This window comes from Armigeres subalbatus, chromosome 2, assembly GCF_024139115.2.
Source record: "Armigeres subalbatus isolate Guangzhou_Male chromosome 2, GZ_Asu_2, whole genome shotgun sequence".
NCBI classification, from domain to species: domain Eukaryota; kingdom Metazoa; phylum Arthropoda; class Insecta; order Diptera; family Culicidae; genus Armigeres; species Armigeres subalbatus.
The window spans coordinates 58678722-58801813 of record NC_085140.1 but is presented as its reverse complement, the minus strand read 5'-3'; the positions used below and the strand labels follow the sequence as shown (position 1 = coordinate 58801813).

The following is a 123092-nucleotide window of genomic DNA, read 5'->3' as shown; positions in this document are numbered from 1 at the left end:
ACTATTTGGTTTGAAGCTACACTAGAACAGTCAGATTTCAACTGACTCTGAGATCGCAATTGTTCACGCGGCTTTCACTAACTTCTTGAAGCCACACTAGAACAGTCAGATTTCTACTGACTCGAAGTTCGCAATTGTTCACGCGGCTTTCACTAACTTCTTGAAGCCACACTAGAACAGTCAGATTTCTACTGACTCGAAGTTCGCGATTGTTCACGCGATTTTCACTGACAGCTTAAGCCACACTAGAACAGTCAGATTTCTACTGACTCGAAGATCGCAATTGTTCACGCGATTTTCACTAACAGCTTAAGCCACACTAGAACAGTCAGATTTCTACTGACTCGAAGATCGCAATTGTTCACGCGATTTTCACTGACAGCTTAAGCCACACTAGAACAGTCAGATTTCTACTGACTCGAAGATCGCAATTGTTCACGCGATTTTCACTAACAGCTTAAGCCACACTAGAACAGTCAGATTTCTACTGACTCGAAGTTCGCGATTTTCACTGACAGCTTAAGCCACACTAGAACAGTCAGATTTCTACTGACTCGAAGATCGCAATTGTTCACGCGATTTTCACTAACAGCTTAAGCCACACTAGAACAGTCAGATTTCTACTGACTCGAAGATCGCAATTGTTCACGCGATTTTCACTAACAGCTTAAGCCACACTAGAACAGTCAGATTTCTACTGACTCGAAGTTCGCGATTGTTCACGCGATTTTCACTAACAGCTTAAGCCACACTATAACAGTCAGATTTCAACTGACTGGAAGTTCGCAACTCCTAGACGGACCTCTCCTTTCGTTAATGACCGTCCTCCAAAGGTTCCTCTGCTGGAGCCACCAAATGTCGACGCCACCGTTCTCCTAAGGCCTTTGATTCCGTTCCTCTGGGGATGACAAGGCCTATCGAAGCTCCTGGGCCAACGTTTGTCGCCGAATGATCTCGAGTAGTTACTTGGTTTCCAAAGGAGAACACTTTCGCTACCGGCGACCTTTTGAATTGCTTTCAGCTACTTTTTCTCCAGTCAAGGAGAGAAGTTTTCACTTAAGCAATGAACTAATTACCTTCTATTAACACTGAACTATTTACCTGCACTTAGTCGGGAGTTGTTCGGATTCATTCACGAGAACCCTGGAGTGAGTTTTGAACTTGATTTATTTGAGGCAATATGTACAATATGGGTCTTAATACTACATGGTGTAACATCGATATGTATATTAAATAATGGTTTTATTTCAGCTGGTATTTTTCCGAATCCCTTTCAATACCAGCTTTTAGTCTATTTCCTACTGTAATCTAAAATAATACTATGGCCTCATAAGGGCTAAATTTTATTATCATTTTCCTATTTGCTTATGGCATTTCCAGATCAGGAGAAGATTGCAACACATTTGTAGAGCTTAACGTATCCTTGCTAAAGGATAAAGAGAGATGGATAATTTATGCACGCGTGTGTATTGCGTGGGCGTGTTTTTCTTATCTCATGCGCTGTCTCAAACTAACATCTGCTTAGCATAGAAAATGTTATGCAAAGGAGAGGGTTCGTTTTTTCTCTACTTTTCATTTCATTTTCTTAAGAATTGTATCTGCATCTAGTCCGGACCAGAACTTGCCAGTTCGTTCTGATTTTCATTCGAAATTAATTACCTCGCGTCTACAGTCAAGAATGTTATCAAGTGGACTCCTTGAGCATAGTTGTCACACAAAATACATACTCATGCAATGGCGGGCACAGAAAAGCTTTCAATTAATAACTGAGGAAATGATTATAGAATACTAAGTAGAGCAGCTAGCCAAGTTCCAGTTGGAATGTAGAGCCATTGAAGAAGAAAATGACTACTTTTAGCAACTCCCGGTGAGAACTCAATATGTTTACGAAGTCGCTAATCCTAAAACAGAAACCACCGGTGGGAAGGTGGGGCGCTATCCTAAAATAGCACTCGAGAGGGAGCGCTATAATAAGAACAGCGATGAGGACTCCCGTGGAGGTGCTCTAACTCACAATTAGTAATTGTGATAACACGAAATAATATTTTATTTATTTCTTGAAAATGGTGAAACTGATCAATGTTACCCCGGTGATCAATGTTCCCCCGGATTACGGTACATCAGAACGTGGCCACCTGATCGATCCACCTTGCCCGCTGCGCACCTCGCCTGCGCACCCGTAATACTGTCCGACATTCTGGCTACGTGCCCGGCCCACCGCAGTCATCCGATTTTCGCGGTGTGAACGATGAATGGTTCTCCTAGCAGCTCATGTAACTCGTGGTTCATTCGCCTCATCCACGTACCGTCCGCCATCTGCATCCCACCATAGATGGTACGTAGTAGAAATACTAGAATAAGAGATCGGCAAAGACGCCATCTTGTTTCCAATCGAACCGTCAAAAGCGGTTCCAAATCGACTTGTTTACTTTTTTCACCCATAAGAGGCAAGCAAAAAGTTCAAGTGATGCCAGTATTATTTCCACGATATCACACCTTTTCATACGTTGCCATTTCGACAGTTTTTCACTCCGCCGGTCTCTGGTTATAGGGTTGCTAGTACGTAGAACTTTTCTTTCGAAAACTCCCAGGGCGCGTTGGTTCTCCACAAGCATCGTCCAGGTCTAGTGTCCGTAGAGGACTACCAGTCTAATGAGTGTTTTATAGATAGTCAGTTTGGTACGGCGGCTATCTCTATTCGATCAGAGGGGAGCGGTTACCCTCCATTGAAGGGTATTGAATATCTTTCCCGAACTGAATCTATCACATGTCGTGCAAATGCAAAATCGAGTTTCAGACATAGTAATATAATTGAGATTTATGCAAGGATTTTTTGTTTTAAACCTAACCTCGAGTCACCACGAGTACGTTGGCGTATTTCCCTCTCTTACTAATTTAATAATAAGATTATGTCGATTGTACATATCATAAAGAAACGTGGCTCCGTAAAGTGTTATACACGCCTGAGCCTACCAAATAAACGAACTTGGGAAAAAAGAAGAATTTTTTGTGTTGTTTCTAATATTAATTAATATATCTACGTTATATTGCACAATTATTACATAAATTTTGTAATTTAATTTTGAAAATTGAAATCGTGAAAATAGTTTCTTATTCGTTTTGTTTATTGTTCGTAACATATTTGAATGTAGATAAATTGTAGGATTTGATAAATTGTGAATGCTACACACTTAACTCATTTTACAGTATTCGGTAAATTTTACCGAAATCTCAACAGCTGAACTGTTCGGTAATTTTTTTTACGGAATTTTTGTTTTTTTTTTTCCATTGCTCAATTGTCAAAATCACCGAAAATCAGTAAAATTATTTACCGAACAGTTCTGCTGTTGAGATTTCGGTAAAATTTTACCGAATTCGGCGATTTATTTTAAGTGTGTATAAATTTATGATCTAGCCTTTTCCACGGATTCCAATCATACTATTTGTTTATGTTTATATTAATTTGAAAACTAGTAAAAAGGAATATTGATTCAAATACCGCCATCGTGTGTGACGGTAGGTTAAGAATGAGTCATTGCTGTTACTGACAGCCAAGAGGTTGATAACAAAATCGTTCAAAAAGGACTCTTATAATTAATTAGTTTTCTTGCTAATAAAACATTCGAAGTTGTTGAAACAGAGACCTATTATCAACCCCATTTGACCCATTGTCACCCTCGATGACGTTATCAAAATGATCGTAGAATTTGAGTTTTATCTAAAAATAATGAGTTTATGGATTCAGTGGCGCCGAGAGTGGGTGGGACAAGTAGGACATGTCCTACGCATGAAAATACCTGGGTAGGACAGTCGAAGCATTGTCCTACCCATGATTATGGTAAGAAAATATCATATGGATGACTAAAAGATCTAATACTATCAATAGGGGAGACTGGGTAGACTTGATCCCCTTTTCTGATTTCAGCCAAAAATAAATAAACATACGCGATTTCCACACAGACTCTCTAAGAAATATAGTATTTAACTTTACTGATGTATGACAGTCCTTAAATTATTGTTGTTATTGATACACAATCGATTTTTTGGAGTGCTGTCAAAAATCGACTTTTTAAATTTTCGGGGGGAATTGATCCCTCTCCAAGAACTTGCTTTGATAAAATTAGAAAGATGCCCTCAGATTTTTAAAATATTTTTTCTTCAAAATACGCATAATTTTCGAATTGCTGTGCGTATACATGAACGATTTTTGTTATTGAATTCGACAGCACATGCAATTTTAAAATTTGGGGAGACTTGATCCCCTTTTTATGATATCTACGCAATTAATATTTTTACCTGCCAAAACTTCATCAAATCTGTCAAATCTACAAAAAATTAGAAGCCTGAACACAGATTTATATTTTTTTGAATTTTTTCGCCAAATTTTTGTATGGGTCATAATGGGGGATCAAGTGTCCCGATATTGAGGCAATAACTTCAAATCCAAATATCCTAAGACTTTGATGGAATGTTGACATTTTCATCAGTACAGATCATTAAGCATATTTATGGCTTTGTGTTGTGAAAAAACGAAAGCATTTGGTCATTGTTATGAAAAGTTGATCAAATTTTGCGTGGCCAATAAAAAAATCGTTGGGAAGGTCAAAACATACAAACCGCCCTGCAGAATAAATAAGGTTGTCAATCCAATAAATAACTCACCACATAAAGGTCATTTGTTTAGAGGATCTATACTAAAAAATACGCTAGAACAAAACTACTTTAGTTCTCGATAAAACAGGGGGTGATCAAGTCTCCCCGGGGATCAAGTCTACCCACCTTCCCCTACTGTTTTAATTTCTAGATCAAAAAATATCATTGAACGTTTCACAGTTAATCAGTGGTAAAACTGACAGTCGTTGAAGTTTCTGGGATTGTAAAGGAGAAATCTATTCTGAAAAACTTCTTATTGAGATTTTCCAAGAAGTCTTCAAGTTTCTAATAGTTTCTGCTGTTCCATATATTTGTTGAACATTTTCTGGAAGTACGTAATTATTTCTGCTAGTTCAGGGAGGCTCAGAGAATTTTTGAAATTTTATAAGAATTGACGTCAGTCTGGTGAAGTGAAGTAATCAAAAGATGAATATCTAAACAAGAATATAGCTTAGCTTAACTTAGCTAAGACTGACTGTACTTTTCAATGGTTGCTTCTCCGTGACTGATCATAACTTGTGTAAATTGTGCTACGATCCAAGTGAATAAAGGTTGGTATTCACTACATACGGGTCCAGTCAGTTGGGAAAGGAGAGAAATGTTAATGTGGTTATTGTTGCTACTAGAGACCGAGAAAACCTCAGAATCCGAACAATAGCACGCAAAGGAAATTTATTTATCTTGATAAGGTAGATAACCAAAAGTATGGATCGATTTACTTAAAAAATATGTAGCCTATTTCACATTATGTGATATAGTTGTTTAGTCTTCACCAAACCTCCTGTCTATAAGGCAGAAGCGGTAGTAAATAGACTGCCGAGCACGTCACCAAAAGTTGAGAAAAGAAGCAAAGACATGAGAGAACAATCGCAGAAATATGCGAATATGAAGCATTTTATAATGATTGTAGTCCATGCGGATGTCTGGTAGTAAGCCTATGAGAGAGAAAAATGTTGAAAGCTTCTAAGAGTTTATTGGAATCTGCAGGAATCACAAGTATACCCACGTTTGAATAAAATCTAAGAAATTAAGAAAACTGGAAAACTGTAAATAGAACTCCCTTAGAGATTTTTGGACGTTCATAAGCTTCACTGATAGATCGTAGCTGTTTCCGAATATTTCTAAGGGTTCGAGTTCTTAGAAGTTATTGATAATTGCTTGAGACCATAAAATATTTTATAAAATTTAAAGACTGTCTTAACAGGGAATTTATAACTTATCTGAGGATGTCCGAAAAAATCTCTAGAAATGTCTAGGGGATCTTCGGAAAGTCTTGATAATCCAGTTTGTCCTACCCACGTCTCAGAACGTGACGGCGCCTCTGGACTCATAACTGATCATTAGTACATTATAGATAATAACAGTTAGTTTGGAATGGAATCGAATAAGCTACTTATTATAGTCCTAGACTACCTTTACAAAGGAATGACAATACAACAGACTAAATGTACGAACAGTTTCCACTTTTTACAAGACATAACATACATTGAGTTTGATAGTATTGACATAAAACAAAAACAATGAAGAACCAATAACTTAGGCAAACAAAGCAATTTAACTAACGCATACTTCATTCTTTCTGACCATGAAGACAAGAATGACATCGTACAGATCAATCTATATGATTAAGAATGGGAGAGAATATGTATTAAAGTTTTAAATATAATGTCTTTTGAGCCAGTTCAACAGTGTCTTAATGGACGACATGATCCTTGTACGGCTGGAAAACTGCTTCAAAATTAATAACTTGTCCTTTTTCTAAATCGAGGATTGAACACTTTCTTATATTTAATAAAAGAAAAAACTTCCGACTCAGTTTCTACGATGAAGCATTGGGCAACATGTTCCATGTGAGTCGAAAAAACTGCTTCGGTCAATTTTGAGTGCGTACAATGACAATAGACGTCTAAATAGCATAAAAACTGATAAAATAATTTGACTCTGACCAAAAAATTACAAAAATGACTAAACTATTACGATGTTAGTTAGCATGAGACCTGTCTGACTATGAACATAATTCCCTCTGATTCAGTTGCAACAGCGTCTTCTTGGACGACATGTTCCGTGTACGGCTGGCAAACTGCTTCGAAAGGAATTATGCAACGGTATCATCAAAGGCCTGGTACGGAGGTTTCTACTCTATTCAGAGTCCCGCCAGTAAACCTTAAAAAAGTTCCTCCAACCGGAAAAAAAACCGGGATTCTGAAAATCGATTTTGAATGGACACCCTGTAGTTGAAATGACATACCACAGGAGTAAGACATTAATTAGTTGAAAAATATTTTACACTTTTTATTATAATAGAGCATCACACTGTGAACCTATGAACTATCTTTCGTTTAATTACACATCCAGCTGCACATCCAGAAGATGCGAAGTATCAGGAGACCGTCCAAGTCTAATTAGCAGCTTCAAATAAGAATTAGCAATCCAGAATTGGAACGAAGATTTCCTAAAAGCCAGATACTGATATGAATTCAACGATCCTTTATGAAATACATCTTCAACTCACCACAATTGGTACTCAAAATTAATCGTCCGGAAAATCGAAAAGAAAAAGCTCCCAACTCCTTCACTTTTGTTGCGTAGCGCAGCTAAAGCACCCCGAGCCATCACTTTCGGTCGATCCACCGGATCTCCATGCTCCCGCGCAATGGCTCGGATCATGTTCAGGTTCCTTATCACAAATATCAAATTCCGTGGCATACTTCGCAACGTTTGCATCACCTTATCGAAGTGTTCCCTAGCTTGGCGCGTCATGTACTTAATGTCCTCGTCGGATAGGCGGGTCTTCAATGTGGACCCCTTCAGTTCTAGTGGTCGTTGAAGTAAGATTTCCGCAAAAGTCCGATAATCCTGCACGTTTAGAGCTCGGGCGAATTGTGCCATTTCTTTGTAGTCCTTGAGTACGATAGCTTTCCAGAATCGACACAGATTGAGTCGGATATCCGCGGTGAGGTTTCCATAGAGGCCGTGATCCAAAAGGACCAGCTGTGCCCGTCCGGATAACGGATCTTTACGTACGAAGACGTTTCCTGGATGGGGATCGGCGTGGACGAATCCAGTTCGGAAGATTTGATCGGCGAATGCTCGGAACAGGGCAACATCCAGTTTGGCAACGTTTATATTCAGCTGTTTCAGCTTTTCAGTATCGTTGATTTTGCACCCATCAATAAATTCTGTCGTGAGGACTCGCTGAAATGAGAGACAAGTAACGAGATATCTTTAAGAAAATATTAATTCGCAATTCTTTTGTTCCATGATAAGTAGCCGGAAAATAAGGATAACAAAGGGCAAATGGCAATGGCAGTGTTTTATGTTTTAGGGAGAAATATGTTTATGTACCTCATTAGTATAATTCCACAACACCTTGGGCACGTAGATGGAGTCATGCTTCCGCAAATCTTCAGCACATCGTTCCGAGTTGCGACCTTCGTGGATAAAGTCCAGCTCTTCCCGCAAGGTTCCCTGAAGATCCCGAAGGATCCAGCCAAAGTTGTAGTTTTTGTGCATAACAGCAGCTAGATCTTGCAGAAACATAATCGTTCTCAGGTCGGCATTGAACCGTTTCCTTAAATCTGCATATTGTACTTTAATGGCCACCTGTTGGCCCTCCTTAGTCGTTCCTCGAAACACCTGAGCCAAACTGGCGGCCGCAATCGGCACGTAGTCAAACGTTTCGAATACTTCCTCCGGTGGTTTACCAAAGTCTTGCTCGAACAATTTTCTCACTTCTCCGGGTTTCCGAGTCAAGCACTTGTCTTGAAGTTTTTTCAATGTCGAGATATATTCTTTTGGAATGATGTGATTCATTGAAGAAATTCCTTGGCCCATTTTTATATACAAACCCCCATTTGCTAGGCATCCATTGAGGATTCTATCCGCTGCACGTTGATGCGTTTGGGACATGATCCCTTCATAGTTGGGATCCTGTTCGTCCAGACCCCACATACTCCAGGCATAATCCACCGAAATGCTAACCCCAATCACAAGCGACCGGAGAAATCGGTTCGCACTTTCTACTGTTTCAAACTCGTTAACCGCCCCGTCATATCCGACGGCACCAAGCACCAAACCTCCAGTCGCACCCAGGACAATATTTAGCGGTTTCCATTTCTGACGCGTAGCAGGCGCCGTCCGTGACGTAAAACCGCGCCGCAAACAGGAAGTCGCCAACCGAACGCTCAACATCGTAGTTGCCAGGTAAAAACTTTACTGCGACAACTCACCGAATTTATCGAAATCTTTCGTTGATTTGAAACCACCGAAACCACCATATCATTGTAATTTCGTCACTGATTAAAATATTGCCTTGTAACGGTCACGGATCGTACCGTTAGCCGGCGCTTTTCAAGTTCATTGGCATAGAGGTAGTAATTTGTTGACAAACAAATCAGCTGTTTGTGAGTCTCTTCCTCTTTTCATTCAGAAAAAATCGAGCAGATTCGATTGCGTGTGAGTGTCATCACTTACTTAGGGATGCCCATCTGGAAAAGTAATCGAAAAAATTTATTCGTGATGGTAAGTAAAACTTTGGGCGTTAAATTTGACCCACATTTTCATTTTGTTTTATGGCGTAAACTTTTGCTTCTAAAGCAGAGGTTCCCAAACTGTGGGTCGCGACCCCCAGGGGGGTCGTGGGCTGTTCAGTTGTGGGTCGCGAAAGACAAATCTTAATTCATTATTTTGTTACTGTTTTGTCCCACAAATCTATTCCATATTTTGAATTAGGTTCTAACTAATGATTGGATGATTAAAAAACAACAAACCTGACGAGGTCAACGGCTTTTTTTGTTATACAATATTTGAGCAAGTAGAAAGAAGTCCTATACAATCCAAATGTAAGCCCCGAACCCAATCCAAAACCAATCCTAATCCAATTCGAATCCGATCTAAATCAAATCCAAATCTATTTAAAATGCAATCTAGTGATGAACTTTCTTCATAATTTAAAAATCACTTTAATAAAGAAATAAAAAAGAAAATTCAAATCCAATCCATATCTTATTCAAATCCAATCCAAATCCAATCCTTATCAAATCGAAATCCAATTCAAATCCAATCTGAATAAATTTTCCCAAATTCCCAAATTCAATTCAAATTCCATCCAAATACAATCCACATCCAATCCAAAAAATTACGAATTTTTGACAAACACAATGATGGGATATGAAGCAATTTATTATAATTTGTCCAATCGAACGCGAACTCATTTTTATCTATATGCACAAAATCAATGCATTTGGTACCTGGTGGGTCGCAAGCAATATGGGATTCTGCTAGGTGGGTCGCATATCCAAAAGCTTGGGAACCTCTGTTCTAAAGCATATTACTTACTTACTTACTGTCCATACTGTACACCTCCGGTGGTGCAAAGGGCCGACTTGAAAGATCTCCATCCTGAGCTATCGCTTTAACCTGTTGCCAGGTTAGATTTCGGTCGACTTCTTTTATTTCTTTATTGAGGCTTCGCCGCCATGAGCCTCTGGGTCTGCCTCTGCTGCGATGTCCCACTGGGTTCCAGTCTAATTCTTGTTTACAGATTTCGTTTCCGCCCCTACGTAGAGTGTGGCCGACCCAGCCTCACTTCCGATCCCGAATTTCTGTTGCTATCGGCCTCTGGTGACAACGACGATGGACCTCGTTGTTTGAGATGCAGTTGTGAGGCCACCACACCAGGCCCGAATTATATACCGCAGGCATCTGTTAATGAACACCTGTAGCCGTTGAGTGTTCTCCACTGATACATAGCATGTTTCGCTAGCGTATAACAGCACAGATTTCACGTTAGAGTTGAAAATTCGTATTTTTGTGCGTTCACTTATCTGCCCGTTTTTCCAGATATTTCTTAAACTCGCAAAGGCAGCCCTTGCTTTATTGATCCGTGCGCCTATGTCGATCTTGGTACCGCCATTTGGCTACCAATATATTGGAAGTTTTCAACATTCTCCACTACTGTAAAACTGGAAGTGGTCATTGTGTTTACATCCAACGATTTGGTTTTGTTGACGTTGATTACTAAACCTCCCGAAGAGGAGCGCTCGGCAAGGTCGTTGAGCTTACTCTGCATATCAGAACGCCGTTGCGCGAGGAGTGCAATGTCATTAGCCAATTCGAAGTCGTTTAGGTGCTCCATGGTAATAGGCTGCCATAACAGCCCGCGGTTTGGTTCACGGTCAATCGCATCTACCAGAATCTCGTCGATTACGATGAGGAACAGTAACGGTGATAGAATATATCCTTGCCTCACACCAGCTACGACCCGGATAGGGTCGGACAAGAACCCCTGCACTCTACACGAAAAGGCCTCGTAGTGTGCTTCGATGAGGCCGATGATTTTCTCAGGGACCCTCTTGCGTCTCAGGGCGTCCCACATATTCTCGTGATTGAGACGGTCGAAAGCTTTTTCGTAGTCAATGAATACCAAGTAAAGGGACTCTTGGAATTCGTTGACCTGCTCCAGAATGATGCGGAGCGTGACAATATGGTCCACACAGGATCTTCCGGCACGGAATCCGGCCTGCTGCCGCTGGAAAGTCGCATCGATCTTCTCCTGAATCCGGGCTAGGGTAATTTCGAGAACGGTACACAGCAACACAATGCCTCGCCAGTTATCGCATACAGTCAGGTCACCCTTTTTGGGTAGCTTCACTAAGATACCTTGCATCCAGTCGACCGAGAAAGCTGCGGTGTCCCAGATATTACGAAATAAACAATGCAGCTGTTGAGCGGATGTCATTGGATCAGCTTTGAGTATCTCGGCTGATATGCGATCGACCCCTGGGCTTTATTCGATTTCATGCTTTGGATGGCTGTTTGAATCTCTAGCAGCTTCGGTATTGACGCGTGTTATACGTCGGATCCTATGCAGATCATGCCGAGGTGATGATGGCCTGGCTGGTACTTGAAAAAGTTGTTCGAAGTACTCGAACCAGCGTTTCAGCTGGTCAGTTGGGTCAGTCAATAACTGATCATTCGCGTCTTTCACAGGCATCGTTGCATTCATCTTCGCCCCGCTCTAAAGCATATTGTACGAACGAATTTCTTTCTCGTTTTTCATAAAAGTTATAGAAAACAACGATTTCTAATTTATTTGCCGTAAGAAAGAAGATATCTCGAATAAAAAACATTATAGAAAAACAATACATTGTATTGTGACACTACCATTCAAAACATTAAATTTGCTTTAGAATATATTGTTGTAGATGTAATCATAGAAATATATTGGAATGTATTGTTATACAACTATTTACTGCATTGTAAATGAAGTTTTTTGCAATAGAATATATGGGTTTTTAAGTACAAAACTTGTGAATTTTCCATACACTTTTTCGTCAAACAATACATTGTATCTATCTTCTCTTCCTCTTCTTCTTCTTCTTCTTCTTCCTATCTATTAAAAAAAAGAAATTCTGTCTGTCTACTGAACCGATCGTTGTGGAAATTTGTATGCAGAGTTTTTTTGCGGCCGGGGATGGTTTTTAAGATGGTTCGAAACCCCTCCCCCTCCTGGAAAGAGGGGTCACATACAAATGAAACAGAAATTTCTGCATACACACTTAAAAGCCAAAATTTATTTCGGTAAAATTATTTAACCAACAGGTTCTGTAAAATCGCATTCAACCGGAATGTCGTCAAAAAAAATTGTTTCACCGAATTATTTCAAATTTAATTACCGAAAATCAGTTAATGAAAATGTACTACTGAGATTCTGAAATATGTTTTGCGATCTTCATCGGTAAACTATCCAATTTACCGAATTTCGGAGAAGTACACTTGCCAAGTGTCAAAACGTCACAAAAGCACGTGTTGAAAAAAAATGAAGTTGTGTTCATTCTAGACAACGACTGCAGAAAACATCTTCATGTAAGTTTAAAAGTCACATTTAACCAAGCATTTTACTATATCCCATGCTTCAACTTTTGTTTTATAGTAAATGCCATCAATATTATTGAGCAGTACGGAGAGGACGCTCATTGTAGGATAAAATGTCGAACTTCTTGGACGAGGAAGAGTATTCCAGCTCGCCATATGTGAAGCCATAGTGGTGTTCGGATGTTTTGTTTTTCTTTACGTGATCGAAATACGATAACCATGTGTATAGTATAATGAGCAGGTTAAAGTCGCTGGCAGTTATTCCCATCCCGTTCGTTTTCATTTGTTGACAAAAAAAACTATGTAGCAGGATAGAAGAAATTTCGAGCGACTTCAACCTGCTCATTAGAAAGCACTAATGATGTTAAGAATTATTAAATCTTACGGGCTTAAATATAAAATAGGACATAAAACATCATTACGGCATTTTGTAAACAGATATTCATTTTTTAAAGTTCATTTCATGTTCTTCGATTAAATAAATGAGTGATTTCAGGCTTCTTTACGGTTTTGAGTTTTTTTGTTTAATTGAAATGAAAAACAAATAAAAATAATTATTTACATTATCTCGGTAAATCACCTCGCCGAGCACTTTGGCAAAGTACAGTAGACGTTCGATAACTGCAAGTCATTTAACTGCAATGCTTTTTAACTGCAATTCGATAGTTGCAACAGTTTTGCAGTTATCGGACCGCTAAACTTCAAACTGACGTCAAACTCAATGACAGCTGCATTGCACTGCACATTTAGATGCACTTTTATTGCATCTGACGTCGATTGACAACCGTTTGACGTTTAAAATGCGTTGCAGTTATCGAACGGCATTCGTTATCTGAAAAGTAAACATTTTGCAGTTATCGAACGGCTACTGTATTACCGAACGACACGGCAAATTTTGACATCTGGATGTTTTCGTAAATTTTAAGACCAGTCGGTAATTTAAAATTTTGCCGAGATTTTCACCGAGATCTCAGCTGTTGGATTCTCGGTAATTTATTTTACCGGCCTCGGCGAAAAAAAATAAGTGTGTAACTCGAGAACTAATCAGAGAATAAATCAATTTTATGCGAACCGAAGTTCGTCGGTGTCTGCTAGTGGTAAAAATATCGTAGATGTTACAGATCAAAATGCCTAAAATAAATTAGTTTGAATTGTATTTTTAATGTAAAACAATACAATATTTTATTTTTAGATTAAGACAGTTTTAACGCTTTACAATGCAAAAACTGGCGCTTGGAGTCAAATATTTGTTTAATAGTCGAATCCAAGTAAAAATAGGACCGCATAGGAAGATAATGTATAATATAATAAATTCTAGGCAAATTGTAATTAAAATCTGATTGATGTACGATACGGAGATAGTTCTGGAGTACATATTTGGAAGCTTATCTTATTTTTTTACTTGTCATATGACGAGTAAGTACTATTCCATTTAACCCCCCTACTTTATTGTACCTTTGACAGATACTTATTTCGACCTTGACACTAAGGCCGTCTTCAGTGTCTCGTACTTGACTCGACTTACCGAAAAACGTCCAGTCAAGTACGAGACACTAAAGACGACCTTACTGTTGAGGTAGATATAAGTATCTGTCAAAGGTACAATAAAGTATGTAGTGGAATCAAATGGAATAGTATAGACTCGTCTTATGACAAGTAGATACATTCCACTAAAATAATTTTCGTAACTCATTTTTTTGTATTTTTTTCAAAAATGTATCTATCATACAGTTTGGAACTTTTTCCGTATCATGCATCAATCAGATTTTAAATACATTTTGTTTAGAGTTTATTATAAGCATTTTAAAATTATCTTCCTGTGCTCCCGCATAATAAAAAACAACATGTTATATGGTCATAATCATTATAACAATGTAAGATATAGCTTCACAGTTTACGTTGCGGTTATCGAATACTTCAACTTGCGGTTATCGATCGATTCAACCATAACTGCTCGACATCATCACTAAATGTCAACATATAACATGCTGTCTCTAAAATGTTCTTTATTTTCTGCATTATATGTCAACATTTTATCATACTGTTGAGCGAAAATTTTGCACGCGAAAACAGACGATTTTTTATGGTGACATAACTTAACAACCCATTCAACATATTGTTATTTGTCAAATAACCGTACCACAAACTGTTAAAACTTTATATGAGATAGTTCATTTACAGTTGTCAACAGTAAAGGATACTGTTGTCGACCGCACGGGAAAATATCCATGTACAGTTTGTAATTATGCGGGCTGTGCTGTAGGATCTGTCAAAGTTAACACCGTCGTGTGTTTTCCTCTTATTTTTACTTGGATTCGTCTGTTGATTCAATGATTAAATCTTCTGTTCTTAAACGATTCAAAAGCAATTGCAATAATAGTAACATTAGATAAATATGTTAACGTATTGTATCCCTAGTATATGAATAAAACATGCGCAACCATCAAAACACAATATATTCTGTCGGCAAATCAATTGTTTATACTATTGAATGAATGGTACATTTTTATCCGGGTTATAGCCAGTGAAGACATTCCAAACGATAATGACGACCAACAAAGATTCGAAAATTAACCCATCACTGTGCTTTTTGATACCTGACTACGGCTTTACATTTATATTGTCCTCTATCCCCGACCTGGAACAAGAAGAAAACGGAATGTCAAACCTTAGCCAGATTTCATTGCTGTACGCGGAAAACTGGATAAATATGGTCCCATTCAAATTTGCGTTACCTTCTCGTTCTCACTTTTCAAATAATTGTAGTAAAAAAAAAGTTTACATCATAAGCATTCAAAATGGTGTTCCAGTGGGTTAGGTTTAACGTCCATTGAAACATGTTGATTCATTGTTTCGGAATGTGGATGTATTTTACTATTATCCTCTCAAACAATAAACCAAAATAATTCTATATCCAGTGGCATCATGGAACATGGAACCAGAAAATGATGTTCATTTCAAAACCATTTCTGCAAGACATCATTTTTGTTTGGCTGGACGCGTGGAGTGCAACGCCGCTTCCAGCTTTAACCAAATTCGTTTTGAGTTTGATCATTTTTGAGGTGATGCTGCTTCCCATGTTTTTGTTCCTGTTGGTGATCTTGCTTTATTTCGGATTTTACCAGTATCAAATCAATAGGTAGATTTCACTAAATATATATTTTTGTTTTTTTTTTTCACATAGTTTCTATTATTTTCAGTTTATATCCCAATACGTTTCCAGTGAAGGTGCAGTCAATTCATTGGTTGCAACAGATACTCAAGCGATCGCTATACACCAGTTCTCAAGCTGAGTACTTTCACAGAAAAGTGCATGGTGTTCTTCTTATCACTGCTGGAATGATCGATTATACAAGAATATTACTGGAATTAATGTAAGTTAGTGAAATGAAATATTAGTGATGAGGACAACTAGGAGACAATGAATAAGAAACGGCAAAACATTTCGTAATGCACAAGTGGACCAAAAAAGAACTTCCAAACTTTTGTTATACAAATAAAATCAAACTTACGAAATTCTCACCAAAAATCGGTGTTTCTTTATCCAAATTGATTCCAAGAAACCGATCTGAGTAGCCAGGATTTACATCGAGTTGGAGACCATATTGTGTAACAGCCCATTCAGATTACGAGCTTAATGATATGGTCAAGAGTATATAGATGTCAAATTTCATGCTCGTAATCTAAATAGGTTATGAGGACGAGTTTATTGACGCAAAGTTGCAAGTGTGTATCGAGAAAAATTGGTAAAATCATATACTTTTTTTAACCGTGTGGATGAACAATCAACTGTCAAACCGCTCTCCGTTCACTTCGACTAAGGTGCACAACACGCTAGGAGAAGAATGAACGCTGTCATAAAAAGGAAAAGTAGAATCATGGAAAAATGTCCACAGCATGATATGGGATGCGACTCTTCAAATATTATTAAGAATTTCAAGGTTTTACTTATTTGAAAATGATTTCACCTACACTCCAAATAATCTAAACGTTGTTTCCACCTGAATTTTCAGGTACATTTTACGTGCACACGTAGCTGCAAATGCTTCAGAAAATTCAGGTGAAACTTACGTGTCCGGTGAATTCTATCCAAAACTCAGGTAGAACTTACCTGATTTTCACGTAGAATGAGAATTCTATCGAAAAATCAGGTAAAAGTTACGTGAATATCAGGTGGAAAAAATCTACGTACTTTTTCAGGTGGAAACAACGTGCAGATTTTTTTGGGTGTACGAGGCTAGACTTTTGATTATCTACATTGTACATATTATATATATTTTTTTATATATTTACATTGTACATATATTTATATTTATACATAGTTTTTTTTCTTGAAAGCTACTATTTTTGATGTTATTGGATTTCTTATACCGTGTAATAAATCATTACAAAACAATATCTCGATTTGTAATTTTTAAAATTATGTTTAATTCCATGGGCTATACCTTGCCGTGTTAAATTCCTGTGATTCTACTTTTTCGCTGATGACAGCGTTCATCCAGTTCTCCTAGCGTACCGCCACTATGGTGGAATAATGTTTTATTGCTGTTACTTAATACTTGTGACAGATATATGATACCAATATCACTGTACAGCATAAAATCATATGTCTGTCACCCAGAATCACGCTGGTATCACGATAGCACGATGATTTCCGTACCCTGCCCTTCGACCGTTGTATTGTACGAAACAGAACATAATTTGTTGTTTTGAAATGTCAAATACGCCGTTTGACATATAAAATAAAAACAAATATTTGCAAGCTGACTGAGTAAAATTCGTTTTTCCGCAATTCCGGATTATATTTTCCACAACATTGGCAAAATAATTATTCGTAATCCTATTATTTGCTACAATTATGCTCTGAAGATGTCTTTCCTATTGATTTTGCCAGTTCTTGGGTTGTTTCCGGGAAGATCTACCGTCACTTTTGCATGATAATCAATGGTTTGAGTTCTGCATCGTGTGATTTCGAACATTATGTGCAAGGATTTCATGGGTTTAATTGGAATGAGGTCTGAGGATTGGGAAGTATGCGGGATCTTTGATTTGCCATTAGTCAGCATCTACTTTTTTAGATGGGAAGAATGTTTTGTACAAATTCAAAATTGGATCTGTAGTGTTTGTAGAGGGAGGGAGGAGAGGAGAGGAGGATCTCGTGGAGGTAAAAGTGGAGTGCAGAAATAAACGGTAATCAGGGTGAAGTAAATAAGTGTTTAAAAAAAAAACCGGAGTTCCGTGTCCGAATAAACCTGTTACAGGATTTATTACCCAATTGAACGGTGCTGGCTTTATCCTTCAAAATGTCCAAATGAATTAAACGATCAGTGCCGTTTGCACTGAGGGAAGATCCATTAATTACATAACGCAAAAATTGTCCATTTTCAACCCCTCTAAAAGTTTTTTCAAGTCTCTAAATTTTTTGTATGGATTGTCACACTACGGGCAACCCACCATCCCACCTCCAAGCGATAAGTAATTCATGGATGCTCAAATCGCCCCAAACCATAGAATAGAGTGATTAACGTCCGCAGAAATAATTGCCCAGCGGAATATTTGCAAGAACTCGCATATTTCTGCTAAAATACCTATACGAAGAATTGGAAAACAATGACGTTTTCATATCGACGAATAAACTGCTGACGCGAATTCACAATTTGTTAAAAAAATATGGGTAAATATTGTGTAATACTCATAAAAACTATAATAACAGTTTATGATTTTTCAAAACAAACTGTCAAATAGATACAACAGTGGAAAGAAAAGATGTGTGTCATCTTGTCACTGTACGCGTACAGCGTGATACGAAAATCATTGTGCGGAAATCATATGTCTGTCGATAGTATAAAGCGTAACCCTAGACGTAATCATTATTATTTGTTCGGTGCAATATGCTATAGTATTGTGATATGTACAGAAACCATAATTATTATACCTATAGTATACTGATATTGCGGTTTCACCATTTTAGGGCCGATGCCCACGTAGCGTTTTTTCAACGCTGCGTGCACGTGGCGTTGAAAAAACGCAGGTGTGCGTCGGTGCGGCGATGCTGCGTTACCGCTTTTTCCCGATGCACACATGCGTCCTTTTAACGCCGTGTGGACGCAGCGTTGAAAACACGCTACGTGGGCATCGGGCCCGATGTCCACGTAGCGTATTTTCAACGCTGCGTGCACATGGCGTTAAAATGACGCATGTGTGCATCGGGAAAAAGCGGTAACGCAGCGTCGCCGCACCGATGCACACCTGCGTTTTTTCAACGCCACGTGCACGCAGCTTTGAAAAAACGCTACGTGGACATCGGCCCTTATGTGGAACATAAGCGTATTACAGTGTTAATTTGTAAACATACTGTCTATATTCATGGTGTGGTTAGTACTGTTTCTTAAATGGTACTTTTGCATCAGGGGGAGAAGGCGGAGCACTAAATCCCTACCCCAACATGTGCGACATCTGGATTTGGTTCTAAACTGTAAACAACAGTGTTAATTCTCTACCACCTTTTTGCTATGGCGAGGCAATTTTTATGCACACTTTTGTTTTCGATATTTTATCAAAATTAAACACTCAATCATGCAGCAATATAACGATATGGTATGCTTGAGATACCTGCTTGATTATAGGGACTAGAAAAAGAATTTATTTGCAGTAACTAACCGAATATAAAAATGTTCGCATTAACGATTGCGCCCTAACACCGGTTCTAAGCTTCGATGCAGAGTACACGAGCTTTGTTCGCCAGTGACAGGCGTATGAGGCCCTTGTTTTGCATGCAGAGTATTCTCGATTGTTACTAAAGTTTTTTTTTAATATATGTATTATTTAATAATTATGTTTACTCGACCACCCCTACTTCAAAACTGCTCGAATGTAGATGTTTTTTGTGTTTTTTGTCCTGCCATCATTAATCATCAGGTCGTTCTCCCGCTCACGCTCTCTTTCTGACAACGGAATGAATGATCAGCTGCCTGATGCAAAAGTAACTGTCAAAATATTTTGTCTCATTTTAGCACACGCCAGGTGTACGAGAATTCCCGTTCCTAATTTTGTTCGCTTCCCTCTCTGGCCTCGACGGTCTTCTTTTCAAATTTTATTTTGTCGCCGAAGCCCGTCATGTTTTGGTATTACCACCCGAATAGAAAATACAATAGAATTACATTAAAATATCATGAAATTACAATACATTTTATTTATGAACAATCAATTCTATTGTTCTTCTATTGTACCAATTAATTTTCCTTATTGTTGTTCCAATAAACGTACAATAAAATCTATTGACAGAAAAATGTTGACAATAGAATTATAATAAATTCTATTGTAATTGCAAAAATTTGTTCGAGAAATAAACGATTTTTTTGTTGTTACGGTAACTAACCCCTATTTTCTATTGTAAAACTTCCATTTACAATAGGATTTATGGTGGAAAACAATATTCTTAATTGTTATTCTATTGTGAGCAACAATAGAGTTTATTGTATATAAAATTAAATTTATCGTATTGTTACAATAATTTCTATTGTAATTCTATTGGACTTTTTATTCGGGCAGTGTTGGCAAATACGTTAATTTGGGTTTTTCATATAGTTAAATTTTTATTATAGAGTGAATGATTTTAATGAATAATTTGTTTGGTCTTCCTCTGCCTGCGGTCTTCCTCTGCCGCTATCAGCATCCTACTACTATCGTATATGCGCGAAAAGCAGCATCAAGTTAAGCGCCAGAAATGTCTATAGATTACATCTAATGCAGATTTTCCCGAAAGTAGGAACTTTTTCAGAAAAAGTATTTGTCACCAATTATGCATGAAGGTGTCTGCTACTATACGCTTATCAAATACTTTTTCGATTACGGTGTTTAATGTTGAGAAATTCAACCTTAAATGCCTTTCCCCATACTGATTTCAAAAAGTTAACTTCCCGACCTTGTGTTTTGCTGTAAGCACGCTCAGCTTAAAATGGATAATAATTATTTATTCTTTTCGGCGTAACTGTCACTTTTAAGTTAAATCTTTCAAATGAAACATCCCTAAAAATAAAAAAATAAAAGGATGTAACGAAAACGATAACAAAACGATTGGCAACATTGGATGTACGGGACGGGCTCACGATGATGGATTTTCATTTCAGTGCTTAGTGAAAAACGCCATCAGCGGAACCCTTCGCAGAGTTTGTCTCGTGTGATTTTTTTTAGATAGTGAAAATTTCTTTACTGTTTGCCGACGATTCTCCCGTATTTTATAATTCGCTTTCGAATGCTGGAAATAGTGTAAATTGTTATGTGCTTCATATGAATTGTGTGAAAAGTGATGCATTAAAAGTGTTGAAAGAAAAATGCGATGTTGAAATTTGATTGCGGTGTTACTGGAAGGTTTTTTCAATAAAGGCATATTGTGGAAAAGGTAAGTAATTTTCACGTCCTTTTATTAACAATTTAACGAAATATAATTTCTGGAGCTGCTAGTTTACAGTTACCAGAACTAGTTTGTGGTTGGCCGCTTGTTGCACAATTTGCGTCTTAGAAAGTTTCACGCATTCCTCAACAAGAGATGCAAAATGGCTCTCACTTGAGGTTAAAAAATATGCCCGGAGGGTTGATCATCATTTCTGGTCCATTTTTATCGTCTTCCCTGCTGTCTGTCGGTGTCATCGCGCAGCCCTTCAGAAGAGAACTTTCATAATAATCGTGAAACTTTTTGTTGGCTTTTCGTGCTGGAATGTTTTGAATTCTTACAAACTCTACCATGATAATTTGGCGAAATCCCAAAAAGGGTTATATTTACTAACAGTGATTGTTGCTTCTTTTTGCTCAACGGCATATAGACGCGGCAGATATTTCCGTCCATGGTCTAATACCTGCCATAGATTCTAAAACCAATTGAAATTTCCATTTACTATAACTTAACTATATCAGACCGTTCCTCATAATCATCATAAAAATTGTTGTGGATAAGTTTTAGCAAAAAAGGGTATATTTTATTGGTGTTTGAGCCTATGACGAGCAATCGAACGCAGGCGAAAATGCCCGACGAAACCCTACCGGTATTATTATCTAAATCAGGCCTGTGTGTACTTTTGCGAGTTTTAAATCATTCAGGCATGTGACATAGAGATTTTCCAATAGTCGAGATCTGTCCTGGCCACGTCCTGACGAATGCTGAGGAAAGGGTAGGATGGTTAGTTGGACACCTACTTAAAAAAGCTGCAGAGAACTCTAAGACCTCTCATAGTTGCCACGAGAGGAATCAATTTGGTAGAACGTGAAACACAGAAAGAACTAAGATAGAAATACAAAGTAGAAAAGGAACCCATTGGAATTGAACCCACGACCTCCTGCTTATAAGGCAGAAGCGGTAGCCACCAAACCTCCGGGCTCGTCATAATTCATAATTGCTTCTCCGTGAATTAGTGAAAATGAGCAGAGAACCAGCCAGTGGAGTTTGTATTTTCATTTCTATTTTCATTGTGATCGTTTCAAGTCTTCCAGAAAACATGGCTCACATCCTCAATGTCAACAGAAAAAACTTCAATCTGGAAGGTCGTGTTTTGATCGACCTAGTGCATTTTTAGGGCAATTTTAGGGTGTACAATGTAAGCTTCCTTCAAAATCATCGTCTTTCAGAACACATTTAGGCACATGGATAAAATGTCAATCCTTTTATTAGGAAAATTTAAACAATGCTATAATGCGCGGAACTAGCCGTGGCTATATTTTCTCTAAGCTATAATCTTTGTTTTGTGCTGTTGCCAAAAAAAAACTACATGTAATTGTAATCTTGGCTAGTTATCATGGTATCCCGGGTAGAAGAAAACTGCAAAATAATATCAAATTTTACTATTAATATATGAATAACTGAATAGCAAAATATGATATTAGTTTGTTTGATATAGTTGCTAAAATAGCAAAAATAATAGCAGACATTGCTCTAGCGAATAACTCATAAATAACTCATTTTGCTATTATAATAACAAACCAATAGCAAATTATTTGAAGAAAAAAAAATTAAAATCAGTTATTATTGATATGTTGAAAATGCAAATGATAAATGAATAACAAACTTTGCTATGATTGCAAAATTTGTTCTTTATTTGTTGTTCTGCTCCTTTTTACAATAACATATAAATAACTAATTTTACTATTATAACAAAATTTGTTGTTGGGATGCTATTTTATGTTATTTATAAATAACATAGAAATAACTAAATCTGATATCATAGCAAAGTTTGTTATTATTATTGTTATTCATACGGAGTGATATCACCGGTAACCACGACGCTTGGACTACGATTCAACACATACTCACTCGTGTACACTGCCTCGTTCCACAGTCGTCTGCCGTTCTGCTCCTGTGTATGGGAAACGATTGTCTCCAGCTGAATCCCTCGCTTCTTGCAGAAATTCTTCATCGTCTTTCCGGTGTATTGTTCTCAGTTGTCGCAACGAAGTTGCGATATACGAACGCCGAAGTGAGCTGTTGTCATCGCCTCGTACTCTTTGAATCGTTGGAGTACTTCGTCCTTTGTTTCGATAGTATAGACTACCGCTACATGCGTGAAATCGTTCGTACGAACGAACTACGAATACGAACTACCATCCCACGCACCGGGTGTAACAGGTCCACACACGTCGCTGTGGACGATCTTCAACGGTCTACTGGCGCGCTTCTCTGGGTCCGACAGGAATGGTTCTCTGGTCTACTTTCCACGGGTACACGGCTCGCACAAGAACTTCCCACCTTCAGCCTTTACCATTTTCTTAGTCAACAGCTTCGGGAGATTATCGTTCCCCAGATGGCCGTCCCTGTTGTGCCACAGCTTCAGTTGACTTTGCCGTTTACCAACGCTTTCGCACCAGCACCTCGTCGCACGCACTGAAAATCCATCGCGTAGCCTTCCGAATTGCCTACCTGTCGCTACTATTTCGCCGTCCGCTTTAACTGTAACACATACATTGAAGAAAACGAGCTTCTTCGCAGTTGCATCCAGCGGCCTGAGCGACAGCAGATTTAGTGACAATTCCGGTATGAACAAAACGTTCTCCATGTTGATATGGATCCTTTCTTCGCTAACCATCGCCTGAACGACGACTCGATCTTTGTGTTGCGCTACCAGGTTGCTTTTACCTTTGGCTGGTTGAATCACCACATGTCGATCCAGCTCCTAAAGGTCCTCACGACCTGTCGTTTGACAAGTGCTCGGAAACACCGCTGTCAAAATACCATTGGGATTTCACTCTGGAACCGACAACCACCAGCTTGATAGCTTCAGCTGCAACAAATGAAACAGTCTTTGCAGTAACGTTTGCCTTCTGAGAAAACTTTTTCGGTGGAGCCGACTCACTGCGCGACTCTTTCTCGCTTCGCTTGGAACATTGAAAACATCAAGAAGAAGTCGCAGTTGTTTTAATGTTTCAAAGAATATGAAGCGCTATGGCGTCGTCACATTGGAACTTGAAAATAAGTAAGCTGACTGTAGATCAAGGAAGAGAGTATTGCTCCAATGATTAACGGAAATTTTACAAGAAGAAGGTAATTCAATTCCAATCGACAGTTGCTTATTCGCCACAACATAATGGCGTGGCGGAGAGGTTCAATCGTACACTGGTGGAGAAGATTCGGAGTATGCTCATTGACTCAAGAATGCCCAAGAATATGTGGTGCGAAGCCGCTCTTACTGTTACATACCTGATCAACAGAAGTCCAACTACTGCTATCGCAGAAAAAGTGACACCGGCTGAATGTTGGACGAAGACTTAACTGCCGTCATACGCATATTTGTCCCATGTTTGCAGGGATTCCCTATATACATGGGACAGTTATGTGTATAACGGCAGTTAACCAGACGTTTGTAAAGTTAGGAATCTTCGGGTGCAAGGCATTTGCATGGGTACCGAATCAATTACGGAAAAAGTTGGGTGAAAAAAGTCGTGAAGCTGTGATGCTTGGATACGCTCCCAATGGATATCATTTATGGGATAAATCGTTGCGCAAAGTTTTCATAGCTCAAGATGTCCGTTTTGATGAGTCCTGTCTACCGTTCGCGTCAAAAGGACTTTCACTGGAGGACAACCGTTTAGTGATTCCAATACGTTATGAGCAAGAGGGGGAGAACCAAAATGCTGTGAACAATGTGGAATCTGAGCGTAGAAGTGGAAAGGGCGGCGTGTGGGAATTAGTGCGTTGCCCTACTACAACAAGACTACTGCAGTCCAAATGGGTATTCTGTATCAAGCAAGATGTAAATGGCAATACAAATAGGCACAAAGCAAGGCTCGATGTTAAAGGTTACCTTCAAAAACCGGGAATAGATTTTCAAGACACATACACTACCCGCTAAAAGTATGGAAGCGCAAAAATAAGTATTGCAACACCTACTTTGAATATTGCAACACCCCCAAAAAAGTTTAGCATCACTTCAGAACTCCCATATTCCCATCGGATCTTTTCCATTTAGAATAATGTGACCTTCACCAAATTGTTCACGACGATAAGTGCATTAGGCCGGACGTCAATTTAGCTCCCTGGGTGCCTTGGCCACCGGGTGGACATCCGGATGCTCCGGATTCTGGAACACGTGTGAAGTCACAATTTAATAAATGCATTCATTCCAGCGAGATGCGGTTTCCATCATCTTTTTCCGTAATCGCAATATGACAGGAAAATCAATGCTGACTGACGTTTGCTTGACCAGTTAGTGGTAGCCTCCCACTGATTCTCCGGGAGTTCCGGAACATCCGGTAAAGTGGTAAATTATTAATATTCGTCCCAGAAAGCTGCGATTTTTTCTAAACGGTTTGTGGAGGCATTGTGAGAGAAAAATCAATGAAAGCATCACTAATTGACCCCAGGTGGTTTCCCAGTATTCCTCCGGAAGATCCAGAATATCCGGTAAAGTGGTCAATTATTTAAATTCGTCCCAAAACGCTGCGATTTTTTCTAAACGTTTTGTGAAAGCATTGCCAGGGAAAAATCAATGAAAGCATAACTAATTGATCCCAGGTGGTCTCCCAGTATTCCTTCGGAAGATCCGGAACATCCGGAACATCCGGTAAAGTGGCCAATTATTTAAATTCGTCCCAGAAAGCTGCGATTTTTTCTAAACGGTTTGTGGAAGCATTGTCAGAGAAAAATCAGAGCAAGCATCACTAATTGACCTTAAGTGGTCTCCCAGTGTTCTTCCGGAAGATCCGGAACATCCGGTAAAGTGGTCAATTTTTATATTACGTCCCAGCAAGCTGCGAGTTTTTCTAAAACGTCGGTTGTAGCATTGTGAGAGCAAAATCAATGCAAGCACCACTCATTGACCAGTGGATAATCCAGTGAAGTGGTCATATCAGGGGTCATATTTAATGGTTTTATAATGTATCCCAGAAAACTGCGATTTTTTTCTATACCGTTTGTACAGGCAAACCTCAATGAGTCGATAATGAAGACTCGTTTAAATATCGAGACGTGGAATAGAGAATCATTGAAAATCTGTTTGAAGGGACCATCACAGTAACCCAGAATATTTTTTTCAATATGGCATATTTTGCCTCCATGAGTCGATATCGAGTCATAGAACATCAAATCATAGAGGTTTGACTGTAATAGTAATGCCAGAGTTAAATCAATGCGAGCATCTCCCATTGACGCCTGGTGGCCACCTAGTCCTCCGGGAGCTTTAGAATATCCGGAGAAGTGGTAAATTTCTGTAATTCAACTCAGAAAGCTGCAACATTCTGAAAATCGCTTGTTGTAAAAATGTCAGAGCTAATTCAATATAACAACCAGTCGTTCTCCTCGGAAGTTCCTCTAAAAGTTCTGGAACATTCGGTAAAGTGGTCCATTTTTTTAAATTCGTCTTAGTAATCCTCCCTCGTAAGTTAGATGTAGCAATATGAAAGCAAAATTTCACTGAGTGGTCCTCAGGAATGAACCTGTGTGCCCGCCACCATCAAAATGGAATTGTATGAAAATTTACCACGTCCAAATATTTTTACAACGCCGATGGCTATTGTAGGCAGTAGGATTATGGATTTCGAACTTTTTTCCAAAAGAGCATCAACAGTAAAGTCAAGTTCAGTTCTCCAGTTTCGTCTAACTCCTGTCAGAAATACATATTTTCCACCATGTTCATATGACATTTTCCACTTCTAATGATGCAGAATATAATCTCATTTCCGATATAGTTTATAAATCGGAATCACCCAAAATTATTTCAAACAATTTTGTAAAAATTTCTTCAGATTCAAATCAGGAATATCTTTGAGAATTTCTTAAGAACGTTGTTAAAAAAATCCTTCAGGAATTTCATTATGAATTCTTTTAGGAACTCCTTCAGATATTCATAAAAATTCTATCGTAAAATCTTTCTGGAAGGGAATTTCCCGGAGCTATTCCTGGATTTTCTTGAGAATACCTTGAGAAATTTTGGGGGAATTTCGAAACGAATATATAAAGGATATCTGGAACAATTCTCCACGTAATTTCCGCAGAAATTCCTGGTCATTTTGGCAAATTCCTTGTGGAATTACAAAGCCCTTGTGGAAGAAAAGCGGGAGCATTTCTGGGAGTATTTTCAGGTTAACTTCTTTATAATATTGCAAGAGTATTTCCTGAAAATAAATCGTGAACGGTTTTCTGGGTGATTTCTGGGGAATTCCTGAAAGAACTTCTAAAAAAAATTTCCAAACGGTTTCTGGCGGAATGCCGAATGCGAAATTTCAGAAAAAATATCGGAGATCGGAGATAGGTGGGCTTAAAAGAATTCCATGTGTATTTAGAAACGAATTCAGAGGAAATTTCTGTATAGTTCTCAAAGTAATTTATGTAGAGATTTTGGGGGATTTCTGGAGTAGGTCCTAGTGGAATTTTTCGGACTCCAGTGGAATTTCGGAGGAATTCCTAAAAAAATTTCAAGGAGATTTCTTGGAAGAACGGACGGAAAAACATTTGGAGGAATTCCTGGAGAAACTTCCGGTACACTGCCTGAAAAACTCCGGAGGTATTCCTGGAGGAATTCTTGAGTAGTTCATGGAGGAACTTCTTAAGGAATTTTCTGGAGGAAATCGGAAAATTTCTTGAGGAATTCCTAGAGGAACTTCTTGAGAATTCCTGGAGAAACTTTCGGAAGCAGTCCTGGAAGGAAGGATCTTCCGGAAAATTCCTGGAAAAATTTCTGGAGGAACTTCCAGAATGAATTTCTGGAGGAGCTTCCTGAGGAATTTCTGGAAGAGCTTCCGAAGAGGAATTCCTGGAGGAACTTCGAAGGAATTCCTGGAGGAACGTCCGAGGGAATTCCTGGAGGAACTTTCAGAAGGAATTCCTGGAGGAACTTTCGAAGGAATTCCTGGAGGAACTTCCGAAAGGAATTGCTGGAGGAACTTCGAAGGTGCTGGAGAACTTCCAGAAGGAATTCCTGGAGGAACTTCGAAGGAATTCCTGGAAGGAACTTCCGGAAGAATTCCTGGAGGAACTTCCGAAGGAACTCCTCTAGGTACTTCCGAAGAATTCCTGGAGAACTTCCGAAGGAATTCCTGGTGGAACTTCCGAAGGAATTCCTGGAGGAACTTCGAAGGAATTCCTGGAGGAACTTCGAAGGAATTCCTGGAGGAACTTCGAAGGAATTCCTGGAGGAACTTCGAAGGAATTCCTGGAGGAACTTCGAAGGAATTCCTGGAGGAACTTCGAAGGAATTCCTGGAGGAACTTCGAAGGAATTCCTGGAGGAACTTCCGAAGGAATTCCTGGAGGAACTTCCGGAGGAATTTCTGGAGGAACTTCCGAAGGAATTCCTGGAGGAACTTGAAGGAATTCCTGGAGGAACTTCGAAGGAATTCCTGGAGGAACTTCGAAGGAATTCCTGGAGGAACTTCGAAGGAATTCCTGGAGAACTTCCGAAGAATTCCTGGAGGAACTTCCGAAGGAATTCCTGGAGGAACTTCCGAAGGAATTCCTGGAGGAACTTCCGAAGGAATTCCTGGATGAACTTCCGAAGGAATTCCTGGATGAACTTCCGAAGGAATTCCTTGAGGAACTTCCGAAGGAATTCCTTGAGGAACTTCCGAAGAAATTCCTGGAGGAACTTCCGAAGGAATTCCTGGATGAACTTCCGAAGGAATTCCTGAAGGAACTTCCGAAGGAATTCCTGGAGGAACTTCCGAAGGAATTCCTGGAGGAACTACCGAAGGAATTCCTGGAGGAACTTCCGAAGGAATTCCTGGGGGAACTTCCGAAGGAATTCCTGGAGGAACTTCCGAAGGAATTCTTGGAGGAACTTCTGAAGAAATTCCTGGAGGTCTGGGAGGTCTTCCGAAGGAATTCCTGGAAAGTCTTTCGCAAGAATTCCTAGAAGGACTTCCGGAGGAATTCCTACAATTTTACCACAATCGGCTTAGAAAAAGTCGCAGCTTTTTAGGACGAGATTCAAGAATTGGCCACTTCACCGGATGTCCCGGATCTTCCGGAGGAACAATGCGAGGCCACTTGGGATCAATTAGTGATGCTTGCATTGATTTTTTCTCTGGCAATGCTCCCTCAAACCGTTTAGAAAAAGTCGAAGTTTCCTGGAGCGAGTTTTAAAAATTGACCACTTCATCGGATGTTCCGGAATTTTTCGGAGACCATTGGGAGGCCATCTGGGGTCAATGAGTGATGCTTGCATTGATTTTGCTCTGATAATTTCTGCCACAATCGGCTTTGAAAGAAGTCGCAGCTTTCTGTGACGAATTTCAAAATTTAACCACTTTACCGGATGTTCCGAAACTCCCGGAGGACCACTGGGAGGACGCCAAGGGTCAAGCAAGCGTCAATCAGCATTGATTTTTCTGTCGTATTGCGATTACGAAAGATGATGAACATTTGGCATGTCGCTAGAATGAATAGATGTATTAAGCGGTGACTTCACGTGGTTCAGAATCCGGATAATCACGCGGTCTACCTGGTGGCCAGGGCAGTCAAAGAGCTAAATTGTCCTCTTTCTGATACACTTATCGCCGTGATAAATTTTGTAGAAGGTTCCACCATTCTAAATGTAAAGGATCCGACGATAAATCTTCACGAATATGTTAGTTCGGAGTGATGCTAAACTTTTCGGAGTGTTGCAATATTCAAAGCAGGTGTTTGCAATACTTATTTTTGCGCTTCCATACTTTTGGCGGGTAGTGTATGCCCCAGTAGCAAAACTTTCGACGATACGGACAGTATTGGCGGTTGGAGTTCAGAAGAAATTTCACTTTCATCAAATGAATGTGAAAACCGCCTTTCTACATGGAGAGTTGAAAGAAACGATTTATATGGCTGTTCCAAAAGGTGTTGAAGCAAAACATGGAGAAGTATGTCAACTACGGAAGTCGTTATATGGTCTCAAGCAATCACCACGCTGCTGGAATGAGAAGTTTAACAAAGTAATGTTGAAACTTGGATTTAAGAGATCAAAATATGATTACTGTCTGTATGTTCGAATTGGAAAGTGTGATGAAGAAACTATATATCTAATACTGTACGTCGACGACTTATTGATTGCTGGTATCACTCCACAAATAATAGAAACATTGAAGAAACAATTGGTTCAAGAATTTAAAATGACAGACTGTGGCGTATTGAATTTCTTCCTGGGAATTAAAGTTCATTATGAGCACGATACAGGTAAAATGTCGTTATGGCAAAAGAGTACTGTGGAGAAAATATTACGGAAGTTCGGGATGGAAGAGTACAATTCCAGTAGGAGTCCAATGGAGAAGGGGTTACAGCTCAATATAAACACAACAGAGGTGATATAACAGCCTTATCGGGAATTACTGGGAAGTTTAATGTACTACATGATGTGCACTAGACCGAACATTTGCTATTCTGTTGGGTACCTTGGAAGGTTTCAACAATAACCTGGTCAAGAACAATGGACAGCGCTAAAAAGAGTAGTACGATACTTAAAGGGTACTCAGAACATGTCGATTAAATTCAAACGACAAGAAAATGAAAAACCTCTTACCGGATTCGCAGACGCAGATTGGGCAGGTGATCAAGCAGACCGTAAGTCAGTGAGCGGCTTTATTTTCAAAGTTTTTGGAAACGCAGTGTCCTGGTCAAGCAAAAAGCAAGCAAGCGTGGCGCTCTTTCCAAAGAAGCTGAGTATATATCATTGAGTTGTGCAGCTGTCGAAGCTGTTGGTTGACGGGAATCCTTACTGACTTGGGAGTTCGTAATATTGAACCTGTGAGTATATTTGAAGATAACCATGGATGTATCGGTATGGCGAAAAACTATAAATCGAATCGTGAAAAGCATATTGACATCAGTTACCATTTTGTACGAGATCAAGTCGCTGAAGAAAAACTGAAGTACTGGCAATTGGAACCAAAGATCAACTAGCAGACATCTGTACAAAGGCTCTGGTTGGTGAACAGTTCCGATTCCGAATACTCCGGAGAAATCTAGGATTGAACGATCGAGAGGGGGTGTAATCGAAGATACCAATGATCTGGAAGCGATCGTTAGCAACCATCCGTTTTTCACTTTGTTGATCATTCCATAACAGGCTTTCTTGAAGTGTAGACGTATAACTGTAATTTGTAATAAAACTTTGTTCGTGTTCGTTATACCTTCGTCGTACGAATTACTTCAAAGTCAGACCAATTCGATTTGATTCATGACGAAATTGAGGATATCGAATCTACTTCTAGCCCCAGGAGATTCGATTCATGTGTAGAAGCCAAGAGTTCCGCCAATTGTAGTATCTGTTGCTGAGTTTTCTGGCTTTCGGAATGAAATTTTGAGTGACCTTCAGCGAATAAAGGTTTCATTTAAGATTGCGTGTTTCTTGGCTTCAGTATTTGACTGAGAAGCGGCATAAGTCAGTGTCGATAAATCACTGAATGAGATCAAGATGGCAATTTCGCAATTGCTTTGATTTGCGCCAATCAAAGTGATTAAAATGAAGAGGAAAAAAGAAACGAGGGATTTCCCAAGAATTTGATTGGGTTTACTTTAATAAAAGTGAACGAAACTACCTACTTGAAAGGTTTAGTTACGAGTTGTCCGAGTTACGTGGAAACATTTCCGCAGGCTTGGGGGAAATTTTCAAAAACCCACCCAGTGACAAAAGTGGGGTTTTGTAACCAAACATTGCCACATGGATGCCAAATGCAAGTTTTGTGGTGGATCTAGAAGTGTGCTCCGTTCCGAAAATAGTTTCGAATTCCCATGAAAAATTGTTTGAAGTTTCCGGAAAATTCTTCGGAATTTACATGAAGATACTTCAGAATTTTCACGCAAAATTGTTCCAAATTTCTACAGGAAAATGTTCGGAATATCCATTGAAAGTTTTTTTTTGTCTTTATTAGCGAGACTTTCAGCCCTGGGCTGGCTCGTCTCGGAATCCATTGAAAGTTCTTGTTGAGTTGAGTTTCTGCTGAGTATTCTTCGAATTTTTTCCTGACAATTCGAAGTACACGCCAGAGGCTCTGAAGAGTTTTTGCGGGAAACTGGGAGATTGTTCAAAACGTAGACCTCGACAAAAAAAATGTTGGGTTTCAACGGAAAGTTCTTCGGAATTTCCATTGAAAATTCATTAGAAATTGCATGGGATTTTTTCAAAATTTCTTTGGAAAATTCTTCTTCCACGGGAAATTTTCCAGAATTTCCATTAAAATTCTTCAAAAGTTCAAAGTTTTTACGGAAGACTGGCTGAAAATTTTATTTGTCCAAAGCGAAACACTGGTAATGTGGCCGGAAAATCCGTTGGCCTTAAGAGTTCATTTAGCCTAATTATTATTATTATTTATTCAGACTAAGGCCGAAGTGGCCTGTGCGGTGTAGAGTCTTCTCCATTCGGCTCGGTTCATGGCTGCACGTCGCCAACGACGCAGTCTACGGAGGGTCCGCAAGTCATCTTCCACCTGATCGATCCACCTTGCCCGCTGGGCACCTCGCCTTCTTGTGCCCGTCGGATCGTTGTCGAGAACCATTTTCACCGGGTTATTGTCCGACATTCTGGCTACGTGCCCGGCCCACCGCAGTCGTCCGATTTTCGCAGTGTGAACGATGGATGGTTCTCCCAGCAGCTGATGCAACTCGTGGTTCATTCGCCTTCTCCACGTACCGTCCGCCATCTGCACCCCACCATAGATGGTACAGCACTTTCCTTTCGAAAACTCCGAGTGCGCGTTGGTCCTCCACGAGCATCGTCCAGGTCTCGTGTCCGTAGAGGACTACCGGTCTAATGAGCGTTTTGTAGATTGTCAGTTTGGTACGGCGGCGAACTCTATTCGATCGGAGCGTCTTGCGGAGTTCAAAGTATGTACGATTTCCAGCCACTATGCGTCTCCGAATTTCTCTGCTGGTATCATTTTCGGCAGTCAGCAGCCCAAGTACACAAATTCTTCTACCACCTCGATTATGTCACCACCGATGCCACGGTGGGTGGCTCACATTGTCTTCTCTTGAACTTCTTCCTATCATGTACTTCGTCTTCGACGTGTTGATGACTAGTCCGATCCGCTTGGCTTCCCTCTTCAGTCTGATGTAGGCTTCCACCATCTTCTCAAAGTTACGTGCCATAATAAAGCTTAGATCATTTAGAAATGGGACACTTGATTTTAGCGATAGCGGCGCTCCCAGTGGTCAGATATACAAGCTCTTGACAGCGTTTTGTTGTTTATAAACAGTACTGCTCGGTAAATTTTTTTCGCTGCCTAAAACTAACGTAGTTCCGAGATATTTATCATGCAGGAAGAGAGAAGAAAAATAATTGTGCAAAACCCATTTGCGTCAGCCCGGAAGCTGGGAAAACTGCTGGGTTATCCCAAAAGTACCGTGGCGCGAGTGATAAAACGGTATAAGGAGACCCTAACGACTGCTCGCAAAGTGCAAACCAAGCGTCGGAGTGGAACTTTTGATCGTCAACTGCGGTTGAAGGTCATTCGAAAAGTCAAGGATAATCCCAACATCTCTGATTATGATTTGGCGAAAAAACTGAATGCTGATCGCTGTACAGTGCGGCGAATTCGTCTCCGAGAAGGCTACAAGTGTTACCGTGCAAGTAGGCAACCAAACCGAACCCTCAAACAGCAAACAACGGCCAGATCCGGAGCTCGTAGGCTGTTCGACCGACTGCTGACAAAACGCGAAGGGTGTCTCTTGCTCGACGATGAAACTTACGTGAAAGCCGATTTCCAACAAATCCCAGGGGTCAAATTCTACAAGGCACCTGCACGCGGCAAGGTTCCTGGTAAATACAAGTTCATTTTCGCAGATAAATTCGCGAAAAAATTCATGATTTGGCAAGGGATCTGCTCTTGCGAAAAGAAGACCAGCGTTTTTGTGACGAATAAGACCATGAATTCGGAAGTATACACCAGGGAGTGCCTTAAGGTGATTATACAATCAAGTCATGTGGTGAATTTCAAATTCACCACACGATTTTCTACTCCTATTATCAAAAGTTCAAATGTAGCGTAATAATTTTCGTACAATGCTGAAATTAAAGTCGATTGTTTAGCATGAGTAAGCAAGCGATCTACGGATGTTTCATCCCCATGGGCGTTGTGGTTCTCTCAATTCGTGTTCTTGAAAAATCACTAGAAAAAGCACGTGGTTTTCAAGATGGCCGATTTGTGGCTTTGTTGTATAACCACCTTAAGAAGCGGGTTTTACCATTCATTAAGTCCCATGATGGTCCAGTTACGTTTTGGCCAGATCTAGCCAGCTGCCATTACAGCAAGGATGTGGTACAATGGTACAACAACAATGGAGTCCAATTCATCCCAAAAGAGTTGAACCCACCAAATTGTCCCCAGTTTCGCCCGATAGAGAAATATTGGGCAATAATGAAGCGGAAACTGAAGATGAAGGGTGCAGTCATCAGCGACCTTGGTCAGATGAAGAATTGGTGGAACCGGATGGCCAAAACTGTGACTGAAGGAGGTGTGCGCCGGCTAAGGTATTAACGGAAAAGTACGAGAATTTCTTCGAATTCGTGATGAATGATTTGATTCATATTTTTTCATGAAATATAATAAGATTACCCGTGTTTCTTTCTTAGAAAGTGTTTTGATTGAAAAAATGGTTTAAAAGATACACGCATTTCAAAGTGTCCCATTTCTAAATGATCTAAGCTTTATCTATGTCGTCGGCGAAGCCAAATAGCTGGACGGACTTATTGAAAATTGTACCACTCGTGTTAATCCCTGCTCTTCGTATTACCCCTTCCAAAACGATGTTGAATAGCAGACACGAAAGACCATCATCTTGCCGTAACCCTCTGCGGGTTTCGATGGGACTCGAGAATGCCCCTGAAACTCGAACTACGCACATCACCCGATCTATCGTCGCTTTGATCAACCGTGTCAGTTTATCCGGAAATCCGTGTTCGTGCATTAGCTGCCACAGCTGGTCCCGATCGATTGTATCATATGCGGCTTTGAAGTCGATGAATAGATGATGTGTGGGCACGTTGTATTCGCGGCATTTCTGCAGTACTTGGCGAATGGCGAACACCTGGTCCGTGGTGGAGCGTTCGCCCATAAAACCCGCCTGGTATTGCTCCACGAACTCCCTTGCAATTGGTGCTAGTTGACGGCATAAAATTTGGGAGAGTACCTTGTAGGCGGCGTTCAGCAATGTAATTGCGCGGTAGTTGCTACAATCCAGCTTACCCCCCTTTTTGTAGATGGGACACACGACACCTTCCATCCACTCCTGCGGCAAAACTTCCTCCTCCCAAACCTTGGTAATGACCCAGTGCAGCGCTCTAGCCAGTGCCTCACCACCGTGTTTAAATAGCTCTCCTGATAGTTGCTCAACCCCAGGGGCTTTGTTGTTCTTCAGCCGGCCAATCGCCTCCTGGATTTCCTGGAGATTCGGAGCCGGTAGAATTATGCCCTGCGCGCGTTCCCCCAGGTCCATCACCATACCGCCATCTTCGTCTGCCACATCACCATTCAGGTGCTCTTCGTAGTGCTGCCCCCACCTTTGGATCACCTCACGCTCGTTCGTAAGAAGGTTCCCGTTTATGTCCTTACACATATCAGGCTGTGGCACGTGGCCCTTCTTCTCATAGAACTTTCGTGTGTTATTAGCGCGGTACAGTTGCTTCGTCTCTTCACGGTCTCGATCCTCCAGCTGACGCTTTTTCTTCCGAAAAATCGAGTTCTGTTGAGGTCTGTTCCGCGCCTGTTTATATCGTGCCTCGTTCGCCCTCGTGCGCCCATGCTGCATTCTTCTCTTCTACTAACTGCTCAAATTCGCCGTCATACGTGTCGTTTCTCTGATCCGGGGGCACCGTTCCAAGTGCAGCGGTTGCGGTGCTACCAATGGCGGATCGAATATCTCTCCAGCCATCTTCAAGAGACGCTGCGCCTAGCTGCTCTTCCGTTGGGAGTGCCACTTCCAGCTGCTGCGCGTATTCTTGGGCTAGTCTACCGTCTTGTAGCCGCCCAATGTTAAGCCGCGGCGTCCGACTTCGACGTGTGCTGTACACCGTCGAGAGTTTTGAGCGCAGGCATACTGCAACGAGGTAGTGGTCGGATTCAATATTCGCACTGCGGTAAGTGCGGACGTTCGTGATGTCGGAGAAGAATTTACCGTCGATTAGAACGTGGTCGATTTGCTTTTCCGTTTCTTGGTTAGGTGATCTCCATGTGGCCTTGTGGAAATTTTTGCGGGGAAAGAAGGTGCTTCGGACTACCATTCCGCGGGAGGCTGCGAAGTTTATGCATCGTTGGCCGTTGTCATTCGATACGGTGTGCAGACTATCCGGTCCGATGACCGGTCTATACATTTCCTCCCTTCCTACCTGCGCGTTCATGTCACCGATGACGATTTTGACGTCCCGCAGTGGGCATCCATCGTATGTCTGCTCCAGCTGTGCGTAGAACGCTTCTTTCTCGTCGTCGGGTCTCCCTTCGTGTGGGCAGTGCACGTTGATGATGCTATAGTTGAAGAAACGACCTTTAATCCTCATCCATTGGCTGCCACCCAATCACGCGTTGGCGCATCTTACCCAGCACTATGAAGCCGATTCCCTGCTCGTTGGTGGTGTCACAGCTTTGGTAGAAGGTAACCGCCCGATACCCGCTTTTCCACACTTTCTGTCCAGTCCAGCAAATCTCCTGCAGCGCCACGACGTCGAAGTTGCGGGGATGTAATTCATCGTAGATCATCCTGTCGCAACCTGCGAAACCTAGCGACTTGCAGTTCCATGTTCCAAGCTTCCAATCGTGATCCTTTATTCGTCGCCTAGGTCTTTGCCGATTATATCAAGTCGCATTATCTCTTATATTGTTCGTAATGATTGGTTTTCCAGGCGGCTTATTGGGCCTGCGCAAACCTCCTGTCTCGTCGGAGGGCCGTCGTGTCAGGGCTGTTTAGCATCCCACCTAACACCAGGACTTTGGCTTGTGCGCTTTGAGCGGCACACGGTCGATTTGGCGGAGCCTACTTGCGGATACATGCAGCATTTCTGCCATTCGGCAAAAAATGTAATTGGCTTCATCGCGTTATACGGTCAAATGTTACTGTTACAATTACTGAACGAGTAGTATGGTCAAAAATGTCCACCCGTTGGGCAAAATGACATTTTCGGTCAAATGGCCTTCCTGCTAAACGACCATTTCGACCAAATGACCTTCTCAGCATATGGTATATTCGGCTTGGCTGAACGCCCGTATGTCTTTTCAGCTAAATGACATTATCGTTCTGATGGGGTTTGGATTAATAGTTTGTTCGGTCAAATGACATATTCGGCCAAACATATTTCGACCTTGTGGGCTTTGGCCGAAAGTCATTCAGCGAAAAGTAATTTGATCGAGTGCCACTTGGACGAATAGCACGTTAAGCAGAAATTCATCAAGCCAAATTTCATTTGGCCGAATTGAACGTTTGTATGAAACGATTTATTATTAGGTCTTAATGGTTTGACCGAAAATGTCATTTAGCATAAAGCGACTAACAGTCGAAAGGGACATTAGACCGAACTGGTAATTTGTCCAAAACAGTTATTTGCTCTAACAGGTATTTGACTAAAAATGCCGTTCCGCCTAAATGGCCGTTTGGCTGAAAAAGTTGTTTGAACGAATTTGTTGTTTGCCAAGTTTTGCTCTTCTGCTTCTGAAATTCTATGACATGGTATTGATCGTTAACTTTTTCCTTCCCATGGTAGCTGTTAAAGCTCCATCAAAAGTTGCACCTTCCATCTTTCATTATGTTTATGCTTATAAATCGATTTTGTGTAAAAGTTGTGAAACTATTGTGAGACATATGTACCAACCGTAGAGGTTTTCGGATTACGCTAGCAATAACCGAACGCGCTCACAGGTAGAATGCTAGATAGATACTTATATATTCTTCCCAAGCAATAGTGAGTATGGGGTATAGATTTAGTGGAGAGAATAAATGAGAGAGGCAGTCTAAAACTGCTATAAAGTTCACTAGGACCTGATGGTCAATCTTAACACTATTGAAAACAATCAATTAGCTATCAAACACTTTTTTTCGTTTTCCACTCATTCTTGGCCAAATAACTTTTGTTCTAGCATTTTTCTCAAACGTGATTACTTCCTATTGAAATCTTTGAAAAAAATGTTAAATGAAAAGGATTAAATGTTTGATTTTTCTCTTCATTAGTCTGAAGTTTAATGAATAATAAACCTGTTTTTCATTATTAAAAAAAATATTTTAAAAATATTAGTGGGAGATCCCCCAGTGGCGGACACATAAGCTATTTAACGAAAATCTCACTAACTATACGGATTATGTTTACTGGTATACCATGTACACAAAATATGATCATTGATGAATCATACAAACTATACATGAGCATTTGAACACAATGTGTTTTAATGATGAATTTTGGAGGAAAATTTCACCTCTCAGAAAAGCGTACCCTAGTATCGGACACTTTAACATCATGTTCATGTTCAAATATAGCGAATTCGCTATTATATGAGTAGAGACATCGTTTAGAATATCAATATTTTCCACTTGCTTTGTGTTGTGGATATAAAATGTGTTAATAGAGCTTATTCGACTCTCCAGCTAAATTTCTTACATCTTACTCCGAATTCTCACCTTTTTTCAATGCCATCTTCAAATTTTCGTTCTACTTATTTCTGAAGCTTCCTGATACTTTAGTAAGAAGAAGCAATTAAATTGATGTAAGTTTAACAAAACAGGTGCAAAAATGACTATTTGCTTACATAATAATCTCACTGTCCGGACAGCTGCCGTATAGACGAAATTGATTTTGCACCACAATTACATAACATATCTAACAAATCACAATCGTTATTCAAAATATGGCTGATATTGACCATCTCTACATGATTAGAATGCTTCCGATCGAATTTGATCTTGTTGATTCAAACCTTCTAAAGTAAGGTAAAACAAGAAAATTTTGACCATTTTTTGTCAATCCTAAATTTTGAACAAAGCTTTCAACCTTAAGATCAAATTTTTGCTGCAGGTAAAGGACTTTGAAATAGCTATCCTTTGCACTACATTAGATGGTAGAAGGACCTCTGCAAGTATCGTTTTGAGAAGTGTCCGGTGTTGGGAGGTGTCCGGCGCTGGGGGATCTCCCCCTATTAGTGCACTGTGGATTGCAAGAATAAAAAAATATGTTTTTTGTATGTCTTTTTCAGTAATTACTTCATTGAAACAAAATAAACTGTTGTGCACGCTAGGGAAAGTGGTTGGTTTATCGAAGTAATTAAACCGAACACCCGACAAAGCGGTAGCAATAGTAAGAGATACCAACTGAAAATCACCAAACAGGAAAGTGACTCCGAACCGGACGGCTGGGTATAGCAGGAGCAGGATGATTCACAGCCATCCCCCTCAGCCACCCCAGCCGCAGCAGGCGCATCCTCACATGGGTCACCCGCCCCCGTCGGGACCGACCGCGCATCAGATTCCTCCACCGCCGCCTCATCTGACCCATCTGACGAGCGTTCCACCGCCGAATGTTCCACACCAGCAGAAGCCACAGTCGCAAGCGCCACCGCCACCGAGTCGAGAACACCCCGGTCCAAGGTAAGCAATTTTTAAGAAATTAATTAAATGTTTGCTTGAGTTCCCTGAGCTGGAAATAGCAAAATGTAGGGGAAAATACGACATTGACTGATCATTCTTTTTTAACATTTACAATGTGTCTATCGACATCAACATTTAATATTTATTAATGAGTGAATTAGGGTGAATTAGAAACAGTTTGCTGTTAATTTAAACTCGAGATTTTAGCAACACACACCAGATTACGAAAAATCCGTCGGAATTGTTGTTTGTGGTTAGAAGCAGTTGGCCAATTTCGTTTTCAGCTCACTGTGTATCGCATCACCATCAATGGATTGGTAATATTTAATAGGCGACGCGACGTTAATACTGCTTTTCCCCAGTGCGTATGCAGCCTTAATCCTCTCTTAACTTTTCCCCGTGTTTATGCAAATAATTGGATTTTTTGTTACTCTCAATGTGCAACATTTCTGTTCTATAGGAGCAGGGCATCGCCCTTCAGATAACCGGATCTACCAATGGGAGGGATAAATATGCGTTTCATTGCACTTTTTTTTCTTTCTGCGAACGCAATCACATTTTTGCTGGCTGGTTGGGTGCATCATTTGACATATTCATGCAGATAACCCAATTTATCACATGATATGTCCCATGAAAATGTGCGCATTTTATTATATCCCAAGTGTATTTGGCGGAATAATTTCTGGTTGCATCCTGTCGAAACTTGAACTCGATTCGACACCATGCTTAATTACACTGCACTGGTTTTCGATTACTATAATTTATGTTTTCCGACAGAAAAACAAATTAATTTGCCTAATTGTAATAATTGAATCGTTTGTTTAAAAAACTGCATATGTAACATTTTAGGCCAAAATGAGATTTTTATATATTCTGAGTCTTGTGTGTGTCTGTGTGTCTCCATTCTAACCCCCACTGACTGGCAGTGATGTTATGGAAAAAAGCTGACTGTTTTACAGTCAGATTTAGTCCGGGAGATAGAAGGTGCTAGCTCTACTGTAGCTTGAGTGACCCATTTCAGACTGCCTGGTATTTCATGACCAGTCCGAGGTCACTTTTGCTTAAAATAAGCCCCGCCTGTTTATGCTACAATTATCAAATGGATAATGGATCCATAAACAAACTTCCGGATTTGAAATCCAGCGCGTATATAGTTTTTTTATATTTAAAATTCAGTTAAATTATATTGGAACATTCTCACCAAATAAATCCATTATTGTGTAATGCCGGGCCTTTCTAAAAGCGGCCTTGGTTGATGTAAGTGCCACACATCACATTTTTTTCACGAAATTTTGAAATACATTGTATGTTAACAGTAACATGAAGATTCACACTAGAACACATTCAGCAAACTTTTCCTGCTTTTTCAACGCAACCTAATTTTGATACTAAATAACCGTACACTGTAACTGTCTCTGTCTAAATCCAGAAAGCAGCTCAAAATATTTGTTGAATTACCGCAAATTGCTTGAAAGCTTTTCCGATACCCCTTTTACACTTTTATTATAATCGCACTGATTTATTGGGATTCGTCAACAGGACTGACACAGAAGCTTCGGCATATCATTTACTTTTAAACATATCTTTTAAATATCTCACGGTCCGAACGCAAACGCGGAATCAACAAAACGCGCAGCAGCAAATTTTTCGATTTTTATATATTCTGAGTCTTCGTCCAAATATACGTATTCTGACAAAAAAAACGAAAAAAATTGTTCAGGAACGTATGAAAAAAATTTTCGTTTGTGGGAGAAACTACATAGGGGAAATGTTCCGATCTCCATCTCAGTGTACATATATCCATCTCATCGTTAAATAAAGAAATACGGCACCAAATTCGTCGCTTCTTTTTGTCAACATGCGTGCTCACTGCTGAAAAAAATCACAAAAATAATAAACAAACCAATTTGATAAGAAAATTATTTTGAGCTTTTTAGTGGAATGTCTTCATTTGTCATAAGACGAGTTAATACAATCCCATTGAATTCCACCACTTAATTGTATCTTGACAGATACGTATTTCGACCTCAACAGTAGGGCCGTCTTCAGTGTCTCGTACTTGACTCGACTTAGTGGAATTTCAATGGGATTGTACAAACTCGTCTTATGACAAGGGAAACAAACCAAATTCCTTTCCATTGCTTTGTTTTTGATGGAATGGAAATAGGAGCTATGAGATGAAGTGACAAACCGTTCCCCTATGTGCTAGTTAACTGTTTTCATACTAGGAGTGTCCCATGGAGTTGAGATTTGCCAAAAAGTATTAATCTGTATCGAAGAAATCGAAAGATTTGGTGCCCATTTGTTCAAAAATATTTTTGGTCGTTTTCTCGAAATTGTGTAAAATGGATATATGCAGTTTCTCAAACAAATGATTGAACTCAGTGGCGGGGTGGTTTTGGACATAACCCCCCAGAGACAAAATTTTCAGAAGAAAATTTTTTTAACTTCCCAAATAAAAAAAGTTCAGAAAACCCCCAGAGCAATTTTCTGGCTACGCCACTGATTCAACTATTAAATGCACTACACGTAATCAAAAAAATATAAATTGTTTATTTGTTCATCATCTTCAACATTGATCTTGCTTAACTTTTCAAATGGACCTGAGTAACATTTTGTTCATGAATTAATTTGAATATTGCAATCAACAGACCAATATGAAAGCTTTTGATTGCAGTACTTAAATTAATTCATGAAAAAAATGTTACTTAGGTCCTTTTAAAAAGTTAAGCGAGATTTGTTTGAAGCACCGACTGCAACTAATAGTAGCGATCTTAATCTATTCTTGAAATTCATCTTGGATTATTATAAACGTCGTTAAATAGTTTTAAAAGTTGGAAGTAGTATGACCATATGATAGAACGTTTTTATCTGTTCCTCTTACAGACGGTAATACACATGTTTGAGCAACGGATGTTGAAAAATGTTCATCGATAGAGTTAGATAATGCGCCACAACAGTTATTAGCGCGATAAGTCAGCTTTTTTATGCCAGTCTCGGTAATAATGTGGTCACACACAACATTATCTGAGCCGTTCAAAGGATTTCAATCCAGGACGTTTGGCAAGAAAATCTAACTTATCAATGAACTGTTGATCATATGGCCCTAGCTGAATTTTCAAAGTAATCAGTCTTGCACTACTTTCCTCTCTCGAAAATTCGTTAGCGAACATGCAATAGGCAAACCATCATCGGTGACCAGAAAAATTCATACGGCAAGTCCTAAATCTAGAAAAGTGAATTTCATGTTTTATATTCAAAAGGATTTCAATACTTACCCAAAACTATATTCTAATTTCAAGGAATTCTGATATGTGTAATTGTTTCTTTTATTCGTTTGCTGATGGATGAATCATCGATTTTTTTCCTCTAGTTGTGATCTTCCAACCCTTTTCTCAACCAAATGACATCCTCGAGCAGTTCTCGGAAGTTTTATTCAATTTCGTTGCCGGCGTTATGCAGCAAAAAAAAACCTACATAAAACGGGATTCCGCACATAACTACGCTGTTGGCTGCCCGCGTCCATCTCCGCCAGCCGCGTATCGCAGACTAACGATGTCGTTACAACCTATGCCGGTATTTTCGGCAGCTCGTTTGTGATTCGACGACGTGTACCATAAATAAAGATGAACTACAATGCATCGCGGCGAGAGAACCCTCTTCTGGAGCAGCTAGACAGCGTATCAGCGCAGTATTGGTGGTCAAACAGTATTTGCGACATCCTGCAGACCAGCCGAATTTTTTGCTCCCCGTTTTTCGACAATTGCCGCTACCGCCGCTATCTTGAACAAGAAGAGTACTGTTTAATAATAAACATGACTTTGTAAGAAACGAACGGTGTGCGTGGAATGTGGATGTGGATATGGTACAGAGGGCAGAATTGCACTCTACCGTATCGGAACAATACTCCAGCAGGATATCTACCCCTGGCGGATGCAGTATTTACGTAGCGATTGCCTGGATCATCGTTATATGATATTTTTTTTTCGGCAGTTCAATGCACCGTCTACCGTTCGTGTGCGAGGCATTTCAGGTTCTTTGGTTCACTCATAAGTGATTGGTGATGACAAGTGGATAACTGGCTCCGGGCGAGAAATGGTCGTGGTATTTTTTTTTTGTTCAGTCTGGTTGATTTGGAGTGGATTAGTGATGGGTGGGCTTTTCAGGAGGGCAGGAAATTGTTGCTAATGCTGGATAATTGGTAGACGTGATTTGTAAGGTAGAGTAAATTTAAGGGATAATAGCTAATTATGTAATGATTGGATTAATGTTTTAAGACTCTCATCTGTGTTATGATGATACAATTAAATGCATCAATATTGTTCATATGTTCTAAATAATGATCAACCAGCATCGTTCGATATTCCTCTAGGCTTTCCCTATTTTCCATACAAATTTGCGTCTAGGATTTTGAGGGTCACTAGAAACCCCAAACTTCAGTTAATTTTTGGTTTCATCTTGAAGCGCGATTCAGTGTTGCGCAGTGTAATTCAATTTGTATGGAAACAAAAAATGCTCCTGAATAGAAAATAGAACGAGATTATATGAAATAATTAATTTAAAGGATGCTCAGTGATGATGATTGAAAATCGATCCATTGCCTCCACTATTTTAGTAGTTAGAAAGAAGCTTAGTAATTATAAAGAAGCAGAAACAAACTTATAATTAGTTCCAGAGATGAAACATTAAAATTGCTTCATCAAACGCACTTCCCCTTGATCGATCCACTCAAAGTTACGCGCAATGTCGTCGGTAAAACCAAATATCTAATCGGACGTCGTGCATTACTCCCTTCAAAGCGATGTTGAATAGCAGGCACGAAAGACCATCATCTTGCCGTAACCTTCTAGGCGTTTCGAAGAGACTAGAAAAACTACGCACATACTCGATCCATCGTCGCCATGACCAACCGTATCAGTTTATCCGGAAATCCGTGCATTATATGCCATAGCTAGTCTCTATCGATTGTATCATATGCGGCTTTGAAGTCGATGAATAGATGATGTGTGGGCACGTTGTATTCGCGTCATTTCTTCAATACCTGGCGTATGGCGAACACCTGGTCCGTGGTAGAGCATTCGCTCATGAAACCTAATTTCTAATTGGTGCTTGTCGACGGCATAACATTTGGGAGAGTACCTTTGTAGGCGGCGTTTAGCAATGTAGTTGCTACAATTCAGGTTATCGACCCTTTTTATACGACACCTTCCATCCACTTCCATACCTTGGTAATTTCCCACCTTAGTAATATTTTGGTTTTATGCTTGAAGACCTCTTACTAATCATGTCTGTATATACACTCTCGATAGGTAGCATACCGTGAGAGACGTTGTTCGGTGGCTGTTACGATAATGAACTGATTCAGGGGGCTACAACCCACGACAATTTTTTTTAATAAGCCCCAATTGTCCTTAAACATGTCAGATGGTGACGGCCCTTACGTGAACGGTTCAACTTTTCATAGAACTGTTGTACGTTATTAGCGCTGTAAAGTTGCTGCTGGCGCTTCTTCCCCCAAAAGATCGAGTTTTGCCTTTTCCGTGCCCGCTTGTGTCGTACTCGTTCGTCCTTGTGAGATGTTGCAGCAATTTCGCCCATGCTGCATTCTACTCCTCCACCAAACTGCTCATATTTCAGTCATTTCTCTGATTCGGGGACACCATGTCAAGTGCAACGGTTGCAGTGCTACCAATGGCGCATTGAATATCTCTCCAGCAATTTCCAGCTAACTTCACACAAATCCCCATCAAGCACTACCTCTGCACCAACACCACAAGGTCTTTCTCTATCTCTACCTGCCACAATGTACTTTGTCTTGGTAGAGTTAATGGTTAAGCCTATCCTCGCCATCTCTCTCTTCAGTGGATCAAAAGCTTGCTATGCGATCGATTCCTATAAGGTCGATGTATGTGCGACCGTGTGATGATAGTGCAGTTTTTTTGCACGGCAAATCTCCTTATATCTCCCTCGAGTGCAATGTTTAACAATACATTCGAAAATGCAATCCGTATAAGGTCACAGGCCCGGTGCTTGTCACAGGCCCGGTCTAGTCAGTTTCGTCGGAAAACCATGTTCGGACATCATCTGCCACAGCTCATTTCTTTTCACCGAATCGTACGCTGCTTTGAAATCAATGAACAGAAGTTGTACAAAGATCATCCGCAGGCTAAACATCTGATCTGTCGTTGATCGGCCCTCACGAAAATCTGCCTGGTATTCGCCAACGAAGGACTCCTCAAGTGATCTCAGTCTTTTGAACAGGATACGCGTCAGAATTTTGTGCACCGCGTTTAGAAGGGTGATTCCTCTGTAATTGGCACATTCTAGTATCTTCCCTTTCTTATAGATTGGGCATATGAAGAAATCCATCCAGCCGGCAGGACAATGTGGTGGTGGATGCAGCTGCTCACTACCGTGTTTGAGAAGCTCGATCGGGAATTCGTCCTTCTTTAGCAGCAGCTTTACTGTTTTCAGATTGATTAGAGCCTTCCCAGCGTTGGTAGTTCCACAGCTTGAACGTCGCTGACTATGTCCATCCTGCTCCTTGATACACATTCATTTTCCCCGCCTAACAAATCTTCGAAATGCTTCTTCCAGCTGGCTGCCACCATAGTCTTGTCTGTCAACAAATTCCCCTCTCGGTCATTGCACATGGCGAGCACTGGCGCAGTCTTATGCCTCGCACCATTGACAGTTGCGTAAAACCTTCGCATATAATTTTTTCCATGTTCTCCTGCGCTTCAGCTTCAGAGAGTGTGATCTCTTCGTGTTGCCTTTTTTTCTGCGGTGGATTCGTTTTTCTTCTGCCCTTGCTACACTGTACCGCTCTCTGTTGGAACGTCCGTCCGTCCGTCACTCGCTGGTTCTCCTCATCAAACCAAAACAAACCATTTCGTTGGCATCGCTGTGGTAAGCGGCTAAGGACCGCGAAATGGGGTCTATTTTATTCCTTCTGGTACGCAATACCCAGCATTTGCCATGCCCATGGTTTGCAGAAATAGCTCTCAATAGATAATGAACAACGATAAAAGAGAGATAAAAACCTCTTCCAATCATTACAGGCCATGAAAACAATACTATCGCAGTTGTATTACAAGTTGAAAAAATAACTGATTGAAGAAAAAACTGAACTGAAAAACTGGATAGGCGGCCCCACCGATGGGGTTTGATAAAACGCTTGGTTCTCACTCATGTTATCTTGGGGACCATATTTTTTCGCACAGTTGTGTAAAACAAGTTGAAATGCATCATCAGAACCGGTGCCCCCGCAATTGGGGCTTATTAAATGAAATTTATCATGGGTTGTAGCCCCCCGAATTAGTTCATTATCGTAACAGCTACCGAAAAACGTCTCTCACGGTATGCTCCCTATTGAGAGTGTATAGTGTATACAGACATGATAGGTGAGAGATTTTCTCTTTCTCCTTTGGATTCAAACCCTGGCCATGCCTAAAGGATCTATAAGCGTTTGAAATCTCACCTAATTTCGTGACGGTCTTTAATTTTGAAATTTTTATTTTACACCCTATATCCGAGCCTTCTCCTTACACGTAGTTTACGTCTAAAATGATTCTGTAACAAAATCATGATAAAGGTTTGCTCGGAACTCAGTGAGTTTGGAAGATTCAGCCCAGGGTTGCTCCTTCCTCGATGATGTTTGATTCCATATCGTTCGTAAAAGGATTGCAGCTATGAAGCACTGAAGACCATAGTCAGTTCTGCAGTCACGATACTAACTGGCTCCAGCGGAACTCAACTGAAGCATTGGGAACGGTTTGTTTTTGGTGAGATTGTTTCATTATGTTTTTACTGTGAAACTGAATACGCGCTGGATTGTAAATCCGGAAGTTTGTTTATGGATCTATTATCCAATTAAAAAATGACTGGTCATGAAATACCAGGCAGTTTTAAGTAAGGCACTGTAGCTGCAATAGAGCTAGCCCTTTGGACTTATCGGATTGAAGCTCTAAGTTTCTTACATAACATCACTACCAGCCAGATAGTAAATACCCATTTTATTCCTATCAGTTCCCATCTGTTCAGTTTCCAATCTGTTAAAATTATCGCTGCCATTTGATATTCCATTATTTAATTATAACTCTTGTGTTACAATGAGCAAGTCATACGCGTTCGCTCCTAAACTTGAAGATCCTTGCGCCACTCTCTTCCCGACACAACTCGAACGCATCATCATCAGTTCACAGTTTTTATTATTTATTTGTTTTTATCCACAAATGTACGCAAATGCTTTCCTCACCCTATTATTTGAATGCCAGAGGACGACGATTGAGCGAAGAAAAGGAGGTCCTTTATTATTTCGCACTGTTAGATTGCGCCGCGTCGCACCAAGGTCCGAGCCCGAGACCTGTTCCGTTGGCTTGTTGGCTGTTTTGCGTATACAGCGCAGCATCAGAACCCTTCCTTCATTTCGAAATCGAAGAACAATCGAGTCAGTTCGGTAGCCGGTCAACGTCGTCGATGTCGTCGTCAGATCTCTTGTTTAGGCGCTGCAGGATCTCAACCAAAGTGTCCTTTTAAACTTTTTTTTTTGTTGTTGCTTCGATCTTCATGGAACAATCAAGACAAGCACCAAGACAGAGTGTGGTTGCAACAACAGAAAACGGGTGAAAATGAATGGAGTTGGGTGGCGGAAAAAATAAGACAAGGAAAGTAGTAGCGTGGTGCTAAAAGGAAAATGAATTTATTACGTCCTCACGCGGCTAGCGGAAGATAACGTGTTTATGCTGCGTTCTCGTTAGCGAACTATGGGAAATGTTTCTTCAATAAGATTCAATTGGTGTAAAAATAAGTCTACACAATTTCGTATCATTTTTTCAAATTTGGTTCAAAATTATTGGTTTCAATAATTTATCATAAGATGGTGGAATCTTGGTTTATTTTGAAAGTAAAGCTGAAAATTTACTCTTCAACATTTTATCAAACTACAAACATGTCGTCCGGTTTTCCAAAGTGTTGTATATAAATGGCTTTGACTATGCATTTTGATTTTAACCGTTTTCACAACATTTGTATCACAGTGCGCTAGCGCGAGATCACACAGCGGGAGCTCTATTGATACCCCGGATTTTCGTTTTGTGCTCAGTAGAAAGAGAATAAGGATCATATATCCACGAATAAGGTTCCACGAAGAACGCAATATTCGCCAACCAACAAACATCTCTCTTCAGTTTGTCTCGAAATGGCTTTCTGTGTCTAGCTAGGCACGGCGACTGGCATGAAAGGAAGTAGACGCACCACGTCGCCGTGCGACAAAGAAGACACCGAAGACGACGGCGGCGATCAGGGCTCATTTTAATGATATATGACAGTGTGTAAATAGGGTAAATCAGATTGCGGTTTGGGGATTTGAGTTGACCAGATTAGTATTGCACTAACATCGGTCGTGAGCAGAGCTACTCAGGAATACGCACGCAGCAGCAGGAACGAACACGAAAGGATATTGGACTTGGCTGCATAAATGCTTCGTCAAGGGAGAGCATAAGAGGACTAACCGAACTATTTCATAACGCATTTGCTGTTGCAAAGCGCCGACATATTATGCTGCTGGACAGTCGAACGTTCCTGCCCATTCCGGCCATGCCGGCGGGATCTTCCTTCAGTTCCTTAATATCATACTACAATCGTTCCTCTATGTTTCCTTACAGAATCAACAACCGACATCACCACCATCCACGTGTTTCGGCCGGCGGGGATCACCACCAGTCGTCTTTGTCTGGTGGTGGTCCGCACATGCCATTACAAGGCTCTAGAAAACCTCCATCGCAACATTATGGCACTGCCAATGGTATGGGACCCGGTGGTGGCATGGGACCGAAACACCAGCACTCGGGTGGAATGGGGCATCCCCCGAAGAACCTACCGTACAGCATCAATAATAACAGTAGCAACAGTAGCCACCAACATCATCACCATCAGCAACCGCAGCACCATCACCAGCAGCACAGTCACCACAGCCATCACCATACCGGGCACCACAATCCGGCGCCGATTCCGGTAGTGTCGGCCGCCGGTCCGGGGGCGTCTAAAGCTCGCATGATTCCATCGCATGAACGTGAGTAGAATTTGATGTGTTTGATCCATAGGTATGACGTATATACTTACAATGTTCATAACGTATATGCTTACAAATTGTTAGTTACAATTATAAAATAATAAAAAGATCATTTTACGTTCCTGTTGAAGACCATTTAAAAATCATTGTGGAAAGTCTGCAAGGAGAAGATTGATGTAATACTTCTATTGTTTTGAAATATTTTCTTTGAATTTCGGGTGCTTTTCTGAATTTCAAAAGTTTTTGAAAGTGCCTTCGAATTCCATATACATTTACTGGAAGTGAAGGAATATAGATGTTTGCAATACCATCATGTTTCCATGGCAGGAATAAAAGTGGAAACAGTGATAAAAGATGGTATTGCAGGGCTAGAGGAATTTTTTTATGAAAGCGGGACAGTGCACTATGTTTCAGGATGTAGATTTACGCGGAAAGATGCGACATACCTCGAACATATTACAATCCGATGATTCAGTTTACACAAAGGTCTATCAAAACAGTTCAATTGGATATGTAACTTCAATGTACTTTTGGACGACTGGCATGGCAGACGGAAGTTTATTCCTTCACATGCCAATCAGGCGTGTCAGGCATCGTTCCGATGAGCAGCACGCAGCCAAGGAGTCTTCAAGATCTACTTCACTTAGCATCATGCTGTAATAGTTACACTGAGTTTTTTACGTAATTATATTAAACTTAGAAAATTTCACCTTGGTAGTTATAATGCATGGGGCTCCTACCGATAATTTCACTATGTGTTGTTTGTTGGTCATAGTGCGCTAATATAGATCGTGATATGGTACATGATCCTTGTGATATGAAACCACGAATGTGTTCACAACATATGCTCATAGTCAACCATTCCCTGAAGTAAGGCTTTTAGATCTACACGCGTAGCCTAAGATCTATCCAATCCACCTGTTATAAATTTTGTAGGATGCTCATCAAGAAATTCGTGGAGTAAGGCCTTTGGATCAGTGGTGCTCCGAATTTTGGACGTTTATTTTTTTCCTAATTTGCTTGTCACACAATAAAAATAAGCTTTCACCGCACAAGTTAGTACTTAGACGAAAACTTTTAAATGTATCTATCAGCACCTTTATTTTCCTTTGATCGTTTCGTACGGAGTGAATTTAACACCAATATTTGTTTTATAACCCTCAGCAGATAGATATATTTAAAAGCTTTCAATTAAGTGCTAATTTATATGGTCAAAGCTAATTTTTATTGCGTGAGAAGCAAATCTATATATATAAAAACCAATCTATGTATGTATGTTCGCTAACTACTTCTGAACCACTTGGCCGATTTCAACCAAATTTGGTACGGACATTCTCGATCCTCAGGGGAAGTGAACCAAGGGATGGGGTGGTCATGTGGAAAAGGGGAGGGTGGTGGGAGGGTTTTGTTCAGAAAACGAACAATTCTGTGTAACTTTCAACTCCCATGACCGATTTCAACCAAACTTTGTACACATATTCACTACGAGGAGGCGATCATATGGGAGGGGATTTGAAAAAGTGGGAGGGGTCTGGAGGGAGGGGTTTTGTTTAGAAAACGGGCAAAGTAAATTATGAACCCCTGTACCGATTTCAACCAAATTTGGTACACACATTCTACATCATAAGGAAAAGATAACAAAGTGGGTGGGATGGTCATTGGGAAAAAGGGGAGGGTATAGGGGGAGGTGTTGTCTTTAGAAAACGAGCAAATCAGTGTAACTCCCAACCCCCAGGACCGATTTCAATCAAATTTTGTACACATATCTATATATATAAAAACCAATCTATGTATGTATGTTCGCTAACTACTTCTGAACCACTTGGCCGATTTCAACCAAATTTGGTACGGACATTCTCTATCCTCAGGGGAAGTTAACAAAGGGGTGGGATGGTCATGTGGAAAAGGGGGAGGGGTGGTGGGAGGGGTTTTGTTCAGAAAACGAACAATTCTGTGTAACTTTCAACTCCCAGGACCGATTTCAACCAAATTTTGTACACATATTCACTACGAGGAGGCGATCATATGGGAGGGGATTTGAAAAGTGGGAGGGGTTTTGTTCAGAAAACGGGCAATTCAAAGTAAATTATGAACCCCTTTACCGATTTCAACCAAATTTGGTACACACATTCTACATCATAAGGAAAAGATAACAAAGTGGGTGGGATGGTCATTGGGAAAAAGGGGAGGGTATAGGGGGAGGTGTTGTCTTTAGAAAACGAGCAAATCAGTGTAACTCCCAACCCCCAGGACCGATTTCAATCAAATTTTGTACACATATACACTATAAGGAGCCAATCGTACGGGAGCGTAATTTGGACTAGGGGGGAGGGGTCTGGAGGGAGGGGTATTGTTCAGAAAACGGGCAATTTAGTGTAACTTCTGAACCCCTGTACCAATTTCAATCAAATTTGGTACAAACATTCTCTATCCCAAGGAGAAGATAACAAAGGGGGTGAAATGGTCATTGTGACAAGAGGGAGGGTAAAGGGGAAGGGGTTGTCCTTAGAAAACGAGCAATTCAGTGTAACTCCCATCCCCCAGGACCAATTCAATCCAAATTAAATGATTAAATCATTCAACTCTATGATTAAAGATTATGATTAATGATTTATTAATTTTTGACAATGATGAATGATAATGATTAACGATTAAATTCATTTTTGACAATAATTAACGATTATGAATAATGAAAAAACCGTTGGAGTATGATTAACGAATACTGATCGTGATTAAATGTTGACACACTATGTGTATCATTAATGATTAACGATCGATATGATTAATGATTAATGATTATGAATGATCAAATTGAATGATTTGCATAGTGATCCATAATCGTAACCTTTATTCCAAATTTTAAAAGGTATAAAAATTATATGATTATTATTAAAGATTAATAAATAAAAGCAAGATATGCAATGATCCAATGTTCCAGCACAACTTCTGTACCCCTTGCCCGATTTCAATCAAATTTGGAACAAACATTCTCTTTCTTAAGAAGGTGAAGATGATAGGGATTATGTTTAGAAAACGGGAAGGTTGTGGAGGGACTGGCATTGTTCACCTCAGTGTTACTTCTGATCTCCCCTTAGCCGATTTCAGTCAAATTTGGAGCACACATTCTTCATATTAAGGAGACGACGATAGCGGGTTAAGAATGGAAAAGGGAGGGTGTGGTGAAGTTGTATTGTTTACACACTTAGTTTTATTTCTGCAGCACGGCAAAAATCCCCACAGCCGTGCCCCAGCAAAATAAAAACTGATATTTCAGCTAAAATTACGTTTGTTAGCTGATTTTCGGTAAAATATTTCCTGATTTTTATGAGCAATTTTGACAGAAATCCCGGCAAAAAAAAATTTGCTGGGCACGATTGTGCGAGTCTCGGTAAAGTTTAATATTTTGCTGAGATCCCGGTTAAAAATTAAGTGTTTAGTTATCGACTCAACACTTCATCGAAATCATGGTTTGCCCAGTGAAAAGCAATGAATAAAGTGTTTCCTTCTGGATGGTGAATGTAATCATTTCTTAAAAATAGACGGAATAAGGCATCGATGGATGTTTTTCCTTCTTTAGAAATAGACGTTTGCCCGGAATAAGGCGATTTTGGGGTTTATCCCTTCTTCAAAATCAGTCAATGTTTTTAAATGAAATCTGCCTTCTTTTAGTCAAATGATGAAGTGTCAATCAGAAAACACAATTATCCTTTTGACCAATTGGTTTATTCATTTTCCGATTATGAAAAAAAAAATGCGATTTAAACTGGCACCTCCGAGCAAGGCCGGGTACATACAGCTAGTTAAGGAAAAATGCCCAAAGTGCTGAGCACCACTGCTTTGGATCTATACGCGTAACCAAAAATCTATCCGTCTGTTTCAAATATGGCACATAGAATAGATTGTGTTAAACGCATAAGTTTTTGGTCATCCAAGAAATTTCCGAAGTAAGGCCTATAATCAACAGACAGGCGATGCTGTTTTTCTTTTACTTTGTATTAAGGAAAAATAACTATAATGAAGAATAAAAAATACGTGATGCGAGTGATGCGGTGGAAATCCATTGGCGAACGAATCTGTGTGTTGAGGATACGGGGCAAATTCTTCAATTACAGCCATAATCAACGTTTACGCATCGACAAACGATAAATCGACGTGAAGAACACGTTTTATGACTGTCTTGATAAAGCCTATGGAGAGTGCCCAAAGCATAAGGGAAAATTGTTATCGGATACGCTAACGCTCAGGTCGGTAGAGAGGACTTTTTCCGTCCCATAATCGGTAGGGAGAGCCTTCACTCCGCTACCAATGACAACGGCCTACGGCTAGTAAATTTCGCTGCTGCCAGAGGGATGGCCATCAGTAGCACCTACTTTGCTCGAAAGAACATCCGAAAGCACACCAGGAGACACCCAAATGGTGAAACTTGCAACCAGATAGACCATGTTTTGGTGGATGGGCGCCATTTCTCGGATGTTATCGATATACGGACATTCAGAGGTCCGAACATTGACTCTGATCACTACCTCGTTGTCAGTAAAATTCGATCACGGTTGTCAACTTTATCGAACGAAAGATCACAGCGAACGATGCGTTACAATATCCAGCGATTGTCGGCGGAAGGAGTATCGGCATAGTACCGCCAGAAGCTCAACGAACGGATAAGTGAAATCAACGTTGGCGACAACATCAACGATCTATGGGAGTCGATCCATGGAGCGGTGAGCACAACAGCACGAGCAGTGGTAGGCACTGCACAGAGGCGACCCAGGACGTGTTGGTTCGATGTGAAGTGACAGACGAGAAGAACGTTGCCAGAAGCCGGATATTGGTGTCGGGTACCCGATCGAATAGATATCGGTACAAGGAAGCAAGAGCAGTTGAAAAACGAACCCACTGTAGGAACAAAAAAGAGTACGAAGAACTAGTTACTAGTGAGGCGCAGGAAAAAATGGAACAGAACGATATGCGGAGGTTTTATGAGTCGGTCAATGGCGTGCGGAGAAAGACAGCGCCTTCTCCCGTCATGTGTAACAACCAACAAGGGAATTTGCTGACAGATAAAACTGAAGTGGCTGCCAGGTGGAAGCAACACCTCGTGACTTTGCTGAATAGTGGAAGTGACGGTGCATCGGTGAACAGAATAAATATTGACGACGATGTACAAGCTGTGGAGTCACCCACACTAGATGAGGTTAAAAAAGCTGTTAAAGAGCTGAAAATCAATAAGGCTGCGGGGAAGGACCAGCTCTCGGCTGAACTTCTCAAACATGGCAGTGAGCAGCTTTATGAAGTTCTGCACCATATTATGTCGAAAATATGGGAAAACGAGGAATTGCCTGCTAGCTGGTGGACGGCCTCATTTGCTCTCTCTTCAAGAAAGGGCACAGACGGGAATGCGCCAATTACCGAGGAATAACCTTTCTTTAATGCGGCGTACTAAATTATGTCCCGTATTCTGTTAAACAAATTGAGACCGCTTAAAGAGTCCTTCGTTGGCGAATACCAAGCAGGTTTTCGTGAGGGCCGATCAACTACGGATCAAATGTTTACCCTGAGACAAATCCTTGATAAATTCCGGAAGTACAACTTTCAGACACATCATCTGTTTATTGATTTCAAGGCGGCGTACGATTCAGTGAAACGGAAGGAATTATGGCAAATTATGCTTGAACATGGTTTTCCGGCGAAACTGATACGGCTGATTCGTATAACGTTGGACGGATCGAAATCAAGTGTAAGGGTTGCGGATGAAATATCGACGTCATTTGTTACCTTAGATGGATTAAAGCAGGGTGATGCACTCTCGAATCTACTGTTCAATATAGCGCTCGAGGGAGCGATTAGGAGAGCTGGTGTGCAAAGAAGCGGTACAATTATCACAAAATCGCATATGCTCCTGGGATTTGCGGCCGATATCGATATTACCGGAATTGATCGCCGTGCCGTGGAAGAGGCTTTTGTGCCTTTTAAGAGGAGGACAGCGAGGATTGGACTCACGATCAATACCAGCAAAACGAAGTACATGGTCGCTGGCAACCAACGTGGGTTCATTAGTGGTGGAGCTAGCGAAATGCTGCTGGATGGTGAAAAATTTGAAGTGGTAGAGGAATTTGTGTACCTTGGAACATAGTGACATGCGATAATGATGTTACCCGCGAGGTGAAAAGGCGTATTGCAGCTGCAAAAAGGGCTTATTAAAGACTTCGTAACCAGCTTAAGTCCCGTAGTCTGCAAACGAAAACAAAAATTGCGCTGTATACTACTCTGATTTTTTCGGTGGCTTTATACGGCCATGAAACATGGACGTTAAAGGAGGATGATCGGAGAGCTTTCGGAGTGTTTGAGCGTAAGGTGCTGCGGACAATACTCGGCGGTAAACAGGAGAACTGTACCAGTTGTATAAAGGGCTGGATATTATTATGTTTATACCACACGGCAGACTAAGGTGGGCTGGTTACGTTATTCGTATGCCGGAAGAACGTCAAGTGAAGATAATATTTAGTAGAGAACCCGGAAGAGGCCGCAGGCTTCGTGGAAGGCCGCGTACACGATGGCTTTTTGCAGGACCTGAGGGCACTAAATATTCAGGGTGACTGGAAGCGATTGGCCAGTGGAGTCCAGTGGAGAAGGATACTCCATTCGGCGTAGGTTCATCGAAGAGCTGTAGCCCATCAAGTTAGTATCTGTTCTCGGAGCTTTTGACACGCGGATTACTTTGCCTATTTTGCCCTCCAATGATCGACAACAAATTCGGATCAAACGCATTTAAAATGGAACCTGGGCACTGGCACTGAGTTGATGTTGCATGTTTGTACAGTACGCTGATTGTTATCAAGTCTGTTTATTCGATGGAGAGCGATAGAGAGGTTCATCATCAGTTTAGATTTTAGTTCAAGTATTGACACTCGCTACTTTAGATTGCTCTTTAAAATTATTGGCCATCTAGCTATTTTTACCACCAGCGTTTCTGCTATAACGCGGTCCAAAGTTTTTCGTTTCTTTTCTTCGTTTGCTTGCACCTGCTCAATCATTACAGCAATCCAGACTCCATTAGAACTGCTTGTTCATTGGGAAGCAGAATCGTGCAACTCTTGCATACCCCTTCGCTTGAATATAAGCTTCGCAGTGATAATTACATAATTTTACTATCGTAGATAGACCACCATTTTGTCCAATTTGTAGGGCAAACCGCAGATCTTGCAGTCGTTCATGTCCGTCCCTGCATCCTTTTATAAGAGAACTGTACAAGTTTTGTTGGGTGGAATTTTTGCACCTCTCTGGAGATTCATACAAGGTTTAGCATTTTTTAGTGATTGTTTTTATAGAACTTTAGGTCCATCACAACCAACGCCCTTAAGAATCTGTTTCTTTTCGTTTCTTTATTAAACCAAAACAATATCATATTAGGCCGGAACAAATATGAATTCCTTTTTTCGTCATGTTGGTCTGTGGATAACGAAGGGGGTGGTAAATAAAAGAATAAATGGATATATTGATAAAATCGTAAAACTCATCAGTTAATTAAATAACTTTCTGAGAAGCTTAATATTTTATTAATTTTTGCAATTAAATTTTCAATTCCCCCTTCAGATGAATGGCTGTTGCACAGGTAAAAACTCTTAAAAAAGTAAAAAAAAATCCCCCCTCAAATATGTAATAAAATAAAGCCACAAAAAATCAAGGGGGCAGTGACAGAAGAAGAAAATAATATTTGTTCCGGCCTTATAGATATTATGATATCTGCATAACCATGCTATCGGTTTTCCTGTACATTTAAGATCAGTGCATTATTGTAAGGGTAATGTAGAAACATACAAGCAAAGAATTTTCAATTAAAATGTTAAGAAAATTATTTTGAGCTTTTTAGTGGAATGTCTTCACTTGTCATAAGACGAGTTTGTACAATCCCATTTTATTTCACCACTTAATTGTACCTTGAAAGATACGTATTTAGACATCAACAATAAAGTCCACTTCAGTGTCGACAAGTCGAGTCAAGTACGAGACACTGAAGACGACCTTACTGTTGAGGTCGAAATACGTATCTGTCAAGGTACAATTAAGTGGTGGAATTAAATAGGATTGTACAAACTCGTCTTATGACAAGTGAATTAAAATGTGTTTTAAGTAGTAAGGTTCTTCAATTTGGTTGGCCGCGGTTTTGGTTTTGCAGTTGCGGATTCCGCAGATTGGAATTTGCACAGTTTGTATGACTCCTGCTAATGTCTATATGGAAAGTTTTCTTCTAAAGAGCCACATTTTAACAAAATAATATCTATTTTTCTTCATTCCAGCCAAAATCATTCACAACCACAGCAATACGGCACCAGTAGGTAACACAGCGAATGCAATAGTGGTCCATCAGGTGGACACCATCCAACAGCTATCTGGAGGAATTTCCTCCTCAACCGCCACTACCACAGTCGGAAGCAGCGTCGCCACCCATGCAAGCGCCAACATCAGCAGCAACAATACGGCCAACGCACCGGTTTCCAACAGCAGCGGTCTTCCAGTGATCGGTGGTAGCGGAGGCGGAGGAGGAAGTGGTGGAACGGCATCCACAACCGCCATGGCAGCTCCCAATGCCACCGTGGTGGTCCTGGGCTCGTCTCCAGATAGCAACAATCTGAAAGATTCATCTACCGTACAGTCACAGTCGCTACTGCTGTCGTCTGTACCAGAAACCTTGGCAAACACTAAAGAGAAAACACCAATGTGTTTAGTTAATGAATTAGCACGTTACAACAAGATCCAGCACCAGTATCGGCTAACCGGCGAGTCAGGCCCAGCCCACAAAAAGCGCTTCACGGTCACACTCAAGTTAGGCGATGAAGAATACACAGCCGAAGGCCCGAGCATCAAGAAGGCGCAACACAGCGCTGCTCACGATGCTATTGGGGCCACAAAATATAAACATCCACCGGCTAAAACCAACCGGACCAAAGCAGGAGGAAAGATCAACATCGGCAACATAACTCCCACGGTTGAGCTAAATGCACTGGCAATGAAACGAGGGGAACCCACTGTATACGAAACGGAGCAGGTTATCACAGCGCCAAAATACCCCGTCAACGGCCATCCTCCTGGGGTCCCGAATGGTCCCCAACAGGGTAGCACTGGCAGTCAAAACTTCTTTTCGGCTCCTCCTCCTCACTACGGTGGATATAACCGTAACAATAGTATGTACAACACACCTCCGCCGGGTGGTGTGCGATACGGCGCACCACCACCAAACTCCTTCAACAGACGGAATCCTATGGGTGGAAAACCGGACTACCATAACCGTGGATACTATTATAATCAGCACGTACCACCTATGGCGCAACCGGTACCGGAAGTGTATAAAGTGACTCTCCACGTGGGAGAGCGGACATTTTTAGGCGAAGGTCATACGCTGCAGGCAGCTCGACATGATGCGGCGGCTCGTGCCCTGGAGGTATTGAAACCATTGACACCGGATACGACCAACGCCGTATCGGACAGTCACAACACATCGATCGACAGTGACGATCCCAACTCCGAGCTAAAATCTCCGATCTCCCTCGTGCACGAGATGGCACTGAAACGCAAGTTGACGGTTCAATTCGAAGTTCACGGCGAAAAGGGACCTCCTCATATGAAGGTTTTCACGACTTTGTGCAAGGTGGGTAGTATCGTCACGGAAGGGGAGGGTAATGGGAAGAAACTTTCAAAAAAGCGAGCTGCGGAAAAAATGCTCGACGAATTGAAGAAGCTTCCTCCGGCTTCGCCAGAAAAGAATACCCGAATGTTGCTGAAGCAGAAGCGTAAAGTACCGCTGCCGAAGAGGAAGACTCGTAACCTAATAAAGGAGAAAGGTGACGAAGATCCGACCGGCATGGTGAATCCGATCAGCCGTTTGATGCAGATTCAGCAGGCCCGCAAAGAGAAAGAACCGGTGTACACGTTGTTGGAGGAGCGCGGCGTTGCACGGCGTCGTGAGTTCATCATGGAGGTATCGGCAAGTGGCAAGTCAGCCACCGGTGTCGGTCCTACCAAAAAGCTAGCCAAAAAGGAAGCCGCAGAGAATTTGTTGGTCCTGCTGGGATGTGGTCGAACGGTTCCAGGTGCCCTTGGTGGAGGATCTCCGAACAAGGAAAATATGTCGGGCAGCGCAAACGATGTGGTGGACAAACCGGGGCGGAAACTTGCGTTTAGTGAGAATGGGGCGCCAGTGATGAGCGGAAAAGTTGCTCAACATGGACGTGGTGAGAGCGGAGCAGCCGGACGACAGATTGTTCCTGGAGTGCTGCAATTGAATTCAGGTAAGGTTATGAAGGTATATGACGGTTGGATGTTTCTTGAAACTAGAGGAAGCTCATGGGGCATAATGTTGTTTGGCATAATGTCATTTGGCATAACGTCATTCGTCACCTTAGGGACAAACATGACACTTCGCGTTTTTGGGTGGAACAAATGTCAGTTTATAGGTGATCAGCGACGAAGAAGATTACTTCTGAACAAGCACGCATTTACTCGGAATAAGGCAAATGAGCACATAATTCGTTTGTTTATAGCGCACCATTATCTCTTATAACGTGAAAGAGAAAATAACTCATTCATCATGCACACGCATTTGCTCGGAAAAATACTAGAGAGTAGATCATGACTTCGTTTGCCCGCATTTGTCCGCAAATGACTCTTTCTTTAAAATTACGCTTTTGCCAAGAATAAGGTGAATGCATACATGATTCATTGATATAAAACAAATTCTTAGTTCTTTGGGATTCTTAGCTCTTTCAATTTTTATGCCAAATGGCCTTAAATTCATTGTTAATATTTTTGCATTTTATGCCAAACGATCGTTATGCCGTTATGCAAGGTGTCATTACTGTGCAAATTGTTATGACAAATTGTAAACTCCTTTTAATTTAATAAAGGCAATTAATTTTCTCCCTCTATTATCATAAATAGGCATGCCAAATAAACCTATTCCAGCAACGCCACGCAGAGATTCGTCTCTGGAAACTAATAATCCGGTTGAACCCAGCAACACTCAAATGGGCACCGCCACTGCACCCTCGGTCATCAATTCGCCTGGTAGTGCAAATGTGGCTCCTCCCAGTACAGCGCCGGTCGCACCTGTACCGACTACTACGAGCAGCTCCTCCAATGTGGAGGTGGGACCAATGAAGAAGCAGCTCATGTATCTGGCTCAGCTTTTGAAATTTGAAGTGAGTTATATGATAACTTCAATGGTTTGAAACAATCCCAATTATAATGGTGGCATTCTTTCTATAGGTAATGTTCTCAGACTTCCCCAAAGGCAACCACGGTGAATACCTAACTCTGGTAACTCTATCAACCGAACCTCCCCAATTGTGCCACGGAAGTGGTGCCAGCCTGGAAGAGTCACATGATGAGGCGGCACGTGGTGCGCTCGAGATTCTTAGCAAGATCGGCTTGGACAATGTCAAGCCAAAGGGTAGCAGTGCCGGTAGTGGTGCAGATGAAAGTAAGTCCAAACCTCCCTTAAGTAATGGGTTGAAGAAGTAAAACTTATCAAATGGGGGTATCGCGAAAAAAAACATTTCAGGAAGATTGAGCCATTGGAAATAGAGATCGATTAGATAACTATTTCCGCTGGTTTAATCTAATCGAAATGATCGGGGTCGAGTTAAGTTATGAAACTGCCATGATTAACTAAATGAAAAACATGAGTTTGTCTGAAGGCAAACGAAAAAATGGGGGTAAGACGATGCATTTAATGAATCTTCTTATAAATTCATGGTTTTCGGTCAAATGCTACTGCATTAACTAAACATATTGAACATCAAGAACGAAACAATGGGTTAACAAGATAATCACAGCTCACACGCAATGAGAGAAGTGGTCAATTCGCTTGAAGCCACTGGTTTGATTAATAGGATTCGTCTGATGAGGGAGAACGTGCCCTCCTAGACCTGTTCTATTAATTCGAATTTTAGTAATATATCTGTCTACAGGACGGAACTTTCAACTTTTGACACGGTTGCTACACTGGAACAGTGCTTAGTTACGTGTGCCACAAGTGAAATAAAAAGAAAAACAATTGATTACCATTTACCTAAACGACAGTAACAACACATAATGTTGGTGAACAATTGACAAAACAAGTATTACGAAGATTGAAGGTTCTTAATCATATGGAATCGATTTAAGCGATTGGAGTGCTGCAGAGCTACACTGGAAGGGCGTCCGGGAAAACGGAAAGGATAAAGTTAAAGGGCATAAAAGCCATTATAAACGTTCTACTACTGCATAATCTTATTGATAACGAGGCGAGTTCTGTACGGTACTATTGATCGCTGACTGATGGCGAGTGACAGTGGTTTGTAGCATCAGAGTCAGTCAGCCGATCGAAACACGTTTTTTCTAATGTTGTATTGTTTTAATCGTAGTTTGTGTATTGTTTAAAAACCTTCATATAAAATATCATAGTTTAAAATACAGGACATGGTGAATGGGCAGTAACAGAATGAGTTTACACCACTGTGGACTCATGCACAATAGATTCTCGATGTTGAGCTTGTTTGGCTTAAGCGCAGGTGGCGCTTTAAGTGCGGTACTTGATAACTTGATTGTATGGGAAGAATAGGTGGCGTGATTTCGAAGAGAATTTTGCTTGCAACATCTTGGGAGTAATAAAAGCATTTAATTCATACGATGAAGTACCAAATATTTTAGCGGTGTCGTTTCTAACAACAAATAAACACATGCGGCAAAGCTTCACTTTTGACGCTACAGCAGCAACTTACTGCTTTCGAATTCAGTAGTGGCAAATCTAGTACCGCATTATATGAAATTAAATAACAGCTAACAACGTTCGAGATTTTACTGTGATCGTACAAGTAGCAGACGTTTGTCCAACGATAGGTTGATGTAATCAGGATCCTAATTTATTTGAGACTTGCTTCCAGGCAAGGCCTGCCAGTTTGGGTTCTGTAGAAACGATTCTAGTACTCCATAAAAGTTGGACAAGCGTCTTCACTACACATATTATTCACCATTTAAGCTAAGTGTGTTTCTACTAGTAATACATATATCTATAAGAAATAATGTATTTTTTCAGTACTACAATTTCTACCCATCAATACACGAACACTCATACATACAAAAAAAAACACCCATAGTTCACTCACACAGTTACAGTTCATTAATCTATTTATTCTACACTCAAAATACAATCTGGCGACAATAGTTGTGCAGTAAGCCTGGATTAGTTTCTTTTCATTTTTTCAAATATTGTCACATGCAACATACACAATAGAGATAGCTCAGAATATACCCCCGCAAATACATACCGGTCAGCATCAAGCGCATACTTTAACATGTCCCTTTACGTAACACAAGAAGAAAAATACATTCTTTCCCGGATATTAAAACTAAAAAATAGAAAACAAGAGCAGAAATCATTGTTATTAATTAACTGCTTACACAGTAACAATTACAATTACTAAAGCAACTAACTAACCAGCAGAAACACATTTCATTGTTCACGGCAAATAAACAACAATTGTAGTACTAGAATCGAACAAACACCGTCAGCAGCAATTAGGCATATGGTAATTGATGAGATAAAAACGAGAATGGAGAACAATTTTCCTTCCTCAAAACGAGAAGCAAACAAAAAGTAAGACAGAAACAGAAAATTTGAAACAATTATTGCAAATTGTTACTTTTTACTTTTTACCTATTGCAATCTGATAAAAATAGAAACAGTTTACTGCATTTGTATGACACCAATGGTCATCAGTGCGCAACTGTCGAGTTGACGATTGATCGAACAACGATTGAGTATTTGTAGGATTAACTGGTTAGGATTCGACTGATTCTGGTACTTCGTGTTAAGTAATACTAGAATACTGCCTGTAAACGCACATCTGTCCCATCTTTGGTGGGTTTCCTATTTATATGGGACAAATATGCGTTTACAGGCAGAATAGGTTATTGACGAAGAACAAAATGAGACTATACAAACATCAAACATCAATGCTAGCTGAGGGGCGGTGAATTAATGCTGCATGGGAGACACTGGAACTGTGATAACCGCCAATTGTAGAAAGACGGTGAATGACGAAGGGTGGGCGACAATTTTCATTACACACATCTAGAACACAAACCAGGCGGATTAAATTTAAACATTACAATTGTTTCTTCGGCCTCCCCAGTTTCCTAGATCAGAGTAAAATCGAAAACCAAACCAGATTACCCAGGCGAACGTGTGTTCCAAAAAGAATCACTTATTCTATTTTGTTCTCCACCGGGTGAATGGTTGAATCAGTTTAATTACAAGAAATTATCAGCGGAATGGTGCGTTGAAAGGACTGAAATTATGAGGAAATATTTTTTGTAGAATTACACCTTCCAGCTTTCCATAGGACTCAACACAAAGCCTCTCTCGTTCTAGTATTATAGGTCAATTTCGCGAAATGCGTTCATCCTGCCATACTTATATTGACACAACGTTCAATGAAAGACAATCAAATTGATTGCTAAATTTGAAAGGTTGTGCAGCTCATATGCTTATATACGATGGTCTTCATTTATAGAGATAACTAATTGATGAGGTTCACTGAAACATAAGAAAAATGATTTTATAACTCAGTCGACATTCTAATACGATGATAATCCAAACAATGCTGAACGTTGCTAAATTCGATCAATATTTCAAGATTGCAAAAAAGAAATCTACAAGTCAACCAAAAAATTGGGAATATCCGTTTGATAGAAAGTCATTTGGGTCGGTTTATAGACTGCGACTACGAACGGTTGTTTAGAAAAATCACTTTAAACCGAATGACTTTTGGCCAAATAGAATACCCCTTCCAAAACAAAACTATAAGAACCATTCGATGATTTTATTAAAATTTCTATGTTTTTGTTCCGGCATGTTTCTGTTGTGATTTGTTAAAAATATTTTCGTTGTAATTGTTGAAAACAAAATTTATCGAATGATTTTTATACGCGCATGCAAAACATGTAAACAAAAGTAAGAAACAATAAACTCAATCCTGATGAAAAAAGTTAAATACGAAAAAACTCGGAACCATGAATGCACGGTAGCAAAATTTGTTTGATGTTTTTATAAAAAAAGGAAATGTTGTTTCAAAATTATTTACAAAAAAACAGAAAATTAAATGAGACAAATAGAAATTTCGTAACACCATTAACTTTTCATATTCTCGAAAGGATCATTTCCGAATCTGAATCTTGTTCTGGAAACAAAATAAGTAAACTTGTTAAGGACATCCGAGTTTACTAAGGATGATTTTAAAGTGTGCAGGAACTCAAAAAAATAATCCACCTATTCAAAGGAACACATATACGCCAGAAAGCAGAAAACAATAGTTTGCTTATTTACACTAAAACTACCGAACATTCCTTGTTAAAATAACATAGTTTGATTTCATTTGGATTATGGTCGCAGAATCTACAGAACATGAGTTCATCAAATTTATTTTGATTGTTTCTGTTCGGACCGATATCAGAAGCACTATATTTTTCCCAGCAGCTTTTCTAGCAGAAAAGTAGTTTTCTCTGCAAATCTCGTGCTATGGACGGTACCAAACTTTTGAGTTTAGTTCCTGATTATAGTTCCGTTTTTTATTTCTAGATAACGAACTACGTTAGATTAAGTCAATTTTTTAGAATCAGCTCAACATTCGATCCATTATTTATAGTAGTGATTCACTATCAACAAACAATTTTAGCTGAATAAGCTAGTTTTTTAACCGAAGAAGACTATTTTCGGTCATATAACCCGAGCAGAGAATTAAAACAAACTGAAAACTCATTTTGATAATTTGATACTTTCATTTCTTATATCAAATTTTGGGTCTTCCACGAAAGGCTGAATCACATCAGGCTGAAAACTCATAAGGCTGAACACGAAAGGCTAAAAAAGATAAAATCTCATATAAGGCTGAAACTCGAAAAGCTGACAAATCGTGAGAAACCAATTTTAGTGGAAGAATTCACATTTGACGCTAATAGGGGCACAAACTAAAATGATCCCTTCTTGATTCTTTCCAAGATTACTTTCTTATTTTTTATTGTTTATTCTTCTCTCTTCTTCCTTCTTCTTTTCCTTTCTTTATTTTTCCTTCTTTCTTCCTACTTCCTTCTCCATTTTTTCTTTTTTATTCCATTTTTTTCATTTTTTTCCTGGTTCCTTCTTCCTGTTTCTTTCTTGCTTTTTTTCTACCATTCCTCTTAGTTCTTCCTTCTTAATTCTTTCTTCCTTGTTCCTATTTCCTTATTTCTTCTTCTGCATTCCTTGTTCCTTCTTTCTTCTTCTTACTCCTTTTTTCTGGTTTCTTCTTCCTTATTTTTTCTTTGTTCTTCTTCTTCCTTCTCCATTCATTCCTTAGGCTTTCTTAGTTCTTCCTTTTCCTTGTTTTTTCTTCTTTCTTCCTTCTTTTTCTTCCCTTTATGTCTTCTTTCCTCTACCTTCTTCCTTTCCTAGTTTCTTCTTCCTTTTTCTCTATTCTTTCTTTTTTCTACCTTCTTCCGTCTTCTTTCTTCCTTCTTTCCTTTTTTCCCTTTCTTTCTTTCGTCCTTTCTTTTTTTTTCTTTTCTTCTTTCTTCCTTGTCCATTGTTTCTTCACCTTTCTTTCTTCTTTCATTCTGTTTTCTTTTCACATTATTTTCCTTTTTTTCATTTTTCCTTCTTTTTTACCTTCTTCCTTTTTTCTTCGTTCTTGTTCCTTCTTCTTTCTTCCTTCTTCCATCTTCCCTCTTTATCCTTTCTTCTTGTCTTCCTTCTTCCTTGTTTCTTCTTGCTCCATAATTATGCCTTCTTCCATATTTTTCTTACTTTTTCCTTCTTCTTTCTTTTATGTTTTCTTCAATCTTTCATCTTTTTTTCTTCTCCCTTCTTCCGTCTTCTCTCTCCCTTCTTCCATTTTCTTCTTTCTTTTTTCTTCTGTCTTCCTTCTTCCTTGTTTCTTCTTGCTTCATCATTATTCCTTCTTCCATCTTTATCTTACTTTTTCCTTCTTCCTTTTTCTATGTTCTGTCTTCCATCGTTCATCTTTTTTCCTTCTCCCATCTTCTTTCTCTCTTCTTCCTTCTTCTTCCATCCTTCCTTCTTCTTTGTGCAATTTTTAATTCTTTATTCTTTATTCTTTATTCTTTATTCTTTATTCTTTATTCTGCATTTTTTATTTTTTATTCTTTATTTTTTTTTTATATATTTTTTGTTCTTTATTCTCAGTTCTTTATTCTTTATTATTTATTCTTCCTTATTCTTTATTCATCATTCTCTATTCTTTATTCATCATTCTTCATTCTCAATCATTCTCTATTCTTCAAACATTATTCACTATTCAACCACTCAACATAATTGGTACAACATATCGTATGGTTGGAATTAATTTCATCCCATCAATTTCAGCCTTTCGATACATTTCAGCCTTTTGATACTTTCAGCCTTTTGATACTTTCAGCCTTTTGAGACTTTCAGCCTTTCGGGATCTCAGCCTTTTGAGTATTCAGCCTTATGAGTATTCAGCCTTATGTGTTTCAGTCTTTCGTAGGACACCCCAAATTTTGGTAATCCTGTGGTCGAGTTAATATATAACTATACTTCAGTGAAGCCAACACATTTCCTCGACCGTTTCGTATTTACCATCTCTAATCTCCAGCACAGCTAAGTTCGTACTTGCTCGTTTAACGACACCTCCAGATGTTTTTACACTGACTTGTCGGATCCGCCAGTCTGATTCCGGAAATATCTGCGCTATGATTCACCTCGTCCAGTTCTTCCAAACCCGACCATCCACGACGAACACTAAGGGCCGATGCCCACGTAGCGTTTTTTCAAGCTGCGTGCACGCCGCGTCCACGCAAGGTACCCAGCATCAAATGTAGTCGTGCATACGTTTACGTGTGCATTACTTCATTTGATGCTGGGTACCTTGCGTGAACGCTGCGTGCACGCAGCGTAAAAAACCGCTACGTGGACATCGGCCCTAAATCGCCCAAGTTTTTGTCTTCAAACCACTTACTTCGGTGGTTTATAGATGGTAGATATTCTTTCGACCAGCGAGTCCACATAAGGTCTGCAAGATATTGGGACATTTTGTAGACATCGCGCAAAGCTTGTGCAAGGTCAGTAACTCCAGCGGCATCCATATTTTCGTCCCGTACAACAGTTAATGTATGTGTAAAAAATGGTGTGGCGATACCGCTTCCACTTTAGCTGATTTTTGAGAGACATAAAGTTGAGGGACGTGAATTTATCATGTCCTCGGCTTCTGGTAAAGTTGTACTAAGCACTTATCGTCCATTAACTTCCTTCTGTCTTCGAAAGCTCTTAAAGTATCTTTCACTAATCGAACCGTTCTTCCCAGGCCCCTCCCATATGTGAAATCCCGGGAGGATTGCAGGCTCATGCGCTAATGACACAGTTTGCGCTATTGTCGGTCATGAACTTTATCAGCTTCTTGCTAACAGGTTTAAAATTTGTGGTGTTGTCCGACACGAATTCCTCTGGATCACCTCTTCTACAGCAAAATCGGCGAACCGCGTGATCAAACTATGGACTATCTCTAAATGGATGGCTCGACTCGCCAAGCAGGTAAACAACGCGACATATCTATAATGTTCTGAAATAATTTATAAGTTTTTCGGATTATCCACTCAAAGCTAAACACGTCTAGTTTGCTCACTGTCTACAATCGAAAGACACACTTCGATCCCTTTATTCAAATCTCTAGGCTGCGTATAACACTTATAAAAAAGGTAACAGGGTTGCACTTGTTCGATGGAACACTACAATATCTTTTCTTTTTTCAGCGCCCAACTTGACACTTCAATTGACCCCAGGTAATCTGTCACTTAAGAAATAGGTAACGGAGCATCCTTAGGAGTTTGTGGAAAGAACTTGTAAACCAAGCACAATTTCTCATTATTTTAATAATCAGCTTTGGAACGAGTAAACTCAGTTCGTTAAAAACCATTTGACTATTCGTCATGGTGTCATTTTTAGGTAGAATAATAGGAAATTAATTGTCAAACGGAAATTTGGTGTCAAACGGAAGAAATGATGCCCTTCCCAGTCTGCCTCCCACTTGGAGGCCGTCCATGACGGGAATTCATTTATACAGCGAACTTGACTTTTCTTTTCTCAGCGCCGATCTTCCCGATTGTATTTGATTCTTCTTCAATGTACAGACTTCATTGAGAAACTCATTCCTTTGAACCTGACTCCATAATACAGCTACTGCTTTCTGGAACTCTTCTTGTTGTAAAGGACAGCTAAAAGTGTTCCGCTGAGCTTGTATGATTATTGCTTGGTTTTCTGTTGCTATTGTAGTCAATGCGTGTTCACCTCTCAGTTTACGAAGAAAATTTTTAGCAAAACAGAGTACGTTGGCTGTTGCTCTTACGATACGAGATATGGATTTAACGTGTATTAAATTTGCTGTTGCCGAATAGACGTTATGGAACAAAAGGTGAGCTTGCATTTCTTCGCTTATGTCGATAGGTGGTGGCATTTCATTTGGCCAACATTCCTCAGGTTCATAAAACAACTGGTATGGACTGATTTGACTCAATTGTGCGTATGAGCCTCGCTCCAAGAACTGCTGTCATTAACTCGAAGCGAGGGATAGATTATCTTTTCAACGGTGATAATTTGGAGCGTGTCATCACCAATGCTTTTTTACATGTCCTTTTTACACCTGCTCTGAAGTACCTCACAGTTCCATAAGCATGAAGTCCGCCAAAATATCCTCTGGCATGTATGTGCGTAACGTGCTTCGCTCGCTGGATGGCTTCTTCCACGGAATTCGCGGTGTCGAAATAATCATCGAAATAGTGGCTTTTCACGATTACCTTAGCTGCATCTGGAAACTCATGCATGAACTCATGGGCGTTTAAGTTCTCGAACTGGGCCGAAGAGGGAAAAATAGGGGCGCCGAATGTGGCCACGTCCATTATGTAAACGTCAGGCTGTTCCGTTCGGTTCATCCAAAACGCAAATAGCTGTGCCGATTTATCCTCCTTGCGTATCTTCAACTGGTGGTACACGGCAGAAGTTAGCGAAGTAAGCATGTCAGGTCTTTTGAGCAACTGAAATGACTAAACGAACCTTGCCAGGCTAATTTGTGCTAAGAATCACATCTAGAAGCAAATATCACATTTTGTGACGATTGTAGGCCAATTCTTCCGCGGTTCCCAAATACACATACTCCTTCTGTTGATATTCGATCATTTGTTGCTTAACATTCTCGCACAGCTGGGGCATTTTTTCCTAAACGACGTTCCAGATGTTCCAGACGACGTAGAGCCATCGGTAGTCTGTAAGGGAATTCGATGATGCCCGTTTGCCATATATTAATGCTGTCCAATGAGCAGCTCGAAGTAGCTCAAAGTTGTTCCCGTCCTGCTCGTTCTTTTTTGTCAACAAAGGGCATGAGCAGGACAGGAAGAAACTTCAAGCTAGTTCAAGCTCTCATTGGACAGCACTATTATTACGGGCACTTTTTTCTTCCTTGGATTCCTGAATATTCGTCACCACAGATTCTTCTAGTGCGTGATGATCTCTTATAAGATCGTAGGTTTCCTGATTGCTTACTGCTTTATGATGGTAGAAAATATTCTCCCAATGCATCCCTTGATTGGGGATCATACACGGTCCAGCCCAGTCTTGACTTCGCCAGGGAAATCAAGCTTGGTTTCTACTGGAGCAATTGTGAGGTGTGCATTATCACACCTCCTTGATATTCCTTCCCCTCGCTTTGGTCGAACACTATTGACTTGTAAGATACACATTGTGCTGAATAGTGCGTCGTATAATGTTGGTAGCACTGTCAACTGCACACTTCCCTCATCGCGCATCCAGTGGGTTCAAGCGTTCGCAGAGGTAAGTCGTGTTCGGAGAAGACCGATGCTGGCAAATGGCGGGTGATTTCATATACGACGGCAAATGATAGTTCAGATCAAGACAAGCCATTTCGGCATTAAAGTGCGCTTAGTGAGATATTACAGCAATGACATGTATATTGCTCAATTCGATTAGTAATTCGGGACAAACGGCTGTGTATGAATGGAAAGCTACATCACAGAGGAAAGCGTATCTTTTTCCAATCTCCATAGCATCCAGTAACTGCCAGGGGAGCAGTAATTCCTTCACAATCTGTACCGACTTCTGCAGCATCTTCTCGCCAGTCCCTGAAATCCACAAGTTTGTACATACAGAATCGTTTTCGCTTCTGGAAATATCCGACGTCCAGTTTATGGTCAGTGGTCGATTCATCCCTTTGTTGGCGCCAATCTTATCTGCTTAATGCTTTTCTATTAGCGTCACCGACGCCCCTTCATCCAGGCAATGATTTTTGTTCGCAATGTAGAACAACGGGCAGAATGCAGAAGAGGATCATGTTGTTTGAATGCACGGTTCATTGCGACCGTGGTGTTTATCTGATGCAAAAGTGAATTATGACGTTGCTGGCACTCACCACACGCTAACTTTCCCCTACTCAGTGACTGAGTAAAATTAGGATCGAGATCGACCAAAAATGTAAGATTTAGTGTAATTAGTTTAATTATTTTTATTTTTTGGTCATCAGAGGTTAGGAGGTTGTTTTCAGCATCGCGTAGCGCATGAGAGGGTGTAGGCTCTGCGGTGTAATGGTATATTGTAGGCCGTCCCCGATTCGGTACTTTGCTGCACTGCCGCGTTGGGTATGGTTGTCCCGCATCGATCTTAGTAGTGCAGTCCCAGACAAGGGCGTAGCCAGAGGGGGGGCAGGGGGGAGATATTTCTTTGGCTATTCTCTCATCAGGAAGAATCCGGCATTTCCTTCAGGAATGCATTCGAGAGCTCCGCCAAGAATACATACGGAATTTCTTCCCAAAATTCTACCAGAAGTTTCTTCAAAAATGTATGACGGAAATCCTCCGATTTAGCTCCATAATTTCACTTGTAAATCTATAAGAAATTCCTTCGGAAATTCTTCTAGGAACTCCTGGAATTCGTCCAAGTATTTCCCCAGAAATTCTTACAGGTATTTTTTCGGGAGTTTCTTCAGGTACTTCTCCAGGAATTCCTTCAGGAATTTCTCCGGGAGATTTTCCGTGGAAGTGTACTAGTATTCCTTCCGGACTTCACTCTAAATTGACTCGGATATCTGCCAAGAGTTCTTCCAGAAATTTCTTCGGAATTTTCTTCAGCAATTCATCTGGGAATTCTTTCAGGATTTTCTGCATTAATTCCTCCGGGTATTTTTTCGGAAATTCATTTAGGAATTTCTCTAAGAATTATTTCATGTGGGAATTCCTCCTGAAGTGCTTGTGGGAGCTGCTCCGGAAGTTCTTCCAGGAGCTTTTCCAAGAAATTCTCCAGTAATACCTCCAGGAACTTCAAAGGGAATTCCTGGACGATATTTGGCAGACGCTGAAGACGGCCTTACTTTTGAGGTCGAAATGCGTATCTGTCAAGATACAATTAAGTGGTGGAATTCAATGGGATTGTATAAACTCGTCTTATGACAGGTGAAAACATTCCACTAAAAAGCTCAAAATAATTTTCCTATACAAATTCCTCCAGAAGTTCCTCGGAGAATTTCTCTGGGAGTTCTTACGGGAATTCCTCCTGGAGGTTCTTTTAAGAATTCTTCCAGGAGTTCCTTCTGGAATTCTTACGGAAGTTCCTTTGGGAGTTCATCCTAGAATTCTTACGAGAGTTCCTCCAGGATTTCATCCGGAAATTCTTCCTGTAGTTCTTCAATAAATTCCTCCAGAAGTTCCACCGGCAGTTCCTCCGAGAATTCCTCTGATAATTTTTCCGGAAATTCCTATAGAAAATCCCCCGGGAGTTCCTCCGGAAATTACTCTGGGAGTTCTTCCGGGAGTTCCTTTTCAGAGAAACACCCGGAGAAACTGCCGGTGAAACTCCCGGAGGGATTCTCGTAGAAACTGCTCGTGGATCTCCCGGAGGAATTCCCGAAGGAACTGCCGGAGGAGCTCCCGTAAGATCTCCCGTAAGAACTCCCGGAGGAATTTCCGGAGGAACTCCTAGAAGAATTCCTAGAGGACCTCCCGGATGAGCTCCCAGAGAAACTGTCGGAAGAACTTCGGGAGGAATTTCCAGCTTAATTTCTGAAAAAAGCCTAAATGATTTCCTGAAAAAAAGTCTGAAAAATTTCCTGAAATAGCTTCTGGTAGAACTCCCGGAGGAATTTCCGAAGAAACTCCCGGATGAATTGCTGGTGGAATTCCCGGAGGAACTCTCGAAGGAATTTTCTGGAAGAATTCCTGAAGAAACTCCCGGGAGAATTTTCAAAGGAACCCCGGGGAAACTACCAGAAGCATTCTGGGAAACAAGAGAATTCATCTTATAGACAAATCTCGTCTAGCTGAAACCTTTGTTGGGGTTTGTAGCTGGACCATCATCATCATCAGATGACCTCCCGGAGAATTCCCTGAGGAGCTCGCAGAGAAATTCTCGGACGAGCTTCTGTTGGAAAATCTATATAAATTCCTGAAGAAGCCTAAATAAATTCCAATTCTGCCGAAATTCCCGGAAGAATTTTCAGAGGAACTGCCGATAGAACTACCGGAATAATTCTCGAAGGAAATCCTAGAGAAATTCTTGGTGGAAATGCCGGTGGAACACCTGGAAGAATTCCAGGAGGAATTTTCGGAGAAACTCCTGGAGGATCTCCCAGTGGAAATCTTGAAGTTTCCACCGGAATTCTTTCAGAATTTCATTGCGAATTAATCTAGGAATTCCTCCAAAAATTCCATTGTTGATTTAATTTTCGGTATAATTTCTGTATAAATTTCCGGTGGAAATGCTGGAGAAATTCTTTGAAATTTTCACAAGAAATTATTCGAAACAATTCACGGAAAATTTTATGAAATTTACACAAGAAATTCGAAGATTTTTCGTGAAATTCTCAGGAATGTTTACTGGCAATTCTGCGGAATTTCCACGGAATATTCTTATTCTTAAAAATTATGGGAAACAGCACGAAATTATTTGAATTATTGCAAGGAAATCTGCAGAACTTATAATGAAGTTCGTAAAGATTTTCTTGGAGTAAATAATGGTGGAATTTTCGGATCAATTCCCGGCAAAATTTATGGTGGAATTCCTGAAGATACTGCCGAAGAAGTGGAGACATTCCTAAAGAATCCCTGGTAGAATTTCGGATAGAATGCCAGGAGCAATTGTCGAAGGAATTCCTGGAAAAAGCTTGCATATTGATTTTTCTGCCTACACCTAGGTTTTTTTTTACACGGTTGGAATTCTTTAATTTCTCGGGTAACCTGAACTTTCACAGTTTTTTAAATACTACCTGAATTTTCTTTGTTTTTTTGTGATTTTTTTCGTGGGGTTAACTCATTGTATTTTATAATAAATATTATTTCAGATAGGATTTGTTTAAAAATTCAGATGTATGGTTCTAATTTTCTTAAACTCATGGAAGAATGCAGGATTTTTTTTAATAATTGTTATAGCCGATTTTATATTCTTTCTGAATACTAAGTTTGTTAATATTTTTCTCACTTTATTTAAAAATATCTGATGAGCAATAAATCACGCATGTTTGAATCCATTATTGTTTTAATCATTATTGTTTCGATTTGGTTTGGGCTTGGTTTCATGTGTTAATATTCATGTGTTTTTATAAAACTACTATAAAACTACGATTTAGAACACCAAAAAAGTTGCCCCCCCCCCCTTCTCGAAATCCTGGGTATGCCCATGAGCTAAGACGCTTTTATTTAGTGACTCAGTGCGGGTTCGCTGGTTCTCTCGGGCGGTACGCTGTTCGACGGTGCTGGTGCTGGGTTGGTGTGGTGTGGACCCGCGTTAGCTGATGACGGTTCCTGTTTGCATTATGCTGGTGTCACGCTGGAACGGCAAATGCTGAGTAAAGCGTTCCATAGGGGATTTGCTCCTTTCCGGAGGTGCAAATCTGATTGAGCGTCTGTTCTTCATGTTAGGAGCGGCTCACAACAGCGTATGTTCCCCATGTTAGGGGCGGCTGATCATCGTCCGAGTGCCAGCAAGGGGCTCTAAACTAAACTGTGCACACCATGTTGCATCGTGTTAGCATCGAGAAGGCAGCCTTCAACGCTATGTAGGTAGCGGAACCCTGGTAAAGTAGCCTACCGAAGATTCTACAGTTACCAAGAAAGGCAAAAGTAGAGCAAACGGATTGATTCAACGGTAACAGACCCGGCAACGAATAAAGGACAACGATTGGAAAGTCGGATCTTGGAACGTGGGAACTTTGAATGAACCCGTCAATAAAAGACCCATATCACTGGTTAACTCTGATTATAAGCTGTTTTCTAGAATAATCAAATTAAGACTGGACACTAACTGAAAACGCTATTTTAAGTGGCACTCAAAAATGTTCAAATAGTAGATCTAATATATTTCAAGCCAATTAAAGATCACTCAAAGAGAAGAAAGGACGTGGAAAGTTAATTTCATTCGACTTAGATCATGCATTCGATCGGGTAGATCGGCGATTCCTTTTCCGGACGATGGAATCTCTGGGATTCAACCCTGAGCCAATAGCACTGATGAACAAAATTGGTCAGCTGTCGACGTCTCGGATTCTAGTGAATGGACATCTCTCGCCTTCGTTTCCAATACAACAATCTGTTCGGCAGGGAGATCCTATCTTTATGCGTTTGTTCGTGCTGTAAATACATCCACTCATCAGGAAACTAGAACGCATCTGTAGTGGACCCGACGATCTTGTAACAGCTTATGCCGATGATATCACCATTATCACTACCAGCTTGGAGAAGATTGAAAGTGTGAAGTTGGCGTTTGATCGTTTTGGTGAACTAGCTGGCGCTAAACTCAACTACAACAAAACGTATGGCATGGATATTGGTCTCATGAACAACAACAATCGTCTCACTGTCCCTTGGCTACAATCTGTTCACACAATTAAAATACTCGGAATTATCTTCTCCAATTCCATGAGAATGCTGAGCAAAATCAACTGGGATCCTCTGGTCAATATTTTTCCCCAACAGCTGTAGATGCATCGTTGCCATACCTTGTCATTTCCCCAAAAAGTTGTTCTTCGAAACACCTGGATAACGTCAAAGATATGGTATGTGTTTTCAGTAGTAGCAATCAATAATATGCATGTTGCGAAACTCACATCCTTAATGGGTAGCTTTCTGTGGAGGGTGACATAATTCGCTTTCCTATACAGCAGCTTGCTTTGCCATTAGAATTAGGAGGACTAAAGCTCCAGCCAAGATACCCCATCAAGCGCTGCTACACAGGATGCAACGTGTACACTCTGAAAAATCTTTACACCACAATTTTCACGTAAGAGTGACCTGAATGGTATGTAATCTGAACAAAATTTAGCTTCGTTGAGCTACAACGTAATTTATCAGGCGAATCTCACTAGATTTTTCAGTACTAATGACATGAAGTTTGAAAGTATGTAGTTACGTGTTTGATCAGGTGAACCTTACGTGATTTCTATGTACAGGTTACGTGAACTTTTAGTGAAAGCTACTTGATATCAGGTAACCACTATATGCTATGAAACTTATTGCAAAATTGTTTTTTTTTTAAGAATGGCTCTTCGCGTTGCTTGATGCGTTCAAATGCATTTGAAGCAGAATGATGTCTTCGTCATTATTAGACAAGGAATGCTGTCATTGAGGCATTGCGCTTCGGACTTACCGCTAAAACACAGTTGGAGAACTAATCAAAGTTACTGAAAAATGCCAAATTAAATTTATCAGATTTGTTCAGAATTGTTGAAATTAACTTCTTTCTCAAAAATTGCTGCTATTTCCGATGTTAAACCAATCAAAAAATAGTCCACCCTTGGAAGTTAAAATCTGAAATAAAAATTGTATACTAACGCTATCGAAAACTGTAGTTCTAGACTTCATGTAGCATAAGCTTCTTCCATATCGCTACGAATCTTCTAAATTTTATGCGACTTCCGCTGATATTTTTTGCAGGTTCGGAAAATTCTCGCCTAGTTGCACCTAAAATATCGCTTACCTCTGCGAAGCCTAATTATGTTTAGGTTAAGTGTCATTCATTCTTACGTGATTGTCAAGTCACTCTCACGTGAAAAGTATGGTGGATGATAACCACGTTTGTTTTCAGGTAAATCTGACGTGAAGATTATTTACAATGCTTGTTTTTCGTAAATGTCGAAGCTACAACCACACTAACACAATCTCACTTAAGCTGTTTACGAGTACATACAAACATATTCACAAAGATTTTTGGTAAAAGCTACGTGAATTTCAGGTGAACATTACTAACGTCACGTAACAATCGTCGTTTGTTAAGAAAATTAATTTGAGCTTTTTAGTGGAATGTCTTCACTTGTCATAAGACGAGTTTTGTACAATCCCATTGAATTCCACCACTTAATTGTATCTTGACAGATACGTATTTCGACAGTAAGGCCGTCTTCAGTGTCTCGTACTTAACTCGACTAGTCGAACCCCAACTTCACTACAAATGCTCAAACATGTTCGGCGAACCTTGACTCCACCCCCGACAACTCAAACCAAAATAAAACCGTTTTAATTTTTTCCAACCGAGCCGCCAACTGTCAAATGGTTGTTCGAACAACTTCACACACGTTCAAACAAAATAGCAACCGAAACGTTTTCTTGGGGGCGGAGTCAATGTTCGTCAAACTGCTTGACTGGTGTGTACGTTGCATAATGGAACGTACACACGGTCAAGCAGTTTGACCAACATTGACTCCACCTCTTGTTTACTCAAACATCCATCAAGTGTTACCAACAGTGGCACGAACAATCAATTAATTCGACCAACAATATCACACACGAACGACCGAAGCGGAAACTTGAGCACCAACCATCAAAAAATATATGGGGGTTTGTGCAACTTCACTACAAATGCTCAAACACGTTCGGCAAATCTTGACTCCACCCCCGACAACTCAAACCAAAATCAAACCGTTTTAATTTTTTCCAACCGAGCCGCCAACTGTCAAATGGTTGTTCGAACAACTTCACACACGTTCAAACAAAGCAGCAACCGAAGGGTTTTCGTGGGGGCGGAGTCAATGTTCGTCAAACTGCTTGACTAGTGTGTACGTTGCATAAAGCACAAGCTATCAACTTGCCGAAGGGTGCACTCAAAATAATTTTCACTTAGAAGCTACTTGAAAACTTAAGCAGATATATTCCATGTAGTTTCGGGTGTAAATGTTAAATGATTCATTAGTGATGGCACTCATTATTCTTAATTCACTAAAAAAATAAAATAAAATTTAAGTGAATTTTCGTTTGCCCAAGTACTTAAATTTTAAGTGAAACTTTGATAATTTTTTTCTTTAGTACCCCTGTAGTTGATATACCGTCCACTAGAAGCGCAAGCGGACAAGGGCAAAAAAAGAAGTAGAAAATTAATTCACACTCAAACATATTTTTCTGCAAATCGTTCTAATAATGCTTCTGCAAAATGTTTCATTAGCGATTGTTAATAAACATACATTTCGCACTGAGAACCCCACTCATATATTTTTCATACATTCATTTTGAGTAGGATTCATTAGAAGAGTATATAGATATTATTTTCTATGTTTTCTAATGAATTCCACTACATTTCTTATTAAGATGCACTTGTGATTTGAGTTTTATTTGATTCCTGTAAGGACGATTTTTAAAGTCTACATGACTTTTTATAGTGGAATTAAAGTGACAATTATTTTGAGTGTGGACATGGCATGGAGCGTTCTTCAAACAAAACTGACAAACGTAGTATCGAATAGAAATTTCACTTTTGAAGATTTAAGATTTCCAGAACTAAAAACCTCTGCGAAGCTTCTGTACGCTGACGACCTCAAAATTTTCAGAGTAATTCACTCTTTGCTGGATTGTGTTGCTCTACAAACTGATATGTATTGACGTACTCCGCCGTTGGTGCGATGAAAACGGAATGAGCGTGAATGTTGCGAAATGTAAAATAATCACCTTCTGCCGAATCATATCCACAATAATGTACAGCTATACTGCCGATGCTGCACTAGAGCGTGTTTCGTCGATTCATGACTTAAGCGTTACAATGGACTCTAAATTGCGGTTCAACGAACATATTTCTGCAATAACGGCGAAGGCATTCGCAGTTTTTGGATTTCTTCGTAGGAATGCAGCTCATTTCACCGATGTTTACACCTTGAAAGCTCTGTACAGTGCACTTGTGAGGAGTATTTTAGAATATGCTGCCCCTATTTGGACGCCGTATCATACAACCCAAGTGATTCGCATTGAACGAGTTCAAAAGCAGTTCATCCGTTTTGCACTTCGGCACCTACCGTGGAACGATCCAATGCACTTACCTGACTATAGAGCCCGATGTCAGCTAATTGACCTGGAACTATTCTCAACTAGATGACTCAACTTCAGCAAACTTGTAGTGTACATATGACACTGTCCGGACTTGCTCGTGGATGTACAGTTGAGCATACCTAGCCATAGCCTGCGTCACGCTGATTTACTCGCTGTCCCATCCCACCGAACAACGTACAGATACAATAATCCCTTTAGCTCTTGCCTTAGAGCTTTTAATAATGTTTGTAATTTGTTTGATTTTAACGTGTCCAAGTATTGTTTCAAATCTAGAATAAGGAACTTAGATTAAAAGTAGTCTATACGATCCAATCGAAGACGAATAAACAATTAATTAATTAATTCCGTTCGCTCAGGAATAGCGAGTTGAAGGCACCCCGCAAGGATAATGAATCTTTTGGTAGGACCGTCATTCATCCACAATCCCGACAGTGATGGCTTTGCGGAAGAGATAAGGATCTTACAGATACCATGCGAATAAAGAGACCGTTCGTATTGAACTGCATCAGCGGTTCTACATAAATCCCGGAAGCTCGATAACTGATTCTACAGGCAGTAAAAAATGCAGGTGGTGTCGATTAGATAGATTAGATTAGATAGATTTATTGAACTTGAGGTAGACATAGAAATTGTTAAAATCTAATCACACAAAAAGCGAAACTAGTGTTTATTTTTTTTTTCAGTACACGTATGTCATGGATTTAATTATTCAAATACGTATTTCAAATAAAATAGTCTCTAGGTTTGTTTCCAGTATTTTTTATTAAGAAAATATAATAATATGCACTTGTCATAAGACGAGTTTGTACAATCCCATAGAATTCCACCACTTAATTGTATCTTGACAGATACGTATTTCGACCTCAACAGTAAGGCCGTCTTCAGTGTCTCGTACTTGACTCGACTTGAAGAAAATGATCGCAGCTTACACTATTTATACTATACTACACTACGTATACTATGCGAGGTTGAAATACGTATCTGTCAAGATACAATTAAGTGGTGGAATTCAATGGGATTGTACAAACTCGTCTTATGACAAGTGAAGACATTCCACTAAAAAGCTCAAAATAATTTTCTTAATAATAATATGATACACTGTTGAATTCTCGCGAAGTTGTGCTGATTGGCATGGAGATCGAGAAAGGATCCTGGTGTAATAACATGCGCTGAAATCGGGTATCCGTTTCGTTGTTCAACGTAAAGCTAGATTGTATAAACTCAACCTGAAGCTTATGAAACGGGGTCTTTTTATAATGTTAGTAAGTGGTATAAAGTTAATTGCGGCTAAGTCATGCATAAAAACATTTAAAATCAACGCCAAATGTTTCATTGCGATTGATATTCATTATACTAAATTTTACGACTCGTCAATTTATAACAAAAACTTTGCCTTCAAGCTCTTTATCGAAGATTTTTTTTTAAACTTTTCGACGATTTCTGTTATGATTTACATGTCATCAGAACCTCGTTTTTACTAAATTCACATATCACTGCAGCAGTGATGCGACGATAGGGGTCCTCACGAAGGGGTTCGCTATGCACCCCCTCTTTTAAAACAAATCCGCAATTTTATCTAGCACCTTCTTGAGCAGTCCCATCCGGTTGAAGGTGAAGAAGTGCACCAGCTTGACTTCATCCGGCCGCTCCTGGCGCAGTGTCCGCACCAGTTCGACAAAGTGTTTCACCACGAATGCTTCGAACGCGTCCGGTTCGTCGAGGGCGTGTGAGTGAAGCATGGCAAGCACGTCCGGCGGTGGGTTGACCCGTGTGAGATTTAGTACCGTTTCCAGCTGGTCGTACGTGGCCGGCAGGAAGATACCGGGTACGATTGGGACGGTGATACCCGCTCGGCGGCACTCGTCCACGTACTGCAGGTAGGATGCGGCATCGTAGAGGGTTTGCGTCAGGATGAAATCCACGCCGAGATCAACCTGCGGAGAAAGATATAGATAGTAATGAGATAGTAAGATCGTATCCAAGAGTTTTATGTTTATTCTAAATAACATGACCATTGCCCAGAGTACTGAAGGAATAGTCTATTCGCCTACCCATCATTACTTCAATATGGCGTCCACTTTTTTTTTTTTTTACTGAATGCTAAGTTCCAACATAAAATAGCTATAAACAATGAAGGCTCTCTCCGACCTATATAATCATTCGAAGAGTAACTTTTGAAATACCGAACTTTAAATTCAAGTTAAACATACATTTACATTACAACACATTGTTACAAAACAAAAATACGATATGAATAATATTGAAGTTTAAAAAAACAAATAAACCCCAACAAACTGCAAGCTCAAGCAGCACACATGTTTTAAAGAAGTTACGGTAACTCATATAAAAGCAAATTTGGTTAGATTTTAGTTGCTACAACCAAATCAGTGTAAGTTGTGCTACTCGGGAGTTTCTTCGGGAACAGGCGTTTCATTCTTCTGGAATTGTCCATTTCGATTATTCCAGGAGTGTAAAATTATGAACTGGTATGAGTTTCCGAACTGGGGATTTTTTTTGTTTATGGCATGGTCGGTGATGAACAAATGCTAATAAATGATCCAAAGGTGAAAGCACGCAAGGGAGTTATCAACAGCTTCATATTGCCAAACGTTCTAGATTGGAAATGCGTTGATCGGCTCGGATATTTTTGTAGCGATGTTATTACCGAGCCAATCTTTCTCAGTGACCAACAGGGCGTGTGCTACCGGTCGTAGGTAAAAACTATGGGAATTAAAGTCAAATTTTCTTGAATTTATCGAATAAAGGCACATAGCCGAATTCTTGCAATAATCATTCTCCATATTGTTTGTATAATGCAAATCGATATGAATGAGTATTAAGTATTGTCTACAACACATACTTCATCAGCAGCCTGCGCTCGATCAAGTAGAGGTTACATGAGGTGGTGCCAGATCCGAGTTGGTTGTCAGATCCCGAGCCGACCACATAAAGCTACGTCCATTTAGAATCCGGAATCATTTATTGTATTGCAGCGGCACGGAAAGTGACCGCTGCAAGAATTATTTTACAGCGGTTTGTATACCTAGGCGCCCACTTGCTGTGGTATAAATTTCACGAAGTTTCGTGCAGCGTGTCAAAAATTATTCCAGATGGAAGCCGAAAGGAGAGAAAAAAGTCTGCACACCCACGTTGATAATCCCGCTCATCGACGATGGAACCTAGGGTATTTGTTCATATATCAATAACAATAAGGCAATGCGCATATGAAATGCATTAATTTCTCACCCAATAATCAAGAAACATGAGAATAATTATGCTCACCCCACGTAATTTTTAATTGAGAACAATTTGGCAACTTCAAAAATGAAATTATTATCACATTCTAGAAATATTTAGCTAAAAAACATCATCACCGCCATGTACCAATTTCAATAACATTCAAAAACAATTAATCCCATGCTTGTACCTATATCAATAATACTGTTTCCAACATAAAATACGCACACTATTACTTGTGTGTATACGTAACGATATGATTGCAGTGATGCCGAATTCGTCAATGTTTTGTATTTGAGTTGAAATATAATTACAAAATTGCAGTTTTTTTGTAGTTTTTCAACTTATCAGTTTAATTTTATGTTTGTAATAGATATTTTTTTCGATATACCTTATTTTACAAACATAAGAGTTGAATTTCACAGTGAAAATTCATTCAAGCATTTTTGAAATAAAAATCTAGGTCGGCAACCCTTGAGAGTACTGCAAGCCATGTAAACAGTTCGGAATACGGACGAGTATAATTTAGACGTTGTTCGAAATAAACCTATATCAAACTATAGGAAATCGCGTTGGTTTTTCAAGTATAATTATATTTATAGTGAAAATGTGATGTGTTTTAAGTGTTGTGAAGTGAATTTTGAAAGAATACATTTGTGTTGACTTGAAATTGAGTGGAAAACAACGGCGTGAAAACAGATGAATCTGCTAGTAGCAATCGAGTAGTGCATCAAACCATCAGTTCAAAGGTAGGAAAATGAAAAAAAGTGCTTTATAATTTTATCTTTTAATAATTTGATTCTTGTGAATTAAAACATTACATAAACAAAATCTTGAATAATATTTCAAACATTCAAGAATGTGTTCTATCCATTATTGTGTACATACGATGTAAGAAATTGTAATTAAATTGATTTTTTATTTGGTGTATCGACGGTTGAGATTAATATACGGGCTGCAGATACCCTACGTCAAAATGGATTTCGGACAGCTTCCTAGCCAAAAATTCTACATGGTGACGACACTAGGAGTAGTTCCTGCGAAGTTTAAGTTTGTTTTTTGGACAAACTTGCAAAAAAAATGGATGATTTTTTCAAGGGATATGCAACTGTGGGGCAAAGACCTAAGTGTTTGTGGCGAATAAGACGATGGACTCGAAGCTGTACAAGGAGGAATGTCTCAAAAACTGCGGTCGACCTTCCATAAAGCCCATAAAGGTCCCGTGAAGTTTTGGCCAGATTTGGCGAGTTGCCACTACAGCCGGGAAGTCATCCAGTGGTACCGCGATAATAACGAAGATTTCATCGATAAAAACATAAATCCACGCAACTGCCGACAGCTCCGGCCCATTGAGACATTTTGGGCAGTAATGAAGCGGAAGCTTAAGAAAAGTGGAAAAACAGCTCGGGACGCGACTCAGATGACCAAAATGTGGAACAAATGTGCCAAGGAAGTTGAATCCGGAGGTGTGCAACTTTTGATGAGAGGAATTAATAAGAAGGTGCAAATTTTCACTAGAAACAAGAAGAAATTATTTGTATCAATATTTTTTCCTTAAAGTACAGTGAATTACCCTTGTTTTGATGTATTAACTTTTTTTGTACGTCAATCCGTTACCGAGATACAGATAATTTTATTATTCCGGATTCTAAATGGACATAGCTTTAACCGAAGGAAGAGTTCGTCAATGGATGTTACAGACTTAAAATAAATCGCAGATTTCTGTGAAATTTCACCGAAATCTCAACAGCAGAACTGTTCGGTAAAAATTTTACAGATTTTTTGGTAGTTTTGACAGTTGAACAAAGGAAAATACCGCAAAAAATCGGTGAAATAATTACCGAACAAATCTGCTGTTGAGATTTCGGTGAATTGAAGCAAAATTCACCGAAATCTGTGAAATGATTTAAGTGTGTAGGTTCAATCAAAGTTAAATTCACGTAGGACGAGTTAGTATCAATCTCATCCGATTCCACCACTTGATTGTAACATTACAGATATGTGTTTCAACTTCAAGAGTATGTAACGGTGTCGTTCACACTTAAAAAATACCTTGTGATTATATTTTATGCACATAAAAGGAGCGGCCTATTTTTCGTAAAATTACATTTGATTTTAATATTACATGGCTAGTAGGATCCAAAAAATACACGTAATGGCGTAAAAGCCAGCTTCTGGAATCGATAGCTCTTACATCATGACGTGCGAATATTTCATTGGTTTTGTTGCTACGTACTTTTAACGCCGGTATAATAGTTGCTTGTTGCTGTGATAATTTTAGTGCAATGGTATAAGTTACATTCGCAGGAAAGCCGAAGTAGAAAGAGATATAATTTAGCCATTTTTTTTTCATTTCCGGTTTCTTTTCTCACTCAATCAGTCACGGAAAAGTTTTCTTATGAGTAAATTCAAATCACTGAAACTACTTCTAGGTAGTACTAATAGCACAAACTCATACCATGTGACACCTATTTGCGGATCAGTAGCTTACTCACCAGGTTAATTTTCTGCCTCAGAAGCTCAACAAACAAATATGACTACACTACAGTGTTGACCAGTTATAAGCTTTGGATTTTCCATCCAATATAAACAACATCAAATCATGTCCAAGCACGTATCACAGAATTCATAGAGACGTGCTTTATTTCCAACTTAAAGGAACACGATGGCGACGACTGTAGGAATATTCTTTGGTCTCAGCGAGATAATCTTCCGCCGATGAAACTACATAGAAACTTCACATAAAAAATATTACTTTAGCGTCTTTCGGTAACATAGGGGGTCATTCCAAAGTTTCAAATTTGGGACCTTCACGAAAAGAGGTCAAGAAGTACGAGGCAATAACTCAGCCATCGCTATAACAGGAAATGGGCTTTCATACCATTTTCATCTTCTATCCTATACCTACAAGTTGTAGGCTACAAGTTGACTAGTTCTAGCAGGAAACTGTTAGAATTTGAGATGAAAAAAGCTCGTTTCGGCATCCCATTAGAACATACCACCTTTTCATTATTATTGCATTGGCAACCCGTCAACCAAGACAAGACGAACTTCTGTCATTGAACCTAACCCTAACCTAATAAAATTCCGCATGAACTCGTGGCGAATACAGAGGTGTTTTAAGCTTGCAGTAGGCGAGTGATTGCATCATCAATTCCTTCCCATCCGCGATAGACCGTATAGATGTGGCCTGCGCCGTATCGATTTTTTTTAATATTAGAGCTCTCGGACTGTTCACAGTGAGGTTGGAGACCAAATCCTTTGCTTTCATTGATTCCTTGTGCAATTGCGATTGGTCTGGTCAATCACGATATGCACGGTCATCATGCTCATGCTCATTGAAAATTGGCCCGATCGATCCGAAGTTGTTGACAAAACATTGTTTTCTTGCCAAGGGTCTCCATTAGCATTAGCATTGAGCAGTTCGCACAAATTCGTAGGTGGTACAAGCCAAGACTATTGTAATGAGAGTAGCATCACTTTCATCCGTTACCACAGATATTGATTTGGGACTAATCACTAACTCTTAGATGCACTCTCCAATAGTTGAGATCTGTCCTGGCCACGTCCTTGCGAATGCTGAGGAAGGGGAAGGATGGTTAGTTGGACACCTACTTAAGAAAGTTGCAGAGAACTCTGCGACCTCTCATAGGATCCACGGGAGGTTTTGGGATTGTGTGGAAGGTTATAACAGTAGGAATCGATTAGGTAGAACGTGAAACACAGACAGAACTAAGATAGAAATACAAAGTAGGAAAGAGACGAGCCTGGAATTGAACCCACGACATCCTGCTTATAAGGCAGAAGTGGTAGCCACTAGACCACCGAGCTCGTCTTGTTTTTCTTGCCAACGGTCTCCATTGGGAACAAAAATCGAAATACATTTTTTTTAGACATTTTCGAAATGAATTCAAAAGAACATAAAGAAATGTGAATTGATTCAAATTATGGATTCTATGGGAGCGGGCCATTTGGCATAAAGTCATTTGGCATAACGCCATTTGGCATAATGTCATTTGGCATAAAGGCCATTTGGCATAACGGTCATTTGGCATAACGGACATTTGGCATAATTGTGACCAGCGTCAAAAGTGAGGGTCTTTTGGCATAACGGACATTTGGCATAATTTTTTTTGCGTTCGCTAAATGGTGACTAAGTGGTGCGGGAAACACCCCGGAATAGTAAATATAACACCCGTCGATAACAATATTAAAAATTCAATGCAAAAGTAGGCGCATGCCCGGATTAGAGCAGTGGTAGATGTAATCCCTTCTTTAAAAATTGGCGTGTGGCCGTATTATGGCAATGAAGGATGTGATCCCTTCTTCAAAAGTAGGTGCTTGTCCGGATTTTTGCAATGGAGGATAATATCCATCATAAGATCATATTATGATCTCTTCTTTAAAAGTAGGCGCTTTCCCGGATTAAGGTCATGGTGGATGCGATTTCTGCTTTAAAGGTAGGGGCTTGCATGGTTATGGCAATGTAGGATGTGATCCCTTCTTTAAAAGTAGGCGCTCACCCGGAATAGTATAATGGTGGATGTGATACATTCTTAAAGACGTTTACCCGGAATGAGGCCATGATGGAAGTAATCCCTACATAAAAAGTAGGCACATGGCCGGATGAAGGCCATGGTGGATGCGATCCCTTCTTTAGAAGTAGGCGCTTGCATGGATTATGGTAATGGAGGATGTGATCCCTTCTTTAAAAGTAGGCGCTTGCCCGGATTATGACACTAGTGGATAAGAAAATTATTTTGAGCTTTTTAGTGGAATGTTTTCACCTGTCATAAGACGAGTTTGAACAATCCCATTGAATTCCACCACTTAATTGTATCCTGACAGATACGTATTTCGACCTCAACAGTAAGGCCGTCTTCAGTGTCTTGTACTTGACTCGACTCGAGTCGAGTCAAGTACAAGACACTGAAGACGGCCTTACTGTTGAGGTCGAAATACGTATCTGTCAGGATACAATTAAGTGGTGGAATTCAATGGGATTGTTCAAACTCGTCTTATGACAGGTGACAATAGTGGATGTTATTCCTTTTTTTAAAGAAGGCGCTTGCCCGGATTGAGGCAATGGTGGATGTGATCCCTTCTTTAAAAGTAAGCGCTTGCCCGGATTATGACAATGGTGGATGTGATTCCTTCTTTTATAGAAGGCGCTTGTCCGGATTGAGGCAATGGTGGATGTGATTCCTTTTTTAAAAATAAGCGCTTGCACGGATTATAGCAGTGGAGATTTGATTTGTTCTTTAAAAATAGGCGCATGTCCGGATTGAAGCAATGGTGGATGTAATCCCTTCTTTAAAAGTAGGTGTGTGGCCTGAATTGTGGCAATGGTGGATGTGATCCCTTCGTTAAAAGTAGGCCCTGCCCGGATTATGGCAATGGTGGATGTGACTCCTTCTTTATAAGTAGGCGCTTGTCGGGAATAAATCAATGGAAGATGTGATTTCTTCCCCGAGTAGCACAGTTCAGATTGATTTGCTTACAATAATTCATATGTGACTTGATTGGTTTTAGTAACTCGTCTACGATAAGTGTGTTGCTTGAGTTTTTGAAGTGAGGCGCTTGCCCGGATTAAGGCAACGGTGGATTTGATTCGGTCTTAAGGCGCATGCCCGGATTGAAGCAATGGTGGATGTAATCCCTACTTTAAAAGTAGGCATTTGGTCGGAATAAGTCATTTATGGATGTGATCTGCCCTTAGAAGTAATTCTGCCGTTTTGTTATTTCGTTCTTCCGGAAAATGTCTACCATCAGTCTAAATTTATCAGAATACAGCCTCGACCTACTTTATGTACGCTAAACATTACATGAAATATCCCTTTTGCTTTCACAGTTCGAAATTATGCCAAATGTCCGTTATGCCAAATGACTCACCCTTTTCTTGCACTTCAAAATTATGCCAAATGTCCGTTATGCCAAACGACCATTATGCCAAATGGCCTTTATGCCAAATGACCTTATGCCAAATGGCGTTATGCCAAATGACTTTATGCCAAATGACCCAGACCCGGATTCTATCCCCCTAGCGTTCTATTTTGACCTCTATCGTTTACTTCTCATAAGACGAGTTCGTACAACTCCATTTTCTACGACTTGATTGTACCTTTAACAGATATGTATTTCGACCTCTACGGCCGTCTTCACTGTCTCGAACATCCTCCGGAAGTTCCTCCAGGAATTCCTCCGGAAGTTTCCCGGCAATTCCTCTGAAAGTTACTTAAGAAGTTCCTCCTAAATTCCTCCGGAAGTTCCTTCAGCAATTCCTCCGGAATTTCCTCCATCCGGAGGGTCCTCCAGGAATTCCTGCGGAAGTTCCTCCAGGAATTCTTCTGTAAGTTCATCCAAGAGTTTCTCTAATAGTTCCTCTAGAAATTCTTCCTGAAGTTCTTTCAGAAGTTTCTCCGGTAGTTCCTCCAGGAGGTCCTCCGTAAATTCCTCCAGCAATTTCATCGGAAATTCCTCCAGTAGTTCCATCAGTAATCCCTCCAGCAATGTTCTCTAATTTTTTTTTCCTGAAATTGCTCCGAAAATTCTTCCTGGAATTTCTCCAAAAATTCCTACATGAATTTCTCAGGAAGTACCTCCAAGAATTTCTCAGGAAGTTCTACCAGTTCTCCAGAAAATCTTCCAAAAAATCTTCCGAAATTCCCTCAGAAATTTCTTCTGGATCCACCAATTCCACTAATGTGAATTTTCCACTTCGAGAACTCTACACAAATTACCTCGAGAACTCTCCAGAAATTTCCTGTGAATTCCTTTTGAAACTCATGTGGAACATCATTCACCCACGCTCCTGGATTTCTACCGGAAATTCCTCCAAGAACTCTCCAGGAACATCGTTTAGTTTTTGTTCCCGTGCTTACATAAATTCGTCTGATTTTTGCCCCAGAAATATCTTCAGGAATTCATCAAGAAAATTCCACCAGGAACTGCTCCGGGACATTCCTTTTTCAAGAAAAAATTCCGATAAAAAAATTGTGTCGGAGTATCCGAATGAGTTCCCAAAGCATTTCCTGGAAGACTTTCTTAAGCAACCTCACTAGACCTAGAGAACATCGCGAAGGAATTCCTGGGTGGGATCCCTTGAAGAATTTTTTTTTGGAAAAATGTTTGATGAAATTTCTGATGAAGTGTCGGGTGGATTATTCCTGAAGAAATTGTCGAAAAGACTCTTAGAAGAATATCTAAAAAAATCTAGGAGAAATTCCAAAAAAGAGTATTTTCTAAGGTTCATATGAAATTTCCGGAAGTAAAAAATTTTGGATTTAAAAAAAAATCAAATTGAAATCTGAAATAATTTCAAACTAAAACAACAATAAAATCTAGTAGGAATTTCAGAGGGCGTGCTAGAAGCAATTCTTTGATTCCCTGAAGAACAATTTTCAAATTTTCTGATAGATTTCTCGGGAAAAAATGCCTATCATATCTCGAGTTTAGTACTATTTCATTTATTTCCAATACGTTGTAATCTTTACAGATACGTATTGCGACCGCGACTGTAAGGCGTGTCTCGTAGTTGACTCTCATGACTCTCCTCATAACAGATGATGACATTCCACTAAGAGAGCTTAATTTTTTTTTCTTATTTATGTTTGGTCAAGAGTAACCTCCATATTCAAATTTCGGTTGCACACAAATTTCGTACATTTTATGGGGGAATTTTTCAATTCTTTCACGGGAAAAGTTTTATCTTGCTTGTCCAAAGGCCTGTCTGAATAAATTTAATTTTATAATAATTGGAGCACAGTTAGCCATGTTGTTTCAAAACAACTCTCTTTTTTGTCATTATGAACAACCTTCTGGAATAAACAACACTGTTAACATTATTGTGTGTACAGTGTACATTGAGAATGGGTAGCTAATCCCAAGCCCCATTTATTGTGTTCTCTGTACAATTTCGCAAGTTCTAGTTAATCACGGAGTAGCAACTACGAATTGTCCTGTTATAATGCTCATGCTCATCATGTACGCAATCCACTTATGAAATAAAACGGTACAACCTGGAAAACTTTTATTTTTACTGGAATCATAAATATGAGCACCAAACACGTAACAAATAAATTATATTGTTAAAGTCATAGCCGCTTTACATATAAGTTCAAGAAAACCAAAAGATATATGTGAACCCGATGCCATGGAGTTGTCATAGTTGTTATCAAAGTCATTTTCAGCTACACCTACTTTATTTACAAAACCTGATTGGCTTGTATCGGGACCTGAAAATATGATTTCGAGAGTACGTGCCTACTGTCACGACCAACCGAAGTTTCTGTTTTGTTCGCGAGAACATACAATACTTGTTTGGTCAATAATGTCGGAAAGAAACATTCTTATGTGAAGAGTCACAGTGAGTTAGTGTTTTGATGGCTGCTACTATGCATTCGGCTGAAAACTTTTAGAAATGTTTTTTTTTGTCATTCGACGTGCTATTTTTTTTCGAAGTTTCGAGCTACGTTGAGGTTGATTGATTACTATCAGGCTTCACAATTCTCACTCATATAAACTAAAGATTAGACTGGCCCAGTCTAGTAAAAGGTGAAACGGTCGAAAATTGACCGAACATAATTAAGTTATATAAATCACCAAACTTTATTTCTTTTTCAAATTCAACGGCTAGAAAATTCAGAAAAATTATTTGACTAGGTCTACGAGTTTCTAAAATATGAAGACCTGAACCCTGAAAAATCGTGGTAGTTTCGACTTCGACAGTCAGCTAATTTTTTGGATTGTGTACTTCAGGTACCGGGGGGAAAATTGATAATTTTTTTAAATTAATTAATATATTAAATTTAAATTATTAATTAATTAAATTAATACATCCAAAGGTTATATCATTCAGCAGCAAATTTAGTCAAGATTAAGATACCTAACTCACAATAAGTAATTGTGATAACAGAAAATAATATTTTATTTATTTCTTGAACATGGTGAAGCTGATCAATGATACCCCGATGATCAATGTTCCCCCGGATTACGTTACCGAAGAAAAATCTTGCATGAACCTACCCCATCTTGAGAAAATGCGGTTAGAAAAAAATCTCTCTGGTCATTTTTATGCAAGCAGATCTTCTAAGTGCAGTACTGAGTACTAAAGATAACATTATTTGCAACACTTTTCAATTTCAAAGTCTTTGTACTACAGGGTGTCTGCAAATTATCCGTACATCAAGACAGGTTTTTAAATATTTTTTGGAATAAATTAAAGAACCAGCATGCATTGCATGTTATTATAATAGGACTACATAAACCAAGCTGAATTTGTTTACATTAAAATGAACCCTGTATCCTGAGTTGTACGCCTTCGATCGTGTTGGAAAAAAATCACGATGGCCGCACGTTTCTTTACAGATACTTTTCACGCATTTTTGACGATTGTGACATGATTTCAAATGTCTCGATAATATATTCGCTGTTTTGATGGCTGTTGATTTCAAGATGGACCATCTTCTTCTTCTTCTTATTGGCATTACATCCCCACACTGGGACAGAGCCGCCTCGCAGCTTAGTGTTCATTAAGCACTTCCACAGTTATTAACTGCGAGGTTTCTAAGCCAGGTTACCATTTTAGCATTCGTATATCATGAGGCTAACACGATGATACTTTTATGCCCAGGGAAGTCGAGACAGTTTCCAATCCGATAATTGCCTAGACCGGCACCGGGAATCGAACCCAATCCAAATCGGGTGAGTAGGAAGGCAATTCCTTTTTGTTCGGAAAATCGAAAAAAAAAAGCATTCACAAAGACTTAATTTTTTTTATATGAAATGACGTGTTCTCAGAATATACATCTGTTACAGTCTGCTTAGTTGTTATGCCCATATAGCTACCGATTCAGTCCATTATTGTCTGTTTTCGCTTTGTAGAAGCAAAGTATCAAAATTTGTACGGATAATTTGCAGACACCCTGTACAAATGTAGCAGCCGAAGAAGAAGAGTCCACCAACCAATATCCTCATTATGAAGTGCAGAATTCCGAGCAGCACAAGTCAGTCAAAAATGGTTGCAGCAACTTGATTGTGACTGAATCTGGTCATATATGAGTTCCAGTAGATTATGTGGAACATGCGTGCTGCTAGGGATGCGTCATGCATCTTACTTCAGCGAAACAGCTATTGGTTTAATTCATAGGAACGAAGAACATGCTTGTTGCAAGATACCTCGCGTGTTGGATTATCTGCAACATACGCTCAGGCAAACAAAGTACAGTAAAGTTAATATATAATATTTGACTCAGGCTTCTAGTTTATCGCTAAAAACTTCAAATATTTCCAGTAATAGTTTCTGAACAATTTCGTGAAACAAATTAGAGAAAATCTATAAACAACGTCAAACAAAAATAAGCACACCCAACACTTTACGCTTTTTGAATCAATTTTTCGAATAAAGCATTATAATTAATTTACATTTCGAGTTAAAAAAAAGTCCGAAAGTAGGCAATTACCTATGTTGAACTGCAAAGCTGCAGTCAATCACCGTTGTAAGTTGTTGGTTGAATATTCATATTTTTTTAAAGTTTTATTGTCTATTCAATCAACTTTCAACACGTAATCAACTTTGCTCAGGTTGCGAACGATATACCTAGAATCAAATTCTGTTCTGAACATCTTAATTCTTAACATGTTATCATATACTAATGTTTGTTTTGCAAGTTACTCTTGTGTTGACGACGGTACCCGTCTGTGATTTACTTCCAACATTAAATCTGGGTTCGGCTGGGTTCGGGTCCCGGTGCCAGTCTAGGCAATTTTTCGGATTGGAAATTGTCTCGACTTCCCTGGGCATATAAGTATTATCGTGTTAGCCTCGTGATATACGAATGCAAAAATGGTAACCTGGCTTAGAAACCTCGCAGTTAATAACTGTGGAAGTGTCTTGCTAATTACGCAGTGCAGCGCTGTAGCCAGTGCCTCACAACCGTGTTCAAACAGCTCTCCTGGTAGTTGGTCAACTCCTGGGGCTTTGTTGTTTTTCAGCCGGCCGATCTCCTCCTGGATTTCCTGGAGATTCGGAGCCGGAAGTCGTATGTACTGCGCGCGTGCTCCTAGGTTCATTACCATACCGCCACCGTTGTTTGTCACATAACCATTGAGGTGCTCTTTGCAGTGCTACCGCCACCTTTGGCTCACCTCACGCTTATTCGTAAGAAGGTTCCCGTTTATGTCTTTACACATATCGAGCTGTGGCACGTGGCCCTTACGTGAACGGTTTAACGTCTCATAGAACTTTCGTGCGTTATTAACTCGGTACAGTTCCTCCGTCTCTTCACGGTCTCGATCTTCCTGCTGGCGCTTTTTCCTCCTCCGAAAAATCAAGTTCTGTCTGTTCCGCGCCCGTTCGTATCGTGCCTCGTTCGCCCTCGTGCGGTGTTGCAGCAATCTCGCCCATGCTGCATTCTTCTCCTCAACTAACTGCTCACATTCGCCGTCATACCAGTCGTTTCTCTGATCCGGTCTGGTGCCTCCAATGGCGGATCGAATATCTCTCCAGCCATCTTCAAGAGACGCTGCGCCTAGCTGCTATTCCGTTGGGAGTGCCACTTCCAGCTGCTGCGCGTAGTCTACCGTCTTGTACCCGCCCAATGTTTAGCCGCGGCGGACGACTCCGACGCGTGTTGTACACTGTCGAGAGTTTTGAGCGCAGACATATTGCAACGAGGTAGTGGTCGGATTCAATATTCGCACTGCGGTAAGTGCGTACGTTCATGATGTCGGAGAAGAATTTACCGTCGATTAGAACGTGGTCGATTTGGTTTTCCGTTTCTAGATTAGGTGATTTCCATGTGGCCTTGTGGATATTCTTGCGGGGGAAGAAAGTGCTTCGGACTACCATTCCGCGGGAGGCTGCAAAGTTTATGCATCGTTGTCCGTTGTCGTTCGATGCGGTATGCAGACTATCCGGTCCGATGACCGGTCTATACTTTTCCTTCCTTCCTACGAAGCGTTCATGTCACCGATGACGATTTTGACGTCCCGCAGTGGGCATCCATCGTATGTCTGCTCCAGCTGTGCATAAAACGCTTTTTTCTCGTCGTCGGGTCTCCCTTCGTGTGGGCTGTGTACGTTGATGATGCTATAGTTGAAGAATCGGTCTTTTATCCTCAGGCTCAGATTGCACATCCTTGCGTTGATTGGCTGCCACCCAATCACGCGTTGGCGCATCTTTCCCAGCACTATGAAGCCGGTTCCCAGCTCGTTGGTGGTGCTACAGAAGGTAGCCGCTCGATGCCCGCTTTTCCAAACTTTCTGTCCTGTCTAGCAAATTTCCTGCAGCGCTACGACGTCGAAATTGCGGGGATGTTATTCATCGTAGATTATCCTGTCGCAACCTTAAAGCCTAGCGACTTGCAGTTCCATGTTCCAAGCTTCCAATCGTGTTCCTTTATTCGTCGCCTATAGGTTGTTGCCGATTGTATCTAATCGTATTATCTTCTATGTCGTTCGTAATAGTTGTTTTTAAAGGCGGCTCATAGGGCCTACGCAAACCTCCTGTTTCGTCAGAGGGCCGTCGTGTCTGGTCTGTTTAGCGTCCCACCTAACACCAGGACTTGGGCTAGTGCGCTTTGAGCGGCACACGGCCGCTTTGTCGGAGTCTACTTGCGGATACATGCAGCTTGTTATAGAGGTTTCACAGAGGCCACTGTTAAACTCCACCAAACTCCTAGGCAGGCACCACAACTCGCAGATGGCATGGGGAGTGATCGTCAAGTCCTTGGATATAGTCCCTGCTGCCCGCAGACTTCATACAAAAGTCAATTTCAACTGAAACTGAAAGTCACTATTTGGTCACTTTATCTGCAGCTGAAAGTCACTATTTGGTCCCTAATAGGTCCCTAATATAATTTGGAGATAATAGCCGATGAAGAATTAAATCACATTTTCCATACATAACTTTTTGAAAATCTAATGAATTCAAACATTCTGCGTTATTGTTGAAATTCTGCAGAGATGTTTCTCATTCAATGAGTTAACGTGGAACAATTTAGATCAATGGAAAAATAATTATTACTTGAACAATCAGCTTATGCAAATTCCTAATAGGACTAGTATGCGGGTGCATTCAATATGGGACGAGGTTGGTTTGGTATTTTTCCACATTTCTCCCGAACAAAGTCGCAATTTTTATCATCTTATGTGGGAGTATGATAAATTTGGAAGCTATTCAAGGAGTTATCTCAAAAGTGACGAAAACCCAAATGGGGCTAATATGCGAGTACCGGCGGTGCAATATAAATCAAAAAACCCAACTTAATTCACCGAGTGGTGACACTGCCTTTCTCGCATTTAGCCAAGACACCAACCTTATATGGCGCTTACATAGTTCGATTCAATTTTCTTAATAACTTTTAAACGCAATGGTCGGTCATTATCAAATTCAATAGTGATCAACTAGGGTTTGTCCCCCGTCGAATGCAACTTGTTGCGAGAAAATTAAGAATTACTATATGAAAAAGTGGCTAATGTTTTTCGGTTTTCGTGTGCACACACACACACACACACACACACACACACACATACACACACACACATACACACACACAGACATCACCTAGGGGCAGCAGGGACTTTGTCCAAGGGCTTGACGACCCCTCCCCATAACCACTGCGAGTTAGACCGGGACCATCGTCCCTAGCCCCTAATCCCAAGGCGTCAAGCGACCCGTGCCGAGGGGATGCATGGCCAGGGGGGTGAAATAATAAGCTAGGCCTTTAACGGAGCCTGTGGGGTACCTGGGCACCCTCCACAGTAATTGTCCCTTACCGCGTCATGCTGGGCTCTGGCGTGGTGGACCTCTTTTCCCGAACAACTCGTGGGACCAAAATGGAAAACCAAGTCAATTCTTCAATTAGTGGTAGTAGTGTAGGCGACAACCCCTTCGCAAGAGGTGGGTTGTTCAGGTCTCCGCCTAGGAGGCCAGAGGCAATAGTCGGCAGCTCAGTGCGCAGCGCCAGCGTGGGTCACTCAACCTTCCTCTCGGCTATAAAAACGCCGGTAGGGGTTATTGACGGCCCATGGCTTGTGGAGGCGATGAACCGCAAACGCGATGGGCTTTCGGCCTTCGAGGTGGCGACGGAACAGCTGGACGCCATCATCGACTTTGCGTCATCGAAGCATAATATCAGCAAGGACCTCAAGAGGAGCTTGCAGAAACTTCGAAAGTCGATGCTGGACGCCAAGCTGGAGAGGGCGGTCAGGACGGCCAAGTGTAAACCTGAGAAATCGGTGGAGTCGAGGTCTACCCAGACTGAGGCCCAAGGATTCGCGGACTCGGGTAAGGTTGAATCGACCGAAGGCGTGCCAGCGAAGATGGTGGTGCCAAAGTCTACCCAGACTGAGGCTCAAGTATTTGCGGGTACGTCGGGGGTGATTGCTCCAATGGAGCAGACACAAAAACGGGGGAGACAGTCTCCAGGGGATGAGCTCCCTGGGGGCCGCTCCAAAAAGCTGAGGATTACTACCCCGAACAAGGGTAGTGGGGCTGGGAAGCTGAACCCCGGCCACGTACCTCCAAAACCGGGGGAGGAAGGACCTGTAAAGGTCCGTCCACTCAGGAAAGACGGTGATAAGGGTTTACGGCAGGCTGAAAGTTCTCAGCCGCACCAGACCAGGGAAATAGTGGGGGGTGACGCCTCCTGGACCCTGGTCAAGAACAAGAGGAAACCGAAGACGTCGAGGGCCGAAAAGAAGGCCCAGGCGAATGAGGGTAGCAAGAAGTCTAGGGTAGGCGCCAATCGCTCCAGGGGCGATGCCCTAGTCATCACGGCGGACGAGGCTAAGTACTCGGATGCTTTGAAGGCGATGAGGAGTGACGTCAAGCTCGGTGAACTCGGTGCCGACGTACGTCGAATAAGACGTACCCGGATGGGCGAGATGATACTCGAGCTGAAGCGGGGCGTCTCGCAAAGAAGTTGGACGGAGGAGGTCCTAGGCGAGACGGTCAAGGTGAGGGCACTCACGACGGAGGTGAATCTAAGGGTTAAAAACCTGGACGAGATCACTGAAGTCGAAGAGCTCGTCACGGCACTGCGGCGACAGTGTGAAGTGGAGACGACCACCGCAGCCGTTCGGCTACGGAAAGGTCCGGCAGGGACGCAGGTAGCATTGGTTCGGCTATCTGCAGCGGACGCCTCCAAGGTAGTCAAGTTAGGGAGCGTCAAGGTGGGATGGTCGGTATGCCCTGTGCGCATATACGAGCAACCCGAAGTTTGCTTCAAGTGCCTGGAACCGGGGCACAAGCAATGGGACTGCAAAGGCCCTGACAGAAGCAATCTCTGCCGACGCTGCGGATTGGAGGGACATAAGGCACAATGCTGCACGAACCCTCCCAATTGTTTGATTTGTTCCAGCAAAGCTGTGAACAGCAAGCACCCCTTGGGGGGTTCGATGTGCCCGGCGTTTAAGCGTGCTACAAAATCAAAGTGCAGGTAACGCAGCTGGCTTGCTCGGCCTCGCCCGAGTGTTTGGTGTGCGCAGGTTTAGAGGAAACGGCGAAACACGTGTTGTTCGTGTGCTCACGTTTTCGCGCAATGCGTGACCACATGCTTGCCACATGTGGTCTGGACACTACCCCGGACAACCTAGTTCGGAGGATGTGTAAAGATGAAGTTGGCCGGAACGCCGTTTTATCGGCTATCGCCCAAATCGTCTCGGAGCTACACAGGAGGTGGCACGTGGACTCAAGGATGGCTAGTTCAGGCGCAAATAAGAGGTGGTCCAAGGGATCGGAGTCGGCTTCATGGGTCATACCGGTGGTCTTGCTCTGTGGTCGAACTCGATCCTTTTATCGAACAAGTGGCCGCGCGAAGAACAACATGGTATCGTCGCTTTCGCGGCGTCGGTCAACCGGGCGGGTTTCGAGCCCGAGGACGGAAAGGGGTCCTCGTCAAGGCTGGGGCAGGCGTAGGCCTCGCGTCGGCAAGTCCCTCTGTGTGCTGGCGAATAGGCCCTATCGCAGAAAGGTCAATTTGGGGTGCACGCGGCATCATCATTCTTGATACCAGTCGTGCAGAGGGAAGCAGGCGCGAAGTCGACCCTTCCCACCTTCCGAGGACATAGGGCGTGGTAAGGCCACCTGGAAAGCCGGCAACGCGCTGGCACGATACCATGGTGTTCTTCTAGAAAAGCGAGTTACGATTTTCGGTGCTGCAAGGACACGCAGCTAACCTCGAGGGTGCGTTGTGCACTGGCCCCCCTTTGAAGCATTACTTTCTGGTTGTACCGAAGGGACTATAAGCTTGGCGGCAATGGAAACGGTTTAGCGGGTCGGGAATGTAGTCCTGCCTCCCTCGGTGATCCCTAACCCCGCACTTCCTGGTCAACCCAGGATGTCTGTTGAGCAGATTCCCCCTCCATTGTTTAGGAAGAAAAAAAAAACACACACACACACACATCCACACACACACACACACACACACATACACACGGACAGACATACATTTTTTTCAGCTCGACGAGCTGAGTCGATTGGTATATAACATCATGGATCTCCGAGACTTCTATAAAAAGTTCGATTTTGGAGTGAAATGATAGCCTTTCGGTACAACTTTGTTATACGAGAAAGGCAAAAAGGTTTCTAACCCCATTCCCGGCATAACATGCGTACAGCTGCATTAATTAAATGATATTAACGACAGGATGCAACTTTTCCTGTCATTTGTAGGCCATCTAATATTCCAATGGAGTTTACTTCTGCTTAAAAAATAGCTGTCTTTGCACAACATGGTTTAAAAAAGGATTTTAATGATTTAAATTACCGATGTGCAGCACTTGCACTTGCTTTTCCGGCACACTTGAATTCAATTTAGGATTATCTATACGTATTAAAAAAGGCTACTGGTCTTCAGGCAGCACGGTGTGGCTAGAAATTATTGTCCTGAAGAGACTTTTCTGTTGTTTGAGGATACATTTTTAAATGTATTTCTTCAATCTTTTATTAGTTCTCTCACTACGATAAAACAAATAGAAAGGGTTAAAGGGTGTAAAAAAAGAATCATTTTATAGTGAATTATTGCTCAAACGATAATTATATCGACAGCTGTGACGATTTCGAGGTAGGTGTTTATTTGATGATACCGTTTAGTAAAAGTGAAAAGATTTACTTCGGCACAGTGGTGTTGCGATGTAGGGCGAAGATTTTGAATCCAACGTTTTATTTTCTATAATTGGGGTAATCAGAAGAAGAATAAATGTTTGAATAACATTTAGTATTGTGCGTGATATTTTGGAGATTAAAAAAAATATCTATCATGAGCATATTACGCTTTCCAAATAGTATAAATCATTAGTTTTCTGTAGAGTGTACCGGGAATCGGTCCATATGCCCAAGTGCTGATTTACCCTATATGTATATCGTTATTTCTTCACCAAATGTTTACCAAATGTTATTGTTATTGAATACATAGTACTAACTCGTCTTATTATACTTTCTTATGGTACCAATTAGTTTTTCATTGAAAGAAGTAATCTCTTCTTCACTGCAATTTGGAAATTTGACTGGAAATCAATCCAAAACATGAAGAAGACAACATTAATTTACAAACATTGTAATAGAGTTTTTGAAATTATCATTCTAACCTCAGGTAGTCTACGTTACGGCTTATATGTGAAATGCGCCCATGATCACATATTACAAATACCGTAATCCGGGGGAACATTGATCAGCGGGGTAACATTGATAAGTTTCACCATTTTCAAGAAATGAATAAGATATTATTTCCTGTTATCACAATTACTTATTGTAAGTTAGGTATCTTAATCTTGACTAAATTTGCTGCTGAATGATATAACCTTTGGGTGAATTTGCATTTATTCTTGGCCAAAATTTGAACAATAAAATCAACATTATTTTTGAAAACTGTCAAAAAAGCACTCAAAACAAGTATAATAACAAAAAAATAAGCTCGTACCTATATTTATGTGATAAGCAATCTTATTGTTTTTGTTAATCCATAGTTTTTGTTTCGAAATTTGATATATTTTTGTTAAAAACCAGGTAATTCCAATAGCGCGATGTTTTTCTCGAAACAATCGATGCACATCGCTTCAGCGTAAGATATTCCAACTACAGTCGACTCTCTACATCTCGATGTTCTATATCTCGATATCTCTCCCTATGTCGATGGTTTTCTCAGTCCCTTCAATCTACATACATTTTGGCTTTCTACGTCTCGATAACCTCTCTATCTAGAAATCTCTTTATCTCGATGTGATCTGATCGTATTTTGTTCTGGATTCACTCTCCTTATGTCGATATGTCCAAATTTTTGGGCTACTAGACTATCTTTGGACAATAGCAACGAGCTTTTTTGGATCTAGTACCCATTTCAATTTTCCTTCTATTCCTCGATCTCTCCCTATCTCGATAGTCCCTTCAATATCGAGATGTGGAGAGGCGACTGTATAATTGCCTACCTTAAGGCGTTTGCATGCGCTTTCTCTATGGATAAATGATTGATCAAAGTTACCCCAAATTGAGAAATCAAAAAACTCGACAAAAAACATTTTTAAAACTAGTTTAAAATTATCAAACAATCAAGAACAATAGCCTTATACGTTCTACATGTATCAGTACTCGTTTTAAAAATATAAAAAAAGCTATGATTTTCCTTACGGGGGAAATATTTACAAAACAATTGAAAAAATGATCAATGTTCCCCCGGATTACGGTATTCGCATTTCTTGTCGATTTCGAGTTGAGTTTGTGAATCATATTCAAATAATTCTTCTTCAGCTTATCAATAAAATACCTATTACACTTTTTTTTTTAAATATCGCATACAAACTTTTAAGTTGATTTGTTATTGCTAAAATTTACCACATAATCAGTCAAACTGAGATTTTTTCAAATGTTGAAACTCTACTTGAAACAGATGCCCATTTTGTTGATTTTTACAAATATGCGATCACTAACAGTGTACCAGCGTACCAGAAGGAATAATTGTAATATCAACAAATTTAAAAAAATAATTGTACAGTTTTATATTAAAATATGACAGTCCACCTAACAGAATTTCCATCTGTTTTCCGTTCTATGTTGAAGTTTGCTCGAATATCGCTGCAATTATCTATCTCTCGTGACATATGACGCAACAGCCGATGCATATTCGAGAAGAATATTTTTGGAACCTCTCAAAACACCGAGATAATCGACTGGCATATACTACGACGTTTTCTTAGGTTATTATGTGATTTCATTTTTTTTTTGGTTTAGCTTCAAAACCATTTATAATATATCAAACCCCTGTTTCCTGTAAGGAATCCTCTTTCGGTCAAATTTAAACACGGTCGTATGCATATATCTGATTAGCTTGCTTCCAGTCAATTCGCACATAAAATGCAAAATATTTGCATTACTTCGATCGCACAACGCGCACCGAGAGTGTCATTTGATGCATTCTCGTTATCTGATCAGTCTAAGCCACAACTGCTTTAATCGCTGATGTGGTGCACCGCCACACCACAGACCAAGTTGTTATCATTCCACTATCGATGTAGCATGTGATGTTAAATCAGCATTTTTCACCATAAAAAAAAGTCGCGCACTTGTTTTGATGGGTCCGCGCTTGATGCTTCCCAAAACAATGCTAGATGTGTTTAGTTTGTCGGATCGAACTTGTGTCCGTGGCAAAGAAACATTCAACCCACCATCAATGAAAATATCGCTAAAAATAGAGGCAAGCTACGGGGGAGATGATCGTGAATTCTAGTACCGCCCTGGCACCTTACACATATTCGCCAATGTCACTCGTAGCGCTGCTGTCGGTTGCCGCACATACATATCTTATCACTAACCCCCTCGAAAAATCCTCTTCGTCACTTATCACTTATTCACAGAGCACTTTTTCCTATTTTATCTCTTATTGTGATATTTTTTACTGCCAAAAGCCTTACCTTTTGCTTCAGATATTTGACGTCATAGTCGATGGACGGCGACTCAGGATGTACGTAAGGATAGCCTCCCGCGGCAATAGTCATATCAGGATTGTTCTTGCTTCGCAGGTACTCGACCAGATCGGATGAATGCTTGAAACGCTGGTTTTCGCCTACCGTGTCGCCTCGAATAACGAATAGATTCCAATTGCCCATTTCTATAAACTTGTCTACCTGGGTCTCGGTAATATTGTAGCAGGATATGTGATTCATTACCGAGCAGTGCGGCACAATTTTCGCGGTCATTTTGAGCATTGGGGTGTCGACGAATCGCTGATACTGAAGGTTCTGATCCGATATCCACGGTAATGAGCAGAACATTGGCTTAGGATTGAGACGGCTCAGATCCAGTACAAAGTCCTCTTTGGGAATCAACTCGATCGAGTAGCACAGGCGGTCCGATTTCGTCCATTGCTGGATCACTTGTTTGAGATTTCGGCTGTTCTCGTGACTGTGCATGGCTTCGGCCGGACTGGCCCTGCCTCTGTCATATTCGATGCTATTGGGAGGGTCGGATTCGACTGTAAGACGATGCATGTTGCTCGTAATAGCCTCTCGCCCGTGACCGTCTGTAGTGAACGATAATTTTAGACTGATTTGTTGAAGGCAGTACACTTGTCCACCAACACCTACCGACCGAGCTGGCTGAATGGTCACGCGTGTCGTACTGAATCGGGAAAGGAAAACTACCCACCAGTAACAGCTGACGAAATTTGAGCGCTGCCAAAACGAGAGAGCGGAGGTTCTGAGAATTAGAAGCACATTTAGAGCAACAAGCGTGTAGGTTCGTCATCAGCACAGCATACTGGGACTAAACAAATATTTTGCTGTAGGGATCGATCTCGTTGTAAGCAAACAGATGACACTAATCTTATGTTCCGATGGTCGCAGTACTAGAATGTACACGCTCAAAGGCGGACGAATCACGACTGCGGCATGAAATGTATGTAAGGTATTTGCATTTTGCTAGCCACTATCGCTGCCGTCTGCCTGCCAGAGCCAGAAGCGTGACGAAAGTTGTGATTCTCGCATCAGCGTAAATATTGGAACAGGCGTACTACGCGTATTGCTTTGTGATTGATAATAATAGTGTACCGTTTGAATACTTATCAGACTTTTTAGAGTTTCAACGTATTGGGCTCACCATGATGGTATTATTGACTCGTCATTAGTTTTAGTACTGTCGATAAGACGAATTATTTTTCGCCAGATAACATACTCAATATTGCTACTGTTGATGCAGGTTCTACGTAGGCTCAGTGGTTGGATGCGTTGCATAAACTAGACGCAGACGTTGTCTGGTCTTTGAGTCCTAATGTCAAAATTAGTCTTTTGGCTGGGATTGACAATTCAAAGCTTGGCACTAACTGTGAATCGCTTTCCTATGAAGGTTATAGGTATTTCCATATCGTCCTGAATATCTTTTTTACATTGAATAGTATTATTTTTCAGAATATTTTCATGTTTAATTTGTAAAGACTAAACTTCTTGAAATTAGTTCGTTATATCAAAAACTTTAATTATATGTTGTTTATCAGACTTTTAAAATGTTTCATTTATGTTAAGTTTGATGTAAAATCATCATTCAATATTTAAGGTATCTAAATTAAAAATCCGTGCCACTTTTTTATAAGACATCTATGAATTCTATACGGAAATGAGAAACAAACTCAAAGTGTGTAAACCAAGCCTGGTTTTAAACACTTCGAAGAAGGAAACACGGCAGACGACGACTAAAACAAACGAACGAACGGGTTGATGATTACGCGACGCTATGCTAATAGTTCTGCTGCAGTACTAGCTGCAGCACTAGATAGGAAGGTAGTGCGCATTGTTTTTCTATATGCCTCTTTCTCTCACTGCGGTGTCCTTGACATCACTGCTTTAGTTGGCGCCCGCCAAGCGGGAAGTGATTCAAATAATCGAAAGTTCTGTGTCCCTCATGGGCTCGCGTGGTTGCTTGGTAGGCCAACATTGATTTTGGAAACGAGAGTGTACAATTTTTCGTTATGTAATAAGGCTGATGTTCGCGGATGTTCGTCAGCGAGATGATAATTGATGCCAATATTTATCTATATGAAGTTTTTTTCGCTTGTTTTATTGCAGATGGTAAATCGAATAATAACAGCACGAGACCGGACTACAGATACAGAAAGCGGATTATTTCGGAAATTTTCGGTATGGCAAGGTAAGATAGCATTCTTAAAATTCTTTTGACTGATTACCCTTAATGATTGAAACCTTTTAGAGAGGAAGTTCCAAAAACTATAGACAGGTCATCCGGTCAGCATGACGATCACGGTAAGATTAAGGGTATTGAACATGGTAGGATTGAAGATCAGGGGTTCATTAGAAATTCTGTTGTTGACTTACTGATGGACTGCTTGAGAGATTTAGTTGTTAATAAGATAGAAAAGCATAAATTTTAGTTAATGTTCATTTGTATAATTCGCGGAAAGTATTGATATATTTTTGTTTGTTTATTATGGTTATAGTTTATTGTTTGTCAATTTAAATGTTTATTTTAATATTGTATACAAAATTCTTATTAGGCTTTATATGTATTAGACTAAATTGTTTTTGTATTGTTTCAACTTGCTATGATACGAATAATATTTGTTTAAATTCAGTTCAAATCATAATACTTTTAGTATGAAAATCGTAATAAAATATACCATCAAACTATTGTGAACATTTTAGTCCAAAATACAGCAGAGTACGATTACGGTCGGAGAAGTCACCATCGACTCGAAGCGAGAGGTAAAGAATGAGAGTGATGATCGACGACCAACCCATTTTCAACAGCCAAATAATTATGTTTATCCTTATAAGAAGACAGCTAAAGCAATCATAGCCAAGATTTTTTTATGTACAGGTTATCCGACTTCGTCAGTAGATGGGAATAACCAGCGCGGGGGGGAAACATACATTTTCAGTGCAAAACGTAAACAAACGAGCATAAATTCCATACAAAAATCCAAGATGGCTGAGTTGGGGATATTGACAAGTCGGATAACCTGTATACATAAAAAAATCTTGATCTCAGCTTTGACCAGAATTATGTCAAATAGCTCTGCGATTAGCAGCAGGCAGAGACTACTGGTCAGCGTAACAGATACGCCCCACTTCCGTTTCTGAATTTCAGTTGCTATCGGCCTCTGGAGTTCGTTGTTTGAGATCCAATTGTGAGGCAACCACCACCGAATTATGCACCGCAGGTATCTGTTGATAAACACCTGCAGTCGTTGAGCGTTCTCCACTGATACACACTATGTTTCGCTAGCGTATAAAAGATTTCACGTTAAAGTTGACAATTCATATTTTGGTGCGTTCACGTATCTACCTGTTTTTCCAGATATTTCCTAAACCCGCAAAGGCATCCGTGCGCCTATGTCGATCTTGGTATCGCCGTCTGATGCCATTTGGCTACCAAGATATTAGAAGCTTTCAATATTCTCCACTGATTGCCCGGCCACTGTGAAGGTGGAATGGATCGCAGTATTCACATCCCACGTTTTGTTTTGTTGACTTTGATGACTAGACCTGCCGAAGATGTGTAATCTGCGTATCAACGGTGCTATCCAGGAGTGCAACGTCATCCGCCAATCCGAAGTATTTAGATGCTACATAGTTATAGGCTGCCCGCACCTATTAGAATCTCGTCGATTACGATAAGAAATAGTAGCGGTGATAGAATATATCCTTGTCTCACACCGGCTACAACCCGTTGTGCAGCACTCAACACGAGAAGACCACCGACAAAAGAATTCCTCGTACTGTGCCTCGATGAGGCCGATGATTTTCTCAGAAACGTTGACCTGCTCCAGAATGATGCGGAGCGTGCTATTTGTTGTTGCAACAATTCGATGAAGGCCCCTTTCCTATTCATATGGGACAAATATGCGATTCACGGCAGTACAGCTCTTCGATGAACCTACGCCGAACGGAGTATCCTTCTCCACTGGACTCGATCCTGGGCCAATCGCTTCCAGTCGCCCTGAAAATTGAGCGCACTCAAGTCCTCTTCAACTGCAACTCGTGTACGCGGCCTTCGATGAAGGTTAGACTGAGAAGGTGCAACATTTGATGGTGCTCCACAGACACCATAGGCGGGAGAGGGTTAAACAATAGTTGAGCGAATGTCACGGGATCAGCGTTGAACATCTCGGGTGATATGCGAACAACCCCTGGGGCTTAGTTTGATTTCATGCTTTGTATGGCTGTTGGAATCTCTAGCAGTGATGGAGCTTAGGTATTGACGCGTGTTATACGTCGGCAGATCATGCCGAGGTGGTGGTGACCTGACTGACATTTGAAAAAGTTGGGTCGGTCAGTAGTCGTTTCTTTCACAGGCATCGTTGAATTAATCTACGCCCTGCTTAAGCGTTGTGAGATGTTCAAGAGGAGGCGAATGTCCTCGGTTGCTTGTCCCGTCGACATGTCCGTTTCACTTCCTTCTCCAAATCCGAGTATCGTTGACAGGCTAAGATTCTGGCTCCTTGATTTTTGGCTCTATCTCGGCATTGGATTCTCTTCGCTCCTTTATTATTCTTGCTGGTGGCAATGATGGCATTCTTGATGGCGGTCCATCGGTCTCCCATGCTGCCACCTTCCGGAATATCTGCAGCACGTGACTCCAATTCTTCAACGAAGTACCTTTTCACTGTGGCATCTTCGAGTTAGAACGGTTGTCCAACTCCCTCCTCCTGTCGACGAATCCGCGCAATGCGCAGGCGTATTTCACCGATGAGAAGGTGATGATCAAATGTGATATCAGCATTACATACGTTTATTCCGTACATCAAGAAGGTTCCTTTTTCATTTTCGGCTTACGCAGATGTGGTCGATTTGGGTTTCTGTAAGGCCATCGCGGGAGATGGACGTGACCTTGTGAACCGGTCAATGGAGGAAGAGCGAACCCCCGATTACCATGTCGTTGTTACCACAGAGTTCAGCGAACAGCTTTCCGGTTTTCGCTCATTTCTCGGAGACCATGGCGTCCCTTGATGTGCTCACATTTCGAGTTGTAGGATCTGATCTTCGCATTAAAGCTGCCCTTACAGATCTTGATATCACTATTTGAAGTTCTATCTACGATCTATGATAAATGCAAAAAATAACTTACAGCGCTGGAGTTGCTTTTTATTAATTTTGAGACAATTATTCGTGCGCCTCATTTCGTTGGTCATGAGTTTTAATGCGCTCTTGTCCAGAGAAAGTATCAACATTTCAACCTCTGCATTGTGTAGTTCATATCACATCTAAATGTTGAAAAACATACATTTACCCAGCAGAAGCGCTTGTCAACTCTTATCATATCCTATACTTGCAGAATATCTGCATTCCTCAGTCACCTCAGTGCAGCGCACTAGGATTTTGAAGCACTATTATTGGAAGCGGATTTGATGTGAGACATGAGACTCATTATAGCGCATTTATGTAGATATGAACTATTAGTAAGTCTGCCACAAAGGCGTAATGCTGTTCTCTCAGAAACGTTAATTTTCAGCTTTCGAAGATATCCTGAGCAGCTCGATTCAGATCATTATTGTTGCAGCAACTAAAATACGACTCAGATTAAGGTCGGAGTGGCTTTTGCAATACATAAAAGTCTCTCTTTATTGAGCTCAGCCTATACCTGCTCGTCGTCAACCACGCAGTCTACGGAGGGTCCCCAAGTCGTCTTCTATTCGCGGTGTGAACGATTGATGGTTCTGCCAACAGCTGGCGCAACTCGTAATTGTTCGCCTCTTCCACTTACCGTCCTCCATCTGCACTCCACCATAGATGGTATGCAATACTTTTCTTTCGAAAACTCCAAGTGCGCGTTGGTCCTCCACGAACATCGTCCAGATATCGTGTCCATAGAGGACTACCGGTCTAATGAACATTTTGTAGATAGTCAGTTTGGTTCCTATTTCACGCTTCCACGGGTCGTCCGATGACAACAGACCGCCAGCTAAGGCTTGTGCACTTAGCTGGTAGTGCAGCCTGGTCACTGTTGTTCTTCTGACTAGAGTGAGAAGGTACGCCTCGAGCGTCTGTTCACCAGGAGGTGCGGCTCAAACAGCGTCTGCCAGGTACCCAGCGGCTGATTACCGAAATGCTATATCGTGTTAGCTAAACCTAAGGTGGCAGCCCTACCAGCGCGATGTAGGTAACGCGACCCCGATAAGGTAGCCTACTGAAGTCTCTCAGATACCACGAAAAATGGAGAAAGAAGAAAAAGAGAATGTTATTTTTTGGCAACTGACCCGGCAACGAAATAAGGACTATGATTGGAAACCCGGTACCTGGAACAGGGTAGAAATATTTCACAGTCAATGCAGTGAAAAACATGGATCTCAGTATAATCTGCAGTCGCCTTCATCGCCGCCGTGGTGAGTGCGACTGGGTGCAGCCGAAGAATCATTTCCAACACCGACCATTCAATTTCGCATTCAGCCACTCACAAGTCGCTCTGACAGGCTGCTCAGTTCGCGTTTTACCGTATTTAAACGCCCATTTAAACGCGTGGTGATTTTTTTCAATTTGCTGGGTGAATGTGTACATTTTGCTGTGGTAAATTTCATCTTCGCGGCGCAGTGAGTGATGTGAGTTCTGTTGTTTACTTTTCTGCCTCTCCGGGAATGTGAGGTTGATTTCAAAGCAGGAAGAAAATAAAAACATGATATAAAAAACATCACCTTCATCCAGTGCTGCCGAATAATTACAACCCTGACCTGGAAAGCCAGAACCCTAAATGAAGCTGGACGAGTAAGTCTTCTGGTTCGTGAAAGAAATCCGATGGTCTAGATCCGGAGAAAGTGAATTCCAAGCCGTGGACCCCACGACCAACACTGCATTCAAGTATAACATCTATCACAACTGCAGCGGAAAAGCAGAGCATGGAGTTGGTTTTATAGTGATGAGCCAGCATATGAAGCGAGTGATGCGGTGTGTAATTATTGCTTTGCTAGCCCACGGCTATTTCTCTCAGGGTCGGCTCTCTATTTGCTTCGGATTTCTTACTCTTACCTTTACCTAGAAACCACGTGAACTTAAGACAACCAAATGAAGGGAAACTAGGTCTATCTTTGCATAGAATAAGTGGCCCGAACATATGAGAGTAGGCTTTAATTTTTTTTACTTAAACATTAGGTTCGGGTTAGTAAAGGAAGGAAGGAGAAAGCATCGTTGCGGCCATACCAAGGCACCTCAACTCAATTGAGCAGAAGAGCATCGTCATACTTGCGTCGTTGTTACTGAACAAGGCAGCCACCACGAGTGGCCTTCGATGGAGTGCTTCGAGAACAGCGGGCAGGGCCGCCGCTTCGGTGTTTACTTGTCGGCCCACAGGAGGCCCTCCACGGCCAGTCGGAATGGTCTCGAGTATCTCGGTGAACTGTTTCGGCAGGGTAGCAGTATTCGGTGGTCTTTTCGGTGTCCAGGAGTAGCCTGACACGGCACGATGGGATTCGGTGGATTACTTCGGGCATACAGGTAGCGTCGTTGGTTTGGTGGTCCTTTGTTGGCAGACGAGTGGCTTCGGAACGTCGAGGATGGCAAGCAGCTTAGCTGGTCCGATGGTTACCATCTCACGGGTGACTGGATCGTTTGATTCGTAGCGGAGAGAACCCTAAGTGGTTCTAGGCGCCAGCCGTTGCTAAACGGCCACTTCACATGGAGTGTTTTTGCCACGAAATCGATGACTGTTGGTCTACCACGTGTTACGAGGGCGGATTGGGCTTGCCCAGTAAATTCCACCTAGTTGCTCCTACGGTCGACCTTCAGAGGATGAATCCAGCCAGTCTTCTTCTAATTCGACGTCTCTCGGGCACATTTACGGGGCTGCAACGCATCAGATATTGAACTCTAGCAAGCAGGGCGAACCCGCGGACCTCACTAGAGCCCTCACCTCCAAGACTGTTGTTGCCGCTTACCGTTGCGTGTGGCTTGACGATAACGAAAACTCGTCGGTCACCAGCCCGGAGCACGCCGATTCTTCCTTCTTTCGCCTCCAGAAAGGAAACACGCCGTGGCGATACGAATGGTGAATTTTGCGCAACACCGGCTATTCTTCGATCGTTCTTCACAATTTACTGGGAACCCTATCACTCGGCCCGTCAAACTTTTTTTGCTTGCCTTTTCACGTCTATATTTCTTGACTAGCAGACGTGGACTCCTCTTTTTTTCGTCTCCTAGAACAATCTGCTCTTTCTCTCCCTCTCTTCATTATCTCCGAAACTAAAGCAGGAATACTACCATTGTAGATGCTAGACGTATCCTCAGGAACATAGGCGGTTTCAGGATAGGAGATGGAGGGATTTTGAGAGTAATGTCTAAAAATAACTACTTAAATCAGAACAACTAATTTGCCACATATTTTTCCATATTTTTTAAATATTTTATTCTACGAGATAAACCGGGTTCCCAATATTGGGAAAAAGGTATTGGTTCCGGTTGAACGGTAACAGGTGGAAACCCATTAGTGAACGAATCTAATCAATGTTTACGCACCGATAAACGATAAATCCGACGACGTGAAGGACACGTTTTATGAATGTGGAGAGTGCTCAAAGCATGACGTGAAAATTGTTATCGGAGACGCTAATGCTCATGTCGGTAGAGAGGACCTTTTCCGTCCCATAATTGGTAGGGAGAGCCTTCACTCCGCTACCGATGACAACGGCCTACGGCTAGTAAATTTCGCTGATGCCACAGGGATGGCCCGATTGAGAGTTCCGGATTACCTGTGCAGGATACTGAAAAGCTATTTTCAAAATAGGGTGCTGTTATACGACACTGATGCTGGTCAAAATCGATCGTAGTGTCCGCGGGTGTTCCACAGGGATCGATCCTAGGACCGGTTCTGTGGAATATTATGTACGATGGAGTATTACGCCTAAGTCTCCCGGCCGGAGTGAAGATAGAAGGCTTCGCGGATGACGTAATGCTAGAAGTAGCAGGTGACACTCTCGACGAAGTTAGATTGAAGGCTTCATACGCGATTGGCAGAGTGGAGGAATGGCTCAACTCGAGACGGTTATCCCTTGCACACCACAAGACGGAAGTCGTGGTAGTGCATAACCGTCATGGGTTGCAGCAGGCTAGGATAAGAGTAGGGACCTGCACAGTTAACTCCGTGAGGTCTCTCAAGCATCTGGGCGTGATGATCGATGATAAGCTCAATTTTACGAGCCACGTCGATTATGCATGTCAGCGGGCTTCATTGGCGATAAAATCTTTATCACGAATGATGTCCAACAGATCGGCGGTGCATAGTCAAGTGCGTAGGCTGATAGCTGGCGAAGCATTGTCTATCATCCGTTATGGCGTGCCGGCATGGGCCGTAGCACTAAAAGCCGAGTACAATGTAAAGAAATTGATCAGAGTACACCGGCTGATGTGCTTACGGGTCGCGAGCGCATATCGCACCATATCATATGAGGCGGTGTGCGTTATAGCTGGAATGATGCCGATCGACACACTCTTAGAGGAGGATGTGGAGTGCTACAACGAAAGGGACTCGGTGCAAGTGCGACGTGTCAAGAGAGCGGCTTCGTTGCTCAAATGGCAAAGAGCATGGGACACCGCAGTCAAAGGTCGTTGGACCCACAGACTGATTCCAGATGTGTCCAACTGGGTTGATAGGAAGCATGGTCAAGTCAACTTCCACCTAACACAGGTGTTGTCTGAACATGGCTGCTTTAAGAAATTCCTACACAGGTTTGGCTTCGCAGATTCTGCGGAGTGTCCTGAATGTGTAGGTGAGGTAGAATCGGCAGAGCATGTGATGTTCGCATGCCCGCGATTCGAGGTAGAACGCAATACCATGCTGCTTATTAGTGGTATGGATACAACCCCGGACAACCTCGTCGAGAGGATGTGCCGGGAAGAAGCTATATGGAATGCGGTGAACACAGCATCTCAACAGATTATGTCGAAACTGCAGCGGTGGTGGCGTCTTGAACAAAACCAACGAGTGCATTAAGGGCACCTGTGATGCAGTGAACACTTTGCTCACCCCGACAACCAACATGTCGCGGGTGGGCTGCGGGGACCTCAGTATGTAGATATAGAGGTCATTGCGGTTCACGCGCGGTGGTTGTTGTCGGGGTGCTCGTCTCCAACGTGAGATTATGATACGGACCGTTAGGATACTATCATAGCTTGCGATCGACGGGTGGTGAGGTAGCCACCCTTGAAGTCGATGTTGTGTGTATTGACGTCAAGTGCGTTAGCATAGGCGTGAGCGTTCTCAATAGTCCCCCCCTGATGTATTGCTTAATTGCGGGCCGGGGGTACGGACTGGCGAAAGGGTTTTGGTTTTAGTGGGTCGGGTAAGAGTTACATGACATACCCATCCCCACACTACCTGAGTACCTCCTCAGGTGTCTGGTTGCAGATTTCCGTTTACCCTTGCTCAAGAAAAAAAAAAAAAAAGAGGGATGGCCATCAGTAGCACCTACTTTGCACGAAAGAATATCCGAAAGCACACCTGGACACACCCAAATAGTGAAACTTACAACCAGATCCGAACATTAACTCTGAGGTCCGAACATTGACTCTAATCACTATCTGGTTGTCAGTAAAATTCGATCACAGTTGTCAACTGTATCGAACGAAATATCACAGCGCACGATGCGTTACAATATTCAGCGATTGTCGGCAGAAGTAGTATCGGCTGAGTACCGCCAGAAGCTCGACGAACGGATAAGTGCAATCAACGTTAGCGAAAAACATCAACGATCTATGGGAGTCGATCCATGGAGCGGTGAGCACAACAGCATGAGAAATGGTAGGCACTGCACAGAGGCGATTCAGGACTGGTTGGTTCGATGTGGAGTGTCAGAGAGTGACAATTGAGAAGAACGTTGCCAGAAGCCGGATGTTGGTGTCGGGTACCCGATCGAATAGAGATCGGTACAAGGGAGCAAGAGCACCTGAAAAACGAACCCACCGCAGGAAGGCGCAGGAAAAAAAGGAGCAGAATGATATGCGGAGGTTTCGAGTCTGAGAGAGAATTTGCTGGCATATAAAACCGAAGTGGCTGCCAGGTGGAAGCAACACTTCGAAATTGTTGAATAGTGGCAGTGACGGTGCATAGGTGAACAGAATAAATATTAGCGACGATGGACAAGCTGCGGAGTCGCCTACACTAGATGAGGTTAAAAAAGTTATTAAAGAGCTGAAAAACAATAAGGCTGCTGGGAAGGACCAGCTCCCGTTTGAGCTTCTCATACATGGCAGTGAGCAGCTTTTTGAAGCTCTGCACCATATGATGTCGGAAATATGGAACACGAGGAATTGCCTGCTAACTGGTTGGACGGCCTCATTTGCCCTCTCTTTAAGAAAGGGCACAGCCTGGAGTGCGCCAATTACCGAGGAATAACTTTCCTTAATTCGGCGTAAAAAAATATGTCCCGTATTCTGTTCAACAGATTGAGATTGCCGCTTCGCTGTTTAGTGTTAATTCAGCACTTCCACAGTTATTAACCGTGAGGTTTTTAAGATATGTTACCATTTATGCATTCGTATATCACGAAGCACTTGTATGCCCAGGGAAGTCGAGACAATTTCCAACCCGAAAATTGTCTAGATCGGCACCGGGAATCGCATGGTGTTGGTTTATAGCTACGCATCTTACCGCAAGGGTAAGGATAAAGAGGGCCCCACGATACATACATAAAACACTCAAATATACGACATTATTAGTTAAAATTAACATTTCAAAGTCTGACTGAATTTGCTCTATAGTAAACTCCCTGGTAGAGATGGGCGTTCCGCTCAGGAGCTGTTCCAAAGATTCGCTTCCTTACATTGAGCTGATGAGCCATGGATCTTTTTTAAAGAAGCCCAGCTCAGCAGCTCACTTTAAATCGATGAAATCATTGTCAAACACGCGCCTTAAGAAACTCGAGTACGCACGCTGTTGTATTTTGTACAGCACAAACGAAAATACCACGCTCGCGGTACACAACACAAGCGAGCTTGTATGAGCATTCCAGTCCAGTACCGCGCACGTGCTGATCGTTTATTATTTGCACCTCAAGCACCATCAAGCAAGGAACAGAAATCATTTCTGCTGCAGAGAGGAATAAGAAATACACAAGCAAAAATAATCTAGCTTGCCGTTTATTTCTTAACCCATACCCACATATTCGGCGCTACGAACGGACACACAAAAGATACCTAGTAGTGCGGTAGCGAACGAACCGTACCAAGTAAAAGATCCGAAGATCCGAACAACAGTTCCGCTCATGTCGTCGTCCAGCTCGAAATTGCTGTGACATGGAAGCGAGAGCTGCGCCACCAGCTCAGATCCGTGCGACACGGATCTCGATCCGGATCAGTCGCGACCGATTCTAGCGAGCGAACCGTGTGGTTCAAACGATCCGAACTGGGAGCTGTGTTTTGCACGGAGCGGATCTTTTACTTGCGACGGGTTTTCCCGCCAGGATACTGCTACATGTGCACTCTGTTTGTTTGTAGCACCGTGCTCTGTATTTTTTTACTCTCTTGTTTTTATTTCTCTCGCATTTCGGGAACTAATATAGATGAATGGGCTCGCTTGTATGAAAAGGTCAACTACGCATGGTTAGAAGGGTTAGAAGCGCCCGCAAACAAGGCATTGATTTACTGCACCCAGTATGAAGAGAAAACTTATGACACGTGATATGGTTCATATACATATCAGAGACTAGGGACTGAATTATTTAAATTAACGTACAAAATGTAACTTAGAATTATGAATATAAAATAATGTTGTTAGTTTTTGTATAGAAATAAATGTGATGGTTCTAAATGAACTCCTAGACTTCAAAACTAGACGGTCTGAAAAAGCGTAATAAATGTTATTAGTTTAAAATTGTCGGTTTTTCAATAGAAATTATTACCTCACTGTAGCTTAACATTTTAAAAATTTCAAAGTGAGGTAAATAGATGAATGATGAATGAATAATAAATTAATGAATGACATAAATTTTTCAAATTTTTGAACGGTAAATAAAATAATAATATTAACAATTATGTTTAAATATAATATATTATACATATTATGTAGCATTAAAGAACTGAAGAGCTGATCCAAGGAGCTGACTCTTTTCAATGAACTGAACGGATCAGATCCGCTCACTGCAATGAGCTGTTTTGCCCATCTCTACTCCCTGGGGGTCCATAATAAGAAATTGCTTCCCTATGATCGACACTTCATTTGGTTTTTCATGTTCCGTTTCAGGATGTTCTTCTTTCCTATTATGGACTCCCCAAAATATTTCTATAATGGACCCTCTCGTGTTTTTTTTTACAAAGCTGTTAAAAATCATCTATATTTACTTTCCATAACATTTTTAATGTGTGTAATCAAATCATTGAAGGTGTAAGGTAGGCTCTTCGATGGTATTTCAAAGAAAAATGTTTATATTATGATATAATAATGCAAATATGGCTGGGGGGTCCACTATTGGTCATTATATCCTAGCCATTGATGCTGGTGATGTATAGGCCATAGGGATTAAAAAAAAAAAAATTTTAAACGGAAATAGATAAAAATATAAATATAAGTAACAGATTTTTGTTTTCCACTATATAAATTTGTTACCGTTTCTATATTATACCTAGTTCTAATTAATTCGATCAATTTGTAATTAACAACAGAAATTTCCATCCAAAATTCTTTTAAGTCCAGTCTATTTTTTTTACAGAGATACAGTCATTCGCCAATCTTTTTTAGACCTTCTCTATTCTTCTGGTACACATTGTACACTTATACACTACCAAGTCTTATCAGAACCCAAACAAACGAGTCTTAATTGAAAACGGACTAGTTGTTCACAGTGCGCATCACTTGAAGCTGGAACGTCGCTCTACCGGCGGTCGGCGGCGCATGTGCTCTCTCGAGCAGCTGTAAAATAACAAACACACACCCACACCATCGAGAAAGCGCTCAAGAACCTATTTAAGATGTGCGTTTTTTAGAGTCAGTCAGTCAATCGCTCTAACTCGAAGGAATCAACTGTTGAACTGGTTGTAGAATGATCGAAGTTTACATCGCACTCGGGGTGTTGGCCATTTGTCTCTACTTCAAATGGTCCTGCAGCTATTGGCGCCGAGTTGGTAACATCGACGGGCCACTACCGCTACCTATTTTTGGAAATGGATGGGAACAGATCACTGGAGGCAAACATTTTGGAGAAATTTTTGAAGAAATCTATCGGTAAGATTGAGTTAAGTTAGATAACTTTAAATAAAATATTTTTATTTGTTACCTATTAATAGAACGTATCCAACGGCTTCTTGGGTCGGAATCTACGAGCTCTTCAATAAGCCCGCCATAGTCGTGCGGGATTTGGAGCTGGTCAAGGAAGTTCTAGTGGGAAGCTTCCAGCAGTTCAATAAAAATTCATTCGAGGTTGACGAATCAATAGATCCATTAGTGGCTATTAATCCGTTTACTCAATCTGGTGATCTGTGGAAAGAAAGGCGTGCTCAAGTGGTGCCTGTGTTCTCTCAAACGAAGATACGGTCTTGCTTCCCAATAATCAACAATGTCGCTGAGAACTTCTTGGATTACATCACAAAAACACGCGAGAACAGTCCAGACTTTGAAGCAAAAGATGTATGTATATCTAGTTGACTTTTATTTATTAAACTAATATAATTTTTTTGTAGATTTGCGCCCGGTTCACGATTGATTCCGTTGCCAGCTGTGCTTTCGGCATTGATGCTGAATCGTTCACCAATCCGGATTCCGATTTCCGTCGGGTGGGCTTCGAGTTGTTCAATCCGAGCTCATTCCTGACGACGTTGCGCACGTTGCTAACGTTGTTTGCTCCGAAATTGGCGTCCCTGCTACGTTTGCCGTGAGTATATTATTTTCGCTGAATAGTCTCGTTGCTTGATTGGGACTTGTTATGAAAATTTATCACTGTGTTTGTTCATTGTTCAATTGATAAGCTGCATCTGCCTCTTCATGGGCACATCCGATTTTTTTTTAAATCACTATGATTCTCTTATTTCATATGAAGTCACAAACTATTTATTTTAGATTGATCCTAACTTTCTGTCCGTGTGTATTTGTATGTGTGCACAAAAAAGTAAAATATACAGTTGATCACTATTGAATTTATTCAACAAATAAGTGGGGTTGGTTTTTCACTTTCTCGTACACTAAATATACGTTAAAACTATTAGATCACTCCCACACCAGAATTTTGATAGAGGCCCCAGATATCCTGTAAGTTATTACAAATAAATTAAGCTGGGTGGATTGAGGTAATTTTTGTATATGTATGTGCACAAAAATGTAAGAACTCCACATCCATTTTACTTGAAACGAGTTGCACTGACGGGAAATGTGATCTACTTTTTTGCTTTTTAGAAGTGAGTCCAGAGGTATTAACAAAACAATCAGATTTTTGATCTGTTTTGACAATCCATGGAAACTGTTGTACACACGATTATGTAGAATTCAAATTCTAACATTAAAAATTAACCAAACATGACATATTGATAACAGTTTCTTCTTCTGAACAGTTTTGTTCCTCGGCACGTGGATCGCTGGTTTCGTAAATTGGTAAATGAAATTATTCGACAGCGCAAACAGGGCGAAGTAAAACGCCAAGATCTTTTCCAAGCCATGTATGATTCCCTAACCCAGAATGGAACCGTAGTTGTAAAAGGTAGTGAAATCGTCGGCCACTCGTTGACATTCCTTACCGAGGGATTTGAAACGTCCAGCACGTTGATGTGTTACTTCCTCTACGAACTGGCAGCTAACCAGCACATTCAGGATCGTGTGTTGAATGAGATCGATTGCGTCCTGAAAGAGTACGACGGGAAACTCACCGATGAAGCCGTTAATAAGTTGGTGTACATGGAACGAGCGATGCTAGAAACATTGCGGCTGCACTCTCCGGTATATACCATGACGAAGGTTTGCATAGAAGATTATGAATTGCCTACGCAGTATTCGGATGACCGTGGCAAGCGGATTACGCTGAAGAAAGGGATGTCGGCGATAATCCCTATACATGCTATTCATCTAGACCCAGAGAACTACCCCGATCCTTATCGTTTCGAACCGGACCGATTTTTGGATGAGAATCGTAAGGCACGCCACCGTTATGCGTTCCTTGGATTTGGTGAGGGTCCGAGGATTTGCCTGGGCATGAAGTTTGGGTTGACTCAGAGTAAAATCGGTATAGCCACTCTGCTCAGTAAGTTCCGGGTGGTGCAATCAGACAAACAAGAGTTACCTCTGGAAAAATCGAAACAGTCGTTCCTGTTAGCACCAAAGAAAGGGATATGGGTAAATTTTAATAACAGAAACTCTCCGTAATTATAGGATGGTTCAATGATAATCATTCTTGAGCATAGTGCCCATAAATTCATAAAATTCCTCAGTTTGCTTGATTATCTATCTACATAGGATATATATAACTATAGATCATATAATAATATAAAACTATCAAAATATTTAAAAATCAGTTCAAGTATTTATTTATGCCGAAATTCATAAGTCATCCAGGCGCTGACGTATTTATGCGAAAAGCAGCATAAAGTCGAATAAATTTGTAAGGCAAGAAACATTGACCTTTTTTTTCTCAAAAATAAGAACTTTGCCTACCAAACATTTTTTCCGAGGAAGGTGTTTCTTTTTGAGAAATTTTACTGGAAATCAACTTGATTTAATCATTTTGGCGAAAAACATCTCTTACATCGGAAAATATTTGATAAATGTACGTAGTTGTGAACATTCCTACATACCGACTCAAAATATTTTTTCGAGAATAGATTTTACTTTTGAGAAAACGTACGTTAGATGCCTTTCGCAGCACACAGTTTTGGAGGTCAACCTTTAGTAGCTTTTCGCGCATAGAAGTCAGTACTGGGCTACTGGCTGTGGTGTATCGAAAATCAGTCTCTGTCAGTCATTGTACCTGTTCTCTGTTGGAAGTCTTCTGAAAAAAAAAACATACAAATAATGGATGACTTAATTCTTTTGCTTTCAGACGTGATTTGAATGGCTGCATGAACAAAAAACCCCTATAGTATATTATTTTTTAAAACAGACAGGTTCATCGTCTTCTACCAAAGGTCGTACAGACGGAGTACTCAAACACTTAGCATAAGACAACCGATGGGACCTTCACCCTACACCCAGTGGAGAATTTTCCGTTTTAGGTTTTAGGTTTTTAGGTGTTTCTTTTTGAAAAATTATTACTGGAAATCAACTTGATTTAATCATTTTGACGAAAAACATCTCTTACATCGGAAAATATCTGATAAATTTACGTAGTTGTGAACATTTCTACATACCGACTCAAAATAACGTTAATAGATGCCTTTCGCAGCACACAGTTTTGGAGGTCAACCTTTAGTAGCTTTTCGCGCATAGAAGTCAGTACTGGGCTACTGGCTGTGGTGTATCGAAAATCAGTCTCTGTCAGTCATTGTACCTGTTCTCTGTTGGAAGTCTACTGGAAAAAAGCATACAAATAATGGATGACTTAATTCTTTTGCTTTCAGACGTGATTTGAATGGCTGCATGAACAAAAAACCCCTATAGTATATTATTTTTTTAAACAGACAGGTCTTCCTCCAAAGCTGGGAGCTGCGGACTCGATCAAATCCAATTTTCAAGATATTTTGCTTGAAACTCGCAAATTTCCTCTCGGTGTTCAATGTACACGTTACGATTTTCTCACATCGAATTATCATTGTGTTTATCTTTATAAAATTAATTACAAAGATTTCGTCAATTTACTGCATCGTATAAATTAACGTGTCGAATGTTAAATTAATTCATATCCTCCACTTATGTTGAATCCATCGAAATATTTAAAATGACGCCAGAAAATAGAAATTTGTTTAAAATGACCTATATTTAGTATGAGTTGATTTATACGTGTACTCTCTCGGCTGCGCTCAAAATGCACAAAACCTCTCTCGATGCGATGGATACTTTTTGACAGCTTACTTTGGAGATTCTTTGACACTCGTTTTGATTCTATCCGCAGCTCCCAGCTCCAAAGGTCGTACAGACGGAGTACTCAAACACTTAGCATAAGACAACCGATGGGACCTTCACCCTACACCCAGTGGAGAATTTTCCGTTTTACGATAAGTTTTCTCCTTTTAGGGGCCCACACACCACGATTCGCAAATGCTTATAGGCGACAGACGCCGCTAATCACACGGCCACGAAGCCCACAAAATATAAGGCTTCAGGAATTGAAAGTCTAATAGGTAAATGCATGGCATTAACAAGCCTTAAGAATGGTGGGTTCGATCACCCCGGGTGGTCAAGTTGAGAATCGGCTATAAGCTTTATTAAGCAAAACATTTTAACAGACATTGCTTGTTGAAGAACTGGTTTTATCAGTTCCAATTTTTCAAATAATGGTAGGCTCCTTTCAAGATGATATTACATACAATAAAATAATACAAACGAACCCAAATAATCAAGTTAAAATTAAAGAAAGAAACGTCCAAAGTCAATCCATCAGTCAATTCCGCAAATATGTTCAACAAAAACTACATTTTGTCTAAGCAATTGGGCGGAGATTTCCAGATTTCCGCCAGTAGCCGACGTTCGGTCTGGGATTATAAATAGAACATTTTTGGACATTTAGGACATTTGTACATAATCCTTAATCGGTGATATAATGTTGCAGAAAGAAGAAACAGAAAAATTATTTTTGGATAAACTATTCTTAAACATTTTTCTTCATGGAACATCAAATCACCAAAAAATAGTTTGGCAGCAATAATGCAACGTCTGTGTTGGTCGTTGACGACTTAATCTTTATTTTTTCCTAAATGACCAATAAACTTTTTAACATAATTATTTTTATTTCGTTCCTTACGATGATTTCCACGTGGCTTTGTGGATATGTTGTGGAGGAAGTAGGTGCTAAAGATTACAATTCCTTATGATGCCGCAAATTCTAGGCATCGTTGACCAAGCTATCACTCGATACTGTTTGTAGACTATTCGGTTTGCACATCTCTTCCCTTCCTACCTGGGCATTCATGTCGCCGATAATGATTTTCACGTCTCGCAATGGACATCGGTCGTATGTATGTCTGATTTTCTTCTCTTCGTTGGATCTCCCTTCGTGTGGACACGTTGTTGATGCTGTGGTCAGAAAAGCTGCCTTTGATTATCAGCATGCACATCCTTGCTGTATTTCGTTGACACCCAATAATGCGTTGGTGCGTCTTGCCCAGCTCTATGAGACGTATTCAAAGTTCTTTGGTGGTTCCACAGCACCGGTAGAGAATACCTGCTCAATGCCCGTTCAAAAAATTTTCTACAGCGCCACGACGTCGAACTTGCGGAAATGTAATTTCTCGTAGCCAAGGGACAAGATGTTCCATGTTCCCAATCGTGATCCGTTTTTCGTCGCATAGGTTGTTGACATGTCATGATGTCCCAAGCTTTGTTTTCTCAGCGTAGGTATCGAATTGAAAATATATTTTACCTCGAATATGGCGACAATAATCCATTAATTATGTGAATTATTAGCATCAAACAAAAAAGGTAGAGAGAAAGAACCTATTTGAATTTGAAAACTGAATGCATTATCTTATTCTACAACCTACTGAAATTTTGTGTCACCTTGGCCTGAAACAAAAATGAAGGACAAAAGTCTAAATGAAGAAGGATGATTGATTGCTTGCAAAATAATTAAACCATTTTCCAATCGTGCTTCCATACTTGGCAATTGTCTTGATAACATTATTATCAATGTTTACAAAGACATGTAAATTTTAGCATGTCATTAAAAGTCACGCAAAAAGATTTAATCTCGGCTCAATCGTCTCGCCTTCAATGGTTTTGGAGTTGAGATATTCTTAAATACTCGGCTTAGCATTTAGTTTTACTAATATTTAAATTCAGCTGTTTGTAGTACGTCAAGCATATATACGTTTGTCTTCATAGGCGTAACTAGGATTGTATGTCATACCCCAGAAACCCGTTGCCCAGAAAGTGATTCCCCAGAAATTAATTCCCCTGAATGCACTACTCCCCAGAAAACCATTCCCCAGAATACCACAATCCCCAGAAAGGCATTCCCCAGAATGCCCCTATCCCCCGAAAGACATTTCCCAGAATGCCTCCATCCCCCGAAATACATTCCCCAGAATGTCCTAATCCCCAGAAAGCACCATTTCCTAGCTTAGACTAAATACTTCGTAATTGCTTCATCCCGGGCAAATGTGTACTTTTAAAGAAGGAGTCATCTACTCTTTTGCCTTATTCCGGACAAATGCATACTTCTAAAGAAGGAGTCATCAACTCTTTTGCTTCATCCCGGGCAAATGCGTACTTTTAAAGGAGTCATTTACTCTTCTGCCTTTTTTCCTGGCAAATGCATACTTTTGAAGAAGTAGTTATCTACTCGTTTGCCTTTTTCCGGGCAAACGCATACTTTTAAAGAAGAAGTCATCTGCTCTTTTGCATTATCCCGGGCAAATGCTTACTTTTAAAGAAGGAGTCATCTACTCTTTTGCATTATCCCGGGCAAATGCGTACTTTAAAAAAATGAGTGATTTACTCTTTTACCTTTTCCGGGCAAATGCATACTTTTGAAGAGGTAGTTATCTACTCGTTTGCCTTTTTCCGGGCAAACGCATACTTTTAAAGAAGGAGTCATCTACTCTTTTGTCTTATTCCAGGTAAATACATACTTCTAAGAATAGAAATCATATATTCTTACGACCCATCGCATTTCATACTATTTTCAACGATTATGTCAAATGGTCATTATGCCAAACGGCATTATGCCAAATGGTATTATGCCATATGGGCTTCCCCCAATATGAACAACGAGTATAATGGATTATATGCTCCTTCGTATTATATGTGAGCCCTAACAAACATATCAAAGGGCTCCATTCCGGTCAAATGCGTGCTCTAAAATAAGGCAGCATATGTCGTTTTGCCTTATTCCGGTCAAATGCGTACTTC

General features: G+C 40.7%; 5 protein-coding genes across 13 annotated transcripts; 3 read left to right on the top strand and 2 right to left on the bottom strand.

Moving 5' to 3' along the window:
• Positions 1 to 6932: 6932 nt before the first annotated feature.
• LOC134208700 (uncharacterized aarF domain-containing protein kinase 5-like) lies at positions 6933 to 9006 on the bottom strand. The gene is made up of 3 exons (XM_062684518.1): positions 7999 to 9006; positions 7166 to 7848; positions 6933 to 7105 (listed from the first exon to the last, which is right to left on the bottom strand). The coding sequence occupies exons 1-3, from the start codon at positions 8842 to 8844 to the stop codon at positions 6997 to 6999; spliced, it is 1638 nt and encodes a 545-aa protein (XP_062540502.1). The 5' UTR covers positions 8845 to 9006; the 3' UTR covers positions 6933 to 6996.
• On the top strand, positions 8885 to 16041 carry LOC134208708 (uncharacterized). The gene is made up of 4 exons (XM_062684526.1): positions 8885 to 9023; positions 9083 to 9174; positions 15447 to 15667; positions 15729 to 16041. The coding sequence occupies exons 2-4, from the start codon at positions 9133 to 9135 to the stop codon at positions 15904 to 15906; spliced, it is 441 nt and encodes a 146-aa protein (XP_062540510.1). The 5' UTR covers positions 8885 to 9023; positions 9083 to 9132; the 3' UTR covers positions 15907 to 16041.
• Positions 16042 to 20643: 4602 nt separating this feature from the next.
• Positions 20644 to 120376, top strand: LOC134208696 (double-stranded RNA-binding protein Staufen homolog 2). Of its 9 annotated transcripts, none has more exons than XM_062684508.1 (9): positions 20644 to 20929; positions 39144 to 39534; positions 49200 to 49606; positions 57901 to 59889; positions 60539 to 60798; positions 60866 to 61079; positions 104240 to 104321; positions 104382 to 104434; positions 120258 to 120376. In XM_062684508.1, the coding sequence occupies exons 2-9, from the start codon at positions 39320 to 39322 to the stop codon at positions 120359 to 120361; spliced, it is 3324 nt and encodes a 1107-aa protein (XP_062540492.1). In that variant the 5' UTR covers positions 20644 to 20929; positions 39144 to 39319; the 3' UTR covers positions 120362 to 120376. The 9 variants fall into 9 exon arrangements, with proteins under 9 accessions (XP_062540492.1, XP_062540498.1, XP_062540494.1 ...); XM_062684514.1 differs by lacking the exon at positions 120258 to 120376 and adding an exon at positions 116093 to 116226; XM_062684510.1 differs by lacking the exon at positions 120258 to 120376 and adding an exon at positions 115848 to 115945.
• LOC134208706 (5,10-methylenetetrahydrofolate reductase) lies at positions 80201 to 103056 on the bottom strand. The gene is made up of 3 exons (XM_062684523.1): positions 102767 to 103056; positions 102095 to 102702; positions 80201 to 80886 (listed from the first exon to the last, which is right to left on the bottom strand). The coding sequence occupies exons 1-3, from the start codon at positions 102924 to 102926 to the stop codon at positions 80506 to 80508; spliced, it is 1149 nt and encodes a 382-aa protein (XP_062540507.1). The 5' UTR covers positions 102927 to 103056; the 3' UTR covers positions 80201 to 80505.
• LOC134208701 (probable cytochrome P450 308a1) lies at positions 116149 to 118540 on the top strand. The gene is made up of 4 exons (XM_062684519.1): positions 116149 to 116330; positions 116393 to 116732; positions 116786 to 116976; positions 117650 to 118540. Exons 1-4 carry the CDS (start codon positions 116149 to 116151, stop codon positions 118452 to 118454), a joined length of 1518 nt encoding a protein of 505 aa, XP_062540503.1. The 3' UTR covers positions 118455 to 118540.
• Positions 120377 to 123092: the final 2716 nt, after the last annotated feature.

Excerpts from the sequence above, each read along its gene's own strand:
- LOC134208696 (XM_062684506.1), top strand. The coding sequence starts at position 39,320 with ATGATTCACAGCCATCCCCCTCAGCCACCCCAGCCGCAGCAGGCGCAT. Across the intron at positions 49,607-57,900 it reads CATGATTCCATCGCATGAAC|CCAAAATCATTCACAACCAC; the intron begins GTGAGTAGAATT and ends TCTTCATTCCAG. Across the intron at positions 60,799-60,865 it reads CTCAGCTTTTGAAATTTGAA|GTAATGTTCTCAGACTTCCC; the intron begins GTGAGTTATATG and ends TTCTTTCTATAG.
- LOC134208701 (XM_062684519.1), top strand. The coding sequence starts at position 116,149 with ATGATCGAAGTTTACATCGCACTCGGGGTGTTGGCCATTTGTCTCTAC. Across the intron at positions 116,331-116,392 it reads ATTTTTGAAGAAATCTATCG|AACGTATCCAACGGCTTCTT; the intron begins GTAAGATTGAGT and ends ACCTATTAATAG. Across the intron at positions 116,977-117,649 it reads GCGTCCCTGCTACGTTTGCC|TTTTGTTCCTCGGCACGTGG; the intron begins GTGAGTATATTA and ends TCTTCTGAACAG.
- LOC134208700 (XM_062684518.1), bottom strand. The coding sequence starts at position 8,844 with ATGTTGAGCGTTCGGTTGGCGACTTCCTGTTTGCGGCGCGGTTTTACG. Across the intron at positions 7,849-7,998 it reads TGTGGAATTATACTAATGAG|CGAGTCCTCACGACAGAATT; the intron begins GTACATAAACAT and ends CTCTCATTTCAG. Across the intron at positions 7,106-7,165 it reads AATTTTGAGTACCAATTGTG|GAAATCTTCGTTCCAATTCT; the intron begins GTGAGTTGAAGA and ends TCTGGCTTTTAG.
- LOC134208708 (XM_062684526.1), top strand. The coding sequence starts at position 9,133 with ATGCCCATCTGGAAAAGTAATCGAAAAAATTTATTCGTGATG. Across the intron at positions 9,175-15,446 it reads GAAAAAATTTATTCGTGATG|TGGCATCATGGAACATGGAA; the intron begins GTAAGTAAAACT and ends TTCTATATCCAG. Across the intron at positions 15,668-15,728 it reads TACCAGTATCAAATCAATAG|TTTATATCCCAATACGTTTC; the intron begins GTAGATTTCACT and ends TATTATTTTCAG.
- LOC134208706 (XM_062684523.1), bottom strand. The coding sequence starts at position 102,926 with ATGACGAACCTACACGCTTGTTGCTCTAAATGTGCTTCTAATTCTCAG. Across the intron at positions 102,703-102,766 it reads CCATTCAGCCAGCTCGGTCG|ACGGTCACGGGCGAGAGGCT; the intron begins GTAGGTGTTGGT and ends CGTTCACTACAG. Across the intron at positions 80,887-102,094 it reads TCAAATATCTGAAGCAAAAG|GTTGATCTCGGCGTGGATTT; the intron begins GTAAGGCTTTTG and ends CTTTCTCCGCAG.